The 144179-nt window shown below is 35.4% G+C and overlaps 15 protein-coding genes and 1 pseudogene across 20 annotated transcripts; 6 read left to right on the top strand and 10 right to left on the bottom strand.

Annotated features, from left to right (window-relative positions):
- Positions 1–5457: 5457 nt before the first annotated feature.
- On the top strand, positions 5458–10364 carry LOC145032158 (putative mitochondrial saccharopine dehydrogenase-like oxidoreductase At5g39410). Of its 4 annotated transcripts, none has more exons than XM_078980868.1 (7): positions 5458–5807; positions 5922–5957; positions 6093–6163; positions 6438–6478; positions 8550–8673; positions 8758–9474; positions 9612–10364. In XM_078980868.1, exons 4-7 carry the CDS (start codon positions 6465–6467, stop codon positions 10311–10313), a joined length of 1557 nt encoding a protein of 518 aa, XP_078836994.1. In that variant the 5' UTR covers positions 5458–5807; positions 5922–5957; positions 6093–6163; positions 6438–6464; the 3' UTR covers positions 10314–10364. The 4 variants fall into 4 exon arrangements, with proteins under 4 accessions (XP_078836994.1, XP_078836993.1, XP_078836996.1 ...); XM_078980870.1 differs by adding an exon at positions 7294–7626 and having other exon boundaries at positions 5460–5957; XM_078980867.1 differs by lacking the exon at positions 6093–6163.
- A 33-nt stretch (positions 10365–10397) lies between these two features.
- On the bottom strand, positions 10398–16645 carry LOC145030256 (cyclic nucleotide-gated ion channel 2-like). Its single transcript, XM_078978652.1, has 8 exons — positions 16635–16645; positions 15908–16520; positions 12163–12378; positions 11789–12051; positions 11585–11696; positions 11270–11506; positions 11091–11177; positions 10398–10892 (listed from the first exon to the last, which is right to left on the bottom strand). Exons 1-8 carry the CDS (start codon positions 16643–16645, stop codon positions 10413–10415), a joined length of 2019 nt encoding a protein of 672 aa, XP_078834778.1. The 3' UTR covers positions 10398–10412.
- A 4753-nt stretch (positions 16646–21398) lies between these two features.
- Positions 21399–23163, top strand: LOC145032157 (uncharacterized). Its single transcript, XM_078980866.1, has 2 exons — positions 21399–21532; positions 22122–23163. The coding sequence occupies exon 2, from the start codon at positions 22186–22188 to the stop codon at positions 22951–22953; it is 768 nt and encodes a 255-aa protein (XP_078836992.1). The 5' UTR covers positions 21399–21532; positions 22122–22185; the 3' UTR covers positions 22954–23163.
- A 2474-nt stretch (positions 23164–25637) lies between these two features.
- On the top strand, positions 25638–30152 carry CLPB3 (casein lytic proteinase B3). The gene is made up of 10 exons (XM_078980864.1): positions 25638–26194; positions 26590–26808; positions 26913–27150; positions 27265–27460; positions 27559–27613; positions 27709–27859; positions 27950–28258; positions 28348–28613; positions 28688–29614; positions 29693–30152. Exons 1-10 carry the CDS (start codon positions 25940–25942, stop codon positions 30020–30022), a joined length of 2946 nt encoding a protein of 981 aa, XP_078836990.1. The 5' UTR covers positions 25638–25939; the 3' UTR covers positions 30023–30152.
- Positions 30153–36125: 5973 nt separating this feature from the next.
- Positions 36126–38266, bottom strand: LOC145032154 (uncharacterized). The gene is made up of 2 exons (XM_078980861.1): positions 38106–38266; positions 36126–37651 (listed from the first exon to the last, which is right to left on the bottom strand). Exon 2 carries the CDS (start codon positions 37619–37621, stop codon positions 36269–36271), a length of 1353 nt encoding a protein of 450 aa, XP_078836987.1. The 5' UTR covers positions 37622–37651; positions 38106–38266; the 3' UTR covers positions 36126–36268.
- A 74-nt stretch (positions 38267–38340) lies between these two features.
- LOC145032153 (lysine-tRNA ligase) lies at positions 38341–40503 on the bottom strand. Its single transcript, XM_078980860.1, has 6 exons — positions 40100–40503; positions 39860–40009; positions 39518–39776; positions 39204–39422; positions 38976–39118; positions 38341–38880 (listed from the first exon to the last, which is right to left on the bottom strand). The coding sequence occupies exons 1-6, from the start codon at positions 40391–40393 to the stop codon at positions 38578–38580; spliced, it is 1368 nt and encodes a 455-aa protein (XP_078836986.1). The 5' UTR covers positions 40394–40503; the 3' UTR covers positions 38341–38577.
- A 702-nt stretch (positions 40504–41205) lies between these two features.
- Positions 41206–43747, bottom strand: LOC145032155 (membrane-anchored ubiquitin-fold protein 2-like). Of its 2 annotated transcripts, XM_078980863.1 has the most exons (6): positions 43428–43747; positions 43264–43336; positions 42793–43105; positions 42393–42557; positions 41622–41706; positions 41206–41520 (listed from the first exon to the last, which is right to left on the bottom strand). In XM_078980863.1, exons 3-5 carry the CDS (start codon positions 42926–42928, stop codon positions 41651–41653), a joined length of 357 nt encoding a protein of 118 aa, XP_078836989.1. In that variant the 5' UTR covers positions 42929–43105; positions 43264–43336; positions 43428–43747; the 3' UTR covers positions 41206–41520; positions 41622–41650. The 2 variants fall into 2 exon arrangements, with proteins under 2 accessions (XP_078836989.1, XP_078836988.1); XM_078980862.1 differs by lacking the exon at positions 43264–43336.
- Positions 43748–73645: 29898 nt separating this feature from the next.
- On the bottom strand, positions 73646–75025 carry LOC145032152 (uncharacterized). The gene is made up of 6 exons (XM_078980859.1): positions 74829–75025; positions 74540–74698; positions 74348–74421; positions 74202–74281; positions 73954–74105; positions 73646–73869 (listed from the first exon to the last, which is right to left on the bottom strand). The coding sequence occupies exons 1-6, from the start codon at positions 75001–75003 to the stop codon at positions 73796–73798; spliced, it is 714 nt and encodes a 237-aa protein (XP_078836985.1). The 5' UTR covers positions 75004–75025; the 3' UTR covers positions 73646–73795.
- Positions 75026–75054: 29 nt separating this feature from the next.
- On the top strand, positions 75055–77180 carry EMB2076 (Pentatricopeptide repeat (PPR) superfamily protein). The gene is made up of 2 exons (XM_078980856.1): positions 75055–76755; positions 76841–77180. The coding sequence occupies exons 1-2, from the start codon at positions 75286–75288 to the stop codon at positions 77003–77005; spliced, it is 1635 nt and encodes a 544-aa protein (XP_078836982.1). The 5' UTR covers positions 75055–75285; the 3' UTR covers positions 77006–77180.
- On the bottom strand, positions 77138–80748 carry LOC145032151 (putative galacturonosyltransferase 14). 2 transcript variants are annotated; one of them, XR_013677077.1, is made up of 7 exons: positions 80077–80748; positions 79582–79637; positions 79306–79461; positions 78615–79208; positions 78004–78306; positions 77391–77897; positions 77138–77224 (listed from the first exon to the last, which is right to left on the bottom strand). XR_013677077.1 is itself a non-coding variant. In XM_078980858.1 (6 exons), exons 1-6 carry the CDS (start codon positions 80285–80287, stop codon positions 77616–77618), a joined length of 1602 nt encoding a protein of 533 aa, XP_078836984.1. In that variant the 5' UTR covers positions 80288–80748; the 3' UTR covers positions 77241–77615. The 2 variants fall into 2 exon arrangements, 1 of the variants encoding a protein (XP_078836984.1); XM_078980858.1 differs by lacking the exon at positions 77138–77224 and having other exon boundaries at positions 77241–77897.
- A 15584-nt stretch (positions 80749–96332) lies between these two features.
- LOC145032149 (uncharacterized) lies at positions 96333–98782 on the bottom strand. The gene is made up of 2 exons (XM_078980855.1): positions 98287–98782; positions 96333–96990 (listed from the first exon to the last, which is right to left on the bottom strand). Exons 1-2 carry the CDS (start codon positions 98656–98658, stop codon positions 96463–96465), a joined length of 900 nt encoding a protein of 299 aa, XP_078836981.1. The 5' UTR covers positions 98659–98782; the 3' UTR covers positions 96333–96462.
- Positions 98783–99119: 337 nt separating this feature from the next.
- On the top strand, positions 99120–101408 carry LOC145032148 (uncharacterized). The gene is made up of 6 exons (XM_078980854.1): positions 99120–99621; positions 99725–99767; positions 99842–99940; positions 100302–100515; positions 100589–100856; positions 100933–101408. The coding sequence occupies exons 1-6, from the start codon at positions 99565–99567 to the stop codon at positions 101137–101139; spliced, it is 888 nt and encodes a 295-aa protein (XP_078836980.1). The 5' UTR covers positions 99120–99564; the 3' UTR covers positions 101140–101408.
- LOC145032146 (UDP-glucose 6-dehydrogenase 3) lies at positions 101254–103985 on the bottom strand. Its single transcript, XM_078980853.1, has 2 exons — positions 103839–103985; positions 101254–102945 (listed from the first exon to the last, which is right to left on the bottom strand). The coding sequence occupies exon 2, from the start codon at positions 102928–102930 to the stop codon at positions 101488–101490; it is 1443 nt and encodes a 480-aa protein (XP_078836979.1). The 5' UTR covers positions 102931–102945; positions 103839–103985; the 3' UTR covers positions 101254–101487.
- Positions 103986–107998: 4013 nt separating this feature from the next.
- LOC145032145 (serine--tRNA ligase-like) lies at positions 107999–110939 on the bottom strand. Its single transcript, XM_078980852.1, has 10 exons — positions 110783–110939; positions 110155–110310; positions 109975–110045; positions 109717–109878; positions 109531–109636; positions 109246–109439; positions 109052–109155; positions 108788–108971; positions 108538–108717; positions 107999–108457 (listed from the first exon to the last, which is right to left on the bottom strand). The coding sequence occupies exons 2-10, from the start codon at positions 110285–110287 to the stop codon at positions 108242–108244; spliced, it is 1350 nt and encodes a 449-aa protein (XP_078836978.1). The 5' UTR covers positions 110288–110310; positions 110783–110939; the 3' UTR covers positions 107999–108241.
- Positions 110940–122066: 11127 nt separating this feature from the next.
- LOC145032144 (TPX2 (targeting protein for Xklp2) protein family) lies at positions 122067–124518 on the top strand. The gene is made up of 7 exons (XM_078980851.1): positions 122067–123067; positions 123165–123210; positions 123297–123389; positions 123551–123670; positions 123778–123936; positions 124020–124114; positions 124226–124518. Exons 1-7 carry the CDS (start codon positions 122211–122213, stop codon positions 124302–124304), a joined length of 1449 nt encoding a protein of 482 aa, XP_078836977.1. The 5' UTR covers positions 122067–122210; the 3' UTR covers positions 124305–124518.
- Positions 124519–135546: 11028 nt separating this feature from the next.
- LOC145032143 (H/ACA ribonucleoprotein complex subunit 4 pseudogene) lies at positions 135547–137650 on the bottom strand (annotated as a pseudogene).
- Between the last annotated feature and the right edge of the window lie 6529 nt (positions 137651–144179).

Raw genomic sequence — 144179 nt, 5'->3', positions numbered from 1 at the left:
CATCAAAAACAAGTTTATAGGTTCAAAAACAGCTTATGGTAATGTTCCTAGTCCAATTTCATCCAAAAAACACGAAGATATGCATTCTGGAAGACAAACTCGTCGAGTTCTTCATGGAACTCGTCGAGTTCATGCTCTAATACATGAACTTGTCGATTTTTCCTCTAGAACTCGTCGAGTTTCAGGTCCTGACAGATTCTTGGCTTCGAAAAATCAATTTGCATCAAGTATAATTGAAAACAAACCAGGCTCCGATACCATTGTTGGGTTTTGAGCATTCTAACACTCCTAAGGGGTTAATGCAACCCTAAATACCTTGGATCTATGTTTTCACTAATTATATATGCAAAGGTGTTTCCAAGTTATTAATCCTATAACTAGTATACAAAGATGTAAACTACACAAGATACTAGTTAGTGTAACATACCTTTTCATATGGCTGGAAGTCTTGATGCATTTGGCCTTAAGAGCTTAGCCCCAATAGTGTGGAAGCCTCAAGTGGAATCACAACACATCAAGGACAAAGGTAGGACTTGAGAGTGAATCTCCATGCACTCTAAAACCTTCATGAACTCCAAGAACATGCACACACACTAGGGGGTGACGGTTTTAGGTCATCATATATGTATTTATATGTGTTGAATACTAAGAGTCATCGGTATAACCCAAACCCTTACCCCATGGGTTTTATGAGCCATGGTTCACATGGCCCAACTCTTTATGTATCCATAAATAAACTTGATCCAACATGGATCATAAGCCCAACACATATAAATATAACTAATTAACATAATTAGTCCCCATATATTTAATTAGTCTCCTTTTGATCACTAAATCAATTCCAAATTAATTCTTGATCAATACTAATTAAAACCATATGATTTCATATTAATATATTAGAACTTATAATATATTAATAAATCATATATAATATCTTCTCTCAAAAGTCCATCCTAAAAAATTGTCCTGATGATATGCAACCCAAATGGACCATGCTACTCTCGGGTCAAGTACATACCAATAACAGTTATGGACTTAGACATCTAATCCAACAGAATGAACAATGATTTAAAGGATTTTGCAAGAGAACTATAACTTTCATATAAGTGTTTTTTCCTTTTTCTAAGGGTTTTTGCTTTTTAGTGAAATCTATGTTCCACATCTGGTACTTTGAGAAAAGATTTGAAGAATGTATGTTGCTAAGAATTTGGATTTGGAATGCCATCTAGGCAGACATGAAAATATTTCTAAAACTCTCATTGAAGTAATTTCAAGAGTCAGATGGTATTTTCATGAGTGTCCAGACTTGATGTTGTGGCATACTTTGTAAAATTTACTAAGTTATAGCATTTATTTTCAATTTTTATCTTACTTTAGCATTGTACTTTGAAAGATGTAACCAAATTTTGCATGATGTATAACAGAATGATAGATGTTGAGAGCATGTATAAGCTTTCTTGCAAAACAATGCCAATTTCAACCCTATAACATAATATGCAAGGTAGCAATACCCCAACTCCTAGAATGCCTAATCTCTCTTTGACCCAAATTAATATTTTTTTCTAATTTTTGCAGGTTGTTTGACATCGAGATGTCTATTACCTTTTGATTAACTCAGGTGAATGTTTTCCGTTTCAATTTTTCTTCTTTTGATTCTAAAACAAGTTTTTTCTTCCAGTATTGGATTCTTAATCACAAGTGACCATGCATTCTTCTTTCATTTGTTATTGCTAAAATTAATCAACATACTTCCCAAATGTTCCATATGTATGTTTAATGCATCCATTATTGACATGTATTGCTAATGACAGGAAAAGACATCGACAATAGACAATAGAACGGTATTTGATCCTTCCTGATCTGGCAACCTGGCTCTGTTCTTAGCCTATTGCTAAATTGACCCGACCCCACATCTCATTTATACTTTTTGGTCTGTAAAAGTTCCAGTTTTGAATACTGGTGGTGTGGTAATTTTGTTCACTTTAAATATTCTATGTATAATCATTTATTTGCACATTTCCATGAGACATATCATTAAAAGTTTACTGAAATTGGTATTAATTTATGTTTTTGTATGCACGTATGAGTTTTGAGGAATGTAGAATGAGTGGTGGCATGAACCAGTTCATAAGGAACAAATGAGTTGAATGTAAAATTGTAAACCCATATAGGTAAAGGTGTGTTTTAAAATCACTTGATTTTTAGTTGGGGAAAAAGTATGATTTTCAAGCATTATATTGAAGATATGGTACATTTAGTTGAGGAAGTACCAATCGTAGCATTGTAATTTAGTGGGTTTGTATATTTTGACATTTTACTTTTTTTTAAATAAAAAGGGTTAATTACAAGATATATCAATGTACATTTGTTTGTTTATATATTTTGGTACCATGCTTTTTGTTTCTTCCTATTATAGCGTTGTACTTCAAAATCTCAACTAAATTATAGTAAATTGGCCCAAATCCAATATTAGAGTTTGTGTGTTATTTGGTCTCTCTATATAAGTGTGATCTAATATATGTATATATGATCAATAATTTTCAAATTGACCTATGTATAATTGACTGTAAATTGAAAAGTTTTACGAAAATCAGCAACAAATTGATCGGTGGGTGTCATACCTATTAGTTGGTAGAAGAAATATTATAAATTTGTGAATACATTGTATATCTTTCTTTTAGCTACGTGTATTACAATTACAGGAGCAATTGAAAAGATACAAAAGCTTAGACTATCTACATCATAATGTATTACTCTTTTATCTGGTTAATAATATTATACATAAAACAATCAAATATGACTTAATTACTTGTATGTCATTTATGTGTTATTTTCTACCAAATACAAGTTGGTTAATAATATTATACATAAAACAATCAAATATGACTTAATTACTTGTATGTCATTTATGTGTTATTTTCTACAAAATACGAGTTGTAATGATACCTGATCATATAGAATAGTAATTCAACCCTAATTTACTGAAATGCTCCTTGCTGCAACTAGAGATGCACATTTATCGGTTTTTTTTTTTTGTTTGTTTTTTTTTATTTTTTCTTTTAAAACGATTCGATTTTCTAACATGTTTTTTCTAGATTAGTTTTGGTTTTTGGGTTTTTTTTTAATTGAAACTGATTTAAAAACCAGTTTTTTCGATAAAAAAATATTCCAGTTCGGTTATAGTATAAAAACTTTATATATATATATATATATATATATATATATATATATATATATATATATATATATATATATATATATATATATATATATATATATATATATATATATATTCAAACCTATTACTAACCGGTGATTTGGTTATAAACTAACATGTTTTGGAAAAACCTGTTCTCAAAAACCGTTTTGGATTTTTTTTTGTCGATTAAAAAAATGGTTTGAATATACACTTCTAGCTCAACAAGGGCACATTCTTGAAATAACCTTGGACACTCATATTATAACAAGGTTTGGACAATCTGTGTTATATTTGCTAACATTTTATGATATAAAGTTTCATTTGTTTATAATACCACTATAAAAAACATTTAGCTTTTTGACAACAAAGAATAATTATTTTGACATAAAATTTAACATATAACTTAATCACTTTCTTATTAATTTGACGAAAAATGAATATTTAACTGGACCACTTTTAGACTAATTTGACAACAAAAAATGCTAGATGGACAACAAAAATTACCACCTTGACAACCAAAGTTACCACTTTTCCAATTTAATACTAGGAAACACTTAAAATGATTTTTTGAAGAAAAAAATAGCCGGTGTCTTCAACGAAAAGGGTGTAGTGGTTTCAATAGTTAAACCAAGTCATAGTGGCTTTTATGGATTTGACCTTAGGTTTTTTCGGAAAGTCACTTTAACGAAATTTATGTTTTTCATTCCCACATGATTATGTCTTTATTCATTATTTTGTTGATTTCTTCTCCAAACATTTACAATTTTTATTTTTATCAAATTGATTAACAAAAAATCAATAATTAAATATACATACATAAAAGATTGTCCCATTCGGTTCTTGAATCCTAAAGGAAACAAAAAAATGGTTTGGTAGCCAACACATGAGTACATTCATATGTTTTTCAGATTCATATGTTATAAGCACATCCATTACGTATGTTGCAATTTTATTAATCACTTGTCTTGTCACCGTATCGCATGGGTATCACAATATTGCATATAAATTGTTCACATAATTCCCCACGCAAACTGTAATCACTGAAACAAAAATATTCACCGAAATAAAACTAATAGCTTCGATAGATTAGACTGCATAGATTACATGTGTAAGGTAAACGGGTGTAGAAACTATTTTTTTTAAAACTATTTACACTCGTCGCTTGTCGCGGGTATACGGTTATATTCGTCGAAATAAAACTAATAGTTTCGATAGATTAGACTGCATAGATTACATGTGTAAGGTAAACGGGTGTAGAAACTATTTTTTTGAAAAACTATTTACATTCATCGCTTGGCGCGGGTAAACGATTTGTGTGTGTGTGTTTGTGTCTATATATATATATATATATATATATATATATATATATATATATATATATATATATATATATATATATATATAGATTACCTTATAAAAGAAATCTTACTATTTCTATAAATAGAATCAATATAATAATAATATTTTTTTTAAGATGTTTAAGTCTTTAAACTTAAAATACAACCAATTATTAATATAATAATATTATAATATATATATTAGAAATGATAATGCTATTGATACAAGTATTAAAAACACATTTAAATTAGTATTTCCTTATTTTTAGGGATTGAATTAGTATTTTCATCAATTTTGACCCAACTTGTACTCCTAAAATATCTCTTTTCTGGTATCTGGTGCATTCGAAATCTGAAACACTTCTTTTCGACAAAACGTTTAAAATTTAAAAGCCAATTCAAATTGGAGTTCCCTAATTTTTTGCATAAAATATAGTTGACTGAAGACTAATTCAAATCTTCATCTAATTTTCCTCCATGGAATCCACCACCACAATATTTTTTGGTTTTGGCATTGCACTTTTTATTTTTATGAAACCGGTGTTCTTACAAAATATAACATGTCTCCGAATGGAACTAACTGCTTGAAAGAAACTATTCGTCGCCGCCGATTTGCGCGGGCAAACGTCTAGTGTGTATATATATATATATATATATATATATATATATATATATATATATATATATATATATATATATATATATATATAAAGAAACCCTATGCTTTAGAAATCGAGCAAAATAGGAAAGGTTGATCAATGTAGAATAAGTATGGGATTTTTTTGGATTTTTCTTGGATTTTCGGCTGTTTTTTCTTGATTTTAAGCAGCCTTTTGATGGGTCGGGTCCTAATGGATAGACAATATGGTTCATCACTCATGATTCCACTAAATTCCACTAAATGGGACAATGTGCCACCGTTTGAAAAGTAATCTCTTCACCTCCACGCTTCCATTCACCTCCTCCAATGATTACTTTCCTCTAATGCTTCCTTACTTTCTCAATACACTACCTCCATCACCTCTCTCTACCCATCAACCCAATATATCGACATTTGCCCGTTTCGCCACCGCTCCTCTATAATCGAGCAATTGATGGGTTTCTTTGCAGATAAGAAGCATAATCGTTGTTTCATATTGATGCCCTAACTCCATACCACCGGTTTTCTATGAACTGTTTGCTCCCCATATTCTAATTTAGGTTTTGATAACTGATAATCCATCTCGGACCTTCACTTTGGCGCTCTTATCTTCCCTGGCTTTCTTTGGATGGTATGACTGCTCCTTATTTTCAGTTCTTCATTTCGCTCTCTGCAAACCTTGTCTCTTAGTTAAGCCATTAATCCAAATTTAAATCTATACCTACATCTTCGTCCAACCATCTAGGTTTTGTTGAGGATTGGAACACCACACAATTATAAGGTAAATGCATCAACTTTTTTTCCAATTTACAACTCTCCCTTTGATATATTGAAGGTCAATTTTTATTTCCTACATTTACGCGTTCTGATTTTGATTGCCTAGATTTACTGGTTCTCATTTTTATATTGATTTTAGTTTTGGAATCTCTTTTGACAATCTATGGTTTCATATTAAAAGCAAATTAGAGAGAGACGAGTCTACCACTGGTAAGAAATTGTTTCAGTAGTAGGTTTTGGAATTGTGATAACTACAAATTGTGTTAATGGATGTAAACTGTAAGTTCAATTTTTGTTCACTGTTTATCCATGCAATATTCTGTAAGTTGTATTTTGACCCTTTTTTTTTTTTGTATATTTATGTTATTGTTACAACCTGCATGTGTTTGATTTCACATGATTATCCTCAAAATTGAATATGTTTTTCTTTAATTAGCTATTTACTTGGATCATTATCCTCAAAATTATGCTATTTCCTATATAGGAACGGATACCAGTGAACCAGAAATACATGCTCATGCACATGTAAGGTCTTTAATCTCTGTTTGCTGAGCTTTGGCTCTTTAAAAAAAAAGGTCTTTAATCTCTAAAAATACAGATCGTAATTCCCTCTCTAATCTCTATTTAGTTTTGGAATATTATTAATATAATGGTTGTTAGTAAGAAATCAAAACCTTATCTTATGGGTTGAAGATTTCACCCAAGCTAAGCCAATATCGATATTAAATTTGAGTCTGTGTTGATTCTTGGATATTTTCACCAACAAACAATATGCAATTTTGTTAAGTCGGGGCTTTTGTTGAACTATTATCTGGGGAGTATTTTTTATACCAATTGATTGGTTTAATGTTGAGAATAGTCGGTTCAATTGTATCCGTAAGCCTAAATATTTTGATGCTCACTGTTTTGATGAAGTTACAAAAGCTACGGTTGCCCAATCTGCTTATAATTGTGATAATTGAAAATATGATTTTTTTTTACTTCATTATGATATCCAACAAACACGGATTGGTTTCTGATAGTCGACTAAATCTCATAACCTACTTAGGTTACGAGATTTCAAGTTGCTTTTTGTGTTATATACTTTGGAAGAGTGACGATTTTAGTTTTTTAGTTGCAAGGTCAGCTCTTATGCCCCGCAAAGTGTTTTCTGATATGTACAGTTTGATATATGCATGTTTTTATATTTAGTATAATCGCATAGATACAACTTTATGACCCAATAAGATATGAGAATATGAAATTTGATGTGAAGAGACTTAAGAAGACTTATCTTTATTGTCCTGCCAAAATTGAAAATACATTTTCTGATGTTTTATGTTCTTTTTCAACATTTGCAGTAATATACTGTACAAACAAAAACGATGACCGAAGAACGAGAAGTATATCCAGATTGTAGAAATTGTTCAATTTTCTCTGTCGACTTAGTACATATAAATTATGTTAAAGAAAATAAATTGCAATCACATACTTTGTTTAAAAAATAATACTGTACAAAAGTAAATTTATTCGAGTAAATTTAAGTCTTAAGAGTAGAATACTTGATGACTTTATCTACAAAACTGACAAGATCATTTGTTAACACCTTTAGTTCATATACTTTTTGAGTTATTATAGACGAAGTTACAAGGTGACAAACTATAAGGTGGGGCCACCTTTTTGTGGCTATAGAGGTAATGATCTGCATTATGCAATTTCTTACAAAGATTGTTATTATACAGCCGATAAAAAAGAATTTTGCTCTGTTTTGTGGCATTCCAAATCGAATATATGCCAAGTTTTTTGGTGCATTTTTCTTAGGTTGGACAATTTTAAATTATAATATAGATAAATGCTTTAATAAAAAAAGGTTTGTGATTTTTTAATATGTGGAATAAATTTGTTTTGTTTGAGTTTTAGTTTTACCTGATATTTAAGATTGCATTATTTTTTTTTGTGAATAAGAAATAATTTAAATAGGACTTATTTATGAATATATTTATTGTAATTACATGCGATTTTATGTTAACCATAAAAGTGAAATAGAAATCAATTGGTTTTTGAATACCATGTTAGGGGCTTTGAATAAAATTTGTTGTAATCACGAGAAGCACTAGAGAAACTACTACTTAATGATGTTGGATTAAAGGTAAATATGGCCTGGTTGATTAAGATTTGTAGTGATGATTATGCTACACTTTGACATGTCATTTAGACTATTCAATTTGGAAACAACCCTTTGACATGTCATTTATTAATATTACATCACTGTATTTTCAAAAAAGAAAATTATGGACAATGTATTTTAGTTTTTACCTGATGGCAATGTATTTCAATTTTCTTTTCCATAATAGAAATCTACTTTCACTAGATTTTTTTTCCGATATTATCTTTAACTAAAACCTTACACCACTCGTGGGTCGTGCTTAGCACGATCTTTAGATGTCCCTAGTGTGTGTGTGTGTATATATATATATATATATATATATATATATATATATATATATATATATATATATATATATATATATAAAGAAAAAAAAGATAAACCGATGTGGGTCGGGCCATGAGAGTAAATGTTTTATATGTTGGGTGAGTTGGTGTGTTGATATATCAGGCCCGGCATTAAAGATGCTCTAGTTGGAGTTACACAGACGTCTTTTTTTCATCAACAGAAGGGGGCAACTGCAGCATCTATTTCTTCGCCACTTTTGGTCATCATAAATCACCTTCAAAATTGGGTACACATTTCCAGCACCAATAAACTACCATCTTCTATATTCTATAATTTGTTCCAGTAACTCCACCCTTTCATGACAATCTAGATTGAGAACAATCAACCGTTTTCGTTTTGCTTAATTAATCTCACAAAAGAAGTAAGAAATATGGCAGAAGTTCAGCTGCCCACTTACGACATCATCATCTTCGGAGCATCTGGTTTCACAGGCAAATATGTTGTCAGAGAAGCTCTCAAGTTTCTTGATTCGCCGAATTCGCCTCTCAAAACCCTCGCTCTAGCCGGTCGGAACACTTCTAAACTCTCCCAAACCCTAAAATGGGCTGCCACATCTCACCCCACAGTCCCCCTCCTCATTGCCGACACATCTGATCCATCCTCTCTCCGCCGCATGGCTTCCCAAGCTAAGCTCGTCCTCGATTGTGTTGGCCCTTTTCGCCTTTACGGTGAGCCCGTCGTCGCTGCCTGTGTTGAAGCGGGGTGCGATTACCTGGATATTTCAGGTGAGCCGGAGTTCATGGAGAGGATGGAAGCCGTGTACCATGAGAAGGCGGTGGAGAAAGGTAGTTTGGTGATCTCGGCATGTGGGTTTGATTCGATTCCGGCAGAAATAGGGTTGATGTTCAATTCCAGGCAATGGGTTTCGCCGGCAGCTCCCAATCGGGTTGAAGCCTACCTGTCCCTTGAATCGGATAAAAAGATAGCAGGTAATTTTGGGACTTTTGAGTCTGCGGTTTTGGGAGTGGCTAATGCTGATAAGCTGGCGGAGCTTCGACGATCAAGGCCCAAAAGAGCTCGACCTACGGTAAGGCTATATTTCCGGCTTGTTTCGTATGATACATTCATATTTTTGTGTGATCTTTCCTGCTGAATTCAAATTCCGAATTAGTTCCGACTATATCGAACTTTTGATTCGTTCGAATCTGCCTTGTGTTCTCTCAGATCCCGGGTCCTCCTCCTCCAAAAGGATCAACCATAGAACACCAAAAACAGATCGGACTTTGGGCTGTGAAACTCCCATCAGCCGACGCCACCGTTGTCCGGAGAACGCTTTCCATCCTTACAGAAAACCCAAACGGTCTTGAAGGAGTCAACGAGGATCCTAAACACGCAGAGAAACGCTCCTCCTTTTGGTCTACAATAAAACCTGCTCATTTCGGAGTAAAGATTGCCACCAAGAATCTTCTGGGTATGATTGGAATCATCGCCACCGGGATATCAATTGGGCTTCTGGGCAGCTTCTCATTCGGGAGGTGGCTTCTGTTGAAATTCCCCTCTTTTTTCAGTTTCGGAGGGTTCAGAAAGCAAGGTCCCACAGAGGAAGAAGTCGCTAGCGCCAGTTTCAAGATGTGGTTCATCGGCCATGGCTTCAGCGACGCCAATCTTGCTTCTCAGGCGACATCAAAGCCTGATAAAGAAATCATTACGAGAGTAATGGGCCCTGAAATTGGGTATTTAACAACTCCCATCACTCTAATTCAATGTGCTCTGATCCTTTTGAAGCAGCGCCAAGATCTTCCAAAAGGCGGCGTCTTTCCTCCCGGGATCATTTTTGGCCCAACCGACCTTCAAGATCGACTACAGGAGAACGGGATTTCGTTTGATTTGATTTCAAAAACCGATATTAATAATGTGTCTACATAAAGCTCTTTTCTCAAAATTTTATGCAATAAAACCTTCTTATAACACATAAAACGTTAGCTACATCTTACAACAATCCTACCAAAATACATTTTTTATTTTTCATTCAAGGTGGTCGTGAGGCTTAAACGACATGAACATAGCCGCATAATGTTGAAGCCGGGCATTATTCCTCGAACCATGGTTCAATGTCCCCCTCCTTGTTCTTGAAACATAATGGCGCCATGCAATTTGTATATTAACAGCAGCCCATGTTCTCCAGTTTGATGAATAGTACCTTGCCCTTCGCTTCATTTTTTCATTAACAAAATTGTAACGAAAATGATTAGTGATGTACCTTAGATGTTTAGCATCTAGTGCAAATGCTTCTGTTGGCTTGACACACGTGAATGTAGCAGTTGCAGCAGGAAAACGGTCTATAAATGGAACACGAAGGCACCATGAAAGTAGCTCATCTCCAAAGAAACTCCCTGGTTCTAATGTGCTTGTTGCAACCATCCCTCGACTTAGTAATTGGGTTCTTTTTACTTTTCCATCAACTATAAACACCATTCTCTCCACAGGATCTCCTTCTCTGATAATCTGCATGCCATGATTGTTGATATGAATGTTTGTTAGTCAACTATATATATATATATATATATATATATATATATATATATATATATATATATATATATATATATATATATATATTACACGTTCGTGCGGTAACTGAAAAACCTGTTAAAAACAAATTAAAAGTTTTTATTTTTGGATGTTGGGTTTGTGTGAGGAAACCTTTTCGCCCTTTGAGTAGACGAAATATGTAACTCGATCACAAATATTGTCAAGAATTACATCATCCATGAAGTTGAAAAATGGTGCCTGAAATTTGTATAAGTTAGTTACAAGTTTGACCACAAAAGTTATATAATTTATAATTTATAATTATAGTGTTTACAGTTTAATTAGATTACCTTTTTTATGAGGTCCAAGCAAAGATAACGTTTGATATCTCGTCTAAGTCCTTCAGGCAGATCTTGGATCATGTCCATATCATCTTGACCTCCCATAAATGACCACCTTTGATTCTCAAAATGGCGAACTCTTTTTCTCAAAGCAGAAGGCAATTGTCTTCGTTTCATCCACCATTCCATGTCTCTAAGTGTTATTTGTGCTCTAGTAGTCCTTCCCGCAAGTGCATACAAGAATACCTGACAAGATTCAACTAGCTTATAATTATGCCTTATGTTGAATTGAAACAATTCCAAGAGTTAGTTAATCAAAATCACCTGAATAGTTGCAACTAGCACAGTGAAAAGAAGTAGCCCAACAAGCACCATATAACATGACAAAATCACCTCCAAGATCTCACTGGTAGGCTCAAGAATATTGCCCATAGTGCTGCAGATATATAGATGTGTGCATGGGTCATTAATTACCAAAGCAATGGAATATTATAAGAGTGAGGGCATCTTTTGTTCAAGTTTTCTTGCCTGAAAGAAGTTATACCCCATAACTCACTGTATGAGATCCTTGAGGCGACAGAATCAATTGAAATTACAGGAATCGCAAACTGATAGATTCCATAAGGAAAAGACCCGTCCTCATCTAAGCACATGGAGCTTCTACTTCTAGACTTGGGATTACTTGAGCACGATAGAAAGAGGGTACTACATTTCTTGCTAGCATCACATTGTTTAGTTAGGCATAAAACAACACGTTGTATGGCTAGTGCATACCAATATCCTCCTGATGACTGAGTTGTCAAGTCAAAGAAATCAAAAGTGTTTTAGCATAAGGGGCAAAATGTGTTTTTGTTTTGACTTTTAATAAGAAGAAATTAAGGAAAGAATATAAACAAACTTACATGAAAACCAAGGTAGTAAGCCATGAAACTGAGGCCTACACGAAACCAGATTGACCCAAAGATGTACCCGTTGACAAGCCGCATACGATACATTAAGATGTAGCCATGCCAAACTTTAGGGATGTATTGGAACAAGAAAATGAGTTGTACAAGTATCATTATGGTCGATACCTTCTCTTCTATTAGGAATCTTGGTAGTACCCATAAATATGCCACCTAGCAACCATAACATGTCAAATACTACATGTACGCACATTAGTCGAGCCATGTACCACGGGTACTCTACTCATACAATGTCTAACTATAAGGTATGTATAAGCTACGAGTTATGTAACTCATTGCCAGAATGATAGAGCTATAAAATATATAATATGATTATGAGATCATGTTTCATATACACGATTTTGTTTTATATACCACTAGTTGTGAGAATGATAGATCTATAAAATATATAATATGATTATGAGATCATGTTTCATATACACTATTTTGTTTTATATACCACTAGTTGTGAGACTCATGTATTACATGAGTTAATTTAAAAAAAAAATGTTAAATATAAAGATCAAAATATTTGAGAATTTTGAATTTATAATAAAATAAGAAAAATAATGAATTATTATAATGAAAATGTTTTTTATCTTTTAAATTTAAACAAATAATTTAAATAAATAAACAAAAGAAATTAATAAGCTTTAATTTTAGGAATTTTGTAATTAAAAGGTAAATTCATTAATAAAATTATTATTCATTTATTATTATATTTATTTTAATTATTATATTAAATATTATGTGAAATTTAATAAAATAGAAAAAATCATAAAATGACATATGGAAAAATAAATCAAAATAACTATAAAATGGCATTTGACAAATTGAATGAGAGTATAATAAGTGACAAAAAAAATCTTTATTTACTAGAGTAGATTGACCACGCAAATTGGAAGAAAAATTTATGTATGTGTGAAATTGAAGTATAAGATAATCAAAAGACTTGTATATATCTATTTGTTTTCATTAAATATCTGATAGCTACGTATACATATAATACATACAAAATTGATATAAGAAGATATAAATGTTAACTGCATATAATTGTAACTCACCATATCAATCTTGAGCAAATTGTAAATCTTGAGCAAATTGTAAATCTATTATAATTTTTCCAGTGATTTTTCCACTTAAGAAATTGATTTATTCACATAAATTACAAAATAAATGAGCAATTATTTATATAATGATACACTTAAAGGTTTATTATAAAATAAGACACTTAGTTACCAAATAAATGAGCAATTAACAAGTTAATATCTAATTTGAATGGAAGGCGATATTTCAACTTATCTTTTTTGATTCATCAACTTAAAAAAAATGTGTTTCCACTTGTATATCTTTCGATTTAATTAATGAAGAGAAAGAATTATGATGAGAGCATAAAAATCAAAACATATTTATTTTTGAGTGGACGAATAAAAAGCATTTGAATGAAAATTTGTCTTGCTAAGCTCACACTTGTTCCATTTAGGAACTCTATTTTTGTTTTTGTTTTTGTTTTTTTTAAAAGCTTAACCTTAACTTTAAAATTAGTTCCATTGTAATGAAATTTCGTTTTTTTTTTTTTTGTTCTATTATTCAAAAATATTATTTTTGTTGTTTTAGAGTTGACTTGATAGATATAGAGTGAAAAATAGACTGAATTTTTTTACTAAATAATAGCAAAGTTTAAGCTTTGTTTCAGTGTTTTGGAAATATTCAAACATCAAATAAATGTATAATGTCATTTGTTGTAGTAATTATAATATTAGAGGGTGTTTGTTTTTCCTTTTAAAACATTTTTTATTTTTAACTTTTTTATCAGGGGTGTTTAGTTTTTTATTTTTAATTTTTTCAAAAAGTTAAAAAAAAATCTAAAAGTTGTTTGATAAGGCTTAATGTACTTTTAAAAACAACTTTTATAAAAATACAAATAGTGGCATTTGCAAAAGTTACACATTCATAACTTTTTGTGAACTTTTGAGATTGGAAAAGAAAAAGAAACACAAACACTTTTTAAACAATATCTTTTGGAAAAAAAAAATTTAAAAAGTTTTTTTACAAAAATAACTTTTCACCTTAAAAAGAATCCCAAACACCCCCTTAATGTATTCTCACGAGAACAAATTAAAACTTTTAAAACTTATTAACTATTAAGTTGATACATCCGTATTCGAAGTCATCTTCTTTGAATTTTAAATGTATTTTTTAAAACAAAATTATTTTATTTATTAAAATTATAACATAATTTTAATTTATAGAACATAATATCTTTTTAGTTATGCATGATCTAGCAAATTAAAAAAATTGTAACCTTATATTCTTTTCGGAAAAATTTATATTTTAATTAGAAAATACAAAATTAAAGAAAATTGTGACTATTTCGGCTCTAAATCACAATCACAAATATATAATATTTTAAAGCAAAAGTTTTGTTAGAAAATAAACAAAATTATCAAGTTCGATGTTAGAAGAATCAAATAATTTTCAAAATCCAAAAATTTAGTTCAATCTAATTTATATCATTAGATTTTAAAGAACATCAATATGAAATTCTTTTAGGTTAACACTCAATTGGCATATACATGTCATTTATAATAAGATTGAGAAATGACTTAAGAGGATAACTAATTGTTGATTTTGTTTGCATTTGACCTATTTTTTGTATATTTTTAACTATTAAACTCTCATTTTATGTTCAAATTATACATTCAAGACATGCAATAACACGTATTGTCGGTTTCATTTTTTCAAAACGTAGAGTAAAATCGATACAACTAAACCCTCACTAAATATGTTGACCCCCAACCGTTACAGACCAACAAACACGAAAATCACAAAAAATACATGTTAGTATCTTGTCAATTTCAGGTTGAAGTTTGGAAACACACACAACAAGACCTTGTGTTTTTACACATTATAGGAACACGACACGATCGGATATGAACAAGAAAAAAATGGGGATGAAATTCAAATTCAAATTACTATTCGTGTCGTGTTTCGGTCAAGTATAAAAGCACGAGGTTGTGTCGTATGAGTGTTCAAACTTCGGCATGAAATTGACACGTGATCGTTTCTTTTCGTGTTTTAATGACGTCGTTTTTTGTGTTAGTAAAAGAAAACACGACATCGTGTCATGTCGTGTCATCTAAAAACATGACACTACCATTCGATTATAAAAATTTGACCATTATCACGTTTGGGGGTTGTCGTATTTAGTGAGGATTTGAATGTAATGGTTGTATGATACGATTTGAAGAGATAAAACCAACAATAAGGGTTATTGTTGGTCATAAGTGTATTTGATGACCAATGATGTAAAAAAATCAAATATGAATAAAAATACATTTAGTTACCCTCTTTAAGTTAATTTCTCAATCTTATATGCCACCTGTATATACCATCTAGATGACACATATATTCCAATTATGTGTTAATCCGCTACAACCGGTCGTAACCGGTGGGAAGTGTATTATTTGAATATAATATAATTTAAGAACTCACTAGTAAATTATGTATAAAACAACAAAATACAAACAAAAATGATACCTAGTTACTCTCCCAAATCATTTTTTCCTAATTTAAAAAATACATAAATAGAACCGATACCAAACTTGGTAGTTGGTAAGATTTTCCCACAAAAAAAAAAGTTTTCTATCGTTACAATTTGATAAAACACGACAAAAACATGCATTAGTTTTAAAAATTTTACCTGGGGGATTGGTAACAGGACGAATGCATCTAACCAAAATCCTGTAAGGGATCGAAGGTAATGAAAGACGATATCACGTGCATCCCACACTAGCGTCCCGCATCCAACAACCAAAGATTCCTTAGACACGTAAGCCAAACGGAACTGAAGCCACACGTGGCACAGGTGCATGGCGTCGACGCAAGTTCGTACAATGCTCACCGCTCTCACTACCCTTTCGTCTATATATATACACGGCCCACCACCACCATCACCGTCGTCAGCCACTGCCAGTGCAAAAAAGAAGAACGGATCTACGGCCAATGCAGCGAAACGTGCAAAAAGAAATACTCGACTCCACCACATCACTCTGTCGCTACGGGGATCCAAAACGCGAGGGATGAATCCCTCCGTTGACGACCTCCGGTTTTGATCTTTAAACTGACGACGGGCCTTGATCGGAACTAAAGATGATCCGGCGAGAGCCTCCCATGCAGGTTGATGTGTAGGATCGCAGCTCGTGGAGTGGAAATTCGGAATTCCGAATTGACTGCATACCAAACATTGTTCTAGGGCGTCGTCTTTCTTGGGGTCACTCTTTTCTTGCTGGAATCCACCATTGATCCATCTATACAAAATTTACTAAATTAAAGTTAAACACAGCGCATGATGATGCAGTACTATTAATTTGATTTAACTCACATGCACAATGATTGATCGATGCAATTAACTAGTAATCCGAACTAACCTGGATACCATGGCGGCAGGAAACGGTGGCGATTATCAGATTTTTATTTGTTTGGAGAAATTGGGGAGGGATTGAGAGCGATGGTCAAAACTTAAAAGTGAGGAAGGAGAACATGGTTTCATCCAGGTAGTTCTACGTGGAGTCAAATAGCTCTACTTGCCACGTGTCGGGACGGCAGGCATAACAAATTATCACAAGAACATGAAAATTGAAGCAGAGAAATGGACCACCACCGTAAAAATCTATTCGCAATTGAAGTGGACTTTCAAGAGCTAAGTTACTATGACAAGTGTCAAGTTCTTTTTAATGATTAATTTTATTTTGTGGTTTCATTAATTTTAATTTTATTCTCTTGGTTTTATTTTTTTCCTGACCTTTTTTTGTTATCAGCTATAAAAATAAAATTATATATATATATATATATATATGTATATATATATATAGAGAGAGAAAAAGAAGAAAAAAGAGTAAATTACACGAATGGTCCCTATGGTTTAGGGTAATTTGCGCGTTTGTTCCTAACTTATTTTTTTAACTCGGAAGGTCCCTACTATTTGTTTTTGTTACGCGCTTGGTCCTTATCTTACCTAAAAAGACTATTTTTCCCTTAATTTTTTAATTTATTTAAATAAACACACCCTTAATCCCACCCCTTCACCGTACCTCACCTACCCCATTATTTTTTCCTCTTTAAATAATAGTCTTTTTAGATAAGATAGGGACCAAACGTGTAACAAAATTAAACGGTAGGGACCAAACGCGTAACAAAAACAAACCATAGGGACCTTCCGAGTTAAAAAAATAAGTTAGGGACCAAACACGCAAATTACCGCAAACCATAGGGACCATTCGTGTAATTTACTCAAGAAAAAAAGAAAGAGAAAGAGAAAGAGGGGGAGAGAGAGAGAGAGATAGAGAGAGAGAGAGAGAGAGAGAAATGTAATGTTTGTTTTTTCTGAGGCAAAATGTATGCAGTCTATGGACCACATCTGCAGACCTTTACAATATAGAAATAGACCAAATGTATGCAATCTGAAAGAAGAAGACAATTTGTTTTTTTAATATCTGCAAGAATAAACTAAAATATAATTGAACTGATTTTTTAAAACCTAAAAAAGTTTTTCAATAATTTTATGATTTTAGTATAAATAATTAACAAAAGTAGATCAACTTTTATGTATTATTGTACAAAAGTGAAAATAAAATGGTACACACACACACACACACACACACACATATATATATATATATATATATATATATATATATATATATATATAATAAAACCAATAAAATTTGGTCGCAAAGTTGTACATAAACATTGTAATTAGGAATAAAAAATTTAACACATAAAATAGATGGAAATAAGCTTTCATTTTAAATGAAACTCAAAATTTTCAAAATTTTCCTTTTACCTTTTCAATTAAATAAATTAAAAAATGTTCATAAATATTTCTCCCAAGAAATGAATGATACTGCATTAAATAATATTTTATAAAATTTGGCACAAAACTATAAGACAATATTATGATTTTTTTCATATCTATATAAACAACTCCAATGATCATTATTGTAATTAAATCTTTATTTATATGTTTGTCACAAAGGTCATGTTTGTGTTGTCAAATATATATATTTTTTTAAGTATTGTAACTTTTGTTTTCCAAATTGTTTATCATAGATAAGGTTAGAATAAATCCAAGTTTTTTTTTTAAAAAAAAACCCAAAGATATATGTGTTTTTAAAGCTAGAAGATGTTTGAAGATTCTGATCCAAATCTGCACCAAGAAGAGGATGCACATAACTTTTTAGGTCTACAGTCTTAAAAAATATATTTTGCGAAGTCTAATGTCTACGCGTGGTCTGCGTAACGTAGATAGAAGAGGTCAAGAATACATCCAAACAAAAAACAAACAACACCTAATTGTGGCAAGCCACAACTCAGGAGATAGAAACTGTACCCCAAACTAGTTGCGGCGTTTGATACAATTGGGATGTCAGACCGCAACCTTTACCACAACCACACCCACCAACCTCATAATAGTTATTATTACAATGGTAACTATAACAATGTAAATTTTCAAACCAAAATTTTTCATTTTTAAAACACATAAAAACTCATAATATATCTCAAAAAACATAATAGTCTCAAGTATCAACACAAATCCACATAAAAATGTCACTATCCCAGAATCATCCACATAATCTCGAATAGGTGTGTACAATAAAGTCGGTGCCTTCCCGTGATCCTGAGAGGTACCTGAAACACATAACACATAACATGGTAAGCACGAAGCTTAGTGAGTTCCCCAAAAGATCACACACATCTCATTAGCCTCTCATGGCTATACTCGAATAAGACCCTCAGGTTAATGTATCTTAGTGGAACCCTCTGGTCCCATAACTCGGGTGGTCCCTCCGATCCTAACTCAGTAAGCTCAGAATAATACACAACATAAATCACAAAGACATAATGCAGGATATCACAATACTCAATATAAGCACACAATACCCTTCAGTCACACAAAGATTACCACTCTAGGTAAGTATATTGAGAAGACTCGACTCGTAAGCTAGTAAGTAATAATCTCGTACACGAATCTCGAACTAGCCTCCGCCTAACACAGAAGATAACAATCTCTAATTAACACTTAAATCACGACTCGAAATAAACTAGGTTATTGTCTCTCTCAAACTCATGGAATGGGTAAAAGACCATTTTACCTCTCCATGGTTCCCATTCTCCCTGCCTTGACCAAACCCTAAAGTCAACAGAAGTCAACACTCGAGTCAACTGTCCATGTTGACCTGACTCGCCGAGTGCATCTATGCGACTCGCCGAGTCCCCCTTGTTCTTTCAGAACATCGCGAAAACCCAAATCAACTCGTCAACTCTTCATGTTATCCATGTCCAAACTCATCGGGGAAAACCCTAGCCGACTCGTCGAGTTAACTTATTGACTCGGTGAGTCCCTTCAGTCTAAATTCTCATTCAGTCGTTTTAAGACAGATCTACCACTCCACACTCTACATCTAGGCTCCCAAGGCTCGAATGTCACGTAAAGCTTTGATCTTTACGTTCATGCATGACACATTTTGCTCCAAATGCCAATACAACTCTAACAAAGGTGTTTAAGCACAATAACTCTTATATGATTGAATAAAGCTAGGACCTTTGGACTCTATGGACCTCACAAGGTCCAGATATGAAGTCTAGACCTCCTGATAGACTCAATGCACTCAATGTCCCAATAAAAAGGTGGTAAAAGCCCTAACTTCCATAATCATGAGATCTAACCAATAAGATGAGAAAGGTGCAGGCTTTTTACCTTCCACGGAAGCTCTGGACAATAAAGCACTAGATCCAACAGTTTCTCCTCGTTCTTTGCTGGATAATCTCCTTTTTCTCCTCAAAAGATGCACTAAAATACTAAAAAATTAACTCTATAACTCTCGTGGCTCACTACAAACGTTTAGGGTTTCACACAAGGGAGTTGGGCAGCTGGTGAGGTGGAAATGAGGACATAAGTTCTCTTAAATAGGCCCCAACCCCGTAGATTTAAGGTTTCATCTCACAGTGCCAACTCGACGAGTTGACTCTTTGACTCGTCGAGTCGGTCATTAAACCCACATGCTCAATCCAACTCTATTCGACGAGTCGGACACACAACTCATCGAGTCACTCATTAAATCCCAAAAATAAATATACGAATATAAAACCTGAGAGTCGGGATGTTAACCCTCTAAATTACCCCATCAACAATTCCCAACAATGTCTCTAATCCTCTAACGAGTTTCGTACGAGAACCAAAAGGGGATTATAAGTGTTTCGTAAAAAAATTGCTACAAATGCTTAAATGTAACCCTTAATGCTCTTAAATAACTCTCTAATTATTATCTACAAGGTCATCTTAAGGTTGTCCATTAAAGAATATAAATTAAACCATAAAAGAGTTTCTATAAAAATAGACAAATTTTTCATAATAATAAACATTATTGATTGACGAGACGAGGATACAAATATATAATCCCGTAATGTTCGTTACAATAAACAAGACAAATTAGCCTATCGCGGATGATAGGATCATTACAACACAAAGGTGATAATGATCTATATAGAAGAGGATAGTCATGCGATAAATTTGCAAATGATGTAACTCTTTAGAGAAATTAAATATATTCCTACCTTTTATTCCTACCAAGCCTCTTATCTATTTAAAGGATTACGTTTGTTATATTAGTATCCTAAAATATCATTAAATTTCCTTAAATGAGCATTAAATTTACATATGTCACTATTTAACAGGTTAGGATGATATATAGTTACAAAAATGGGAGTATATTAAATTTCTCAACAGTTTAATACGTTGCTATTGATATATTTGTATGTTGTGTTTAGTAAATTCATTTGTCAAAATCTTTTATAAATCCACAGACATTGAACTTGAAATCACAAAAACTTAAACGAGTAACGTATATCTATTTTATAGGAGTGCTTATGACATGAAAAACACTAATTTTGAATGGAAAAAATAAGATACTTTATATAAACATAACAAAAATGACAAAAATTATATCTTAAACAAATAAGACATGGTATTTTATGAAATGTTTAGATATGCATGTTAAATAAGTATTGTACTTCAATTCGTAATATTTAGTTTTAAACATGCAAATACACACTTTTTATTATCTAAAAAGATTAAGTGTGAAAAGAATCTGATCATCTTTTTAACCCTTTATATTTCAGTTTCCCGATGTCCGATTGACGCCAATTGCCAGGGACAACTGTAGAAAAGGATTCATCTCTCTGGTTTCTTCTGTATCCTTTCACTCCGGCCGCCGACGTCCCATCGGCTACAAGAAGAGCATATCGGAGGGCAGATTATTATCGCTTGGTACGCAATTCGTAAGCCCTAATTTTGCGTGTAATTTTCGTTACCTTATCTATGATCAGCCGCAATCGTGATTGCATCTGCTTATATTGTCTATTACGATTGATTTGTACTAGTTTTATTGCCTAGAGTTTATGTTTACAGGTAACGATTGCTTTGCAATCTAAGCTATTTGTTAATTCATATCAAATGTTATATTTTTTCTATGACTAGTTGTTTGTGTCATACGATTTTCTTATGTTTTGAGTAATTTGTATTAAGTGAGATGCTCCCAACGTTTGGGATAAAAATTGATTTAATTTTTCATGGCCTAGTAGTTTATATTTATAGAGCAAAATTGGTATGCATTTCTATGAACTCCACTGGTTTTTAAGATTTATATCAGTTTTGATTCAAAAACTCCTTCGTTCGACCTCCGATCTCTTATTTTTGTCTCGTGTGTAATTCATATCAAGAGGCTATCTGCTAACTATTTTCATTAGAACAACGAAAAATCAAGTACATCTGAGAACCTGATTATTTCTAGGGTCTATTTTCCTTCTAAAAGTACTCAACTGGTTTATAATAAATCTTTGTTTTTTGTTTCACACAGGATCAATATTCAATCGGATGCATTTCCAGGATTTGAACAAATTTTAACACCTGCTACCCATAATATGTGGAACTTTGCATCTAAATGTCTAGCTGGCACCGGTGCCCTAAGGTTTAGAAACGGGTTCAGAAAACTAAAACAAGGTGGCAAAGAATTATCAGATGATGAAGCTTCATCCACAGTTAGTAAAGATGATGGACTAGAGTGCCCAATATGCTGTGAATCCTTTAACATTGTTGAAAACATACCTTATGTTTTATGGTGTGGCCATTCACTCTGTAAAAACTGCGTGTTAGCCCTTAACTGGGCCATTGTGAAGGTCCCTCCTTTACCAATCCAGTTGCCTCTTCTAATATCCTGCCCTTGGTGCAACCTTTTATCCCCTCGCCTTGTATTAAGAGGAAATTTAAGGTTTCCGCGTAAGAACTACTTTCTTTTATGGATGGTTGAGAGAATAAATGGTGAGAAGGTGAAGTCTGACTCTGGTTCTTGTGGGGAATGTGGTCCCCGCAAGAACCCGAACCAATGTCAATGTCAGACTTTAGTGAACGTGAATGTTCACAGGCGTCAGCCGTTGGGGACCACCCAAAACAGTGGTGGTGGTGGGGTACAGTCTTATGTTCAAAAAGGTTTGGTATTTTTTGTTGAGTTAACGGCTAAGTTTCCATTGGTGCTGATATTTGTTCTGATTGTGTTATATGCGATTCCTGCAAGTGCTGCGGTTTTGGGTTTGTATGTTTTGGTGACTATTCTATTCGGTCTTCCTTCATTTCTGATGTTATATTTTGCTTATCCGAGTTTGGATTGGCTGGTGAGGGAAATCATGGCTTAGGGTTGTGATTACAGTTGATACGAATAATTATAATAATAATAATAATAATAGATCATGCATGGTTGTCATGTAAAGAGTTTCTATGTACTTATTCTTTGTTGTGTAGAATATTATGGTATCGGGGATCATTCTTGCTCATTTTCTGTTGGTGTATTTGAAAATTGTATATTGGATTGTGTTATGTCTAAAATGTACAAGGTTTGTATTGTATTATTTTTAAATTGCTGCCTCAAACTGACTTGTCTATAACAAATTATAAGTGACTCGCTATCGATTAATAATAATGATAATATTAACAAAAATATGGTCTAAAGTTTTATCTGGAATAGAGTGATAAGTTTGGTAGTTTTCACTTTTTTAATTTCTTTATCTTAAATCAAGCTTTGCAACAAATTATGATGTTTATGACATATATTACATTAACATCAAACTTCAACCTATTTAGTCATCAAAGTTTTTAAAAATTATAAAGTTGTGACTTAAGTTATGGGTTTGGTTTTATTACACCATTGTATAAGTCCATAAGATTTATCACTCCGTTGGGACTAGTAATAGCCCATTTAGTTTGTTTCCTACCGATGTTACATAAGCATCTATGTATGTCCGTTCGAATTTTAATTTTAACATTTTTAAATTTTCTTTATATAGTAAGTTGTTGAACTTCTCCATGCAACTAGAAGCTTTCCAAGATATTTGATCAAAAGCTTTCAGGCTCGCAACATTCAACCAGCGACAGACACAAAGTTTGAGTAGTGGAGACATTAAAAAGAAATTTCCAAACAAATCCAAAATAATAGTAACACTCATACTTCTATATAAGCTCGAGAAATGGTGTGACATGACTTAGTAACATAAAAAAAAGGTCAAATTTCTTTAAATCTTAGCCCAAAAAATACAAAACAATCAAAAACATCCATTCAAAAACTAAACGTAAAAACATTAAAAATCGGAGAATTTTTGTTGTCTATTTATAATATACGAAAAGATACAAAATACTTATTCATTCATTAGTACCTCTTCAAAATACTAAATTACAATTTTAGCTTACTTAGTCCGACCCTTTTGTATGACCCACATGTGATTGCCCTTGCAGGTAGGGGTGTTCGTTTGGATGGATCGGTTTGATTTGATCCAATCAGATGAATTCAAATTAATTTCGGTTTTCAAAACGTGAATCAAAATAGTCCAAATTAATTTCAAATCCAATCTGAACCATTCAAATTAGAATTCGGTTTGATCGGTTTTTATAATTCGGTTTTTAACAAGCGAGACATTATATATATATATATATATATATATATATATATATATATATATATAACATAATATTAATCAACTCTAAAATAAATTGTTTGATGAGAATTAAAATTATGAACTATTAAATTTTTTTATTATAATTCAATATTTTATAGATAAAAGAGCAGTTGAAAAGTATACATTGAAGTATTTTATTGAATAATAATTTCTAATCTTTTTAAAAATACAGTTTATCAAATTAATAAATAGCTAAAAGATGTATATTTGAAACAAATATATATAAATAAATAAATAAATAAAGTCTTATTCGGTTTTTTTGGACTATTCGGTTTTAATTTTATAAAACGTACCCAATCCAAAATCCAAAATAGTAAATCGGTTTCACTAGAAACTCATCCAAAAATCCAAAAATCCAAAAATCAAAACCAAATAGTGCAATCCAAATTATCCAATCCAAATTGTCCAATTAGACAATTTGGTTTTATTCAAATAGTAAACAATCTTACCGGCAGGTTCTTAAGATTGCTATTTCTTTGATATGGTGACACCTCTAGTAACAAACTAACAACTGATTTAAGAGGGTCATCAAAATATGGATAGGTTGGGTGCACGTTACTATGCATGTTTTTTCTTTGTTATAATCGGTTTGTCTAGCTTCTTACTAGCCTAATAAAATTTCTACCGTTCTAAAAAAACATAAACAATGCATATTCATTGAATGCCATTTACTCAACTAAGCTAACACTTATTAGTAAAAAAAGCCTTACGAATTGCAGCCATGCATCCTTATCAGCGAGAAGAGAAAAAAATACTACAAATTAGGAATAAAACAAAAGGCTTACTTAGAGTTTTGTCCATGGAGCCGTGGAGGTACCGAATTTGATTGATGAATTTTTTTTGAAGTGATTAAGGTTCTGAAATTCAATGTAGGTAGATTCCGCTTTATGTTATGAAAGTTTAGAAAAATGCTACAACATCCAAGTAGATACGGATTGGATTTGAAGATCAAGAAGTATTTAGTGACGTTTAGGTATTTTATGAAAGCCTTGGGCATCGAACCGATTAGTACCAAAACTAAAATGATATAAAATAAAGAACCAAGTACCATATAATTGGTTCATTTTGTTCATCCCTAAACATAAGATGATCAGTAATACTTTCCATGCCAAGGATCGTGGAGAGCTTCCAGATCAACCATCACAAAACCATGAAGTACTCTCAACCGGAGGGGGGAGGAGAGAGAGAGACCTCCCACCACAACTCACAACGAAAACGACCGACCACGAACTCATGAAATAACGTGCACAATGATGGTTTGGTGTGATACGTATTGCATAAGGCCTAATAAACCCCCAACTTATAACCGAGTGGTTTATGTTTCAATAGTAAATTAACAAGGATGTAAAAACAACAAAATATTGAGGGGAAGTGATTGGATGGAAATATGGAATGATGGGCTGTGACTTGTGGTGGCAGGAACAGAAACAACTCGACAAGCCTCGCACTCTCTTGAACCATCTTCTTCCTTCTTCATATCCTTCCGTATATATATCTCAACTGTTTCAACCCTCTCCTCCACTCATCACTTCACTCACAAGTTTTGCGTTGGAACTTACCAGAACCCTATCTTTCCCGTATTCCCACTCAATCCCCTCTACTTTTCCATTCCTTCATCAATCCCAAGAACCTTAATTTATTGGTCACTGGACTCACTCTTCTTCCGTCACCGATGGCAACGACAACGTCTTTCCCCGGCGTTCGCATCCACGCTCCATCCTCCACTGGCATCGATAGGACTACATTGTTTGCTCAACCGTCTGTCTCCTTGAACTCTTTTTCCAAACCTAGAACAACTACCCTACGTTCGTTGAAATTAAGGAGTAGAAGTAATGATGTTTTGCTGCTCACTCGGACGGGTGATAGGTTTGGTGACAAAAGCTCTCGGTCTTTTGTTGTTCGTTGTGATGCTTCATCCAATGGGAGGGTAAACAGTTACTAAAACCTTTCTCTTGATTTATCGACTGTACTTTTTTTTTATTTGCTTAGTTTTCATTGGTTTTGTGCGTTCCTATTTGGATATGAAATAACATCCCTTATTATATAGTTTATGTGGTTTGTCGATGATCAGTTGGATTATTTGCAAGATGTTAGGGTTATGAATTGGGGGAATGAATCAATCCATGATTTGTGAGATTCAAACTACTTTATTTCATTACCTACAAATAAAACTCATATCTTTATGAACTTAACAAACGCATATCTTTGCCAATGAGCTAATGTTGAGTTTCTTTCTCATTACTTGTAAACTTGCAGTGGTTTTTTCATTAGTTACTTGTTTCCATAATATACTCATGTGATGTCTGGACATTGCATTGTCAGATTACTCAACAAGAATTCACAGAGATGGCATGGCAAGCAATAGTGTCTTCACCTGAAGTGGCAAAGGAGAACAAGCATCAGATAGTGGAGACTGAGCATCTGATGAAAGCCCTTCTGGAACAGAAAAACGGGTTAGCTAGACGAATCTTCTCCAAGGCTGGTGTGGATAACACCCGCCTACTTGAAGCCACTGATAAATACATTCAGCGACAACCAAAGGTGAGATATTGTTGTAGATAGATATTATTATGGATTAATACTTGTCTGAATATTAGTATATTACCTATTCTCACCTTGGAACTCCTGATTACACTATGCTGTAGGTTCTTGGTGAGTCAGCTGGGTCGATGCTAGGGCGTGATTTGGAAGGCCTAATGCAAAGAGCAAGGGATTACAAGAAAGAGTATGGCGACTCATTTGTGTCTGTTGAGCATTTGGTACTTGGTTTTGTGCAAGATAACCGATTTGGGAAACAATTGTTCAAAGATTTCCAAATTTCTTTAAAAACCTTAAAGAACGCAATAGAATCCATCAGAGGACGACAAACAGTAATAGACCAAGGTAAAACATGCAAATGATTTTGCTCATGTTTATGATGATTGATAAGGATCTTGGAAATCCTTGAACTAGTATAAACCCAACTGATCCTAATTCCTAATATATTTTGAACTTCAGACCCTGAAGGGAAGTATGAATCATTAGAGAAATATGGTAAAGATTTGACTGCTATGGCGAGAGCAGGGAAGCTTGATCCTGTGATAGGAAGAGATGATGAAATACGCAGATGCATCCAGATTTTATCAAGGAGAACCAAGAACAACCCTGTCCTCATTGGTGAACCAGGTGTTGGAAAAACTGCAATTTCTGAAGGGTAACCTTTTCTATATCCTGTATTATACATGTAATTACAAAAAACCCAACTACTTTGAAGCCTTTGGAACCTAAAATTCGTGTTTCCCTATTTGACAGACTTGCTCAGAGAATAGTGCAAGGTGATGTGCCTCAAGCTCTAATGAACCGAAAGGTACATAGTGCTATCTTATCTTATCTTTTTTTTTTTTGGCTTGACCTTCTTGAATATGGTGTGCATTAACTAACTAACTTGTTATTACATTCCAGTTGATATCCCTTGACATGGGTGCGCTTATTGCTGGAGCAAAATATCGTGGAGAATTTGAAGATCGACTCAAGGCAGTGCTCAAGGAGGTGACAGAATCAGACGGACAAATCGTTCTGTTCATTGATGAGATCCATACTGTTGTTGGGGCAGGTATTTGCTTGAATTGAACCCTGGAATCTGGATAATCTTTTCATTTCATGAAATATACGGTTTTAATCATATGATCTCAAATTGATGTAGGTGCTACAAATGGTGCAATGGATGCTGGAAATTTGTTAAAACCAATGCTTGGTCGTGGAGAGTTGAGATGCATTGGTGCAACAACATTGGACGAGTATCGTAAATATATCGAAAAAGATCCTGCTTTAGAACGCCGATTTCAACAGGTTTATGTTGACCAACCTACAGTAGAAGATACAGTTTCTATCCTCCGTGGACTCCGTGAGAGATATGAATTACATCATGGAGTACGCATTTCCGATAGTGCCCTTGTCGAAGCTGCAATTCTCTCGGATCGATACATCAGTGGTCGTTTTTTACCCGATAAAGGTAAAAATCAAGAATTTCAAGATACTTAATCATCTGCGTACATGTCAAATCTCACTCAAGAATCTTTGTATCTTGTAAATTGTTTGCAGCCATTGATTTGGTAGATGAAGCAGCTGCTAAACTGAAAATGGAGATCACTTCAAAACCAACCGCACTTGATGAGATCAATCGTTCAGTACTGAAACTGGAAATGGAGAGGCTATCGCTCACTAGTGATACGGATAAAGCCTCGAAAGACCGGTTGAGTCGACTCGAGGCTGAGTTGGCTCTGTTGAAAGAGAGACAAGCCGAGTTAAATCAACAATGGGAACATGAAAAAGGTGTCATGACAAATATGCAGTCCATTAAAGAAGAGGTAACTCAAAAAAGTTTGCTTTCACAACATTTCATCATACTGAAACTAACTAACTAACTGTTCTCTATTTGTAGATTGACAGGGTGAATTTAGAAATCCAACAGGCGGAGCGCGAGTATGATTTAAACCGTGCTGCTGAGTTAAAATACGGAAGTTTGAACTCTTTGTTGAGACAACTTGAAACTGCTGAAAAAGAATTGGTTGAATACATGAGCTCAGGGAAGTCAATGCTTAGAGAAGAAGTCACAGGTGATGACATTGCTGAAATTGTAAGCAAATGGACGGGCATCCCACTTTCTAAACTCAAACAATCCGAAAGGGAGAAACTCCTACACTTAGAGGAAGAGCTTCACAAACGGGTCGTGGGTCAGGACCCGGCGGTGACAGCTGTTGCGGAGGCGATCCAACGGTCAAGAGCGGGTCTATCAGATCCCCACCGTCCAATCGCGAGTTTCATGTTCATGGGACCCACGGGAGTCGGAAAAACCGAGCTAGCAAAAGCACTTGCTTCTTACTTGTTCAACACAGAGGAAGCTCTTGTGAGGATCGACATGAGCGAATACATGGAAAAACACGCGGTGTCTAGATTAATCGGCGCGCCACCTGGCTATGTCGGGTACGAGGAAGGCGGGCAGCTGACCGAGACAGTGCGCAGGAGGCCGTATGCGGTTATTCTGTTTGACGAAATTGAAAAAGCTCATGCGGATGTGTTCAATGTGTTTCTCCAGATTTTGGATGATGGTAGGGTCACCGATTCGCAAGGTCGTACAGTCAGCTTTACAAATACAGTCATCATCATGACATCGAATGTCGGGTCCCAGTATATTTTAGACACGGATGATGACTCCATGCCAAAAGAACGCGCTTACGAGACCATAAAACAGCGAGTCATGGATGCAGCTAGGTCAATCTTTCGCCCTGAGTTTATGAACCGGGTTGATGAGTATATAGTATTCCAACCACTTGACAGATCACAGATCAACAGAATAGTCCGTTTACAGGTAAGTTGCTTCATAAGTTGGGAAATTGTTATTGATTGGATTGAATTGAATGTTTATTTATTTTTTGTTATGTTATAGTTGGAGAGAGTACAGAAGAGGATAGCGGATAGGAAATTGAAGATTAATGTAAGTGAAGCTGCGATTGAGCTTTTGGGGAGTCTTGGGTATGACCCGAACTATGGAGCTAGACCTGTGAAGCGGGTGATTCAACAGCATGTGGAAAATGAGCTTGCCAAGGGTATCTTGAGAGGTGAGTTTAAGGATGAGGACACGATATCAGTGGACACAGAAGTCACAGCGTTTTCAAATGGTCAACTCCCGCAACAGAAGTTGGTTTTCAAGAGAGTGGAGACTTCGTCACCTGGTGATGCTCCCAAGGATGAACAAGCATTCTCACAAGCTTTGTAGAGGTTTATGAATGCACATGTAGATGATGATACATAAAGTTATACGGAATATCACGCATCGTAGTTGATGTGACATTAGCTAGAGCATGTTTGTCTATGATATGCATAATAAATGCTTATGCTTTCTGCTATGCTGAGTTTTTTTTTTTTTTTTTTTTTGCCACTTGAAAATTCAGTCATCTATTATTGTTGCAAATCAGAGTTTTAAGCCGATGCTTTCTTAACTCATGCACAAAGACACTACCATTGGTTCCACCTTCCAAATGTTCTGAACTGAAATGTGCTTAGAAAATGTTGAAATGTGTAAATTAGCCCAAGAGCCTTTATATTAAATGCAACCATATTCAACAAAGACCAAGCTTGTAGTTTTTGTATGTAGTATTGCAAGTGTATAAGACGGATTTTGGCATGTCGTGATACGTAGAGATTCGAATTTGATCTAACAGAAACAAAATTTCAGTTAAATATTGAAGGGTTTTTTCCACAAAAAGCCATTATATATATATATATATATATATATATATATATATATATATATATATATATATATATTCAGGTTCATTTGAAACCATTCTAATTTTGTGAGACCTTGAAAACAAATCTAAAAATAATTTTAAAATGCAAATTAAATGAAAAAATCCAAAAATTCTTTTTTTTTTTAAAATATTATTTTCGGAACTTGAATTAACTAAAAAAAATTAAAACAAAATAAAAAAAAATTAAAAAAAATCCCGTTTTTTTTTAAAAAAATACGTCAAATATTCTAAATAGAATATTGCACTACATATTCTAAAAAATAATTTTAAAATGCAAAATAAATGGAAAAATCTAAAAATTCTTTTTTTAAATATTATTTTCGGAACTTGAATTAACTAAAAAAAATAAAAAATAAATAAATAAAATTCTATTTTTTTTAAAAAATACGTGAAATATTCTAAATAGAATATTACACTGTACATATTCTAAAAATAATTTTAAAATGCAAAATAAATGGAAAAATCAAAAAACTCTTTTTTTAACTATTATTTTCGGAACTTGAATTAACTAAAAAAATTATAAAAAAAAAAAAAGCGTCTCACGGTCTCACAAAATTAGGCCGTCTCACATGAACCTAACCCTATATATATATATATATATATATATATATATATATATATATATATATATATATATATATATATATATATATATATATATATAATATGTTATGTTTTAGTCTCAACTTTATTTTTTGCTCCTCCTTTGCTATTATACTTTCGAAAAAGCATATTTTTCTCAGTTTGCATTTAACCTTAACATTTATGTATGGATTTGCATTTAGCCCCAACAATTTTTTGTTTACCAATTGCTATTATTTTTTTAGAAAAGAACTTCCATTTTAGCTATTGATCAATCACGAATAGATACTTAAAATGTAATAACTTCAATTTAAAAAGGAAAAAAAAAACAAAAGCAAAAGTCGAAACTGTTACTTCTCCTTGAGGGTGGGGCGTTTTAGCTAGTAAGTCAATGACTCTTTTTTTCTATTATTAATGTTTATTGTATTTAATGTACACATGTATTTTAAAATAAAGGAAAAAAGATCTAGTTTAAGTCTCGAGTCCGAGACATTTAATAAACGATACAAGATGTTAATCTTTGAGCCAATAAAAATTGTCATTTCTTTGGTTTCTCAATAAATTTGTCATTAGAGATATTTGGTTTTTCAACAAATATGTCATCAAAAATAAGTAAATAACCAATTGTTTTTTAAATGAATTACGAATGAATTAACAATTTTGATTTCATAAAATTATCATGTCATAATGTTTATTAATGTCACAGACTCAAGGCTTGCAGCATGTCTTTTTCCTTCATTTTAAAAAACATGTGTACATTAAATACAACAAACACTAATAACACAAAAAAAAAAAGTCCGCATCCAGGAGAAGTTTTGATTATTTAAAAGTATTTGGTTTCTCAACAAATATGTTATTAGAAATAGCCAATTGTTTTTAGATGAGTTATGAATGAATTAATAATTTTGATTGGCTCAAAGATTAACATGTCATATTGTTTATTAAATGTCACGAACTCATGACTTACACTAGGTCTTTTTCATCATTTTAAAATACATGTGTAATATCTTGTTTCAAATTGTTTCCATTTTGAGATGGTGATCAAGGACTAGGTATCAATAGGCTTCAGATCCTCAAGGAATTGGCTTTTGGACCTAGTTGGAGTTGGATAATGTATCTTGGATGCTCAGTATTCATTTTGAGTTTTTGGGTCAAAGGGCATTTCAGTAATTTGTTAGTTTGGGATTTTATGGAAAGCGGATGTTCGTTCGGGATATCTTATGGCAAGTATGAGTTGATAATAGTGTTGAGCATCTCGATACATTTTCATGGATATAAGGATGGTCGGAAGCGGAGTTGTACCAAGAAAGTTATGGTATTCGCATGAATTAGAGTTTGGGGAAAATCCTAGTATGCGCGGGGTACCAAGGTGGTACGTAGGGCATACCGAGGCAAAATGAGTTACGTGAGGCGTAGGTTGAGGAACACGTAGCATAGTACGAAGATGGGTCGGGGTGCGAGACCTTGTTTGATGACAGTACGAGGAGGTACGTTGGGCGTACAAGGGTCAGGTTGAAAACCCTAATTTTAGGGTTGTACCCTATATAAGCATAATGTTAGCCTCTTTCTTCATTTCTAAGTCATCCCGCACCCTCTAAAAACCCTAGAAATCGTCATTTAGCCTTCATGGTGGCATTTTGAGCTCATTGTGTCCATTTTTTTTATGTGTTTGGTCCCATTTCCAAGAAGATGGAGTTTGGAGCAAGGATGGGAATCAAGGAAGAGCTTATGGATCTTGCTTATGTGTCTCATTTCTAGCTTGTTGGAGGTAAAAAGTTTTGGACTTGATCATTGATGTCTTAGATCTATCATTTATGAGTTTTGGTTCATTTTAGTCCCAAGAATGAGATCTAGTGGTCTTGATTCCACTCCACGAGCTTTGAGTTGCCCCTCTTCGTGTTTCTGAGGTTCAAGGTCCATAAATCTAGCACCTTTAGAGTTTAAAACCATCTATGTTGGAGTATGAGTCACTTTCATGAAAGTAGAATGCTACACTTGAGATTGAGTCTTCTTGGGGCATGAAAAGTCACCAAGTTAGTGACTTTATGGTTCTAGACGTTCATTAAGAAGTGGATCTGTGGTTTGGACTTATGAGATCAAGCATTAAGAGCTTAATAAAGGTTTTGGCTCAAGAGAGGAGTACGTTGGGCGTACAAGTCTGTACGCGCAACGTACAAGTCAAACAACCTCTACGCTTAGCTTACAGCTGACTACGCCCTGTGTACTCAGTCAGGGGGAGTTTTGCTTATTGGGCTTCTGTGTGGGCCATCTGTTGGGCTTATTTGTTTCGGGCCTTGTTGGACCATCAGGTTTTGGTCTGATAGTGATTTTGAGAAGGTCCACGAAGGGATTTGGGCCCAATTTGGAAAATTGAGCCATAGTTTAGGCCACGAGCGGTTTTTGGGTTTTTGGGCTTAAGTGTTTGAGTTATTAATGGGCCATCGGAATACAAAGTGTTTGGACTAGAAAGAATGGTTGGGCCTTAAGGTAAGGCCTATGTAAGGAGTTTGGGCCTAATTTGGAAAATTGGGCCATTGGTTAACTAATTTTCCTTTGGGCCTTTCAGATTGTAAGTTTGGGTCTTAAATTTGGGCGAGGCTAGGTTAGGGGTAAAATGATCTTTTTACCCTAGGTATGGAGTTATGGTTATGGATTGGAACCCAATTGTTAATTAGGTGTTGTTTTGTTATTGATAGTTTGGAGATCTGCCAATCAGCAGCCAAGGGTGTTTCTGTATGATTCAGCAGTGCGAGGTGAATCTTCTTACGATATCTATGGGTCGAAGGCACCAATGTCGGCCCATTACGTGTTATGTGGTATGCTAGTTATCTCTGTGATACTTGCATGAAAGACCCCGGGGGGAACCCGTGATATTTGGATATCAGATCATAAGGGGAAAGCCCATGACATTCCATATATAAGACCATGGGGGAACCCATGGCATCCCAAATAAATACCATAGGGGAGCCAATGGCAACTATATGTATGTTGCATGATATTATGTGGTTGTATGTTGTATGGTATTTTGGGAAAATCACAAAGTTTTGTGTTTTTGGTTTTCAGTTTATGTTTCAGGTACTTCGATTTTCAAATGGAAGGGTTTGAGATGATTGCAGAACACACATCACATGTTTTCGTTTTCTGTGAATTACTCTGATTTGTCAATGTTTTGATAAAACTTAATTACTCTGGTTTTATGGGAAAGCATGTATTAACGATCTATTAATCTAAAAATAAAAAATTTTATGTCATGATATTTGGGGCGTTACAACATGTATACATTAAATTCAACAGACACAAATAATACAAAAAAAAGAGTCATTGATTTAGTAGCTAACACGCCCCACCATTCAAGGAGAAGTCGTAGTTTCACTTTTTTCATTTTAAATTATTATGTTTTAAAATATCTATTTGTAACTGGTTAATGGCTAAAATAAAATAAAAATGGCAAATAGGGAACAAAAAAATATTGGAGGCTAAATACAAACTCATACGTAAAAGTTGGAACTAAATATAAACTGAGAAAAATACAAAACTAACACGTCATCATGACATTTTAGTGACCGGTCAATGGCCTAAAAATAGAACATTATTCAAAATATAATGATAAGTGAGAATCAAAAAATAAAATTTGTGCTAAAACAGAACAATATTGTATATATTTTATGGAATAAACTCAATATTAATGTACATGTTACATTAAAGTTAAGAAATAACTTAACAAGAAATTTTATTTCTAGATTTATGAAAATTGTAACTTTCTTGATAAGAAAACCACTTTCAACTTTTTCGGGTATAATTAATTTTCCAGTTATCTTTATTCCTCGTTTTATATTTTTATTTTCTAAAACCTTGTAAAGTATGTGGTTTCCAAAACTCTCCGCCCTTTTTTTTGATTGCCATAAATAACATCCTTACTATTATAGCTTAAATTTTTCCTTGTTCCTCCTTTCATGCAATTTTGCGAAAACCTCTCTTGTCACTCATCTTGAATCATGTTCCACCAATATATCAAAAAAGTAATTTTGCCAGTTTTATACAATGCTATATGGTGTCCATGACATGGATACCAACGAGCAACATACCCCTCTATATCACCTATTACGCGTCAAAAATTGCTCCATACCCGATGACCTAACGAGCAACAAATGTTTGCAACTTAAAAATCTCTCTCTCTCTCTCTCATAAATTTTATCTTGATGGGAGCCTAGGTGGGATTAATGTCGATGACACTTTAGCCTAACCATTGGATCCGAAAAAAGATACAATATCTTTGTATTTTAACTTACAGTTTACACAAAATTTTCAATTTACATTAACTTTTTAAACTTTAATATATATTAGGATATTGGTGATTTTGAATCCTTGTATTTTAACTTATATTTTATACAAAAATTTCAATTTACATTAACCTTTAAGCTTTAATATATATATATATATATATATATATATATATATATATATATATATATATATATATATATATATTAAAATACTAGTGATTTTGAATCCATATTGCTAAATCTGCATTTTTAAGTTTTAGTGACTACTCAAATAAATAAATATTTTTTTGTCACATCTCACATTATCATTCAATTTTTCAAATGTTATGTTGTGGTTATTTTGAGTTAATATTTTTACACATGTCATTTTATGAATTTTTTTTATTTTAATAAATTTCATAAAATACTTTAATATAATAATTACAATAAATATAGTAATAAGTAAATGTCAATTTCATTAATGAATTTATCTTATTATTTCAAAATAATCAAATTAAATTTCATTAATTTATTTTTCTTATCTATTTAAATTTAAAAGTTAAAAAATCATTTTTAATAATTCATTATTTTTTTATTTTCTTATAAATCCAAAGTTACTTATTAAATATTTAGATTTTTATTATATGATTTCTACACCTAATATAATTATATGTAAAATTAGTTAGAAGATTTTTGTTGGCGCCAAACAAAGAATAAGAAAAAATTTCCACTTTGCATTTTACCGCAATTTCTACACCTTTCTTAAACATTTCTTCCCTTTTACAAATAAAACAACAACAGCCACCCTATATAATGATTTTAATTCAAATCTCCCACAAGGATTCCGATTGTTTTCTTTGTCGTTCCTCATTTCTCAGAGGGAGTTGCAGGTGCCTCATCTTGACGAGATATCACAGTTTCAAAAGCACCCACCAACGCCCCCACCTTCGTCTTCATGTCCTCCACAAGCTTACTCGCCGTTTCCTCTATCACACTATTAAGCAACTCCTGCGCTTCTTTCCTCCCCACTTCTTGGTGCTTCAAATTCACTTTCTCTGATTCTTCCTCTTCATCGCTCTCCACCACCGTTCCCGCCTTAAATTTCAGCCTCCGAGGACCATCATCCCCCTCGACCTCCAACACTTTCCCTCTCCTGAACTTCACACCCCGCGGACCATCCTTTCCTTCGGATCTCACCACCCTATATCTTCTTGCTTTCTTCTCACCATCATCATCGTCGTCATCATCCTCATCATCTTCTTCTTCTTCCAAGATATAACCTTCTTCATCGTATTCAAACTCTTCTTCTACCAGAAGTTCTTCATCACAAACTTCATCATCCACAGACTCTGAGTTTTCAACCTGTTCGTTGGAAGAAGATTCACAGTTTTCAGATGATGACTCTGAGTTTTCAACCTGTTCTTCATCCAAAACCTCTTCGGAATTTTGAAGGACGGTCGATTCTGTTGTAGTTAGGGTTTCAGGAGACTCGATCGTTTCTTCTTCAACGCCCATTTCTGCAGCCTCAGCTTCTTGCAAGATCATTTCCTGCATCTTATCTGCTATCATCAGCCTGAGCTGCGTTTTTGTTATCACAGTTTGATCCTTTCGAGGAGACGCAGGTTTATGGCTCTTTTTGGGTGTAATCTTAGTAACTTTTTTGTTTTTAAGGGTAGACGAAGAATGGTTGGCTGAAATTGGCTTAATAACTTTTTTAGAAGGTAGCGAGTTATGGCGCTTGACGACTTTAACAGGTACAGCAGGAGTACGGATTTTGGGAGCTCGAGAAGATTTAGGTTTTATTTCCGTGATCTTCTTTCTCTCGACAGAAACTACAGTCCTTTTGACTCCATTATTCTTAGTGACTGATCTTTTTCTTGAAGCCAATGTTCTTGTAGTTCTTAATTCCATCTTTTCATCTTTCTTACCATGTTTACACAAATCATGACAAGAACCAGTTGAGGGTGTGAGATAACGAGAAGTTGTCATAGCGTATATTCTTTTTGGACCCAAATTTCTTGTATTCTTGTAATCCATCCATTCATCTGTAGCATTTTTACAGGAATCATGACAAGAACCAGTTGAAGGTTTGAGATAACGAGCGTTGACTCGGTATTCTTCTATGATAGTTTTTCGAGTGGTTGATGATATGATGTATCTTCGGGGTGGTTTGCCTCCCGGAGCACCCCCAACACCATTTTCATCTACTCGGGTAGCCATTACAATAAGAAGAAAGCTTAAAAGTCAAACCTGACACCACACAACAACATGCATGTCACCAATGTGATAAAAAGATGATGCACATCAAAAGCATAATATTTTTATGAACATTAATTTGAAATATAACTCAATTTTCACTGTTTTGGAAAAGGTGATTGATGTTTATGGTTGAGAATTTAAGTGGAATCTGGTTTCTGTTTAGAGATTAATCATCAATAATGGCAGAAATAAATGATTTCGATCATGTAAACATATATCATAATCATTAGCATTCAATTGCGTAGACACAACAGAATCCACAAAGCACGTAGTGTAATTGAACAGAAATCCGAAGAAAAAAACAAAGTATCGATCTTAAAAGGAACTCCGTTTAGGAAAAAAAGCAATCGATAACAGAATGTATGATCCTTATCCTTCGCATACAATTGAAATAAAAGATACAGAATTAAAATTACGAAGAACATGAAAGCTAAATAGGATGTACCTTTCTGCTACTTGAGCTTTTTTCTTAATTAGAATTAGGAAGAAGATGAAAGCGAAATAGGACGTACCTTTCTGTTACTTGAGCTTTTTTCTTAGGAGAAGGGAAAAAAGTCGAGTAACAGAAAGGGCATTGATTATAGATGAGTTATGCCTTGGATTAAGAGCCCTAATAATCACAATCATATATAAAGCAATATTTAGCGGGTTTCATGGCCAAAGACATGGCAGAGAAAACAAGAGCTTCAACCGTTTTTAGTAATATATAAATTTAATTAAATTATTTATTTTCGATCACAAATCCAAAATAAAAAAATTCCCAAAAAAACAAGAGGATGATTTCTTTTCAACTTTACCCAATCATATACTATTCCGACATATGTGCAATTGCAAGATGCTACTTTCTTGCATTATGAAACAAAGTTTGTGTATACATATATTTGTTTATAGCTTTTCTTCTTTTTTGCTCCAATTAATCATGATCGTTTACGACCTGAAACTGTCTTCTTAACTGCACCAACGGAAACTAGAAACTGATCGAGCGATGATAAAGTTTTCATGTCATCTGGAGGAAAGTAACTTGCAGCCTTTCCCATAATCGATGTAAACAGAAGTTGAAGAGAAGGTCGTGTAACATAACGCTCTCCTAACAGATCATCAAGAAACGCAAAAGCTGCTACAAAATCGGATCTGTTTGCGTTTACAGGAGCCGCAAAGTGTGCAGGGATGATTCTCTTAAATCTCCAATCTCTCGAGATGCTGTCGATCCAATCCCTCACCTGAAAACAAAAAACAAATCATCGATTTGATTTCATTTTCCTTTTCAAATCGACAAATTTAAACAGGTCTAATAATGGTTAATTACTGGACATGCCTTTTCAGGAACTTTGCTGAAGACTAATGTTTTAACAATTGGGGAAACGATTAATTTCTGTGACATTTGTGAGAAACTAGCGTTTGGTTCTAGCAGATTTGATGGGCCAAGAAACAAGATTTGAAGAACCATTCTCTCCCACCCTGTAACAAAAGAGGATCGCTGATTCAATACATAAAATGGCAAAAGGGTACAAGCGTAATTTACTTTCCTTAACCAATAACAGACCTTTTTGCCTGTTCATGGAGTTATCAATGACTGGTTCTTGAGAGACTTGTTTCCCTTTACTAAGAAGCTTCACAGCCAACCCGTTTTTAGCAGAAGCCAACAACGAATCATTGCTTATACATTCAGGAGGCTGTTTTGGTACATATATTACAGCATCAGTTACAAGTAGTGTCTTTGAAGGCTTATGATAAAATGCGACCTCCACGTATGGTCCGATTCCTGAATTAATCAACAACGAGAACGAATGAATGATAGATGAACCTTGAAGGTAATTGATGAGAAGGTTAACTAAGTGATTTTAGGGTTTATATTACCGACTTCAGGAGAGCTAAGAATCTTTTGTTCGATCTCTGAACCCCATGGGGTTGAAAGATCTTCATGTAGTAATGTTTTGGCACGAAAAATCCCGAAAAATTCAAGTGGTAAATTCAGAGGCCAACTCCATTGTCTTGGTGCCACCCATATTTGAGCTTCTGGGAACTTTCTGGAAAATGGGGCGACAAATATTTTATGCTCGTAAGCAAATGTAGGCAGGACAATGTACTCTACTGGAGCTCCTAACTCCTTCATTAACTGGAAAATTGGAAGAGAATTACAAGTTTGAAATTCAAAATCCAAACAAAGATGTTGAAATTTGACATGAATTAAGTAGCTACCTGAATGCATTCTTTAGTTGGGGCAATTGGTGCATGAACCCACAATCCACCTGATTTGAGTTTGATTACAGTCATTCTGATGTTTGTTGAGACGCTGCTGAATCCCAATGCCTGTTCTTGCTCGAACAGCCATATGCAGTCTTTTACAGCCTGAAATAATCATGGTGGGTGAAGATCTTAATGTAAATAAATACACACCCATGGAAAATTTTCTCATAGCCCTAAAGAATAGGGCTTTACCTCGGTCCTGATAGTGCGTCTATTGAGAAAAGGGCCAAGAGGGAATGGGAAACCAGTGAAATTGACGTAAAATCTACCACTACCACCGCCGGTGGTGGTTGTAGCGGTGGTTCCGGCGGAAGCAGAGACTATCAACCTGGGAAAATCCAAATCCCTAGGTTTATTGGCGTAACCTGGTTTGAAATTTAAAGATAAACCCTCTAATGGACACCCACTAAGGAATTTAGAATTGGATTGTTTGGGAAGATCAATAGTTGTTGATTTAGGTAAAAGAACAGATATGGCTGTCGCCATTTCTGTTAATTTTTCTGAAATTGATGAAAGTAACCGGAAGTTGAAGAACAAAGAAGAAAGAAAAAAAAAAGAGTTTGAAAGGTAAGGTGTGTGATTCAAGGTAATGCTTCTTACACGTGGACTCCCATAGTCCCATGTTGGGGGATCTTCCTACCTGGATATTCAGACTTATTTTTGTCTTTTTTATTTTGTGACAAATAACTGCTGATAATTAGATGATGAAAAATTGAAATCGTGATTTTTTTTTTTTAATATTACGTGTTTGATCGATAGCTGTGCAAAACAATCTTAAAGTTTTGTTGTTTTTGCATAATTCGTTTAAATAATTACCAGAATTTGTATGAAATAACATAATCAAAACAATTAGAGGTCCAACAATAAATTGAGTTTGAATGAAACATGTCACGACTCTTACACCACATTCAATTTTTATAACTGTTTATGCATTTAACCAAACACATGGTCAAAAGATACGTACAATCATTGAATAAATATCAAACAATTATCCGTCACAACTAGCTTTTAAGAAAACTACACTACTTAGACTAGATTTTTAAAAGTTTTTTTAAATTTTTTCTAAATATACTCTTTAAATAATTATAGAAACACATATTCTCTTAAATATTTTATGCAATTTTATATATTTCAGATAATTTTACCAAACATTATTTTTTATTAGCTAACATTTAGCTTTTTATTTAACAACTAACTTTTCAACGAAAAGATTATGAATATATACCGATGGGAAGATTAAAATCAAAATTTCATAATAACCACCATAATCCAATAATCCAATCTACGGTTTTCATAAATGTCACGTAAAAAATTCATTATCATTGTTGTTTATTCATATCTAGTCACAAATTTTTCAATCCTTTAGAGATCAGGCTGAGCGTTTCAGAATAGTATTCAAGAATCCACAAAAATACGCAAAAAAAAAAAGTAACTTGGAAGCCTCACCAATTGTATATAAACCTTGAACAGTAACTTGTATAATACATATATTAATCACATGTGTCTTTTTCCCTTATTTTCTGATATATTTTTTTTATTCAAGATTTTCATTGTCCAACCATTCTCATCTCAACTGCCGTATCATCATTTGTAACTATACCAGCAATCTTTATCTGCAACAAGTTATAAATATATACACTAATTTAACAACAAGATTCAAGAAAAAAAATAGTATTTATTTATTTATTTATTTTAGAATCGAAGACTAACAAACCTGTAAACGATTTGACCCGGGATCGATTCTCATAATATAACACAGGCACATTTGTTTTGTTTGAGGTTACTTGTCGCTTTCTTTTCTGGTAAATGACCAAAAAAGGAAGGTTGTCTTATGTTAGAACAAGAAGATACGTAAGCTAGTGGAAAAAAAACTGTACTTTATCTTCTCCATCCGTGTCTTGAAAATTGCAAGATTTCTATTTATGGAAAGGGATCATAAGGACATGTATATGGCAATTGGCATTGTTACAAAAGAAAAAAAAAATGATAATATTGATTTGGGACAACAAGATTCTCTTGCTTTCTACCAAAAAAAAAAAATTATTCTTCCAACAACCTTTAAATCAATTGTTCAAAATATCATGTCAGATGTAACACTCTAGGTGGTTGACTAAGGCCCAACTCCCAAAGCCAACAAATCAATGAGCCCAATCGACATTGGAATTAAAAACTTTTCTAGAAGCAAGTGAGCTACTCACTTGAAGACAGGATTCTCTTGTTTTGTAGTCGTTTTAGATGTACTTTAAGCAAAAAAAGAAACCTTTACAAAAAATAAAATAAAGTGTTGCACAATTTAAATGAGATGGGGAGTACTTGTTGTAAAGTTGAAAGTCATAGTTAGAAATTTCTAAAGAAAACTAGACATGCATATGAATTTTGGAATGAAATAAAGGGCTATGTATGTCACACTGTATGTTTATTTATGTATTGAACAAATCATTTTCCAGACTAAAATTTCAATATTTTTTAACAAATTTAGACGAACCTTTTTCCTGTGGGGGTTGACTAATAACAACATGCATTGTCGTAATTCCACCAGGGACATCACATAAAGCACTTCTGCATTCTCCTACTGTTCTATTGTTCTCCAATATTTTTCCTGCACTAATTATCTTTACATCTTTTACAGTTCTTGGTGCATTCTCCTTCTCTGTTCCATAAAAAATAACAAATCCCCATTTAATATCAATACACTTCTTATACTCTAAACATAATAAACACTTTCAACTAGATCATCAGGGCTTTAGAAGAACAATGGAGAAAGTCTCTTTCTGGTATCGCTAAAAACAAGTCCCTTTAAGTTTTGAATCCCAAACGCGATTCACAGAAGTAACAGAAATATTATCAAAATTACATAATAATAAGTGTATACAGTATAGACTAACCTTTAGGCCATTGAGAAAGGATACTTTCTTTCAAGGTCGCGACACTTGCAGCTGCTGGAAAGCTTTTTGGACCAATATCTGATCCATCAATCAAACGAAACTTAATCTCTAGTGAATCTTGAACAACTCCCGACATATCCCAATTTCTAAAAACCCCAAAGATCTATATGATTTTGAGTGCAAAGGAACAATTATGTAGCCCTAGAAGCTACACAGAGATGGTCTTGATTTTGATCGACAACCATTAATGGTGATCACGCTGAAAACTTCGAATTCTTGAAATTAAATAGTCTCTGAGCTGATATGAGATCCCCTGAGAAGAATATTTCAAGCATGAAACAATCACATCTACTGATTGCAGAGTAAATACAAGAATTAAGATCTCTCTAGCTTCAAAGAAATTAAACACCCAAATATTCTTTTGATAAATGGATATTTCAATTGAATTGAAATAAAAACAAACACTGAAACCTTCAACTAGATCAGACAAATCGATCCAAATTAAAGTCAAATACCACCAACGAAGCGTATCATCTACTCAAATCTTCAGTTGGGTATCGTTATAAATCAAGTAAAAACAAAATTAGAAAGTTTCCTACATGTATGATGATTGAAAGGTTAGGGAAAACCCTTACTTTGCTCAAGAACTGATCTGGGTTGTCTCTCAGAGCGTTAAATTTGGTGAAGAATAAAGTGTGCACGATTCTTAACCCACAAATTAAAGAATTAAAAATCTCGGTGCGATGATTGATTAAACATAAACAATACAAGTCAATCAGAAAAAGGAAGAAGATAAAGAAAGGAGATGCAGGATGGGGAGATGGAAGAATAAAATGGGGGTGTTTGGGAGTTATCGAAAGTCTTGGAAATGTGTGGCCAAATGTGCCAAACTTTCTTCAGCCTTTTCTCCTTCGAATACTCCTCCGAAGTCTATGGTTTAATCGACGTATTTTCTTTTCCCCACTTCTCCTATAAATATACATATACTCTCCTACTCAAACAAAGTATTCAAGATTTGTGTTCTTGCATTGTGTTGCATATTGTCATTCTTGAAATGGTTTGATATAATATTTTAAAATGGTAAAGTGTTAAAATGATATAAATATTGTTCATACAAAAAATTTGGCAGCATTTCCATCCATTATTAAAAAGGATGCAAAATAATTGTAATTGATATGTTAAGGCTTTTAGAAAACAAAGTTTGTTACGGTAGGAAACTTAAACACTTATAATCAGTATTGAGTTTTTCAGATATTTTGCATCAAAATTGGGGCAGAGTATTTCGAATATAATATATCTCAGGAGTTTTACAAATGAACTAGTTGTTATAAAAAGTCAAATTGAATAATAGATATATTTTGTTCTTATTTAAATTTTTTATAGAGAATGATAAATTTGAACACATTTACTTTTAAAAAGACAAATTGTATAATAGATATATTTGTTCTTGTTTGAAAATTTTATAGAGAATGATAAATTGATAAAGTGTTCTTAAGTTTTGTTTTAACTTTTAAAAGATCGGTAAGTTAAATAAAATTTATCTTTACTGTATAAATACTTGATAAGAGCATCTAACTTAGGACGGAACTGAAAGAGATATTTTTGTTATTATAAACGAATGGTCCTTATGGTTTGGATTAATTTATTACAAGCCATACGGTTTGAATTTGTTTCATTTGTCTGTCCTTGATAACTTAAAATTGTGATATTGCCCTTAAGTTTTTCTATATTTCTTATTTTATATTATTAAATAGAATAAATTATTAATATATTAATTAGAATGGTTTACACTCCCTCCTTAAACATCCATGTCTTCATTGGAGAAACACCGCCGTCCATGACTTATAGCCATCACAGAAAAAAACCACAGACCACAATCACCATCCGTATTGGAGAAATTATAACTTATAAAATCCTCTATGATAAATCCATTATTTCAACTAGGAAAAAAAATCAAAACATGATTTCTAAAAACCTGCATCAAAATCCATTTCTCCCCCGTTGAAAGCTAAGGTGACTTTCTATATCTATAACATAACATGAATCCTCTATTATGGTGATTCCACATAATAAAAAAATGTCATGTAAGACCCTTTTTGTGAGTTTGTAGCAGTAAATCAGGGTGTAGATATTCTTAAAAAAAATTCGTTGTATAATAATAAATATTAAATGTGTTGGTAAAATAATACTATGAAATGTCGTATAGTTTTGGAAGATATTATTGACTTAGGCCTTGTTTTTTTTTGTTAAGTCCTACATTTATAAAATGGACTCGATTGCTAATGATATTTGAAGTGATAAAGTATTGTTGATATAAATATTTTTATATTTTGGGTTGAATGCGTGATTATTTTACCCCTATTTAAAATAATAAATTACCATTCTTTAATACTTGTTATAGAATAGAAAAAAAATATCATTTATTTAAGAACCATTATAAATTAAAAATGTATACCATCATATTAAACAACTTTTAAATTTTAAATAAATTAAAAATAATGTGATACTTAACTAATACATTCTAATAAAAATAATTTTAACAAATTTTGTATACTAAATTAATAATTTATGAAAAAATTAGACGTATATTAAAAAAAATGTTCATCGTCGCAATGAATTGATATGCTTATAGAATTGAAACTTACATGTCAATTATTAAAAGGCATACATGAAGCTAAACGTTCAAACATTTCAAATCATCATTAAGTAAAACATTTATCAGAGTTTATCCCAAAATCACTCATTACGGAATTCATAGGTGTGAGCACTGCGATGAATCTGAGCCCTTCTTTTCCAAACTGATGATACCTGAAACAACAAACAAAACTGTAAGCACGAAGCTTAGTGAGTTCCCCAGAGCATACCCCACACAATCCACATAACTAAATAATCCATATCGGCTATAACAACTACATGAACCATATCAATCACATATCCATATCAATCACATAGCCATGCATACATAAAACCTGTAAGAATGTCATGGGCTACCCTACAATGTCTTTACCTATGACTGCCATGGGCTACCCAATAGTCTTACATCCAATGTCATGGACTACCCTACATGGTCTGTACCTAGGACTACCATCGGCTACCCTACATGGTCTTATATCCAATGTCATGGGCTACCCCACATGGTCTTTAACTAGGACTGTCATGGGCTACCTCACATAGTCTTACATCCAATGCCTTGGGCTACCCCCACATGGTTTTTACCTAGGAATGTCATGGGTTACCCCACATGGTCTTATATCTAATGTCACGGGCTCCCCTCGGTGTCTTTCATGCAAAACACACAATCACATAGCATATCAAAACACAAAATAACTAACACATATATCATAATCACATAATGGGTCGGCCTTGGTGCCTTAGACCCATGGGTATGGTGAGAAGACTCACCTGGCACTGCTGAAGTCCCGCAGATGCAACCCAGCTACTGGTTGACAGATTCCCGAACTGCCAACATCAAACAATACCCGATTAGTAACTGGGTTCCAAGCCCAAGGTCCAACTCACACCCCAAAGGCTCAATATTCAATTAATGGGCCAAAGCCCAATATATGGCCTAATTTCCCAAATTGGGCCCAAACCTTTACATAGTCTTATTCAAAGGCCCAACCATTTAGTCCAGCCCAAACATTCAACATTCTAATGGCCCAACCATATGAAGGATGCGACCACACCCATGTAAAGGATGCGGCCACACCCATCTGAAGGATGTGTCCTAACAACGCGCTCATGCCATATACCAACCATGTGAAGGATGCGGCCACACCCATAGACTTACATCACTCAAGTACTATCTGCTAACCTTGTGAATGCTACGGCTACACCCGTAGACTTACAACACTCCCATACCAACTGACCATTAGTGAATGCTACGGCTCCTCCATAGTCTTACAACACCCTCATCCTAACACAACCGTAGCCCAATACCTTACTCGTAATCCATTGACTCAAAATGCATACATAGTCGACCACGCACTCCACCGAACACTCGCACTGAACTCTATTCATGACTGGAGTCCCAACCTGTGTCCCCAAACTCTATTATCAAGCTCCGAAGAAGATGCGATTCACCTGAAGAGGAGTCATATCGGACTCCAAACTCGCACAACCCTCAAACCAATTAGCCACTTGGGCTGCCATTTTCCCTCGATGAGGACAAGAAGTCCATCCCGGTCTCATGTCTGTCCTTGTCCTGAATACCTCCATGATTCTCCCCCACTTAGATTCGACTAAGTCTTCGCATAACATGAGATTTGAAGGATTCTCGATCCTTATTACTCTTTAATAACCAACTTCTGACAACTTTTTTCTTGTCCATGCGAGTGTTCTATTACTAAAACCCTCGAAATGAGAACTCTCTCATGCAGTTTCCTGCAAGTACCGCACTAAATCCCGCCCTACTAGCCTCTCAAAACTGACTCAAACTCTTGGGTCTCTTCTCGATACCCTCCAATATAGGCACCCGATCTAGTCCCTTCTTCCCAACGTGCTCCAAACCAATCCCTACTCTTTTCTTTCTAAGTTCTTTTTCCAAAACCCTTTTTCAAAAATGTTTTTCTTTTGAAAATCCTTTATCGTGTCCTTAGTTTGAGTTCAAATACACTCGAATGCATATCTGAATCCCTCAAACCAAGGCTCTGATACCAACTTGTAACATCCCAAAAATACAGGCCAAAAATTTCATTTTTATTTATGTTATTACATAAAACCATCAGTATAAAAACATTCATAATAAAGTCTCATGTCAAGACCCAAGTGACAGTAATAAAAACATAGTATCATGAAACCATATCAGAGCGTAATCCCCAAGGATCTCATGTGCGGAAAACATAGTGTGATGCGCTGCGATCGAGCCGGCTCCTTTCCTTTGAAAATAAAGTACCTGAAACCAAAACTGAAAACCGTAAGCACAAAGCTTAGTGAGTTCCCCCATCATACCACATACCATACAATCACATAGCATACATATTGTCGGGCAATTCTGGGGTGCCCGACCTACCCGGTACGGCCATTCAGGGGTGCCGACCTACCCGTGTCAAGCCATTCTGGGGTGCTGACCTACCCATGTCAAGCCATTCTGGGGCGCTGACCTACCCATGTCAAGCCATTCTGGGGCGCTGACCTACCCATGTCAAGCCATTCTGGGGTGCTGACCTACCCATGTCAAGCCATTCTGGGGTGCTGACCTACCCGTCGGTCCTAACAACCGACCCTCGGGGACTAGTCCCCTCATACTACCTCTATCTCATATAACATAACAAGTCAGCATGCAAACATATCAACACATACTGTCAGACGTATCTGGGGTGTCTGACCTACCCTTCGGTCCTAACAACCGAACTCTACTACTATCACACATAACATATCATGCCAGCATATAACATATCAGGTAGTAGGAAACGTAAATGATATCACAAAGACAATCATCTAACATACAACTCTTACTGGTGGGCCGGCATTGTGGCCTTAGACCCACCGCTACTGGAAGGTAACTCACCTGAGACTGCTGAACTGATGCTGCTAATCCTCTTGACTGCTACTTGACCTCTGACTCCGAACTGCTGCTCCACTAACTCTTCGAGCTTCAAAAGCCAATAAAACACTTAGTCCAACTGACCTCCAAAGGTCACTAGGTCAACTCTGGTTAAGGTCAAAATCCTAGTCAATGTCAACCTTCCAGGTCAACCCTACTCGCCGAGTTTACCTACTGACTCGTCGAGTTCCTACGCTCAGGGTCTTTCTTATTCGCGACTCGACTCGCCGAGTCAGTCTATGACTCGCCGAGTCCAACTAGTTCCAAGTCCTGTCCTGTCCAACTCGCTGAGTCACCACCCGACTCACTGATTCGAGTCTCAACTCGAAGGGTTTAGGGTTTCGCGATCTGACTCGCCGAGTCCAAGAACAGACTCGTCGAGTCCTAGACAATCTTCAACCAACCCGTCGAGTTGTTCATCCAACTCGCCGAGGCCATGCCTAACTTCATCCGACTCGACGAGCTGCTCATCCTACCCGTCGAGTTCCTCCTCATCTTCAAGCTACTCGCCGAGTCCACTCGAAGGACTCGCCGAGTTTATCCAGTCCTCAATCCATGCAGTGGCTTTTCGAGCCAAACAGAGTTTCCAACTCATAGATCCATACTTCTAGGGACTATTCCCCACGTAAAGTGGCAAACTTTACGTGTAGATTAAGAGATCTAGGCTCAAAACACCCTAAACTCGGGTTTATGGCAAACATACTTCTTCAACATACCAAGGGTTGATACTTTAGGGGATTCAAGACCAAAACAAACATGGATCTGAGGTAGCAACCTCATATCTGAACCTTCAACTCGGATTGGTTACATATCATACTAAAAATGACCAAAACTCACATATAAGAATAGATCTAGGTGCAAAGGGAGTCCAAGCAACAACTTATTACCTCCAATTGTTCTGAAATGACTCCACAATCCCAGATCTACAGTCCCTTCTTGCACCTCCAAGGTCTTTCTTCCTCCTCCAAGCTTTAGTGCACTCTTCAAGGCAAGATCTAGCTCAAAAACGGATATGGCGGCTAGGGTTTGGTGTTCTGGGGTAGAGAGGCAGTAAAGGAACCCTAGGAAGGAGAATGAGACGCTTAAATAGGCTCCAAGTTCCCAAATTTAGGGTTTTCCTCGTTCAGACCCAACTCGTCGAGTCTCCTTGGCCGACTCGCCGAGTCGGTCGCTTTCATTACAACCCGGATCCCGCTCGGACTCGCCGAGTCCCTCCATGGACTCGCCGAGTCTCCCCTAAACTTGAGGTTTTCTTTCTTTTCTTGGCTTTCCAAACTTTGGGGTGTTACAACTCTCCCCCACTTAAACTAAACTTCGTCCTCGAAGTTTGCTACGATCAATTGCCTTCGAACTGCTTCCAACTCTCGGTCTGGAAAATCTAACGCCCTTTTGTCCATCACTCCAGCCACTCACCTTGCCGATCATTATCGTTGGTACATACTGAATCCTTCTCCTTTCCATAATTTTCTTAGCGTTACTTCCTCTGACTGGCAATTCTGTACCCCTCATCCGCCTACTGGATGCACTGAGACCACTTTGGTCCATCTAATCTACCGATATCCGAGTTACCGGACTCCCACCGGTCACTATACTCCATCGCAATCTCCTAGTCGCTTCCAGCGACTCCTGAAAATACTTCGACTATCTATAACTGTTCTTTCCATTCTTCCGCTCATACTGAAACGATGTTGCTGGAAATAGCTTGCTTATATCCCATCTGTTTACTCAACTCCTACTAACTCGAGCCTTCCATCCTGAAAGAAAAGCTATCTGCCTAGCTATCCTTATAGATCACTTACACTCGACAGAAGGCTCAACTGATCCTACCGAGAGAGACTTGCCATTTCCAAATCAACCAACTATACCGTCAACACTTGCATTCCAACGCAAATACAATACTGACCCAAAACCTTGAAACCTTCCAAACACTGATTTGCCTGAAATACTGAACCTGCCTGAAACACTAAACTGCCTGAAACGCTGATCTGGCTGAAACACGGAGCTGCCTGGAACACTGAACTGGCTGAAACACTGAGCTGCCTGAAACACTGAACTCAAACCCAACTGTGGAGTCAAGGGACTCCTCACTTAGTCGCTTCCACGACTTCTGAACGAAATCTTCCTCTAGGACTAGTTTCCACTAGTTATCCTGTCACTGTGGCTCTAGCAACCTTCCGATTCAACCGATCGGGTCCATACGTCACACTCTGACATCATCAATTCCACGACTAACAACATGATGGCTCCCAGACTGACGGTAGCCCGCAACCTACCCGAACCCCAACGGTCCACTGCTACTCTGATCTCATAACCGATGTGACGATCTATAGCCCAAATTGCTGTCTTAGCCATGACTGATCCATTTGGGAAATCCGAAATCTAACCCGTGGATTCCCATATCCTCACTGTTGCACTAGAACTGGTGAGTACTACTACTTTCCCGCGTCCAACACGCGCTCATGCCACCTACCAATCTGATAAGGCTGCGACTACGCTCGCGAACTTACAACTCTCTAGTATTATCTGGCTACTAGTGAATGCTACGGCTACCCCCGCAGACTTACAACACCACTTACTACTATCTGACTGCTAGTGAATGCTACGGCTACCCCCGCAGACTTACAACACCACTTACTACTATCTATCCCGAGGACATCCTGACTATCCCTAGTCCCGCTAGTGATTCCTCATCCCGATTTCTCAAACCAGCCCTCGGTCTTTGAATTCTGCATCATCCCCGACATCTTATATCCTTGATATACTTAGCGCTTCATCGAGGAATTCTCCGGCTTGGTTCCCAAACCAACCGTCTACTAATCCGGATACAAGAAGCTATTGTTGGGAAGTTTCCAACCTCCCAACTCCTGAATCTACGCAACCTACATGCTGCCTCAGACACTGGCTACTAATACGAAGACATCTCCTGCTAACCGTTCCTCCAGATCCTCATTCCGACTCACTTGAGCCTTTACAGGTGGTCCTCAAATCCTGGATTCCCAACCAGCTTCTAACCATCTCCATTACATGAACCAACTGTTGGGAAAAGTTCTCGAACTCCCAATTCTGAACTTCTCAATCCATCCATCACTGTGCTACTACCACTTCTTCTCAGAGGCCGCGCACTCATTCTGGGTCTACGTGACTCTTATCCATGTATACCCGGAGGGTTCTCCCCTACTTCGATCCTGCTTACCCCTTGCCGCTTCACCTTCAAAAAAGATCCTGACCTTTACTATCATTCCAAAACTTCTACTGGGGAACCCAAGCCCGCCAGGTAGGAATTTAACCAATCCTTCCCAAACACTAACCACTCCGAACTAGCGAAATGAACCAAATCTCTCCCAACCATGCTACCGTTACTGCATCCCCTGAAACCTTCTCCTTAAGAGCACATTCCCTAACTACTAACCAATTATCCGAGGTATGCAAATGGCATATGACATAATCACAAGCAAGCCACTCCATAACACAACACTTATACCACAATTGATGCAGAAACCATAACAACATAATCATAACATAAGTTGACAAAAAAAAAGTTACATACCTCCATTACTCAGTGCTGCTCGAATCCCTGCTGAAATCTACCGGAGAAACTCGGCTCCGAGCCGTAGGCACCCTTGCCCAGCCTTGACAACCACTGACGGTACTTGAAGTTCCAAGGGCAGGAGCTGGCGCCTGCCCTGCTGAATACAAACTCGGACAGTGGGCCTTCTTGTGGCCCCTCTGACTGCAATGGAAACACAACGGATCAAGTCCCTGGGCGATGGTAACAACACAGTCTCTGCTAAAATGACCAATCTGGCCGCACTTGAAACACCCAGCATCGCCACCACTTCTACGCCTATACACACCCATGTGCGTCCTTCCGTACTTCCCGCATCGACTGCGGCTCTGATAGTTCCTCGTCCTCAAATCTGAACTCTTGGGCCTCTTACTCGAACCTGTGGCAACCTGAGTCTCATCCATTTTCCTCTTCCCTTCCGACTCCCTGCCCGACTCTCACTCCTGCGTTACCCCAACGACAACGTCTGCTGACTGAACAACAGATGTCCGATCCTGAAGCCTCGCTATCAATCTATCAGTGATCCTCACGACCATGTCTGGCAGACCCTCGCGAATGGCTCGCGAAACTTCCTCAACTATCCAATCATGCAATGGTTTCTCTTGGAGACAGAATGCCCCACACACCCCTGCCCCCTGATAGCAGAAACTAGAAATGGGATCTCCCTCCCTGATGGATCCCTGAACTCCATAAGATTCGGGACCTAGACGAGCCCCAATCTGTCCTGAAACTAATCCGACCCTAAAGGCCTCAAGATGACTGTCCATGAGCTCCACAATAGCCTCTCTAACTGAACCGAAAATCACTGGAGTCTGATCGATGATGTTGCGCATAATCTCTGCGGAAATGAAATCCCTCATCTGATCATCAAGCTGCCTGGCTCTAAAGCCCGAGCCAGACCCCTCCCCTGCACCTGAACTGCCAACTGATATCTCGCGCAACGTCACCATGCTGAAAATATAACAATCCCTGATCAATTACATACTACTGCTGAGGGATCTCTCACATACTCTACTAGTTCCTTGGTTTCGCCTCGACCCCTCTTGAATCGAGTACGGATCCTCTGCTTTCAGTAGTATGGGCCCCTACTACCTTCCACATCTATCCGTACTTTCCTCAAGAGTTACCTCAACTCCACCAAGTCCCCTTTACTCTTCTACTGATCTCTGCTACTCTCATCCTAGGCTTGCCCTAGGGAAACTCTGACTCTACCCAAACAGTCCTCAGCTGCTGAAGGCCTCCTTGTAATGCCAATTAGCCACCACCGGAATACCATCACATGTGATGAGGCTCGGATAATCCTTCGAGTAAAAGTCTCGTCCCTACAACGGTTGGACTCAGACAAGAGCTGCGCAGTAGGGCCAAATCTAGCACTCTTAGATTATCCAACCCTAATCACATGTGATGTGACGTATTCACCTAATGGCTAACTCCCATCACTCAGAGTCCCACAAAGCACAAAGCACGCAGCATTCGGATAAAGGAAACATACTTAGGCAAAACAATTCTCATAACAAGAAACTGCACTAGCATACAATGCTAAGCTCATGCTATCAGGTATAACCTACACAGGCTATCCTACTACTGTCTACTCAATACTAGCATGCAATTCTTATCAGCTGAAACACGTAAAACAGGCACATAAGGCATCATCCTAGATCCTTAGTCTTATTCTACTATGTTGTTCTACTGAAGCTGAAACTGAATCTGAAACTGATAATGATGATCATAACATAACTTGTATGGGTAAGTTGGGAGTACTTACTTGAGCTCGGCTGATTGCATGCACCACACCCTTTTCTCGTTTTCAAAACTCTTTTCTTTCTAAGTTCTTTTTCCAAAACCCTTTTTCAAAAATGTTTTTCTTTTGAAAATCCTTTATCGTGTCCTTAGTTTGAGTTCAAATACACTCGAATGCATATCTGAATCCCTCAAACCAAGGCTCTGATACCAACTTGTAACATCCCAAAAATACAGGCAAAAAATTTCATTTTTATTTATGTTATTACATAAAACCATTAGTATAAAAACATTCATAATAAAGTCTCATGTCAAGACCCAAGTGATAGTAATAAAAACATAGTATCATGAAACCATATCAGAGCGTAATCCCCAAGGATCTCATGTGCGGAAAACATAGTGTGATGCGCTGCGATCGAGCCGACTCCTTTCCTTTGAAAATAAAGTACCTGAAACCAAAACTGAAAACCGTAAGCACAAAGCTTAGTGAGTTCCCCCATCATACCACATACCATACAATCACATAGCATACATATTGTCGGGCAATTCTGGGGTGCCCGACCTACCCGGTACGGCCATTCAGGGGTGCCGACCTACCCGTGTCAAGCCATTCTGGGGTGCTGACCTACCCATGTCAAGCCATTATGGGGCGCTGACCTACCCATGTCAAGCCATTCTGGGGCGCTGACCTACCCATGTCAAGCCATTCTGGGGTGCTGACCTACCCGTCGGTCCTAACAACCGACCCTCGGGGACTAGTCCCCTCATACTACCTTTATCTCATATAACATAACAAGTCAGCATGCAAACATATCATCACATACTGTCAGACGTATCTGGGGTGTCTGACCTACCCTTCGGTCCTAACAACCGAACTCTACTACTATCACACATAACATATCATGCCAGCATATAATATATCAGGTAGTAGGAAACGTAAATGATATCACAAAGACAATCATCTAACATACAACTCTTACTGGTGGGTCGGCATTGTGGCCTTAGACCCACCGCTACTGGAAGGTAACTCACCTGAGACTGCTGAACTGATGCTGCTAATCCTCTTGACTGCTACTTGACATCTGACTCCGAACTGCTGCTCCACTAACTCTTCGAGCTTCAAAAGCCAATAAAACACTTAGTCCAACTGACCTCCAAAGGTCACTAGGTCAACTCTGGTCAAGGTCAAAATCCTAGTCAATGTCAACCTTCCAGGTCAACCCTACTCGCCGAGTTCCTACGCTCAGGGTCTTTCTTATTCGCGACTCGACTCGCCGAGTCCAACTAGTTCCAAGTCCTGTCCTGTCCAACTCGCTGAGTCACCACCCGACTCACTGATTCGAGTCTCAACTCGAAGGGTTTAGGGTTTCGCGATCTGACTCGCCGAGTCCAAGAACAGACTCGTCGAGTCCTAGACAATCTTCAACCAACCCGTCGAGTTGTTCATCCAACTCGCCGAGGCCATGCCTAACTTCATCCGACTCGACGAGCTGCTCATCCTACCCGTCGAGTTCCTCCTCATCTTCAAGCTACTCGCCGAGTCCACTCGAAGGACTCGCCGAGTCTATCCAGTCCTCAATCCATGCAGTGGCTTTTCGAGCCAAACAGAGTTTCCAACTCATAGATCCATACTTCTAGGGACTATTCCCCACGTAAAGTGGCAAACTTTACGTGTAGATTAAGAGATCTAGGCTCAAAACACCCTAAACTCGGGTTTATGGCAAACATACTTCTTCAACATACCAAGGGTTGATACTTTAGGGGATTCAAGACCAAAACAAACATGGATCTGAGGTAGCAACCTCATATCTGAACCTCCAACTCGGATTGGTTACATATCATACTAAAAATGACCAAAACTCACATATAAGAATAGATCTAGGTGCAAAGGGAGTCCAAGCAACAGCTTATTACCTCCAATTGTTCTGAAATGACTCCACAATCCCAGATCTACAGTCCCTTCTTGCACCTCCAAGGTCTTTCTTCCTCCTCCAAGCTTTAGTGCACTCTTCAAGGCAAGATCTAGCTCAAAAACGGATATGGCGGCTAGGGTTTGGTGTTCTGGGGTAGAGAGGCAGTAAAGGAACCCTAGGAAGGAGAATGAGACGCTTAAATAGGCTCCAAGTTCCCGGATTTAGGGTTTTCCTCGTTCAGACCCAACTCGTCGAGTCTCCTTGGCCGACTCGCCGAGTCGGTCGCTTTCACTACAACCCGGATCCCGCTCGGACTCGCCGAGTCCCTCCATGGACTCGCCGAGTCTCCCCTAAACTTGAGGTTTTCTTTCTTTTCTTGGCTTTCCAAACTTTGGGGTGTTACACACCTCCTGGATATCGTCATATCCACTTAGTGACCTTCAATTGCGGCTACCTTTCTAGAAGAAAGAACCCTAGCGAGCTTGAGTGTGTAGAGTGAGAGAAAGAGTTATCTTGAGCTATTTGGTGTGATTTTGCAAGAAATAAGGAGAGTTCCAACAAGAGGGACCATAGCAGGTTGTTGTTCTGATTCATCCAAGCAAGGAGCTTCATTCTGAGGTACCAAATCGAACCCTTCTCTTCCTTATTGTGTAGATTCCATTTTTGGGGTTAGAACTTGAATCATTTCATTTTTTGAGGTTTGGATGCCGCAAACCCCTCTTGCAAGTTTGTGTTATAGATCTGGACCCTTCTAGGTCCACAGAGTCTCAATCATCCAACTTTATGCAGTCCCATTGGAGTTTTGAATCTAGGGTGTCATTTTAAGAGCTATTTCATCAAATAGAGCTTGATGTGTGGTGCATGGACATAAAGATTGAACCTTTACGTGACTTTTGGGTGTTAGAAGGTCAGATCTGACCCCAGAAGGTCAAATGAGTGTTGCCATGGAGGAAACTCGTCGAGTCCATAAGAGGACTCGACAAGTCGGATCGGGTTGCTCCGTGATTCGTGATCAGAGGTAACCCGTCGAGTGAAAGGTTAACTTGACGAGTCGAGTAAGGCCTTAGGAGGATTCAGAGGATGCGCATGGACTCGCCAAGTCACTCGAGTGCACTCGACGGGTCTGATCAAAGTTGGACCGTTGACTGAGTTGACTTCAGTTGACCTTAAGGTTGGTCAAACTGATTTTAGAGAGGTAAGGGAGGGGTAGAATAGTCTTCTACCCATTCTTAGAGAGGAGGATATAAGGAGTGTATTGATTAGAGATGTTATCATTTTGATAGGTGGAGGCTAGATCGGGGATTCGAGCATGAGAGTTTTCTAGACATCTTACAAGGTGAGTCTTCTCACTATACATTACCTAGAATTGTATCTATGTGCAGACTGGAGGGTCTTACGTGTTATGTGCTTGCTTGAGATTATGTGCTTTGTGATTTATGTGTGCTATGTGATATTAGACCGGACCGGAGGGTCCAACGACTTACGAGGCAAGAGGGTCCTCAACCAGACCGGATCGAAGGGTCCAACGATTTAGACCGGACCAGAGGGTCCAACGAGCTACGGGAGTGGATGGTCCCACTGAGACACATTGACCGGAGGGTCTTACCGAGTTATAGCCTGGAGTGGCTTATGTGTTGTATGTAGTATTTTGGGAAACTCACTAAGCATTTATGCTTACCGTGTTATGTAACATGTGTTTCAGGTACCACATAGGATCGCAGGAAGGCATCGGCATGATCTGTACACACTGATAGAGTATTATGTATTGTGTATTTGAGGTTTTGGGATATGTTTTTAATGAGATAACATTTGATACATTTGATTTTTGAGATTACTTGATGAAATATGTTATGTTTTAAAAATGAAAAATTATTTTGAAAATTCACGTCATTACAAGTTGGTATCAGAGCCTTGGTTTGAGGGATTCGGATGCACCTTCAGGCGTATCAGAACTCAAAATGAGGATTTGAGAAAAAAATTCATAAAAGAAACAATTTTTCTAAAAGAGTAAAAGATTTTGATAAAAGCATAACGGAGCAGTGTGTACGATCAGCCAACACCCAAATGGTGATTTCCCAAAATACCCTTACATTATGTGTTATGAGATTTCATTGTTTCATCAAATGTTTTAGGATCCTCTTCAACACTAAAACAATATGGATATTGATTTTCAAATTCATCTCTAGAACCCTCAACTAGGTAAAGATGAAAATCATCACCAAATGATTTAGCTTTCTTTTGTCTCTTGCTTCTTCTGAGTTCATGTGATTCATTTGAATAAGGTATAACCTCCATGGTAGTTCCACTGGAACTAGGAACCAATTCTTTTGGTTTAGGTATGGATGAAAAACAATTTTCATCGAATATTGCATCTCTAGATTCCATAACAATGTTAAATGAAACATAGACATTATGTTCTATAACATAAAACCTATAAGTCTTAGAATGCTCAGAATATCTAATAAAGATACAATCAATACCTCTTTCACCCAAAGTCTTTATTTTTGGTTCAGTCAGCCTCACAATAGCCAAACAACCTCAAACTTTAAGATATCCTAAGTGTGGTTTCTTTGTGTACCAAAGTTCATAGGGAGTTACCTTGTTCCTTTTGTTTGGAACTCTATTTAACAGATAACATGCAGTTAGCATAGCTTCTCCCCAGAAACAATCACTCAAACTTGGGTAAGATAACATAGAGTTCATCATTTCCTTTAGAACTCTATTTTTCCTTTCAGAAATCCCATTTTGTTGAATAGTACATGGAGTAGTTATTTCATGTATAATTCCAACATATTGTAAATAACTAGGATCATAATACTCTCCACCATGATCAATGCTATGTCCTTTGATTAAATCATTTTGTTACAATTTAACTTCATTTTTACAAATTTTGAATTTATCAAGGGCTTTATCCTTAAAATGTAACAAGTTTACATAGCAAAATTGAGAATAATCACCTATAAAAGTAATTGTGTATTTCTTATCTCCTACAGATGGAGTTGAAGGCAAATCACATAGATTAATATGAATTAGTTCAAGCATAAGAAATTTCCTATTAACATTAGGAAAAGGTTGTCTAGTTATCTTAGTTAACATGCAAGTTTTACATTTTTCTATGTTAACATCAAAAGATGGTATTAAACCATTTTTAGACATTGGAAGCATTCTTTTATAATGTACATGTCCTAAATGAGCATGTCATAAAGAAGAATCATCAATACTAGAACAAGCCATGTATATAGTGTTGGGTTATGAGCATTCTAACACTCCTAAGTGTACATGCAACCCTAAATTCCTTGGATCTATGTTTTTCTCTATTATACATGCAAATATGAACATCCAAGGTATTATCCTAATCTAGCATACAAAACTATCAATATAACAAGATAGAATACATACCTCTTTGATGTAGAATGTCTTCATGAAGCTTGAGTGCCTAGTGCCCCAAGTGTGACACCTCAAATGGTTCACACAACACCAAATACACTTGGAATAACTTGAGAGAATTCTACACTTCATGAAATCGGCTAGCCCTTTCTTACTCTCTAGTGGCTGATTTTGATCAAGAATAAGATGCTTATATAGTTATACAATTAGGGTAAACCCTAATTGTCATGACTTTTCATTTCCTTGGATCCATGGGTTCAAATACACCATGGAGCATCCATGGAGCATCATATGGGTTTTGGCCCAACTAGATAATCCATGGAGCATTAGCCCACTATATAAGTATGGATGATTTGCACAATCAACCCATATATTTAATTAGTCTTCTTTTGATCACTTAATTAATCCTAGATTAATTCTTGATCAATACTAATTAAATAATCTTATTATTCTTATTATTAATATACTGGAACTTATAATATATTAATAACCATAAGTGTCTTATTTCTCTCATTATAGTCTATCCAAGTGCATGATGCCATGCAACCCAAATGGACCATGCTGGGTCGGGTCAAGTCTTACCAATTATAGTTATCGACTTAGACATTAATCCAACAATCTCCCACTTGGATAAGTCTAAAACTATTATTGCGTATGACTTCAGGAACCAACTGGCAATCGTAGCTCTCCAAAGCTTCTGTCGAACTCTGACCTTGTCGATAAATGCTGACCTTTGTCAATGACTTGTCCATTAGATAAGGGATCATATATTCCTCCATTCTAGATATCATATGGACTGAGACATGAATTATAATCATTCTCTCTGTCCATTTGTTGTTTCCCGATTTCCGATTTATGATGACTGACTAATTGAACAAATCAAATCAGTCCTGGCCCGGCCGAGCACTTCCACTTGTCACCATCAAATCATCGAGGGGCCCACAGATATCGCTTTTATCCTGAAGGTAAAAGGAATGGATAAACTTTGACTCATATGGCTTGTTCTACTACTTGTTGAATCATACACAAAGACACGTTTTATAACATAGAGTTACCAATGCGTTTTCGTGCAATCAATGTACAACCAGCTCATAGTAACAACTCATATCTCTGGTTTGAAGAATATAAGATATTATCGTCTCATGATCACTCGTGATAAAATCCATGAAGTGATTCCAATGAGCGCGGGTTGAATCCAATACTCAGAACTTATGAGCACTCATGAGTGTTGTAGCCCTTTGTCCAACATCTTAGACCTCTACAAGCCAACCCATGACAGTCTTGATTCATATCTACTTCCAACATATGACCGACTGTGGATGGTTTGAATAACATAGTCATTCCGGAAGAATAACCTAGTTTATTCTAGAAGTCAAAACATGCAAAATGAAACACAAGAATAATTGAATCCAATATGGTATCAAAACCTATGAACATAAATAAAACAGCTTTTATTTATCACCATATGATTACACATTATTCATTGTATACTGTTTCAGCTATCAACTATATTCTTGAATTTAAACAATAGTTGTCCCATGCTCCAAGCATGTACACTATGTTTTCTAAACACTAGTCATGCCACACACCAAGTATGCATACTATGTTTGTCTATGATATTTACTTTGTGAACTAGATCAATTGAACATAACTTCAATGATTCTCTTTTCACATTCCCAAATCCTTACTGCAAATGCAATAATTCCAAATTCATGCCATTTACTGAAATCTGTTAGATTCTAAACTTATATGCATTGTTACTCTTGTAATGATTATGCACAAAGTCAGAAAGACTTGACAACAATCATTACAGAGTATTCCAAAGGAGATCAGCTCCTTGGAAACAACCTTCTTGCATTAAGTTTCCTAATCTTAAACAGATTGAAAATTCTAACTTTGAAACATTTCCAGATTCCATTTTGACTATCACTTCTGAACAAGAGTTGCCTCCTTCCAGATTATGTCAATATGGTCCTTCCAGAATTATCACTATACTTCCAACTGTCCTTAAGCAACAAATCTTTGGTAAACCTTAGATTGTCCTCGACAATTGTTTAATCCTTTTAGTCATATCCAGTTCTAAACCTTTTCCTTTCTTATTGCCCCAGGCAATTGGAAACTTTTAGAAAGGATGAATATAGCACATGTAATCGATCCTATATCCGAAGCATATGGGACACGATTCATGATGTCTCACATAAAGACTAAACCAGTCTTTTGCTATAACATTTCCATTTCTATTTGCCATGTTCTCATAATTCAGATTATGAAAAGGGATGCCGTAATCATAATCGAATTTTAGAACGCAAATAATGGACTCATATACAAAATTTCCTTATGTTGAGCCGTTCCAACATGAAATTCATATATATTTCCTTGACTAAATGATTAAAACCTCACGATCTAAGCTTATAGATTTGAGATAAAGTATAATTTCCTCTCCCTTAATTATAGCAAAACAACTTTTTCCCAATTGAAACCTTTTGTTTTCTATAATTAACATTGCTAACTTGCAATACTTATCATAATTATCATGCTCCCACTAACATGATGATCATTAGCATAACACTTATGCTCCCACTAGCTTTGACATGTACTCAGAAATCAGCTGGACTTCTAGAAATCAATACTTTATTGACTTCCTTACCAAAGTTCAGATTTCTGATACTGGATTGTTTTGATAGAACTTTATCAAAATCATACACCTTCCCTTAGATAGCATACTTGTGTGTCTAAACAATTATGAAGAGGGATGCCGTAATCATAATGGTTAGACCTTTTTGCCACTTCTCACAAGTCCAGGTTAGTGTGCCGGTAAACCACACACGCTCCACTAACGACTTTGAGAATGCAAATATCACAATTGCTATCTAACTAAAATCTACTTAGTGAAAGTGTTTCCTCACCATCATTTTCATGAATCGGAGAGAAACCTTATGACACTTAGATTTATATGGTGTATGAGTTCCTACCCATATGAATTTGTCAAAACCATAATCACAAGACAAAGATAATGACAAATCCAAAACCATATGGATTGAACTCAATCTTAATTTCTTGCCACCTGGCAGCTCAAGGGCCTGCCATTGCTTCCAAGTTGTTGTGCAACACATTGAGAACTCTAAGAACTCATATGCAAAGCCAACTTTAACTGGAATGGGCACAGAATATGTCAACACGATAGGTTATAAACCTCAAGTTGTGTGCTAGTGAGGAACTTCAGGTTTCATTCTTGATTAGTTCTTGAGACTTTCAAGATCTTTAAGACTTCCACTGTCCTCTTGACCTATAAGACTCCCTTGTCAAACATCCAAGAGATAGTGCAGATTCTAATCAAGACAAACACTTCACACAATTGGCCTTAGTTGGTCTTTGTTTTATCCAAAACATCACAACTTACCAATTTCAAATGTACAAGAGTAGAAAACTTTTACTCTTACATTTGACACGTGTTTTTAAACCTTCTTAAAGACATGTCACTCAAATTACAATCTTGGAGTATGACACTAAGACTTGTATTGGAACGAAGTATGACTCATCTTCTTGATTTAACCATTTCAACAATTCAAGATCCCTTCTTCTTAGTCATAAGAATGCACTAAGACTTCCTTAGAGAACTAATTTTGATATGGTTTCTTAATCATTGAGATGATCACAAAGCTGATACTAAAGTACTCTCCCATCTTTTCAGATTTGAGAAACTTTTATCCTTCTGCCTAATTTGATTCTTCTTATCCGCTCTGCCATGCATTGGAACCTTTTCCAATGTCTCAGAGTTACACTTAAGCTTGTAAGTATAATCATATTTACTGAACTTTAGTAAACTATGACGAATAGCCTTATATCTTTTGTGGTGAACTTAATCAGTGCACATGACTATGTACTCGATCCCTTAGTCCATTACTTGACTCACACATCCATGTGAACAAGTAATTAGTCTTAATTTTTCCAATACTTGAAATTTTTCATTCATCATGCTATAGAACTTGCATGATTCCAAGTCCCGGTCCAATTGAGACTTTGGATGATGAGAATCTTTCCTTATTTGGTAAATTTAGACATTACCACAAATGAAGGAATCAATTTCATATTTCCACTCTTGCTATTAATGGAATCATATAAGCAACAATTTTTCCTCAAATGCCATTGTAAGGATATTTTAAAATAACTAAAATCAAAAATTTCCTTTTATTTTAAAACTTTGCGGAAAAACTTATCCTTACAATCCATATGAAAACTTGTTGTTATCTATTCCTAAGCAAGATCTCATAACTCCAAAGAAGTAGCTCAAGAATCCGATTTTCAAACTACGCGATAGAAATCCATCTATGCGATCAGATTCAGCATATTCTTTCTTTAAGTTCCTTTACTTTTCTTTGATTCTTAAAACATTACCATGTGACCCAGTCACATCATGTATCAGGAATCTCAGAATAGAAACTTAACAGAGTTAGATTAGTGGACTTTTCCTGAAGTAGAGTCAAACTTATTGATTTTAACATCCTTAGGTAAATTTGGCAGCTTCGCAACTAATGACCCTTCCTTTGGCAATATAAACATATGGACCCTTTGATAATGATACACGGGACTATCACAGACTTAGCTTTTCTCTTTACCATTTGTTCAACCGAGTTGACTATGGCCGATCCCTTTCCATTGGGAAGAGAATGCTTTTCTGGATTTCCTGTGTCACTATTGTCAATGTCCATCAAGTTTTAAGGAAGTTGATCTTAGCAAATAGATAAGATCATTAAGGGTCTTGTCATAGTCTGTTTCATAGGTGTTCCAAAAGAACTCACTATGTGACTTAGAAAGTAGTTGAACCACCAAGTTTCTCAAGACTTTGACACCCAACTCTCTCGGCTTGTCAATGTGTGACTACATCTCCAAGATGTGACCACACCTAGACCTTGCCTTGCCAATAGGGCTTGAGTGACCTTAAACTTTTCAAGAACTTGTGGGTTAGGGAGAATAATTGGAGGAGGAGAAAGAAGTATGATATCCATGGGACATCATCTTCATTAGGAAAGCTTGTTTCAAGAGATTTGGGAAGATCATAAATGTCTAAACCAGACATGTTTTGGGAGATATTCAAGATAGTTGATATTAAAGTCCTTAATATGACACCCAATATGAAATATTAAGGCTAGGACCCAACAAACTATTTTATAACTTAGAAGAGGTATGTCGTAATCCAAGCTATAAAATATTTGAAGGTAGGTGAATGACGATTCACCAATTTCCACCAAGATAAACGAAATGTATTATTCGGTTTTAATCGGATTTGAAACTCCTAGATCTTTGAGATTCATTGAACTGTTCAATGGCATGTTTCAATCTCGAGTGTGCCCTTCAGGTTTTGTGACTGGGATGCCGAGGATCACAAAACAAGGTGTGAAGTAACCATGCAAATTACTTGGTACCCTTAAGTGTTTACCCCTCAATCGATGTGTCGGTTAACCACACACGCTCCATCGATACTATGATAAACATTAAGTTACCCTTTTCCTACCTTGTTAAATACGAGTTAGTGTGCCGGTTAACCACACACGCTCCACTAACCGACTTAAACAAAGTGCAAAGTGTAATTTCATGGATTAGCACCTTATTCACATTTTCCTAAGTAACTAAGATTGGGTATTATTAAGAGTTTAGTTACTTAGTATTTATCATTAATACTTTTAATGAAGGGAGAATTATAGTCCTGCCAAACCCGTTCGGCTAACGACCTTCCACCAGTCAAGCAAGCGGTGGGTGAGAGTGGACACCCATTAAGTTGCCATTTTATAGGCAACAACCTTATACCCACCTTATAGACCGGCTTCGTGAATGAGGCGTACTAGCGGTAAGACCGACTTTACCCTTATACATATATATATTATTAACTTATAATATTATAAAGTATAAGGGTTGAATTTTAACTTTTAAAATTCTAAGGGCTAACTTGGAATTAAAGTATTCATAAGAGAAAACTTTACAAATTCCAAAACTTGAGGGCAAGTTTTGAAACTATTCAAAACTAATTAATTCCATAACTTATGTATTTAAAGTAGTTTTAATCCAAAAACTCTTCAAGTTCCATAACTTGAGGACAAGTTATGGAAGACTTTAAACTAATAAAAGAATTAACTTTTCTTTATTTTATAACTTATGGAATTAATTAAGGTTACATTTTTTTATTATTATTATTTTTTATTTAATGAAGAGACTCTTGGTCCTCCATAACTTGAGGACAAATTATGGAGTCATAACTCCAATTAATTAGAACTAGACTCTTCATTTTGTAACCTTTGCCAACTTTTATGAGTTTTATGAAGCTTAAATGTGACTTTTCATATAACTTGAGGACAAGTTACAAAAACACATTTTAGAATCAACTCTTAGATTAATTTGGATTGAGAACAACTTTTTCACTCAACTTTTCTATTAATCTAAGCAACTCATAAGAACAAGATAATTCAAATCAAACTTTTTCATGTAATTAGTCTAAACTTTAAACTAATACAAAACATGAATCTATTGACAATTATCTTTGAAATTGGATTATCATGAACATTACCACATCAAAAACAAGTTTATAAGTTCAAAAACATCTTAGGGTAATGTTCCTAGTCAAATTCCAGCCAAAAGGATCGAATTTATGCTGTCTGGGGGTCCAACTCGTTGAGTGCACTAACCAACTCGGCGAGTTGGATGTTTTTTGCCTTGGACTCGTCGAGTCCCTTCATGGACTCGGCGAGTCTGCTGGGTAGACAGCAACAAAACTCGATTTTTCAGCTTCTATTGCAAGTATAACAAGAAAACAAGCCTAGGCTCTGATACTACTGTTGGGTTATGAGCATTCTAACACTCCTAAGTGTACATGCAACCCTAAATACCTTGGATCTATGTTTTTCTCTATTATACATGCAAATATGAACATCCAAGGTATTATCCTAATCTAGCATACAAAACTATCAATATAACAAGATAGAATACATACCTCTTTGATGTAGAATGTCTTCATGAAGCTTGAGTGCCTAGTGCCCCAAGTGTGACACCTCAAATGGTTCACACAACACCAAATACACTTGGAATAACTTGAGAGAATTCTACACTTCATGAAATCGGCTAGCCCTTTCTTACTCTCTAGTGGCTGATTTTGATCAAGAATAAGATGCTTATATAGTTATACAATTAGGGTAAACCCTAATTGTCATGACTTTTCATTTCCTTGGATCCATGGGTTCAAATACACCATGGAGCATCATATGGGTTTTGGCCCAACTAGATAATCCATGGAGCATTAGCCCACTATATAAGTATGGATGATTTGCACAATCAACCCATATATTTAATTAGTCTTCTTTTGATCACTTAATTAATCCTAGATTAATTCTTGATCAATACTAATTAAATAATCTTATTATTCTTATTATTAATATACTAGAACTTATAATATATTAATAACCATAAGTGTCTTATTTCTCTCATTATAGTCTATCCGAGTGCATGATGCCATGCAACCCAAATGGACCATGCTGGGTCGGGTCAAGTCTTACCAATTATAGTTATGGACTTAGACATTAATCCAACATATAGAATCTACAACTTTATTGTTTACATTCAACCTAAACATTCCATTATAATAATATCCAAACACAACAAATATAGCACATTTAGGTAATTCATACTTATCAGATGCATACACTTGCTTATATCCATATCTATTAATTACACCACCAGAAACCAAGTTCTTCCTAATCTTAGGAACATGAATAACATTTCTAAGAAGAAATCTGTTTCCAAAACTAAAACATAAAAACATAGATCCATGACCCACAACATGTGCTTTATTATGTTCTCCCATGTATAGTGCTAATCCATCATTAACTACTTCATAATTGTGACATCCCCAAAATCACGACCATAAAAGACCGATTTCATTTATGCTTTTTAAAATAATTTCAGAGTAATTCCTTTTGATTTAAAAGAGTTGCGGAATTTGTTCCCAAAAACAAAATATGATAACATAATATTTATCAAAGCATTTCATCAAGAGATGCATTTTCATTATATAATCAAAACTTGGGATGTCATGTTCCGATACATACCATAAAGCATAAATGATAACATTACAAGTCATTCAACAAATATATACATATACAGACTTGTAAACAAAACAACTTGATAATTCATCCATCTTATGCCCTTGCGCCACTTCCTATAATACATATAAATTGAGTGGGTCAGGCTTGGGAGCCTGGTGAGCATATAGAGTTTTCAACCCACAATAAATAATTACATTTAATTTCACCAACCAACAATAACCCGATTACCCATTCTCATTATCCTCACTTTATGTCCCTAAAACAACATCTATCTCAAGGGACCTAATTTAAGATTTTGATCGGGATGGACATTACTGCTAAGGGGTTTCCTCAATAATAGATATCCTAAAGGCAACCATGAGGGGGATAGAGTACACCGGTGAACACATCGTTCACAACACCTACAGGTTATGAACCTGCTAGCGTTCCACTGGACTGTCTAGAAAGTGTCCGTGGTCGTCATCCATACTCTGCTAGATTACTAGGTCAACATCAACAACATCGAGGCCTCTCATCTGTTTATCACACATCAACTATCTACCCATGTTCTACCCAACATATTAGTAGATAATAATATATATTTTTATACATAGTTTAAAACCAATTAGCATGTTCAATCAATACATATTCCACATAACAGATGAGACACACACATAACACGTATTTCATAGAGAATAAATCAGATCTATGAGATAGAAGAAAGTGAATATACATTCACACATATAACAACAAAATATACACATAACACGTATTTTATATAAAATACTTCATAATTATGCGTTAGAAGAAAGTAACTACACACTCACTTTATCAGAAGATGATCAGACAACACTACGACTTGCAGAAGTAGTATTCTTCGGTAGATCTGGAAGATCTTCACAAAAACCGGGCTCCTCGCGGGCAGAGTTTCGGCTCGGGAATTTCACTTATCGATATCCTCGGGGCTTCAGGACTTGCTTTGGGGCTCGGGATTGATACCAGGGCTTCTGGATATTTCTTGCACGAAAAACGATGCAAAAACGCGAGAGAAAGGGAAGAAATGAGCAAAGAAATAAGGTAGCCTCGCATCCCTTTTATAGGGGTTGGATTCACGATTTACGCTGGGCGTAAATATATTTACGTTGGGCGTAATGGGGATAAGGCCGGTGACTCCCCCCTCTATCGGATAATATCGAATTTATATTTAAATTTAATATTTTAATTATTTAATAAACTTCAAAAATTCATATCCTCCTCATACGAACTCCGTTTTTGACGTTCTTTATATCCACGCATAGGTGAGACTATGCTCTACAACTTTCGTTTAGACACCGTCGGCTAATTTTGAATTTATTTTTATTATATTATTTTAGTAGGCCGGGAAAGGAAAACTCCGTTATAAATTCATAACTTCTTCATCCGACGTCCGTTTTCGCCTATCTTTTCATCGTTTCACTACAATTAACGAGATCTTCGATTCTCGTTTAGATTGTTTCGGCTAAAAACCGTTCGATCTCAAATCGAGTATTCGGGCGGCATACTGCTAAGTCAAAACTTCGAAAAATCATAACTTCCTCATACGAAGTCCGATTTGGGCGTTGTTTTTATGCACGCTCTCGGTTTAACGAACTCTACGAGTTTCGTTTAGATCACTAAGGCTAAATATCGCTCTAACGTAAATTTCACTTTTTACGTCATTCAGCGTTGTCGGTTCTGTCGCGAAACTTCGACAGGTCATAACTTCTTCGTTATAACTCGGATTTTGGTATTCTTTATATATTCGGAAACCTCATTTCAACTACTAGAAAATTATCCATAGATATTGAGCTTATATAACATTTTATTTTGACGCTTATTTTTATTCTTAATTCAATTAAGTCACACAACTAAGCACAAAACACATAATAATCAAATAATACATCTTTATTATTTCAAAACGGGTTACAAAGGTTAACCTAGACTATTATATCAACATTAATGACAAGCCCAAAAACACAGACGTTACAATAATCCTTGAACCAAGAGAGATCTTTACACACATGACTTGTCGTCCCCGAGTCTATCCACCATGCATGATCATCATCCTGAACATAGAATGATTCAGGAATAAATGTAACATGATATATGACAACAATAGTAATAATATTATAAATAAAATTCTAACCTTGTGGTTTTGGACCTTGTTCATTAGATCCTTGTCCCGAAGTGCTTGCATCATTTTTGTTCTTCTTTAAACAACAATCTCGCCTCATGTGACCAAGTTTGTTGCAATTCCAATACATAAGTTTTGATTTCTTATTTGGACCCTTATGATGGTCATCTTTCTTCTTACTTTTTCTTTTTTTATCTTTTGGATGTTTGTCATCTACCACTATGTTCACTAAAGATCCATGAACTTCCTTTTCTTTTCCTTTGCCACTTTCTTGAGCCCGAAGACCCTCTTTAATTATCAAGTGACTTCCAAGTTTTACTAGAGACAACTCTTATTTTTTGGTGTTTCAGTGTGTGTTTAAAGTCTTTCCAGGATGGGAAATTTTGTCAATATCACTTGAGACAGAAATAGATTCTTCCATTTGCATTTTGTGTTGTTTAAATTATCCCAAAATCCTCATGAGTTAAAATTACTGACAAGAAATTTCTTACTTGAGGCATCCTTTTCCATGTATTTGGACTCAAGGGCACCCCACAGATCTTTTGCAGATTCTTGATTTTGATAGAAATCAAAGAGAGAGAGAGAGAGAGAGAGAGAGAGAGTTAGACATACTAATTAGAATGTGCCCACGATAGATGTAATCATTATTTTCCTATTTGCATCTTCTTCTGGTATGTTCAAGGATTTCATCCTTCATTGGTTCTAGTGCAGGAGTGTTTAAAATGTGAACAAATTTCAGTGTAGTAAGAATGAATGCATATTCTTTTGCCAACGACGAAAATCAGTGCCTTCAAACTTATCCAACTTCCCGAATTTGGAAGTCAACTCTTTAACAGATTCTGCCACTGATATTCTTTTATAGAAATTACATATTTCGAATGTTATAATTTCAGGGATTAGAATAACAATAAATACAAACTTGGATAGATTCGAGGATTGTTTTTTCAAACACTTATCCAACTTCCCGAATTTGGAAGTCAACTCTTTAACAGATTCTGCCACTGATATTCTTTTATAGAAATTACATATTTCGAATGTTAGAATTTCAGGGATTAGAATAACAATAAATACAAACTTGGATAGATTCGAGGATTGTTTTTTCAAACACTTTCCGAAATCGGTAATTCATCCCTTTTATCAGGGGTATACGAATTCGAAAGTAGGATAATCCAAGAATGAACCAATCTGAAGTACAGGACTAATTCAGATTGTGAAACACAAAATACATTTTAATGTGTTCTTAAGAGATAGATCAAATCTTAACAAATAGATTTTGAGAGTATATTATGTAGCCTATTTTCCAGAACATGAAGTATGTTCTTATACAAGAGGGAAAAGTAGTTATTGGTGGTTGCTTGCAGTTTTGGCGGGAAAATGCATGGTTGGAGTCATACCCGGTATAAAAATTCGTTTAGGTTTCGGGGCGTTGCCTTGAGCCCCTCCCCGAAATGGAACTCAGCGGAACCACCGCCAAGAGAGCAACCCCCTGGAACCTTGTACCCAGGGTCACTACCCCCAGGCCCCTGGTTAGTAAATGGAACTCAGTCTATCTCATTATTAATAGTAATTACACCAAATTATGTTGAATAACACTAAAATCACCAACAGAGCCCACAACATAAGACAGGATTACCCCATCCCGAACCCTTAGCTTATAACTGGCTTGCTCTCGAGCCCACATCATAAGGCTGGATAGATGCTCCCGGACCTTCAGCTTATGTTTGGATTGCTCCTCGGGTTTGTTGGCTTACAGCACAAAGCAATACCGCCTCAACACAACCATATTATGTTGACATATGCACAAAACAATAACAAGCAGACACAGGTAATCATAGCAGATTTACCAGTCTAACAAAACACTACAACATAACAACATCCTACACAAAGTGAAACATATTGTAATACATAGTATAGTAAGAAAACTTACATCACGGTCTAGCAGATAATAACACTAATCATATATCCAATAATCGACACTATGGGTCACCTATACAACAAACAGGGACCGAATCTCAAACTACAGCCCAAAACTCTCAAATTGTTTCTATATATATATATATATATATATATATATATATATATATATATATATATATATATATATATATATATATATATATATATATATATATATATATATATAGTAAATTACACGAATGATCCCCATGGTTTGAGATAATTTGCGCGTTTGGTCTCTAACTTATTTTTTTAATTCGGAAGGTTCTTACTATTTCTTTTTGTTACGCGTTGGTGCCCACTGTTTGTTTTTGTTCCGCACTTAATCTTCGTCTTACCTAAAAAGATTATTATTTAAATTGAGAAAAGTAATGGGGTGAGTAAGGTAAGATGAGTGGATAGGGTTGGAGTGTATTTATTTAAATAAATTTAAAAAATCAATGGCAGAATAACATTTTTTAGGTAAGACAATGATCAAGCGCATAACAAAAACAAGCAGTAAGGACTTTCCAAATTACAAAAATAAGTTAGGGACCAAACATGCAAATTACCCTAAACCATAGGGACCATTCGTGTAATATATATATATATATATATATATATATATATATATATATATATATATATATATATATATATATATATATATATATATAGGGTTAGGTTCATATGAGACGGCCTAATTTTGTGAGATCGTGAGACGTATTTTTTTTATTTTTTTTTAATTTTTTTAATTTTTTTAGTTAATTCAAGTTCGAAAATAATATTTAAAAAAAGAATTTTTGGATTTTTCCATTTATTTTGCATTTTAAAATTATTTTTTAGAAATGTCAGTGTAATATTCTATTAAAATATTTCACGTATTTTTCAAAAAAAATAGAATTTATTTTTATTTATTTAGTTAATTCAAGTTCCGAAAATAATATTTAAAAAATAATTTCTAGATTTGTCCATTTATTCTGCATTTTAAAATTATTTTTAGAATATATCAGTTTAATATTCTATTTAGAATATTTCACTTATTTTTCAAACAAAAAAACGGATTTTTTTTTATTTTTTTATATATATATTTTTTTAGTTAATTCAAGTTCCAAAAATAATATTTAAAAAAAGAATTTTTAGATTTTTCTATTTATTTTGCATTTTAAAATTATTTTTAGATTTGATCTCACGGTCTCAAAAAATTAGAATGGTCTCAAATAAACCTGAACATATATATATATATATATATATATATATATATATATATATATATATATATATATATATATATATTTGAGATCATTCTAATTTTGTAAGACCGTGAAACCAAATCTAAAAATAATTTTAAAATGCAAAATAAATGGAAAAATCCAAAAATTCTTTTTTTAAATATTATTTTCGGAACTTGAATTAACTAAAAAATATATAAAAAAATAAAAAAAATTCCGTTTTTTTTTTTTGAAAAATACGTGAAATATTCTAAATAGAATATTACACTGACATATTCTAAAAAATAATTTTAAAATGCAAAATAAATGGAAAAATCTAAAATTCTTTTTTTAAATATTATTTTCGGAACTTGAATTAACTAAAAAAAATTAAAAATAAATAAAAAAAATCTATTTTTTTTTAAAAATACGTGAAATATTGTAAATAGAATATTACACTGTACATTAATTTTAAAATGCAAAATAAATGGAAAAATCAAAAAATTATTTTTTTAAATATTATTTTCGGAACATGAATTAACTAAAAAAAATTAAAAAAAAATAAAAAATAAAAAAATACGTCTCACAGTCTCACAAAATATAAGTGGTCTCAAATGAACCTAACCCTATATATATATATATATATATATATATATATATATATATATATATATATATATATATATATATATATATATATAAGTAATGATAATTTAATCCTTTTCTGTTGAATATAGACCAAACCAATACAAAAACAAACCATAATGGATGGTTCGTGTTTAAAATAAATAAATAAAAAGTATAGACATTGTCCCATGAGAGTATTTGTGTAATTTACTCTTTTATAATTGTTTATTTCCCTTTCCTAAAAAATAATAATATAGACTTAGGCCACAATAAGTTTTACCTTGTATCTTTCTTATCATTTTTTTTTTCTTTTGGAAAGGCGAAAATCTTATCACTTAGAAGAGTTAGATCACATATACTAGACTTTTATCATATGGATCGCCTGGAATCTATATTCAGACCATTTGACATGTTTATAACGAATAAAATATTATAATACACGTAGAATTTCAATTCAAATTGGACTAGAAACTTTAATAAAGCTACTCGTTTTAAATAATCGATTACTTTTTCTAACGACAGACTTTGAAATGTAACTAATGTTTGTGACGACAAATCTTGTAATATGTGACTGCCTTTTTCCTACAATAAAAGCCTAAAATTTGATTGTTAGCATACTTATATCTAATTTTGTACTTCCATATAGTTTAGGGACCATTGTTGCTATAGTTAGATTCATCTTGAGTCTATAATAAACTACTCATCTCCGTCAATATAATCGCTCTCAAGCATTTAGCTTCATCAACCATGTTTATCATCAAACGAATCATTAATTCTAACAGTGATGGATTTTATATAAACAAATTTTAACAAAGGGTAGATTTATACTTGGATCAAAAATGTTGTTTGGATCATAAGTTTAGGAACTTGGCTCCACACGTCCCACTTCTGCTTTGAAGTCCAAACCTGTGATACTCATCTTCCCAATATTAACTGCATATTTTTAAGGTGCACATTCATTATTCATTAACAACTGAGAAACACAAATCCCACTGAGTATGAACTAGATATGCTTACCAACAGCATCCAATCCAGTTAATTTGGGCATGAACTGCCTAATATGCCCTTCTGCTGCTTCATCAGCTTTAAGCGTTTCACACTCAAAAGAAATTGCAATCTTCCTCTTCTCTTGCTCGTTGGCAACTAAACTAACCACATCCTTCTCCCATCTGTCAAGAAATGGAAAAATTCATGAGTTTATTTGAATATATTTACAATGTAAATAATGTCTAAAAATATTATTATTTTACATAATGAATACCCACCCATGAGCATGATCAATGTTACATAAGCGTGCAGCATCATGGCCTCTTCGTTCAACCACTACATCCCTTTCTTTCTTCCTCTGTAACAACATGTAAAAACTGATTACAAAAGATTATATAAGTGCCAAGCTAAAGATTAAACTTACATTGAAGTCTATTATAGTCAGTTTGACCAAACGGTAGTCTTCACCCCTGCTACATTCCCTTTCACATGCTATCTCTGTTTTCATGGCAACACATTTATTACCCAAAAACATCTTCTAGAGATGGAGACAAACAAAACAGCTTCAATGGTATTTGGAAAAGGGAAATAATGCATCGATGAAGTTCGGAAATACCAGTGCCATGAATGCCGTAACAAACGGAATGGGGAAGATGAACAAAATGACCCGAGATTGACCCATCTGGTAACAACGCTATTGATGCCATTCCTTCCATTTTCGACTGTTCATCCTCCACTTCCTCTACTGCTACTTCTTCACCATCTTCTGCTTTTTCTGTATGTTGCATCAAAACGAAGGTAAAATTATACAAGGGTTTTTCTTTAGTATCAAATTTGACCTAATCGAGCATTACCCAGAGTAAAAGAATTAATACTTACGCTCTGAAACTCGTAATTTAACTTACCCGTTTCTGCAAGCTCGTTTTTTTCTTCCATTAATAAAATCGTTGCGCGGGGAACCTGGGATTGAAAAAGGAGGGTTTTAGGGAAAGGGGGCGCCCAGAACTTTATATGTAGGGAAAGGTCAAGGCGAGATTGACTGTCTCTTGGTTTGTACGTTGTGCATAAAAAATGGTACATTGTTAAGATATGAAAAGAGAAAGATTTTTATGGGAATACGCATTTGCTACCAGAGCCTTCTCCATTTTGGTCCAAACAGTTTTGAAATTCTCTGCAGTCTGCTCCACTCACAGAGTCAATACACAAAACCCTGCTTCCTTCGTAGACGTTCGCGAAATTTTTTGCGTCTGTATTATATGAATATCTATCTCGACCTATTTTCAGTTTATTTTCTTGGTTCGCTTCTCGACCTTTTTGAGTGAATTAGTGAAAGCTACTAAGCTTGGTTGCTTAGGGTGATTTATGGCTGCATCTTTGACGACTTCGGTTGTTTTTCATGTACCGAACCTTGGGCTCTCTGAATACTATCATACACGCATACATATTTCAAGATTTTCTGAAATTTTTAGTTCAGACATTACATCGAACAGTTGGAGTGCGAAACGGAGAGTAGTGTCTTCCTGCCGTAATTCTGGAAGTACTAGACTTGACAGGTATTTACCCAAGGTTTCAATAGCATACGGATCGGTTCTTAATGAACATCCCATGTGGGACGATGGAGAAGAAGACGTTGACGATGTTAGCATGCCTTCTTCCCTTGTTTCTGAGAACAGACTGCAGTTTTTAGAGGAAAGGGATGAAAAGAATCTGTCGTGGCGCCTTTTGAAGCTGAGCAGAGCAGATAAGGTTAGAAGCGCATTGGAGCTTTACGCCTCCATGGATTTCATGGGTCTAAGACCTGAATCACATGCCTTCAATGCTCTTCTCTCGTGTTTGTTGAGGAAGGAAGAGCTTGATGATGCTCTGCAAGTCTTTGAATCCATGAGATCAAGTGGTCGAACAAGTGGACATAGCTACAACTTAATCTTACAAGGAGTTGCAAAAGCTAGAGGCTTTGAAGCCGCGTTTCAAATGTTTCAGGAGCTCATAGACGATAAAGAAGAAACAATAAAAGCCGACCAAGTTTTGTTCAACATGATGCTGACATTTTGTCGCGACGAAAAAGATTGGATTAAAAGTGAATGGATTTGGAGGAAGATGAAGGAGAACGACTGTGTAGGAAACTCAGTAACATATCGGTTGTTAGTCACCATGTTTCTAGGGTTTTGTCAGTACGGATTAGCAGTTGAAGCGTATCTTGAAATGGTTCAAAACGAGGTTGAACCAGACACTCGCACCATGGAAGCTGCAGTAATGTCGTTTGTGAAAGATGGGAGATGGGATTTCGCGTTAAGTGTTTTTCGTGATATGATGAAAAGAAAAGAGAATCCAAACATCATTGTATTCAATGCATTGATTCATTCACTTGGGAACAATGGTCAGGTGAATCTTGCATTTAAAGTGTATGATTGCATGAGATGTTTAGGGCATGTTCCTACATCATACACTTGGAATGCACTTCTCATTGCTCTATGTAGAGCGGATCAATACAGTGATGCACTTGAGTTATTTGAGAAAATCCAGCAAGAATCCCCATCTGAGTTGGGATTGCATTTATACAATACTGCATTAACAGCCTGCAACAAGCTTGGATCTTGGAGAAGAGGGTTGCAGATACTATGGGAGATGGAGGATTTGGGATTGGAGATTCCTGTTACATCATATTGTCGTGTGATTGGAGCTTGTGAGGTTGGAAATGAGCCAAAAGTTGCATTGCAGGTATACCAACACATGGTTCATAAAAAACACAATCCCGACACTTTAACTTTGTTGTCACTGATTAGATCTTGCATATGGGGTTCCCTCTATGACGAAGTGCATGAAATCTTGAAAGTGAGTTTTAACTTTTCTGTTTAATTTGTTAAAATCAGTTGCAATTATGGTATGAATTATGGGTTTACTTTTTTACTATGCGCAGCTTGTTCCTCCAAATGCACATCTTTACAATGCTGCTGTTCAGGGGTTTTGTTTGAGAGAAAAGACAGAATCGGCCACTAAGTTGTATCAGGAAATGCGTGAACTTGGGCTTTCAGCTGATCATAAGACACGAGCAATGATGCTGCAATTCTTACCAAAAATCTAGCTCTCTTTTCCATCCCATGAATGTATATGTAGATGATGTTACAATTGTTCATGCACAACATACAACTAGTTCCTATCAGTGCATAACGTAACACAATTATGTAAAATCAAAAAAGAATTTACTGCACATTCATTATAAATGTTTCTCATGAATACAAATACTTGGCATATGTGAAGTTCCTGTAACAAAGCAATTCCAACCTTGTACTACTACTGCTGCCTAAAAAGATAAAAAGTAAAAAACTCAAGACACAATTATATGTAAAATCAAGAGAAAATTAAGAAAGAATCATCATAATTTCTTAAGCTAATTAGCCTAAAGTTGAACGTAATTCCTATTGGCTAAAAAATATAGGCAAAAATAAAGAAAGTCTTGTGTTACATACCAAAAAGGCAAAAAGAATCAATCTTCTTACACTGCCACCACTCTCACTCATGCATTAATCTTTGTTCCAGGTGGCAACCTTTGTCCTTTTGACTTTTGCCAATTCTATTTGTGGCTATGATTTCTTGCTTCTTCTATAATTGACAACATACTTTGATCTTCCCATATATATATATATGACTGAATGTTCTTTTACACATCCTTTTGTTCATGCCCAAAGCAATCACTACTCCAAGATGTGACAATTCTTGACAAACTCATTGGAGTAATTCACATATTTTGACCAAAAAGGTCGAAGATGTTCATAGCCTATCTGTAACCATGGTTTTGATTGCCCATTGTAATGTATCACAGCTGCCTTCTTTACACTCTCAATGTTTGTCTTCTTCTGGTATCCCAGCCCCAACATATGCCACGTAGGATCAATACCTTGCACATGTCCCCTAAATGCAATCAAAGCTGGTGGCAAAGTCCCAAGTTTCCATAATGTCAAATTCGACCTTAGATTCTGCAACAAATATATTAAAAAAATTATCTTTTTTTGCGACATGTCTCAAGAAGAAAGAAAGAAAGAAAGAAATTATGATTTATGATGATACATTACAATTACATACCTCTTTAAGCCATGAATGATAGGTTTCTCTTATGTCGGTCAACCTCCATGCACGCAGATCAAACACATTCATCCCATATGCCCAAGCACACTCATTTGGATCCAAACTTTTTGCCACCAGTGGGTGAGAAAAGTTGAAGTAGTTTCTGAATCTTTTAGACATTACCCATGAATCTTCACCTTTACACGTTTCAACAGCCCCGTTGACTTTTCCACCAAGGTCAACTTCCCAAAGTGGAGACAAATCCCTTTGAATTACAACATCATCATCCAAGAAAACCACCTTCTCAAGGTTCGGGAATAGCTGTGCATATAATAACCATTTTTCAAATCTAAACTTCAGATGCATACAAAAATTTTAAATAAATTACAAAAAGGGTCCATGTGCTTTCTATTTTTACAGTGTTTAGCCTAAATTTGATAACTTTCTCAATTTTGGTCCTTATTTCAAGGTTTCATATTGATTTTGATTCCTAGACTAAGAACCTTGAAACAAGGACCAAAATCGATATGAAAACTTGAGCCAAGGGGCCAAAATTGCAAAAACATGGTAAAAATCAGAAAGCATAGGGACCATTTTGTAATTTACGAGAAAATCAAATTACTTGTTACCTCTGGGAGATATATGCGAAGATGATTGAGCAAGGATATGTATTTAGGGCTTCTAGCTTGTAATTTTGAGGCAAATGATCTTGGAGTAACAGTATCACCAACATTAGTGCCTGATATATGATTTCCATGATAGTAATTACGGATTCCATTATGATTTTCTACGGCTTCAAGAACAGGAACATTGTCTCGGGTCAACCAGTCAAACTGATGAACACCTTTGACTTCAATAATGGCAGGGGAGATGGGGTTTAAGGCAAACCATGAATGCATGCCTGCGTATGTTTTCTTATCAGTGATGACATGGAAAACAATCTTTTCAGGTGTTAGAGATGACTGGACTGCAGAAGTGACTACAACAGCAGCTGCCAAGATGTTGTCGGTTGAAAGGATAAAATGGTAATATGAGTTGTCAGAAAGAACAGGGAGAAATTCCGGTGAGGGCAACTGGCGGCGTGCATGGGCGTTAGATGAGTATTCATCGGTTAATCTCAAAGAGAGACAATGGATGCCTTTTGGAACTGAACTTGCTGCAAAATGTTTGTTCATTAGTTCTTGGAGTTTAGATTCTCTAATCTCCCTCTCGGATCTCTCCATCTGTCAAATTCATTTAGAAAACGTGTTAAACAATAATGGTGAAACTTCTTCAATTCAAAAAGATGTCAATGTTGTCTCTTGGCTTTCAATTTCATACCATTCCTTTCAAGATGATAGCAAAATCTTTGGCACTGTACTTGTTGCTTTTCATTTCAGAGACAAGCTGTGTAAAGTTATCAGGGATTTGTAGTTCATGTGAAACTTCTTCGGGGTTCACTTGATTAAGGATCTTGTAAAAGTCTTTAACAAGTTTCTGTTTTTTTTTTCCACAAGAAGGACAATGGTATAAGTTTCTAGATACAGTGTATGCATGTAGAGTTTGAAATGTATCTAACAACTAAAAAATAAAGAAACTGTTAAGTAGTATTTTTACCCCTGAATCATCACCCCTTCCAAGAAGCTTTGGACCCAAACGCCTGCCTAAACAATCTGCATCATGGAAATATAGATTAATTATATAGGATTTAAGATTCCATGAACTCAATTAGAAAGATTAGAAAGCATATTAGATTGCTTGCCCATCTAAGCAAACCATATTGAGAATAAATACTCTCCTTTCCCTATCAACTTTTAACTTGAAAAGAATCCAAAAATTCTACCTAAGATCACTCTTCTTGTCAAAATTTTGATCAAGCCAAAGAGTCAAATCAAGATCTAGAAACAGTAAGGTGGTGAGAGGTTGAAATATAATTTTCACATCCCGGTTGATGGAATTAAGAAACAATAATAACAACAATAAAAGAAATCAAGATCTACAATGCAGTCCTAATTTCTGATTGATCACATATATATGTGTGTGTATTATAACAATTAGATGAGAGAAAAGTAGATCAAGAAGTGATTAATTAAAGAAAAAGTAGTGGCGTACCGAATGAGGAGCACTTGTTGACACCTTCTAGGGTAACAAGAGCGGTGAGGATGAAAACAAAAGGTAGCAAGAACGCTAGGATGAGGAAGGTATGGAAAAGAGTTCGATAAGAAATGTGCCGAGCTGCGACCTTGATCTTCATCAAGTCAATAAACCCATTGCTGCTCGATATCGTTACACTTCTCATGCTAGGTGAGAAGTGTAGCTGCATAATGATCCCCTAATTTCTTGTCAAACATACAAGAGAACCCTAGCACCACCGACGATGAATCCCCTCAAATTAATTCTCTCTGATGTAAACAAAAACCTCCCCAGCCACTTTTTCATCATAACCAGATCCACCAAGATTATACTTGCAGCGAATAATTCAATCACTTTGTTCAACACCAATGTATTGAATTGATTCCCATCCAAAAATGCGCAAAATTAGGGTTCTAAAAACCAGCGAAATATCTACAACAATCTGTAATCCAGACAGAATCAGAGTATCCTTCTTCGATGATTAACTGGATTTTCCTCCCTTGTATCAAAGTGAGTGAATGTATAGAGAGAGAGAGAGAGAAAGAGAGAGAGAGGGAGAGAGGGAGATTTATACTACGCTTGTTTTGCGTAGCCTGGTTCGTGAAAATTGTTCTGATTCAGTAATTCGTCAAACGGTCCTCCGATCCAATATTGGGCTCATCTGAAAATAAAATAAAAATACGACACAAATCACAATAATACTTTTTTAGTCAAAAGCGCGTTTTTAATAAAAAAAAAACTAAAAAAGGAATATCACCATACAAGTAACAACGATTTGGTTTTCGACGGGAATTTAAACATGTATTTTATATTATTATAATTTCTTTTTTAAACGATATAAAATTTAAATTAAGAATTCTAGCAGGAACTTAGAGAAAAAGAGTACAAAAGTCTACAAAATAAGAAGACCAAAACACCCTTAAAACTCAAAAAACCAAAACCAAAAGTTAACCACCATCAATGTGGTATGGTGATCACTTTCAATTTAAACACTCTAAAATTTAATTTGAATGAACCTATGTTGAATCTCACAAGTTTGAACCTTCTAGGGTTAAAAAAAGAGTCGAAAAACTATTCCCAACACTAAACCATGAAAACAATAAACGAACTAGAGAAAAAAAAGTATTTGAATTTTGAACCTTTAGAGCATCACCGCATATAGGCTCTAGTCTCATCGCATCTCGTCAAAACTTATAACCTCAAAACACTATTCCTTAAGAAACATGATGATACTTTAATTAGAGTGAAATTTGTTGCCTTCCACTGTACCTAGATAATTAACTCATTGGTTATGACATAGAGATAAATCATGTCTTAATGGAAGCCTTGAATCCATAAGATATTATGAGTTTCGCATATTAAGTCATGAATGGGTTAAGTACTTATTAAAGGTCATTAATAGATGTCATGACTTGTTTAAGTCATATATAGGTATTGGTAAAGTTAGGGAGCAAAAGAACCAAAATACAATGCTTAAAGTGGAAAAGATCTTGAAATTGTTAGCTATGTATATTAAATGAGCATATAAATTGTAATACAAATTTTACACATGTCATATAACTATATGAGCCTAAAACAACTCTATGTTATGTATTCAAGACATCTAACCTCTTAATGCCCATAAAGCTTCCATGTAGAGTTGTAATAAGTGTTTTAACCATAAAATAAGATTAAGAAAGTTTGGGAACCATTCAAGGGTATTTTGGTCATTTTGTAACCTTTGGTTGTTAATCAATATGTGACAAATAGAAGCTCTTTATTTCCATTAAAAAGTAAGGAGGCTTAGCTTTTGGCTTGGGATGTGTTTAGCGAGAGTACATGTCCTTATATTACTTTTTGTATTTCATATTTCTTTGTTGATATTTATATATGATACCTTATATGCAATGTGTCATGCTACAAGTATCATTTATGCATAGCATGAAACGTTTTTTCGAAAATGTTTTACTCACTTGAGAAACTTGTTGGTTTCAAAACCTTTTTAGCATCCTATTTGTACATTTATTTAGGATGGGAAACGAGTGTGGCTAACTACCACTTATGTGGTGTTTGTGTGATGGTTCATAAGTCACCTAGTTTAACTAGAAGGGGGTGTTACAAGTGTATTTGTGTTGGTTGAAGTTGGCACATGAGCACTAATTAATCATCACTGTGAGCTTGAACTTACTGAGATTGACTTGGGAGTGGAATGGATACAATGTGCATTACTATTAAATGTAGATTGAATTTCACAAATAGATTTTATTACAACTTTAAAAGCTTGTTGATATTGTTAGCTAACCAAGGTTGTCCTATATTATAATTTGGTTTATTTTACTATATTGAACCTTTGATTTTGGATTATGGGTTAGTGAATCCTTAACTTTGGCGTTGACGTCGACTCTAACTTTGAGTTGTATGTAATAACTAACATATGACTTTGTAATTTGGGTCTATAACACCCTAAACTTTAGTTTGGAATATTTCATGTTTCCATTTGATTAGTGGGGTTTTGAATCGAGTGTGATTATTGATATCACCACTTACTATAAATGAGTCAACCTCAGCTATTCTCACTAGGCATTCATTACCTAAATTATTTTAACATGTACTCAAATTGAATACTAGAGTTGGAATAATGATTAGCGAGAATATTTTGAAGGCACGGGTTGTGTGGTTAACTTGAACATTGTTATGATATGATTTTGATATAGTATCACTCTATTTTGAAACTTAAATATTTTGTTTGGTATGTAGACCATAATTTAGCACTCTTATGAGATATATGCCTTTAGATTGACTTGGGTTTTAGGAATAGAAGCATATGTGTTGCATTCTTTTGAACTTGTTACATTTTCTAATGATAATTTTGATGTTGTAACATCTTGATGTTGAGTTATTTCCATTTTTAATCCTAAGTACGAGAGTTAATTGCATTTTAGCCCTTATGTGTGAGAATTGCTACAAATTACCCCAAAATGGCATTTTGTAATTTTTAGTCTGAGCACGTGTATGTTAGGCGTACATTATGTACGTAGGGTGTACTTGCCAAAACCTCAAACCCTAATATTTAGGGTTGGGGCCCTATTTAAGCGTCCTTAAGTCCCAAGTCCTCTTTCTTTCATCAACCTCCAGCCCCAACTTCGACCTTTGCAAACCCTAATTCATTTTTGAGCCTTCTTTAGCCATTTGTGTGTGTTGTGGTGCTCATAGAGGAAGAAGAAGGAAAGGAGAACAACCTTGAAGCTTAAAACAACCTTAGATCTGGAAGTTTTGCAACCTCCTACCGTAACAACCCAAAAACAGTAATAAAATTTTTCATTGGAAGTCTATCAAATTATTCATCAATTGTTTTAAAATCCAACACCAAATCATAATATTTGTAACATCATAGTACAATTATTTAATTATTCAATCAGCCTTTTTATGGTCGGTCTGATTACAATGGAAGTAAATCAGAGCATCCCTGGGGCAGTCCCTACTCATGTGGCTCGAACGACCACAATTAAAAACTCTTGAACCCGTCACTCGATAAGCCGCATTGTATGGCTTACCGCACTTGACGCAACAGCCCTGACTCTACTAGCCTCTGGTACGGGAATCAGAGGTCTTCGGCCTCTTTGTAACACCCATAAATAATCACAAGATATTTAAACTTTTTAAAACAAACCCAAATTCATAAATTGTTTACAAAACATAGTTTTCAAAACATTTTCAACATCAGAGTCTCCCAAAATCATGATTTATAAACAAGAGGATGTGTACGGTCATGCCTTTGAGAGCTGCAGCTGTAACGAGAAATAGAAGACTGTCTTCGCAATAAGACAGCTTAAAACTGGAGTCTTGAGCTGGTGGAAGCTATTGGCAGATACGATGCCACGAGGAGAAGCCTTAAGGATATCATGGGAAGAGTTTTTGGAACAGTTGAAAATGCAATACTACTCGGAGATAGATCTGATAGACCTAAACAACGAGTTTCAGAACCTGAAGAAAGGGAAGATGAGTGTTGATGAGTATGCCACCGCATTCACCGAAAGGATGAAGCTATTCCCCTACTTGGTGCCTACTGAACTCTCCAAGATTGATAGGTTTGGTAACGGACTGCCCACTGACTTTGGCCCAATGGTCAAAATGGCAACTACTTTGAAAGCAGCTGTTAGGGCAGCTAAGAACGTAGAGGCCCAGATAAGAGAAAAGGGTCTAGAAAAAGATAAGGTAGGAGAGAAGCGGAAGTTTGAAGGATCTTCGAGGCCGAACAAGGAAAGCAAATTCTCAAAGCTTGGAGGAGCAGATGGAGGTGAAGCAAGATGGTGTGATAGATGCAAGAACAAGCATGGTGGAAAGTGCAACGAAGAAGTGACTTGTTACAAGTGTGGGAGGACTGGTCACTATTCCAAAGACTGCACGCATAATGATAAAGTATGCTACGGATGTGGAGGCAAGGGGCACATGTCCAGAGACTGCCCAAGGAAAAATAAAGCAGCAAGACCAGAAACGCCACCAAGGCCGAGGGCATTTCACATGATCCTTGACGAGGCAGAGAACCATGCAAGGAATCAAGAATGAGGACTTCTTACCCGAAGATCGGATTATGCAGTAGCCATAGTTTCGTATGATGTAGCCTAGTAGAGGCATAGTCTAGGGTGAACTTGAACACCTATGTAATAGTTTCGAGAAATAATAAAATCTTTGTTTTGTTATCTGGTGTGTGAAATTGTTGTGTGATTTGCTGCATGGTGACTTGGGAAACTGCGAGACAATACTTGGGACGAGTATGAGTAGGTGTGAATGGTAGTAGAGGCCTATACTACCGGAAGCACAGGACTCACACTTGGATCAGTGAAAGTCACAAGGTTACCAAGAAGCTAGTAATTGATTTCGTTTTATTCAAGTGTGTTGTTACCATCGTTTCGGTAATGACTAAGAAGATTGTTGATAATCCGACCCTAGTGGTCATATCGAATTGAGTCCGACTACGCTAAGTATGCTATGTGGTTTAGAAAATCAAGGTCGATGTAGCGTCCGACTTAAACCAAACGATTGAAATCAAAGCGATCAATAGAAATATCGCGCTCGAAGAAGCTGGTGGCTAGAAATGCTACATGTTATTATAACACATTAGACCATGAAGGAAGGCATATTCCATTCCGGAATTTGACTCTAAGAGACTTGAGTCTTAGCGTTGCAACATACGATGATAGGTCATTAGAATATGACACACCAGTCAATTGTAGTAATCAAATTAACTTATCCTAATTTTGTTAAGAAGAAGAAGTAGTCTCTGATAAAGAATGATGTTGTTACATGAAGGTCATGATTGACAATCTAACGAGCAGGTGCAAGACCGAGCACCGCCTGCAGACAAGGAGTGCAAGAGTTAGATACTCGTTCGAAGCAGCATAGAAGTTATAATTATTAACTAGGATGAAGAGATAACATATGGAGTCATTATACTACCCTATTTCGTTGATGATTCCGGGACGTAATCATCTTAAGGGGAGATAATTGTAACGCCCGCAGATCCGGGCTAATCAATTTAGAGGCAATAGGGGTCGAAAATGACTTTTTGACAAAAGATTATTTAGAATAAATAATCTTAACCACACAAGGTTTCCGTACATATAAAGAACGCCGAAATCCGAGTTATAACGAAGAAGTTATGGCCCGTCGAAGTTTCGCGACGGAACCGGCACGGCACCGGAAAGCGTAAATAGTGAATTTACGATGGAGGACTTTTTACCTTAGTGATATAAATGAAATTTGTAGAATATGTTAAACTAAGAGCGTCCATAAAAAGAACGCCCAAATCTGACTTCGTATGAGGAAGTTATGATTTTTCTAAGATTCGACTTAGCAGTGCACGACTCGAAACTCGAATTTTAGTTCAAGCGGTTTTTGGCTTATGCGATCTAAATGAAAGTTGAAGATCTCATTAATAGGAACTCAATGGTATAAAGACAGACGAAAACGGAGTCCGTATGAAGGAGTTATGAATTCTTCGCGGTCATTTAACAGTCTAAACGCCTCCTACTGTTAAATTTGAGATCGGTCGAGAATTAGCCGACGGAGTCTAAACGAAAGTTGTAGATCTTGATTTTACCTACGTGTGGATATAAAGGATGTAGAAAACGGAGCTCGTATGCGAAAGTTATGACTTTTCTAAGTTTGAAGGCTGATACGCGATATGGGGTGACGTGGCACCACCAGAATTGGACATGTGGCACCACCAGAAGGCCACCACATGCACCAACTCGGTGAGTCATGACTCAGCCTCGGCGAGTCCATCAGGTTTTTTCCACTATAAATAGAGGTGTCGGGTTCCATTCATTCTCACACCTTCCAAACCTTCTTTCTCTCTCTAAACTCTCTCTCTAAGCCTCCCTAACCCCCTAAAGCCTAGGGTAACTCGCTAGCACGAGGCGGAAGCTCCGGAGCGCCCGACGGCTCCGAGAAAAGAGCCTTTCGGCTCGGGAAACGCTGCTCCAACGAAGCCCGGTTTTCGAGAAAACCCTCTGTAAGTGAGCTATGCCTACCCTATCTTTAGTATAGCTTATGTTTTAATATATTAACTTTATTAGGAACTTATAATAAGTATTGGGGCTATTATTATGAGTTATATTGAGTGTTATTTAACTCTTATATAATAATAATAATAGCTAGACTATTAATTAGTCACCGTTATCGTTAGACTAAACCCTAGTGGTATTGGTACTAGGTTTTATCGAAGGAAGTTGTTTTGAGAGTATCGAAGCGCTGTCCGAGTGTTGAGTCACCACCTATCAGGTGAGTGCATGGTCCCTTTCATCTTACACATAGATATGAAGTATTTATTATATAATTTACGTGTTGTGAGTGCATAGTCTCTTTCATCTTACACATAGATATGAAGTATTTAATATAAACTACGTGCTATGTGTGCATATTATCTGAATACTTGTTGTGCATGTTGGATGAACGTTTTATACATATTTTAAAGAATTTAAACTGTATATGTATTTTTACGAATATGTTAGGTATGAGATGGGTAGATGAATGATGAGAGATAGAAGATGACGTGAGTATACATTGGCAACTATAGACTTAGTGCCTATGGGACAAACACCGGTAGCTATGGACTTGGTACCTGTCAGACGTTGGTAGCTATGGATTTAGTGCCTGTTAGGAGTTGGTAGCTATGGACTTAGTACCTATTAGTTAGACACTGGTAGCTATGGATTTAGTACCTGTAGGAATTGGTAGCTATGGACTTAGTACATGTTGAGCACTGGTAGCTATGGATTTAGTACCCGATGAGTAAGATATAGCAGCTATGGAATTAGTGCTTTACGAACGAACATTGGTAGCTATGGATTTAGTGTCAGTCCTATAACCCTGGGAGTAAGGGATTTCGGAATAAACGAATGCAGGATAGACGACTCTTAGGTTAAATCCTTAAGAGTAAAGAAGCTAATGGGGATGGGTAATTGGGTTTAATTGCTTGATGGTTTAAACATAATAATTATATTATTGTGGGTTGAAAACCCTATGTACTCACCAGGTTTCCCAACCTGACCCACTCAGTTTATTTATATCACAGGTGTTGATACGAAGTCACTTTACACTGAGAGATTTAAAGAGATGTAGATCACTAGTGTAAATAAATGTAAGTTCTGTTTATGCTTATGTTTCTGTATTAACGATGACATCCCAAACGTTTTGAAATGAATAAAATACGTTTCTCCGAAAATGTTTTAATAACGTATTTATCATGTTTTTCTGGGAACAAATTCCGCAACCTTTTTATAAAATGAAGTACTCTGATTTTCATAAAGCATAAACAAAAAAATCGGTCTTTTCTGGCCGTGATTTTAGGGATGTCACACAAGCCTAGTCAACCATCGTGTTGGAATGCCAATACACTATGGGTCTGGTCAACCATCGAGTTGGAATATCTCAGGTCCATCAACCATCGGGTTGGAATGCCAATATACAACGGGTTCTGTCATCCTCGGGATGGAATACCCTCAGGCCCATTCAACCATCGGGTTGGTATGCCCCCAACCTGTTGGCTTACACACAAAGCAGTAAAGCCTCATCCACCGACCAAATATGTGCACATATAACATATAATCTTATAACAATCCACAGACAGTCAGACAGATATACAGATCACTAAGCACATCATCATCTTATATACTACGATATCGGTCTAACAGATCACTACAACATAACAGAATATCAGATTCAAAGGGACGACCTTGGTGCCTTCGACCCGCAAGTACAGTGAGGAAAACTCACCTCGCAAACCGGACAAAGGCTAATGAGGTCTTGACTCTGAATCTCATCTCTAATTAACACATATTCCAATCAATTGACCAATCTCAGTCAAAATTCCAAAATGCCCTTAAGGTCAAACTTGGTCAAAGTCAACCCACCTCACATTGTGGTCAAACATTAGTCACGTCGTGACAGCGAACCCGATTCGATTCCACCCAAATCGACCCCAACTATTCAACTCGGTCAAGGAAACCACCCGAATAGGCATCACGACATGAGCACCCTGTGACATCCCTATTTTTCACGGCTAGAAAAGACCGATTTTTGTTTATGCTTTATAAAAATCAAAGTACTTCTTTTAATAAAAATGTTGCGGAATTTGTTCCCAGTAAAATATGATAAATACGTTATCAAAGCATTTCTGAAGAAATGTATTTTTATTCATTTTAAAACATTTGGGATGTCATCGTTAATACAGAAACATAAGCATAAACAGAACTTACATTCATTATCACTAGTGATTTATATCTCCTTAATCTCTCAGTATAATGTGACTTCATATTAACACTTGTGATATAAATAAACTTAGTGGGTCAGGCTGGGAAACCTGGTGAGTACATAGGGTTTTCAACCCACAATAATTTAATTATTATGTTTAAACAATCAAACAATCAACCCAATTATCCGTCCCCGTTATCTTCTTTAATCTTAAGGATCAACCCTAAGAATCAGTTATTCCTCATTCATTCAGTCCTAAGGATCATCCTAAGGAATTGGCACAAATTCCATCGTTGCCACAGTTTACACAACGGGCACTAAGTCTGCATAGTCGCCAGGGTTTAGGCATCAAGTCTGCATGATCACCAAGGTTTAGGCATCAAGTCTGCATGATCACCAGGGTTTAGGCATCAAGTCTGCATGATCACCAGGGTTTAGAGTACACCGGGTGAACACATCGTTCACAACACCTACAGGTTGCGAGTCTGCTAGTGTTCCACTGGACTGTCTAGAATAGTCCGTGGTTGTCATCCATACTCTGTTGAATGATGGGGCTATCATTTAGGAAAAAGGCTTCTCACATCGTCCACCTCTCACCCTCACCTCGTGGTCTATAACACCTCTCAACTCATCATTCAACTCATATTCCATCTATTATATCTACCCATGTTTACCCCAACATTATCGTAGATATAAAATACATATACAGTTTAAATCATTTAAAACATGTATAAAATCGTTCATTTAGCATAGACAACAAGTACTCAGATAATATGCACACATAGCACGTAATTTATATAAAATACTTCATATCTATGTGTAAGATGAAAGTAACTATGCACTCACTTGAAAAGGTGGTGATTCCGAACTCAGACAACGCTTCACTTCTTGAAAAAAATAATTTCCTTCGACGAAACCTAATATTATTACCACTAGATTTAGTCTATTATTCACCGAAACTAATTAATAGTCTACCTATTATTACTATTATATAACCATTAAATAATACTTATATAACCCATTATAATAGCCCAATTACTTATTATACGTTCTTAATAACGTTAATATAATTAAATAAAAGCTATATTAAAAATAGCGTAGGCGTAGTTCACTTATAACGGGTTTTATACAAGGCTTTGCTTGGAGCAGCATTCCCGTGCGGAAAAGCTCTTCTTCTCGGAGTCATCTAGCACTCAGGGGTTCCGCCTCGTGCTAGGGAGGTTCCCTAGGCTTTTCGGGGGGTTTCGGGGCTAGAGAGAGGTTTTAGAGAGAGAGTAAAGAGAAGAAAGAATGAGAAATATGTGAAGAAAATAAGGGTGGGAGAGGTTCTATTTATAGGGTGAAAATGGTTGAACTTGGTGCCACATGTCACCATCTAGTGGCAAGACTTGGGGAGAAAGCAATGGCCAAGATTGTGTCACATCACCCATTTTCGCACAGCACGCTTCCGACTTCTAAAATCCGTAACTTTCATATACGACCTCTGTTTTTGACGTTCTTTATATCCACGCGTAGGTAAAAATAAAATCTACAACTTTCATTTTGACTCCGTCGGCTAATTCTCGACCGATCTTAAATTTAACAGTACGAGTCGTTTAGACTATTAAATGACCGCGAAGAATTCGTAACTCCTTCATACGGACTCTGTTTTCATCTGTCTTTTTACTGTTAAGTTCCTATTAATGAGATCTTCAACTCTCATTTAAATCACTTAAGCCAACAACTGCTCAAACTAAAATTCGAGTTTCGGGTCGTGCACTGCTAAGCCGAATCTTAGAAAAATCATAACTTCTTCATACGAAGTCAAATTTGGGCGTTCTTTTTATGGATTTTCTCGGTTTAACATATTCTACAACTTTCATTTAGATCACTAAGGCTAAAAATTCCTCCATCGTAAAATCACTATTTACGCTTCCCGGTGTCGTGTCGGTTCCGTCGCGAAACTTCGACGGGACATAACTTCTTCGTTATAACTCGGGTTTCGACGCTCTTTATATGTAAGGAAACCTTGTGACATATTATACAACGTGGTTAAGATTATTTATTCTAAATAATCTTTTGTCGAAAAGTCATTTTCGACCCCTATTACCTCTAAATTGACTAGTCCGGATCTACGGACGTTACACACCCATTCTCACATCGTAAGCTCCAATGGCTCTAACAGAAAACGAGGACGCTCCGAATCTCACATCGTGAGATCTTAACTCTCATGTCGTAAGTGTTGTATGTGGCTAAGGGTCTCCATTTTAAGTCCTTATTCCATTAAGTCTTTGAGTGATCTACTTCATCCATAAGGTAAAGAGGACCCCTAAGGTCCATAAAAATGTTTCCTTTATGTCCATGCATGCACCAAACATGATCATCAACTTTCTCGGTCAAAAAGGTAAGCAATGAGCCTCAAACTTCCATGCATGCCTCAAAACTATACCAATTTCCAGATCTGAACAATATAATGGTCTATGGACTCTTAGAATCCATAAAATTGCAAACTGTGGGGATCTACTACACTCAACCATGCAATAACATCAATAATATGGACAAAACTCAAGATCTATCCATGATAAGCAATAATGTTGGGGCCTTTGATACTTACAAGGGTCCAAAAATAGGAAATATGACGATCATGCTGATTCTTTGTCCACACCACCACTAGATCACTTCCTTCTTCTTATTTTCTTATTCTTCAAGCTAGAAATGCACCCAAATGACAAAGGATCTTAGGGAATAGTAAGATTAGGGTTTCTAGAGGTTTAGAGAGTGAGAGAGGCTGAGAGTGAGAACCCCTAGTCATCTCATTCCCATAAACACTCTTCACAATGTGAGAAGGCATTGTTCACGTCGTGAGCAGGGAAAATATTGGAACTTTTGACTTTACAATAATAAAGATAATATGCACTTGATCCCGCCGTTACAATTCTCTCCCACTTAAATCAGACTTTATCCTCAAAGTCAACTGCTGCAAACAACTCTGGATAATGCTCCCGCATCTCATCCTCTGGCTCCCAGGTCCACTTGGAGCCTCTCTGATACCGCCACTGCACCTTTACCAAAGGTATCTCCTTGTTGCGCAGGACCTTCGTCTTCCTTTCCACGATAGCCATTAGTCTCTCGACATAGTTCAAACACTCATCGACCTGAATATCATCCAACAATACCACTACCTCGTTGTCCAACACAAACTACTGCAACTGAGAGACATGGAAAGGGTTGTGGATCTGACTGAGCTTGCTCGACAACTCCAACCTGTACACTACCTTGCCAACCCTGGTAATCACTTGAAAAGGTCCAATAAATCAGGGACCTAATTTCCCCCTCTTCCTGAAGCGTATCATACCCTTCCAAAAGTATTTATATGAAAATGAAATTCCAAAAGTATATTTTTTTCCTAAATTATTTAGATTTTAAAAAAATGCTTTTTTCATGTACAATTTTTAGGCACATGTGATACCATTGTCTCTTATACATGTGATGCTAGTTATCAAGGTTCAAAAAGCTCGTCATGGCTCAAAGTCTTGTATTTGCCGCCAAACTTTAACAAAATGTCGTCATAAGCCATATATGCATATAAAAATTAATAATAGTTTAATATATCTATAAAATGATGAATTATATGTAAAAGATTGTCTCCTAAAGTAATGTTTTAGTTTCTTACATATGATATGGCTCGTCACGACTCGTAAAACTTATGGTTTAACATTGCCGCAAATCCACGTATAACGTTATTTAAAATATTGTTAATTATTTAAACGGTCTAAAATAAACGAGTTGTTTTATTAATCATTTTTTTGTCGTTTTTAAGAAAAAATATGTATGTTATGTATCAAAACCCTTAAATGCTTAGTATATCATCTTGAAACCAAATATGTTCATTGACCGAAGTCTGTAAAGTATTACTTTCATCAAATCAATAATACACTTTATATTCATATGATTTGTTTACTCTTTTTATTAGAGAAAACGACTCCAACCTTGTGTTCAAGTGCCAAAGTCATTTATAGATAACACCAACAAATATATTTTAAATGATCAAAATAGACATTTAACTATGATGTTTTGTATAAATTATATTTTTTCTTAAGCCGTGTTTTATTAAATTACAAAAGCAATGTTCGAAATTATATGTTGTGTTCGAAATTATATGTAGGTGTTTTTGACTTTGTATTATAAAATTAAATTATTTGGATTTGTTTTGTTTGATCGATTTTATTGTCATATACTCTTAAATATAAAATGATCAAGTAAAGTGTAAACATGTTAAATTGTAAATATAAAAAAGTTATCGGTTATTGCAAATTGAGGAAATATAACAACATATTTTATTGGTGATAAGATTTACCGACATAAGTAATTTATTTATCTTTTTACTCTTTTATATATATATCCACGATTCACTTGAGTTTAAAAAAAAATAAAGATCTTAAGATTCAACTTCAGCCACATATTTTTTATTTATCGCTCTAATACTCCAGCGTACCGACATCAACCAGCTATGACAAAGAGGTATAATCATATAGGATTATACATATTTATATGTTTATGCATAATCATAAATGATTATACATATATATCTGTTCACATATTGAAAATTATAAATGGTTATGACAGTTGATTGCAGAAGAGGTGGTGGTGACAGATATGACGGTGGTATAAATAACGGAGGTGACGGTGGTGGGTCGGCTGGTGTCAGAGGTGGTGGTAGTGGTGGTGGCGGTGACAGTTATGGTGGTGGGGATGGTGGCAGAGGAGAAATGAATGTGCGGCGTTGTATAATTATTTATGATTATACAACGTCTGTCGTGCCGGTACGTCGAAGACTTACAGCGGTAGATGTGAAATTTCAAGATCTCTATTTTATTTTTAATCTCAACAGAATCTCTCTCTCTCTCTCTCTCTCTCTCTCTATATATATATATATATATATATATATATATATATATATATATATATATATATATATATATATATATATATATGACTATTATTTTTTTTCCTCTCGTTTTAGTGTTTTACCAATAATAACAAGGTTTTTACATTTACTTTTTTGCACATAACAGCGACACATTTATTATCGAAAATAGTAATATGTAACTGAATGCATTTTATAAATTTATAGTTACACATTACTATTTTTAACAAAGAAATGCAATCATGTTAATAACAAAAATAAAATAGAATGCTGGCGATATTAATTAACTTTGAAGCAGACCTGTTTCTTAATTGTAATAGACTAATAGGTTGAGGCAAGCAAAATGGGTCCCACGGTGGGACCTAGGATGAAAATAGTCCAACATCCTTCCAATCGTTCACTTCCACCGACTTCACATATAGATTTGTTTTTAGATTTAAACTTTTTCTCAATGAAATTGACAAATTTAAACATGAAACACCCAATAACAAGATATTTGACTTTTAGACTGTCAAAAGTAGTTTAATCATGATAAAAATGCTTTAGTAATTGGAATGATAAATCGATGAAAATAGTGTGTTTTATAGGGCTGTAAACGAACTGAACGTTCGGCGGCGAACCGTTCGTGAACTGTTCAGCGGGAAGTTCGTTTATGTTCGTTTATTTAATAAATGAACGAACATGAACAAAAATTATTGTTCGTTTAGTTAAATGAACGAACATGAACAATAGCCTCGTTCGTTCATTTATGTTCGTGAACGTTCGTTTACGATGTTCATTTACGTTCGTTCGTTTAAGTTTATTTATATTAATCTATATTCAATTATTTTTTTATTATATTGCTATATTATATGTTCGTTTATGTTCATATATGTTTAATTGTGTTTTTTTTTTATCTTTGTTCGTTTATGTTTGTTCGTTTATGTTCGTTTAGCATGTTCACGAACATAAATGAACAAACATGAACAAAGTAATTTGTTAAACGAACGAACATGAACAAGAAAATCTCGTTCGTTTATCCGTTCGTGTTCGTTTGTTGTTCGGTTAACTTAAACGAACGAACATGAACAAGACCTTGTTCGTGTTCGTTTGGTTCGTTTACAGCCCTAGTTTTATCCAATGTTTTAAAACCCCACTATGGATGGGTTAAAAGTTACTATTATATTAATCCGATTTTCAAAATATGAGTAATTCTTCTATAAATGCAATGCATAATGGTGAATTTTTTGATGTATTTTTACGTACTATTAAAAATCTTTCAAACATAATAATAATAATTATAATAATAATAATAATAATAATAATAATAATAATAACAACAAAGTATTCATTCATAAAGGTAAATGATTTGTACACATTAATTTTTTTTATATACAAATAATTTATGCATTAAAGTATTATATCGTACAACTTTATTAAAGATAATTTGTTGTGTATAAAAAAAATTCTATGCAAAAGAATAAAAGACTTCTATTTAATGTAAAGATACTTTAGAGTCCAAATATACGAAGGAAGTATTACAAAGATATGACAGTGCACTTAACACTTTGGAATCAAATATTTAACACTTTGAATCAATCAAGCAAACCTCTCCTGAATGAAATAAATATATAATTTAACAAAGTTTTTACTTAACATGAAAAGATTGATGTTTCGAAAACAAGAAAAGTGGGCTGAGTGCGGGTATTAAATCGTGAATCTATATATATATATATATATATATATATATATATATATATATATATATATATATATATATATATATATATATATATATATATATATATATATATATATGTGTGTGCATTGTTAAAAAAATAGAAGATAAATATAAATATCTAACATCATGATATTGTTTTTTATATTAGGTTTAAACAGGGTTTTTGTACAAGTCGGTCAACAATTCAACCCATTTGAAAACCAATCACGTTAATCTGATTCATAAACAGACAAAAATATGCTATGAGGGGGTGTTTGGTTAAGTTTATTTATGACTTATTTTTCGGGTTTATTTTTTATGAGTTCGGTTTATTTTCTTAATGTAAGTCATAATAAACTCAAAAGTTGAAAAATAAATTAGAAAAAAATAAACTTATAAAAAATAGACCATAAATAAACTTAGCCATACACCCCATTAGTTAACGTGGTCTCTTCACTGGTACACAGTCCAACCGACATACATAGTCCAGCCAACATGGTCAATCCGGGCTTTTAAACATTGGGTCTATCAAAACCTAACCGGAAAATATTAACAGTTAAAAAAATTATATAGTTAAATCAATAATTTTATAACACTTATGCATCACTATCTAAACGAATATACAAATATATCTAAAGAAAGATAAAAAAGAAATATGTGGGGGACAAAGATTATTATTCGTGAACACGCAACTCACATCTTGAAAAAGCAACTGACTTGCACATGGTTTGAATAGTTTGATTACGACCTTTTATGCTCTCTTTTTCTTTTCAGGTATTTTTGTCTGCATCGACTTAATGACTTCTGTCTTCAGACCAAATTTATATATATTATATTTCCAAAATTTAAACACTTGATACTTGAATAGCATCATAATTTATGCATGCTGATACAAAATGTTAAATCATGATTTTTGTTGCATGAATATCTTATGTTATGTTTCCTAACAAGAAAAACATCTAACATGTTTACTTATATCAATCATAGTAACATAGATGATAAATAAACACATGAGTGATGATTATGTTCAAACTCCTTGGTGCGATTTTTTCAACATGGAAATATGCTTTTGGCCCCCAAGATGGAATCTAAAAACCGTATCACTATTGCAAACAACATTGCATATTGTACAAGTCCTGACAGCATTCACAGGTGCACCACCTTCCACTACCTTCCTTCTCTTCATTTCTAGCTCTTGTGGAGTCTCCACCTTCTTCTTTTTTGGGCCCAAATTGGGATTGGGATTTTTAGGGTTTTCCAAGGGTCCTATGATTGGACTGGGGTTGCTTGTGGAAGCAGTGCCAAAAGTTAAAGAAGCAGCTGGGTTTAATTTTTCTATGTTTTTTATGTGTTTTTTACCCAACTTATGTTTATAAAGAATGTCCTTGGTGTTGCACTCGATTTTACAGATTTCACACCACGCTGACTGGGCGATTTTCGTTTTCTTTGGGATTTTTTTCCATGGCCCACGAGGTTGTTGGGCGCTTGGATTGGTCCATCTACTGGGGATTGAAGTTAGTAGTTGTTGTGAACTATCTTGACCTATCAATCCAGCCTGCATATGCAAACGTTGCCAGAAATACGTTTTTAGATACAAATTACAAATAAATAATATATCAAGATCAACATTAATAATATATATTTTTTTTTATCCTTTTTCAACTAAAATTTGTGATTTTAGAAGAACCTCGATATCACTTAAAACTTGTATGCCTATTCTTAAACAGAAACCATTCATAAATTACAAACATGGTCTCCAAGCATAAAACAACAAGGAAGCTAGAATGTTATAAAATACTTATAGAAAAACATGAAAAGAAGTTGGCAGTTCTTACCTGTTACAAAAGGGAGTCTTTCCTATTTGCTTTAAAAAGTGGGTTCAAAAAATTGATATGAAATAAAGCAACTACCATCCTACTGTCCTATCCATATCTTAATGAAATTTGAAAGATGAAACTGCTTAGAGAACCCCACCGCATAACAATTACATATACGAATATAAAGAGAGGAAAGGAGTAAAATTAAATACCCATAAACATTGCACAATCTATATGATTAAACCTTATCTAAAAACTGTGGTATAACTGTATTTTTTTTTTTTTTTTTACATTTGAGCATGTACAACGATAAGTTGTGGCCAATTGCAAATACATTGGTTAAATACTCATTCGCAGTTTCGGAATATTAACATTGACCTTATCACTAAGACACTACCTAAGAAATTAGCTGAAATTTGGTCTCAGTAATTATATATTAACAAACATTTAGGATGACAGATTCACTAAGAAATATATGCAACAATGAGAGTATGTTTAGTTTTCCTAGCAATCCCACTTAACTTCAAAATTCAAATGCTAAAGGTTTATGACAGATGCAACTTGGAGCATGATTAAACACCGCCATTAAATAACAACCACACTCTTACCACATGAGTTAGATCTCCTATATGCTCCCCGATCAAGAAATATGAGCTACAGCCTACACTTCAAATTTGCTATGAAAGATAAGTTGATATGAAATTTGTTACTAATTTATAACCAACATATTTCAATCTGAAATTGTTGCTGTTCTGTCGATTCTTGGCACAAATCAGAATCTAGAATACAATCAGATTTAGAAAAGCGACATATTCCACTATCAAATAACAATTATCAACTTGGGTCAAACATAAAAGATCGATTTCTGAAAAACGAACTGGGCTCTAACTTACTGCCCATTATTGGCACAAAATCAAAATCTACAATCCTCTCAAATTTAGAAAAGTGGCACATTTCAATTCCCAAGAACACATGTCAATTTGGGTCTAACAAAAAACTGACCCTTGAAAAACTAAATGGACTCTTTAACTTACAGTTGCATATAGAGCACTTCCATATGGCTGAACAGACTCCTCTGTCGCCCAATTTTGCACCAACAACTCGGATGCATAAGTAGGTGGTGGCGCCGCAGTAATTGTCTGAGCGTAGGTCAGAGCACTGGCGTGGAGAGCATTGTAGGCGCCACCGGCGTGGCTAATGGAATATGAAGGCAAATAGGATTCCGAACCAGGAGGATCAGGATTTATAGCGGCACTACTATATTGCGATTCAATTTGTAAGTGGCGTTGCTGATGAAGGGGATAAGGGTTAGGGTTTTGAGAGGGGAAATACGAGTAGTACTGAGAGGTATCGTGATGGCGATGGTGAGTATAAAGATCAGACAAGGTGGTGTTTGCTGGTTGCATTTTTTTTCTCACCGATCGATCGCGGTGGTGGTTGTGGTGTGTCCCAGGAGGAAGAGGAGATCTGTCAACGGAAAGGCAAAGACGATGAAAATTTTCAGAAATTTGGTAATAGTTTCGATAGAAAGTAAGTTACAAAAATAGTCCCTTTACTATCACAGTATAGTTCCATTTATCCAACTTCTAATTTTACGATTGAACTTAAAACCCCATGAGCAATATTTATTTTAAAATTGGATTTTCTAATATTTACATAAGAACTATTAATTATAGAAAATATTATAATAATTAAATGTAAAATGCATGAAGAATATTTTCTATAATTAACAAATTTCATATTTAATTATGGTAATAATTCCTATAATTAATAGTTTAATTAATAGTTTAATTAATACTTCTTAAAGACACATGTTAGAAAATCTCATAATTTAATTTTATATTGAGTTTCAGTTGTTTCTTTAAATATCATTATTTTGAACATAAAAACATATTGAATTTTACAACGAATGGAAACACACCAAAAATTTGGATTGCAATGGTACAATACATATAAAAAAATTGTATGTCTTATTTAAAAACAATTAAAAGTAAAAATTGTTACACTTAATACTTATTTGAGGGGGCAATTCAGTCAATTAGGCCGGTTTATACCGCATGGTGAATATATTACTCCATGTAAAGTAATACGTAAAAGTTTGTGAAAGTTGGAGTCATCATATCTGTGAAAGAGAAAGGGGAGCAACCAAGGAGATTTGTGTCCCCGTCGGAGTCACCATCACGGGAGCTAAACACCAGACAAGGAAAGAGATTAAGAGAGAAATTCCTGTTGAAATCGCAATTCCGCATGAGAATTTTGTGTTGAAATTGCAATCGTTTTGGCGCGTATAATTGAATAAGAAGATCAGAAAAATGATGTCAGGAAATTACACAAGCATTGATAATCATAATACTTCCGGATCTGTTCCGGTACGTGTCTTCCTTTTCTTTTTGTTCTTCTTCATCTGCATTTAATTGTGTTTAATAAATACCTAATTAGTCATCAGAACATTAACTTAGATTTATATTTCAGTCTGTTCCAGATCCGCCGGGACAAGTCTCCATCAAATTCAACGGTAACCCCTATCTAATCAGAATTTCGTAAATCTTGTTAGACTCGTTGCTAAGCCCATTAAGTTTTTCATTGCAGAGTCGACACTCCAAACGTTTCCACCTTCTTCTACACCACAAGGAGGGAAGATCTCCGCCAGTTCTCGTTCTAGTTCTGGCATACCTCGTGATTCTGATGGTATTTTATGTTCCAAATTCAAATCTTAATCCATCTATCTCGTTTCCAATTGGCTCACTACATTGATTTTGATTTATAATTTATTTCAATGCCGTAATTAAGCATACACACTTCAGCATCATACTCTAATCACCATTAATCTTTCAAATCAGAAGATGAAACGATAAGTTTGAAACAGTGCATACTCTGCTTTTGATTTCAGAAGCTCGATTAGTGTTGTTTTTAAATGTAATTTACTTGGTTTAAATATAACTTCTCGATATGTTGGTATACTTTCATGAAATAATGACAATTGAAGATATGTGATTTGTGTAGTCGTACTTTATTTACTTATTTTGTGAGAGTTGATCTGTATGTGCAGTTCCCTTCTCAAAGCCAATTTCTGGTTCATCAGATCAACAAAAACAACAACAACAGCAAGCAGCTGCTCCCCCAGGTTGGCTTAAGATATTTACAGTCGCTGCCTACCAGCCCTACTTTGATGTTGACACATCTGATATTCTAGAGAGGATTAAAGATTCATTTTTTCCCTTCAAAGGAACCTTCAGTCAGAAAACTGCTACTACCCCAGACCTGTAAGTTATTTCTGAAAGTATATTATTATACATAATGTTTTGTGTAAATAAATGAACACTGGTTTTGTTGTAGGTATGGACCCTTTTGGATATGCACAACATTGATCTTTGCATCAGCTTCAATTGGTACATGTGTGACTTATCTTGCTCGAAAGCTACATCATTTGGAATGGGACTATGATATTCATCTGTTGACATGGTCAGCTAGCGTTTTGTATGGCTATGCTGTTGTTGTACCCATCGCTTTGTATATAATTCTCAAGTACTTCTCTGCACCATTGGGCCTTGCTCAACTACTATGCCTCTATGGCTACTCCCTCTTCATCTTCATCCCCGCAGTGGTAAGCAAATTTTTTCAAAGTTTTCAGATTTCAGTTTTGTTTGTTGCTACTTCAAAATCATTAATTTGATTTGCAGTTTCTGTCTATTATTCCGGTGGAAGCAATCCGGTGGGTGGTTACGGGTGTTGCCGGATTCATGTCAGCAATGTTTGTGGCATCAAATCTAAAAACGCACATAGTTTCGGCTGGTGAAAAATGGTTTTGGATTGTTGCTGGGATTTTTCTGTTGCAGCTGGCTCTTTCCATTGTACTTAAGCTCTATTTGTTCAGCGTAAGTACATAGTTTTCTTTATAGGTCAATACTCAATAAGCTTGTTATTTTCTATTGATTTTGGTTGATAAGAGTTGTTTGTTTTGTTTGTCATTCATTGTTTAAGAAAAATTAATAACATACTACTTCAACAAAAAGGGTCATTATATTAAAAAATCCATCAGATACAATGTAGAAGGAAGAAACTGAACATAAAAAAGCTTAGTAAACATATATAATATGGCAACCAATTACCAACCCAAATGGAAGATTTTTTTTTTTTTCACTACAGGGTGCAAATATAAGAATAAAAGAACTGACCAGCCAAAAATAGTGAACTGAACTGAACTGACTAGTGCTCTCAAGTTCCAAATTGTTTGTTTAGACCAAAGCAGGCATGTCCTTGAGCCAAGCATCAAGTGGCTTACCGATCGAGTAGACAATGAAACCGATTTCTCTCAGTTTCTCACTGTCCACAACGTTTCTCCCATCAAACACAAAAGCAGGTTTCTGCATGTTGTTGTATATCTTCTGGAAATCAAGGTTTTTGAACTCGTCCCATTCAGTCAAAATACAAACACCATGAGCATCCTTGGTGGCTTCATAAGCATCCCAAACAACACCTACTTGTTTCACAGTAGTGGGACTCATTGGCTGAAGGTGAAGAGGGTGGTCCCAGTCAAACTTCTTCATGGAAAGGTCTCTCTGGATCTGATCCTCCGTCACTTGTGGATCATAGATACTCAACAAAGCCTTGTCACCTAACAAACCCTTGCAAACATCAATGGCTGGTGTTTCACGGGTGTCACCTGTGTCCTTCTTGAATGCGAACCCAAGTATCGCAATCTTCTTGTTGGAAACAGTGTTGAACATAGACGCCACAACCCGGTTCACAAAACGGGTCTTCTGGTAGTCATTAATCTTTATGACTTGTTTCCAGTATTCCGCTACTTCAGGGAGACCATTACACTCACAGATGTACACCAAGTTCAAAATGTCCTTCTGGAAGCAAGACCCACCAAACCCAACACTCGCGTTCAAAAACTTCGGACCGATTCTAGTGTCCTTCCCAACCGCATACGCCACCTGGCTAACATTCGCACCGGTCGCCTCGCAGAGCGCTGACATGGCGTTAACGGATGAGATACGTTGCGCCAGGAAGGCGTTGGCAGCAAGTTTCGACAGCTCAGCGGACCATAAGTTTGTTGTGATGATGTTTTCATCCGGGACCCATTTTGCGTACACGGCCTTCAAAGCTTGGATTGCTTTCTCTCCCCCTGGGGTTTCCCTGCCTCCGATTAAAACCCTGTCGGGATTAAAAAGATCTTGAATTGCGGTTCCCTCAGCGAGAAACTCCGGGTTTGAAAGGATCTGGAAGTTGATCCCTTTGCTGTTATGTGTCAGAATCTTTTCAATGGCTTCAGCGGTTTTCACTGGAACAGTTGATTTCTCAACAACGATTTTGTCTGATTTTGACACGTCAGCAATCATACGGGCAGCACTTTCCCAGTATGTGAGATCAGCAGCTTTACCAGCACCAAGACCACGGGTCTTTGTTGGGGTGTTGACCGAGACAAATACAATGTCAGCCTCACAAACGTGTTTTTCCACATCAGTGCTGAAGAAGAGGTTCTTGCCTCTGCGTTGCTTCACCACATCATCAAGACCTGGCTCGTAGATTGGGAGCTGGTCACTGTTCCAGGCTGTTATGCGAGGTACAGAGATATCAACTACTGCTACTTCAATATCAGGGCACTTGAGTGCTATCACAGCCATGGTGGGACCCCCAACATAACCAGCTCCAATGCAGCAGATCTTCACCATCTTCTTGTGTTACTACTGTAGAACGTAGATCAGGATTCCGTATAAGCATATATCAAGTCGCATATAAAGTTGATCAAAAGTTACTTTTTACTTAAACAGTTAAATTACATTATCCATTGTCACAGAAGAAATAATATTGTGGAACTTATCAATGGATGCTCAAACAAGTAACAATCCAATAGACAGAAAGCATTGCTACTCTTTTCAAAACAAGAGATCGAAACAATGCCAAAAAGATCCATCCAGATTTGCATGTATGAGGATCATTCGAGATTTTGCCCTTCTCATGCCCTACTCTATATAACTAAGTATCTTAGACGCTGATCAAACATGAAATCTTCTAATGGACGTAATTAACATAAAATTAAAGATGCGTATTGAAAATCTATAAGCAGAGATTTTAGATTAGATGTAATAGAATGGAGTACTTATTACTTAACAGAATAACAGTCCAGTGAGAGCTTGCTATAGTTTTATAAAAAGTGGACACCTTTGCTTGATTTTAGGTAAAAGTTTAGATCTGCTTCAGATATAAGCAACTAAACAAATCGCGAACACATTCTAGTTTGAACTCGAGCGGCTCAAGCATTTTGATTGAATTACAATGAAAAATCCTTGATCACATCAATTAAACTATACCAGCCGCACAGATCTAAAGCGAACGCTTTCGATTTATAACCGACAACCTAAATTTCAGCTCATTAAGATATAACAACTTAAATATCTTCAATGAACCAAATGTAAATGGATCTGATCATATAAATAAAAAATGGATCTAACAAGTAAACAAATAGATCGGGTCATTTAGGTCAAAAACAGAGCAATTGGTGCTAATAACACTAAGAATTACAAGGTAAACGCAATATCAAATGAAGTTAATACACAAAATCATGGATCGGAAATGTTACCTTGTAGATCCGCGATCACAGGGTGTGCTTCTGTGAAACAACGAGAGAGATCTGTTATGTGTAATACGAAACATAGAAAGCGGGGACATGTTTATATAATCGTTGAAAATATAATATCTTTCCCTTACGTTTCAATGAATGGCACTTTATTACCCTCTGATAACCCTTTTGTTTCTAACTCGTTTGCCATGATGTGGACAGCTCAACGCGTCCACCTACACGCATTTGGCAGATGGACAGGGAGGTGTAAAATTCTTTCACTTTTCTCCTTCAAAACTGTTTCTCAACATTTTTTACCCATCAAGTTTTGTTATAATTATTAATGGCATAAATAAAGAAGTTAGCTAGAAGTTGGAATTTATAATTATTATTTCACTAGAAGTGTTTTAAAAATATAGATATAAACTTTTGAAAATTTTACATAAAAATTGGAATTCATAATTATTATTTGACAAGAAGTGTTTGAAAAAGATAGATATAAACTTTTAAAAAATTTACATATGAAAATTAAAACTAAAAGCTAAAAGTTTTAAAAAATGATGAACTCTATTATCTGAACGCCCCGTTATCCCGGCTTATGATCCGTCAATTTTTAAATTTTTTGTAAGCTAAATTCTACTTGAAGTAGATTTTTATTGAGTTTTAAGTTGTAAAATAAAAGTTTTAATATCTACTTCCAACAACATCGCTTTTAGTTCAAGTTTTGTTTAAAAGCTTTAATAATCTTGTTGTGAAATACACACTTTATGTCTTTTAGACTCCATGAAAACTTGATTGAAAGTGATTAAACAAGTCATTTTATCATTTGTCTTTTATTATATAATTTTCAGTATTACGTAACCCATAAAAATAATATTTGAATGGTTCCCGTACTTTTGTGTTCCTCTCAGATGAATTCTTAGGAAAAAAAATCTCTGTTGTAGGCAGCCGAAGGTACTTCCTAAAGGCTTTTTTTATAATTTGAATAAAATATCCTCACTTATGTGTAACGACCCAAAATTTAAGATCAAGAATTTCTTTTGATAAATCATTACTTAAAGTAAAATCATCATTCCAAAACATAATATGAGTATAAGTTTTCAAAACACATGTTCATTATCAGAGTAAACATTCTCAGGCTTTGTAATCTATGGTGTGTGCCATGCGATCACCCCGAGCTCTTCCCTCCGCTACCGGAAGTACCTGAAAACCGTAAGCACGAAGCTTAGTGAGTTCCCCACCCTACCACATACCATGCATAACCACATATCGCACATACTGGGCCACGCCCGCTATCTTGGGCCTCGCCCGCTACAACGGCCCCGCCGCTCCAAGCCCCGCCTGGCTTCGAGCCCCGCTCGGATACAGATCTGTTTTACTTAGGCCTCGCCTGTCACAGGGCCTCGCCCACCAACAAATAATAACACATAAACATTTCACAACTCATAACTAAACACATGCAACTGGTTCTGTCCTAAGGCCTCGCCCATGTCCTGCTACTGATGAGTCATGGAACCCTGTTCCCGCTCCTAATGGTAGTGAAGTACGGGCCTAGCCCACTCTCACTCTTGTTCTAGTTTGGGCCTCGCCCCTGTTCTGCTACTAATGAGATATGGAACCCTATCCACACTCTGCTATTGGTGAGATACAGGACCTCGCCCACACTCACCTCCCTACCAGGCACATACATGTATCACACAGACAACAAGTATAATTTAGCATATAAACGAATCCTTGAGCACCCGCCCGCTACTACTGGACCTCGTCCTGAAAATCATACTAGCATACTGTGCCTAGGGCTAACCCCCAAGTCTTCTACTCATAACTACATGGGTTGGCATTGTGGCCTTAGACCCATTCACACAAAGGGAAACTCACCTGCACTGGCTGAACTTGCTGAGATCTCACTAGCTGCTGCCCGACAACTCACTGGACTCCTGCTCCCCTTGCTCCCCGAACTACCAATATCAATGCAACACTGAGTCTAACTGACCATCGAAATACAACCAAGTCAACCCTGGTCAAGGTCAAAGTCCTGGTCAAAGTCAACCTTCCAGGTCAACCCTACTCGCCGAGTCACTCTACTGACTCACCGAGTTCAAAATGATCAAATTACTTCCATTCGCGACTCGACTCGCCGAGTCAGTCCATGACTCGCCGAGTCTACCGATTTCTGAGTCCTGACCCTGTCCAACTCACTGAGTCTCCACCCGACTCACTGATTCGAGTCTCAACTCGAAGGGTTTGGGGTTCGCGACCTGACTCGCCGAGTCCAAGAACATACTCGCCGAGTACAAGGCAATCTTCATACGACTCAACGAGTTGTTCATCCCACTCGTCGAGTTTCTCCACAACTCCATGCTACTTGCCGAGTCCCTTCAGTTCTCCTTACATGCAGAGGACTTTTGAGTCATGCATGGACTCCAATCTGTAGATCTACCCTTCCCAAACCTATTCCTCACGTAAAGTTGCAAACTTTACGTGTAGAGAAGGAGATCTAGGCAAAATATGCCATAAACTAGGGTTTAAGGCCAAGGGGCTTCAAAATCGACTCGATGGCTGATACTTTATGCTTCTCCAGACCATAACACACTTGGATTTGAAGTAGCAACTCCAGATCCGGCTTCTAACCCATAAGGGTGGCTAATCATGGCTTAAAAGCCCCAAAACTCACAACCAAAATTAGATCTAAGGGAAGGAAATGACTTAATACCTTCAATACTTCAGAAAGGTTCCACAAACTCCAGATCTGAAGCAAATCCTTGAAGCTTTACTGATTCCCCTCCTTCTTCTTCCTTCAAATTACCCAAAAATGGCTTTGAAGCTTGAATGCACAACAATGGAGGCTTAGGCTTCGTTTTCTAAATAAGGGAGGCTCTAAGGAACCCTAATGGAGAGAATAAGGAGCTTAAATAGCGCCAAAAGTCCCGAATCTAAGGTTTTCCTCGCACAGACCGGACTCGCCGAGTCCACTTGGCCGACTCGCCGAGTTGGCCACTTACACCTCGATCCGGATCCCGCTCGGACTCGCCGAGTCCCTCCTTGGACTCGCCGAGTCTACCCTTAAAATCAGGGCTCTCTTTCCTCTCATGGCCTTTAAGACTTTGGGTGTTACATTATGTTTATAAGCTTTTATGCTTATGATAATATATGATGATCCGAGAGTAAACGATAGATTCAAATAAATTTTATTTTTAACAGTTTCACAAATAAATGGGTTAATTCTTTCCGCGAATGCTTGGCTTTTTTTGCTTCAAGTTTAGTGGCACCGACATCTCATAATTGTGTGTACTTTTTTTCCTACATTGTTTAATACTAGTATAAAAAAACGAATAAAGTTTTATAATCTTTTTTAACTTGATTAGAAAATGGGATTAGGATTCTCAAAGTGTATGCATCGCATTCAGATTAACTTTGCTTGTTTGCAACGTCTAAGGTTGGTTTGACAATTATACTTACTGCTCATCATTTAAAAAAGATTTATACAGATATATTACATATTTATAAAAATTAAAAAAGAATCATGGTATCCCATTAGCTATAACAGTAGTGAATACATGGATTTATTAGTCCGTAATTTTCTTGTCTAATTATTAATAGGTGAAGATCAATATAGGATAATGCTACCACTAAAACTTTTATTAATAAATTTACTTTTAACATTACGTAAAATCAAATATAATCTAAAAACGCATGCTTTTTAAGAATACTTCAAGTCTTAATTTGATAGTTTACAAATACAGCTTTGTATACATACAATCTAGACACAATTTCAAGGGTGCAATGTGTAATTTAATTAAAATACAAAGGAGTCAAACCCATGGTTCGAGTCTACTCATTCTTTTGTATTAAGGTATGTACACTTCCACTTCTATATCAACGAAGCTTCCATTAATTAATAGCGTCGCATGTGCACTACACATGATCAACTTCATTTTTCAGTTTTCACCTCTCTGCACGTTTAACAAAATTTTATCGGTAAAAATTTATAAATAGTTTATAAATTATAATTAAATTGTATATTGAAAAAACTTGAAACTATAATCCCCACAATCAAAATAACGACCAATGAAATCACATTCGACAAAACACAAAATTAAATAAAACAAACAATATGTTAAAAGTAAATGAGGTTGATCAAGATGAAAACAAAAACAATTATAATAATAAGATACTATAGATAAAGAAAATATTCTCACAATTAAAACCACAAACAAATGACCAATAAGTCAGAAAGTAGCACAAATTCAAGCAAATATATCACATCCACCATATCCAAAATTCAAATAAAACACATGCAATTCATTCTATCATTCATCAGTAAACAACAAACACCCAAAAACCTATCGTAGCATCTCAAAATAAAAAACCATAGAAATCAAGTGTATGTATTTGTGGAAGCAATAACAAGTAGTAAATTTCTACTACTTTGATTTCTTTCCTCCTTTTGTTTCTTTAGCAGCAGCAGGAGGAGCTATGAAGGGCATAAACGTCTTTCCACCCATAAAGGGCTGCAACACTTGAGGCACTTCAACACCATCTTCCCTCTGGTAATTCTCCAAAATGCAACACATTGTCCTCTCTGTTGCTGTCAGTGTCGAATTCAACAAATGACAGTATTGCTTCGTTTGTTCATTGCTCTGCAAAATCAACACTCCACTTAATAATTTAATGAAATCAACAAACAAATTACAATTCAAAATTTTAAACCAAAACCAACCTTCTTCTGCCCAAATCTAATCTCCAACTTTCTTGACTGGTAATCAGTGCAATTTGAACATGACACAAGCTCTCTGTAGGTTTTGGATGCAGGAAACCATGCTTCCAAGTCATACTTCTTTGCTGCAGCATCATTTAATGCACCAGAGACTATGGACACCACATGATAAGGCAAATTCAACTGCAGTGTTCAATAAATATTTAGATGGTGAAGTGAAAACAAATAATTAATCAATTAATTAATTAATTACCATTTGATAAAACTCCTCAGAGTTTTTGATCATCTCCTCATGCATGTCCCAAGAGTCATTACCATTAGGGCTTGTGATACAGAACTGTTCCACTTTCTCAAACTGATGAACACGGAAGATTCCAAGAGTGTCACGACCATGGGACCCAGCTTCCTTCCGGAAGCAGGATGAATATCCAGCATATCTGACAGTTTTAAAAAAAAATGAGGAGCTTTCTTTTCTTTCTGACTTAATGAGCTTAATAGGTTCAGCCAGACTCTTTACCTTAGTGGTAGCTGTGTTGGATGAATCCAGTCATCTATGTGATAAGCACAAAGTGGTTGTTCAGCAGTAGCAATCAGATACTTGTCATCTCCCTCACCTGTTACCTATCAATCAAACAGAACAATCACTTAAAATCTTGAAAAATATTTTCCAAAGAACTGGAGGGAGATGTATATTACTATATTTGTATTTACCTTGTAAAGTTCTTCATCAAATTGGGCTAATTGTGCGCACTTTCCCATTATATCTTTCCTCATAAAGAATGGAGTTTGCAACGATGTGAAGCCCCTTTTCTCAAGAAAATCAAGTCCAAAGTTTATAAGAGCTTGATTCAGACGCACACCATCTCCTTTTAAATAAAATCCTCTACCACCAGCTACATTAGCACCTAAATATAACATTCAAAAAGATGTGTTAACTTAGCCTTTCAATTTGCTTAAACATGTTAAAAGTGAATCAAATAATTAATTATATAACACCTCTTTTCAAATCTGCAATTCCAAGAAGTTCGACAAGCTCCACATGATTTTTTAGGTTTGGCTCTGTTCTTTTCTCTCCCCAATCCCGGACAACAGCATTATTTGCCTAAATACAAGAGATGATGAATGTTATGGGATACATCATAGATGTGTATTTGAAGAAAGAAGAAAGATAAATAATGCCACCTCATCATTGCTAACAGGAACAGAATCATGCACAAGATTCCCAACCACCTCCAATTTTGAATATAATGCTGCACGAGCTGCCTGAACCTCTAAATCTTTCTTTGCAGTTGAGTCCTTGTTTTCCTCTGTGTCTTTTATCTTGGAACTGGCATCTTCCCCAGCCTTCAAATCAATCAATTTTGCAATTTAGTATTGAAGATACTATATAAGTTCATCATGCTGATGAAAGGCAAGATTTTCAAAGATAGAAAGACTTACAATTCGAAGTTTAGCCACTTCTTTGTTGATCTTGTTAAAGTCCTTGCGCAACTGTTCAAGCTCAAATTGACCTGTAAATCAAAATGTAAAGAATGAACAAAATGATGTGTGTACATTGTAAAGCCTGCTTCCTAAGTTATGTAATGTATAAACTCAAAGATAAATCAAAATGAAGCTTACGTTCTCGCCACTTCTTGTCAAGATCAATAATTTCATCGACAATTTCTACATTTGCAAATCGACGACGCTGAGATTCGCGTATAATTTCTGGGTTGTTGCCCTTTTCCTCCCTAAATAGATTTATGTCCAACATGCTTTCTCCTTCTTTCTTGCTTTCTGGTATACAGATTGACATGGTTTAAGGGTTAAAAAAAACATAGATATGTGCACCAAAACCACAGATATAAACAAATAACAATGCATCCTACAACTAAAACAAAAGACCCTACGTCAACAAAACGAATATGAACAGCACAGATAGCCTGCATTTACACATTACTATCAAAAGGGACAAATTATATTACTAATTGACTATAAACAAGCTGCAACATGTAACTTTGCAAGCAGCAAGCACTGAGGCACGATTTCCCTGTTTTCCTTGCCTTTTACATTTTAGGCTTTAGGTTTTGATAATTATGTTTGAATATCAAGGACTGCAAAAACTAACACACTTATCGTAAAATTGTAAAAATCCAAATCGGGAATTAGGATTTACTGACAATTTACAAATCCAGCAATAAGATTAAATCAGAATTCAGTGAACAGTGAAAAAAAAAACGGAGAAAAAGAGAAGAGACTCAAAGAGGACCTGTGGGCTGTGTCGATTTGGGGAGCCTGTACACAGAGAAGAGAGCCGATTGCAAGATGGGGAGGAGATCAAAATGGAGTGATGTGCTCTGTACAAGACAACCGAGAACAGAGAGGTCGGCTAGGGTTTTTATACTTTCAAATCTGAAAATTGTTCAATGCGTTGAGGGTCTTATAAAGGTTTTTAGAAATAGACCACTTTTTAAGCCCATTAGTCTATTTAAGTAAATGATGAGACTAAAAATGAAGTGTTGATTTCTATTATAAAGAACCCAGCTACGGCTACCCTTCCAAATTAATTGCATACCCAATTGAAAATTCCAACCAAAGAAAACGGGAATTTGGCATGACAAACTACATTTGACTCAATTGAAACTTTTTAAAAAATTTAAATATTTGTAATTAATAAAAAACTAACGAAAACCAAAAAATAAATCTCACAGATTCCAAATTTCTAATCAAGTTATAACTATTTAAATCCAAAAGCTAAAACCAGTTGAATCCAAATTTAATACAAAATACCATTTTATCACAAATTTTATAAAACCAACTAACAAGCTAAGAAAACAAATCCTGAAAATTAAAGCCTAAGAAACACTAACCGTAAGGCACGGTCTCTGCCTCTTTGGACTCTGGCCACCGATCAATATGGCATAAGGTTGGACGGTGTCACAAATTGCTTACCGACGGTAAGCTATGTGACACATTTATCAGCGGTAAACACCACGTCAGAAATTATTTTTCACTATCGATATAATACCGGCGGCACCTTTCCACCGGTGGTAAATTATAAATTCTAACTTCTGATTGGTCAATGGAAATTTAGGTTTTTTTTAAATCTCAAAAGTAAAATTTTATCACATCCCATTCATTGGCTAATTGTAGCAAAAATATTAAAATCATACATTACATCTATATGTCACGCTTTAACCATTGACAAAACAACTATCACACTCTTTAGCCTAAGAAACATTGGTCAGTCGAAATTGTTGCTACTTATGTAGTTGTGTTTGTAATAATGATAGAGAAAATAGATTTGTTGTGTGTAAATTTGGGTGAACGTAAAAGTATGTTGCTCACTTTCTATGTTAATTAGTATAGAAAAATCCATTTCTACTTTTGTAGTATTTTATGGCATAAAATATGTATATATACATCTATTATAATAATTGGGTATGAAACTCATATATTATATGAGTTTATTTAAAATAAAAATTAAATATGAAATTCTAAACATTTGATAAGTTTGAATTTATAAAATAAAAATTAAAAAAATATATATATTGAATTATTAAAATTAAAATGTTTTTTCTTTAATTTAAACAATCATTTAGATAAATAAATAAATAAATGAAACTAATGAGATTTTAATTTAGTAATTTTGAAATCAAAAGGAAAAAGTCTATTAATAAAATTAATATGCATTTATTGTTGTATTTAAATATTATGTGAATTTAATAAAATTTAAAAAAAAAACATAAAATGATATTTTGAAAAAAAAAATGAAAATAATAAGAAAAAATCATGTAGCATAATGCATTAGAAAAAAGACAAGTAGCAAAATCATTTTCATTTATTAGAAATGATGATAAAGAGAGTACTGTGTTGTTTATCAAATCAATTTTCATTCTTTGTGTAACTTTCTATTAAATGTAGATTAATTAATTATCTTTTTATTTATAATTTTTTAGAATTTAGGTTTAACTATGATTATTTAATCTTTAAATCTTTCTACTGTATTCATTTGTAAATACGATAAACTAATTTGAAAATATTATAGGTTTTAGTTTTGTTTTAAAGTAAATTAAACGAATGGTCTTTATGGTTTGGGGTAATTTGCACGTTTGGTTCCTAACTTAATTTTTTAACTTGAAAGGTCCTTATTGTTTGTTTTTGTTGATTGTTTGGTTCATGTCTTACATAAAAATACTATATTTCCATTGATTTTTTTAATTTATTTAAATAAACACACCATTAACCACACTTCCACCTTACATTATCTTACCTTACATACCCCATCTTATTTAAATAAATTAAAAAATCAATGGAAAAATAGTCATTTTAGGTAACACAAGGACCAAACGCGCAAAAAAAATTGTAGTGACCTTCCAAGTTAAAAAAATATGTTAAGATCGAACGTGTAAATTACCCCAAACTATTGGAATCATTAGTGTACTTTACTTTTTATTTTATTTCTATGTAAATAATTATTATTTGTGCTGGTCTTCTTAGGTTAAAGTTATTTTTCATGATAACAATAAGCGGTGATGAAAATGAGTTATCAAAACGCAAAAAGAAATACAAGAGATTAGATTGATATGTTAATGTTTAAAAGAAAAAAAACAAAATAATTCAACTTCGACGTGTTTATATATATATATATATATATATATATATATATATATATATATATATATATATATATATATATATATATATATATTACACATGGTAGCACCAGATTTTCAATTATAAAGAGGAAATCTATTTTATGTGAATACACTTTCACATGATCTGGGTTGGAGAAAGAGTATCCTTAGTTATCATCACAACAATCAAGATGCGACGATGTGAGAGTATATGGAAAGAGGATCTTTCCAAACGTGTAATCATCAGTTTCCTAAAACGTACTTTATAGGCATTATGCGTTGCTTTGTTCCAACATGGTTTGATAAATATAATTTGCTTGAATATAGTGTTGACAAATATGCAACATTGTGTTTTCTATGTTACTAATTTAGTTACATTGATGAATTCAATGGAAAAGGTGGAGATGCTTTTGTTAATAATAGATTTAAATTTTGGAATATACCAAATAGGTTCGATAAACATTTTGGAGTTTATTAGGAAATCAGAGGATACTTGTCAAAACTCAGAACAAATCTGATGTCTCCTGCCATGTTCCGATGACCATTGTTAGGAAGTAATGTGGACAAAAAGCAAAACTAAAAGCTCACAAAGACACAGTATTTACGTGGTTCGGTCAAGGTGACCTACGTCCACAGGCAGGAGGGGAATATTATTTATTTCAGAGTTCTCAAACACAATGGAAAAAATGGATTGACCAACCCACCTCTTAAATATCCTGCATCTAGAAAGGTCTTATTTGATACAGAAAGACTTTCAGGCAGAACTTGGGCTAGACTTTGGTTGGGCAATGGTAAGCTGATTCGTTTCTGGGATGATGTTTGGCCATGCCACTCTACTCAGAGATGCATGCCATAATTTATATCAATTCACAAGGTTCTCATGATCTCAAAGTGATAGACTACATTCAATATGAAGGAGAAAAAAGGATTTATCGCACTATTTCCATTTTTCTTTTTATATTTCTTTTTTTTTTCTCTGTCTCGTACGAAGCAATGGGAGGCAAGCTATGACGGCAGGATGTGACCTTGCCTTTCGCCCTGCTACCGCCGTTCTAAGTTCTTCTGACTAAACGAAGTTAAGACTAAAGTTTCGGAACTTAAGTTTGCAACTTTTTTCAGCAAAGCTTAGTAAAAATCCCTCCTTCGGCTACCTTGGATCAAGGGTAGAGATAGGAAGTAAGTCAAAGGTAGATCAACAAAAGTCTTAGTATGGGAAGAGTCAGAGCGAGGGGAGAGACTTTCTAAACGAAGGTTAGTCTAAGTAAGGAAATGGGCACTCTGCTCACATCGAAGTAACTGCTGTCTCCCTTATGGTCGACGTTCTCTCCTCCCATCCTCTCCTCTCCCTACCGGTCGCCGAATATAACTCTTCTTTGTCGTTCTGGTTGGCTTAGGGCGGTCGAACTCTCCCCTCCTCTCCTTAACAGTCGAGTGATTTCTCATTCTCTCTCCCTCTTTCTATAGATTAGCGGGTTCTTCGATCATTCTAATGAAATAGGTTCGTTAAAGCCAATTGCTCGAATTCTGTTTTAGATTCCTATTCCACTCCAACCGGTGCCCAGAGGTTACAACTATAATTACACATAGATTCGTCTATCACTCTATAATTCAAGATACAATACACGAGACACTTCAAATGACTCTTCATGCATCCTTATTTATACTTGAGGGATTAGACCTAAAACCTTAATGGGTCAAGCCCGTTTGCCTATAGGCCCAAGAGTAGTGACAACCAATTATATTTCGTCATGCAACATCCTTTAGAACATACAACCCATGATCATCAACATGTAACATCCCAAAAATCGAGACCAAAAATTTCCATTTTAATTATATTGCTTATAACACTTGTTTGAGGAAAACATTATTGATATCATATTAATTCATAACCTATAGTTACATGTTTGAAAAACCATATCATTTAATTAGTAATAATGTCATAGTACAATCCCAAAAATCTCAAATGCAAAATCATGTGTGTGCGATGCGCTGCTACCCTGTCGGCTCCTTCCCATTCGACGAAGAGGTACCTGAAACCAAAACTGAAAACCGTAAGCACTAAGCTTAGTGAGTTCCCCCATCAAACCACATGTCATACAATCATACATATTGTCGGGCAATTTTAGGGTGCCTGACTTACCCATGTCAAGCCATTATGGGGTTCTGACCTAACCATGTCAAGTCATTATGGGGTGCTAACCTACCCGTGTCAGGCCATTATGGGGTGCCTGCCTACCCTTCGGTCTATCTCACCCAACCACGAGGACTATTTCACCCCTACAACCATCACATAATAACATATCATAATCATGATGTCAGACATATATGGGTTGTCCGACCTACCCTTCGGTCCTAACGACCGAATCGGGGGACTATTCCCCTCCTACTACCACTATCACATATAACATAGCATATTGGCACATAGAACACATCAGGTAGTAGCAAACCTCGACAATTATCACAAAGACAATCATCTAAAGACATTCCCTGTTGGTAGGTCGGCATTGTGGACGTAGACCCACCTCTACTGAAAGGTAACTCACCTCGATGTCGTGTAGTGTCTGCATTGTCCTCAGCATGGAAATCAACTCTTCTCGACTCCTCTCTACATTATTATTTCATACTCATAACGCTTACAAGGGTCACTCAAGTCCAAGTCAAATTCAAGGTAAAAACCTTGGTCATAGTCAACTTTGGTCAAAGTCAACATCTGGTTGACTAGAACATCTGGTTGACTAGACTCGCCGAGTTGGTTCACCAACTCGTCGAGTCCCCACGTCCACAAAATGCTACAACCCTGTCCCTGCTCGTCGAGTTTAGAAAAAGCTCGATGATGGCGGACGGTGTGTGTGTGTGTGTGTGGGGGGGGGGGGGGGAGAGAGAGAGAGAGAGAGAGAGAGAGAGATAGAGAGAGAGGTATGGGTGGGTATATGATCTTTATTTAATATTAATAATATATTTAAAAATATAAAGAAAAAAGAAAAACAAATACATGAAGGGTATAATAGTAATTTCAATTTTACGAGAGACCAAATCTACAGTTAAAATTGTCGAAAATGACTTCCAATAAAAAAAAAATCACTGTTCGGACCAAAACACAGAAAAATATATATCACATGGAACATTTTTATGGTTTTGTCTAATGAAAAATAAATATTTATTGTTTCTTCTTGAATATTTGTTTAAGATTATCCTTATCCATCTCGGAGCGTTACCGTATAAAAACAATAATGAAAAAATCAACCGTGGTTGTTTTATAATGAAATGATATTTAGTATTATAAGGTTTTTTTTTAATATCTTTTTATTGCTTATCAGACAAAATAATTCGTCAGTAGTACCTTCCTACATTCAATCTTTAAACATGAAAATGACAAATATGACTAAGATGAAAGTAGCTTTTCTATTGGCTTATTTGAATGGAACGTGATAGTGATAAATGAACTACATAACATGGGGGGTGAAAGTGCTATATTCGATTGCTCATGGGCTTGATCATAAATCTCTAACAATTTTTTCGATACTCCTACCGTCCTACGTGATTGTTGTCGGTGATGATAGAATTCGTTTTCCTCATGTCGGTGTGTATGGTAGGTGAGGTGTAATCGAATATATATTCATAAAACGTGATCAATTTTTGTAACATTTTCTATCAATTTATAATAAAATATAATAAAAAATATAAAAAAACATATAATAAATTTATAAGATTTTATATTATATGGTTATGTTAAACGATTTTTAAGATTAATTTCCATAAATTTGATAAAAGCATATACCATTACTTTCATTTATCAAGCTCAAAATAATATTTTGACTTTACATTCAAATCGGATCTACATGTCATCCTACTCTTTTACTATAGATATACACATATCAACTTAGCTATACGCCACACTCTAGAAACTGGACTACCGATATCATTACTACATAAGTCTAGTAAACACAACCACCATTGAACAAAACCAAATCCAAAGGAAGTCAAAAACTTACACTCATACTTTGGAGAAATGGAAATGAGATGAAGACATCTCTGTTTGACACAACATGAAACCCGATACGAACCCGACATGAAATAAACGGGTTTGGGTAAGGTATTTCAACCCATTTAAATAAACGGGTTGACACGACACGAGACGAAAATTAAATAAATAAAGTTAGGGTTGAGAATTTCAATTCGAATATGACTCGAAAATAACTCGTTTATTTATATCAAAGTTTTTTGAATTATTTAAATAATTTAAAAAGATACAAAACCAAAACCATAAGTAAAACAAAACATTCGAATTAAATTGTTTTGTAATGTTAATGACTTAGCCGTCTAGATTAAGACTTAATTTCAGTTTTACATTTTCTCCCAAACTACCCAATCTCTTTCACCACTCTCACATCCTTATGACCTTGTCATCCGCCTCCCAAACTCATACTTTTTTAATTTTGTCATTTGAACTTGCTATGACTCCATCTATTCTATCTCAAAACTGTTAGTTTTTCCTTTCCGCCTATCTAACTCCTACCCTTTCAACATGCTCAATCTTTTAACCTCACATGACACGACATACTTCAAGGTATAGGCCTAATCCGAAACCCGACACATCAATAAACGGGTTGACACGACACGACACGTTAATTAAATGGGTTGGGTCAGGATCAAACACTTTCAACCCGTTTAGTGTTTCGGCACGACACGAACCCGACACGATTGCCACCTCTAAAGACATCTATAAAAATAATTTGTTAATAATTGTTTTGAAGATCTATTAAGTAATTAAAAAAACAATTAACTAATATGATTCAAACATATAAACTCATAAAACTAACATAATAATAACCTAGAAGTTCATACAAAAATTGCAATAAAGAACCATAAGTTCATAAAACCTTAAGAAATAGACTAGATGTTCATATATTAGTTCCAATGCCACTTGCGGTTAGGATAGAAAGAGAAACATATTTGTACCGAACATTAACAAATGAAGTTGCCGGATGGCAAATGGAGGAAACCATGACAAATGGCCTTCAATAACTCATCCATAGTTTATTGGCCGTGATTTAGTGAAAGTGGCACCAACCATACCCCATATAGCAACTTCAAAACTGAAAAGACAAAAATACCCCCGAAAACTCATACACATGTGTGTAGCATGAGTATAGGTTGGTTTTGACATGGGCTGCATGAGACACTTTGGTAGCCTTGGACTTGTATGTACACATACCTTTCATATTTGATATTCTTTATCTCTTTTGTCTTTTTGTCAAACTTCCACAAAACTCGAAAAATGGGTCCAAAAATCCTACAAAGTAAGCCTAAACTCCTTAAAAGTTCACTATTTATACACTTTACCCCAAATAAAAGTCAAAGTCTTGTTATTCTTTCATGGAAAATTGTGAGAGAAATCTTAATATTTTCGGAAAAATTACATTTTAATACTATTTTTTTTTAATATAAAAGTTCCGATTATTTGTAAAAACACGATAATATGACATTTTCTATTAAAAGAAAAAAAAAGATTTTTTTTTTGTCAATTTGAGCTAAAATGAAATAATCGAAGTTTTTATGTTCAAAAAAAAAAAAAAAAAAAAATTCATACTAAAATATAACTTTTCCAAAAATAATAAAACTTTATTGACAATTTCCTTCTTTCATGATCTCCAAGCTCAAATAATTTGTTATCAAGCCCATAAAAAACTCCACTAATCTCCCAATTGGCTTCCACTTCGTTCAAGTATTCTAAAATATTTGAAATTAAACATAAAAACTAAAAGTACCCTATATAACTATAAAATAAAATAAAAAAGGAAAATATACACGATGATTTAACAAAAAAATAAATAAAAACATGTAAAATTTGTTTAAAAAAAGCATGCAAAATAAACCATAAAAATATGTAAATAAAATGCAACTATCGTATTTCATTATTGAACTCTCTTATATAGATCAGACGACTATATATTTGTGCAATCTTGCGGTTAGGACTCGATTTATATGTAGTAAAAACATATTGCCTCTTACTAGACTTGGATTGTGATCTATTGTGAATCACCAGTAATCACTTCACCGGACTTAGAATTGGATCTCTATGACACAATTATCATATAAGAGTTGTGTTTAAGGGTAAGTTTAAGAATAAGGAACATTTAAATCCAACTTACGACTACAAGACCCAACCTTTTTCTCATTAAGTTTTGGGGGTTGGCTATGGCTCATCATTTAACCATTATATCAACACACGACTACAAGACCCAACCTTTTTCTCATTAAGTTTTGGGGGTTAAGTATGGCTCATCATTTAACCATTCTATCAACACTTTTAAAGGAGTCATGAAGTAGGTGTGAACCCTTGTATTACGACTACAAGACCCAACCTTTTTCTCATTAAGTTTTAGGGGTTGGTTATGGCTCATCATTTAACCATTCTATCAACGCTTTTAAAGGAGCCATGAAGTAGGTGTGAACCCTTGTATATCCATATTCAATATACACACAAATTACTTTGTTATTAAGAAAATACTTTGCTAATTTATACATATCTAGGTCATTCCTTAGAGGTAGCATGCCATCGTCTAAATGCAGTTCAGGTTTATAACAAAGTGATAATAAATTGTTTGGCAATTTGAATACCCCAACTTTTAAATCATTGTGTCTAGCTCATGAACTAGGCCTGACAATCGTGTCGTGTTCGGGTTGGCGTGTCGCGGGTTGGCGGGTCAAAATATGCCAACCCAAACACGACCCATTTAAATATACAGGTCATGGGTTGGCGGGTCACGGGATGGCGGGTTTGGAACATAAACCCATATATGACCCACCAACCCATTTATTTATACGAGTTTACAAGTTGGTTCGTGGGTCAGATTTGGGTTCACGGGTCCAAATTTTCGATATTTAAGTCTTAAACATCCAAATGAAAATTAAAAACATTCATAGAAACATGTACAGACTTAACCTTATAGGTTACGACTTATAACCTTAGACCATCTACCACGAGTAATAATGTCAAAACAATCAAATAGTCTATAAATAAATGGTATATATTATATTATACTTATTAAATATTAATACTTGATACATAAATACATTTAAAAATATAATGTCAAAACAATCAAATGGTCAAAACAATCAACCCTATCATGAACTGAGAAGACATCAATGTCAAGGAAATCCACGAAGTCGAATGTGCTAAGGTAATGCCTACCATGAAACTTTATGAAAATTCCACCATGATGAATCCTTAATGTGATGCATAAACCAAATACACACGTAAACAAAACATTGTTAAGAAACCAAGAAGAAAGTTAATAACATGAAACCAAGAAGAAGGTATATTCCTTTTACATCAACGTACTATATAGTTTGTTTGCATTATTAGTGTGCGTTGAGCGAGAACGAAGTTTCTACAACGTCAAAACCATTTTTGCTTCTAAAACCCTACCAATGTATGTGTTTGAAATTTGATTGAGTTGCAAGTTTGAGAGAACATTGATGGGTTTCCCGAAAGAGAATCACAGTTGGCATAGAGACTACTTACGTTGACTCTAATCTTAATTAACGACGTAAATGGTGGTGACAAGTAAAAAAAAAAATATTACCCATACGTGAGGCGTGCATTTGGGGATAAAACGATCTTAATTAGACGGAAAGTGAAAAAATAACCACTCATGCCATTTTTTAAAACCATACAGATAGTTATAAAACGTTTTTTGAAAATAGCATCACCTTACCACTTTTCTTAAAATACATATATCATTTTTTAAAATTTGTCAAATCTACTCTAATAAATGAATGTATTTTACCAAATATCACCCTCTTATTTAATTTGCCAAATATTATTTTGTAGTTATTTTGAATTGTTTTTTTTTTCCACATGTCGTTTTATCAGTTTTTCTATTTTATTAAATTTCATATAATCTTTTAATGTAATAATGACAATAAATATAGTAATAAATTAATATCAATTTTATTAATAAAGTTGTCTTTTAATTTTAAAATTATCAAATTAAAACTTATTAGTTTGTTTTGTTAATTTATTTAAATTTAAATTATTTATAAATTTAAAAGATAAATAAATATCAGTAATAATAATTTATAATTTTTTTTTCTTAAAATTATTAAATTAAAACTTATTAGTTTCGACTAAACATGCCCAACCCCTATTGGACAGTCAAACCCGGATAGTTTGAGTGTAATACGACGGGTTGACGACTAAACATGCCCAACCCATTTACGCCAGCAATTAGATTCGAACACAAACATCCGATGAAACCAAAAACTAAGAAAAACTAGTCGTTATCACGAGCGCCCCTCAAACGTTCATATAGTTATAAAACGTTTTTTGAAAATAGCATCACCTTACCACTTTTCTTAAAATACATATACCATTTTTTAAAATTTGTCAAATCTACTCTAATAAATGAATGTATTTTACCAAATATCACCCTCTTATTTAATTTGCCAAATATTATTTTGTAGTTATTTTGAATTGTTTTTTTTTTCCACATGTCGTTTTATCAGTTTTTCTATTTTATTAAATTTCATATAATCTTTTAATGTAATAATGACAATAAATATAATAATAAATTAATATCAATTTTATTAATAAAGTTGTCTTTTAATTTTAAAATTATCAAATTAAAACTTATTAGTTTGTTTTGTTAATTTATTTAAATTTAAATTATTTATAAATTTAAAAGATAAATAAATATCAGTAATAATAATTTATAATTTTTTTTTCTTAAAATCATCAAATTAAAACTTATTAGTTTCGACTAAACATGCCCAGCCCCTATTGGACAGTCAAACCCGGATAGTTTGAGTGTAATACGACGGGTTGACGACTAAACATGCCAAGCCCATTTACGCCAGCAATTAGATTCGAACACAAACATCCGATCAAACCAAAAACTAAGAAAAACTAGTCGTTATCACGAGCGCCCCTCAAACGTTCATATCTATTTTATATTCATTCTTCGCCATCATTCATGATCGTCCAACAACTAAACCCGTGCTTTATTCTTTCTTTCCCGTTGTACAGCCACTTCCCCATTTTCCGGCGACTTTAAGATGGAAATGCAAGGGAATACCGCCGGAGCAGTGACGCTCACACCTTCCAAATCAAAACTTTCACACAAGTCAAAATTGCCGGAGAATGCCAACCCTAACATAACCAGTCCTGATCCGAAGGCATCAAAATCCCCAACAATCAAATCGGCGACTAAAGTTCAGAAATCGGGGTTGAAGAAACCGAATCAGGTTGCGTCGCCTTCTCCGAGGAACAAGATTCGGGAGAGGAAGTTTGTGGTGGCGAAGAAGAATTCGAAGAGGGAGAAATATAATACCCCGCCATCCGTCGATTGTAAGTGCAAAGCTAGCTCTAACTCGAAAAAGTGTTTGTGTGTTGCTTATGAGATTCTTAGGGCTTCTCAAGAGGGGTTCCTTAATATCGGGAATGCAAACCCTTGTTTACCTGTCGGGAGTGAAGTTGAAAAAGAAGAAGAAGCAGAGAAAAACATGACTGAAAACCATAACTTGAACGGACTTGAAGAAAAATTAGGGGAATGTGAGATTGTTGAGGCATCTGGTGTAACAGTTAGTGCAAAAGTTAAGAGAAGAAGGGATAAATTTATGGAAGTAGCAAGACAGAGCGTTCCTGAAGATGGACGCGGAAGAGTGATGCATCTTGTCAAGGCATTTGAAACTGCTTTGATGTTACCCAAATCCAAAACGGATGCTGAGAGCGAAGAACAAAACAAGGAACTTGAAGGCGAAAACACCAGAAAGATTCTGAAATGGGAATTGCCCGGGTTGAGACCCAAAACTCCGGTGACTGAATTCTCTTCTCCGGATCTTTTCCTCACCCCGGAGAGCTTGGGATTAGATTCACGCGCTTCTTCTTCTTCATCAGGCAGCAGCCATGAAAGGTTGGTGATCCTGAACTTCACTTATTTACTGAAAACGAGCTTTAATTAGATTTTCATTCACTGTTCTTTAGATTTGATTCTTGTTCGTACTTTTCAGCGTTTCAAACAGGAATTCTTGTGGTGTGAGACACAGCAGACGAAATGTATGCTCTCGTTCTTCTATGGCTTCGTTTTCTTTATTCTGATTGTGAAATTGAGTTATACAACATTAATTTTGTTAATCATGTAGAGTTCTGCATCCTTTGTAACTTTTGGTGGTAATCGGGGGAAGAGAAGGACACCTAAAGCCACTCCTCTACAGCCCTTCAAGCTCAAAACCGAGGTTAGCATTTATAATTATAACCTGCGATCATATATATTCATATCAAACTATTTGTTTGGTTGTATATATATATATATATATATATATATATATATATATATATATATATATATATATATATATATATATATACTCAACTGTTATATTACTTGTATATACAGCAAAGAGGAAGATCCAAGCAAGAAGAGTTCATGAAGAAAGTACAGGAGATGACTATTGAAGAAGAAAAACAGAGGATTCCTGTTGCCAAAGGTCTCCCATGGACAACAGATCAACCAGAGGTAAGTAAAGCTTTTAGTAGCCATCCATCATCATAGGTGAAAGATTATAAAGATTTCATTTACCAGTTATCAGTTATCTCAAAAGTGTGATGATGATTTTCATTCAGTGTTTGGCAAGACCACCAGTTAAAGAAAGTACTAGGCCAGTTGATTTGGTGCTACATAGCGACATGAGGGCCATGGAGCGTGCTGAGTTTGATCATCAAGTGCAAGAAAAGCTCTCATTCATTGATCAATTCAAACTGGAAAGAGAAAGACAACAGAAGGTAGATTTTTAACAAGTGTTAAGGTGTTTTGGTTATGTAGAGCTTCTTCAATGATGTGTCTTTTCTTTGATTTTGTTGTGTAGTTAGCAGAAGAGGAAGAACTAAAGAGGTTGAGGAAGGAGCTTGTGCCCAAGGCTCAACCGATGCCCTATTTTGACAGACCTTTCATCCCAAAAAGGTATAAGATGTTATGTTGTGTAAAGTTTAGCAACAAAAAGACAAATACAATGGTTTTTTTTTTTTATTGTGTAAAGTTTATGGTAATAGTTAGTAAAATGTGTTTTTGTAGGTCAGAAAAGCAACCGACTATGCCCAAATATCCAAAGTTTTGCAACCCTCAGCACAAGAAGATGAATCCTGGTCACTGAGAGCGTCGCTAGAGGTGAGGTGTACATGATGATGCGGTTAATGTTGTAATTTTGGGTTCAAAAGGTGTTGATTCTTTGGTTTTTTTATTTATTTTTGTTAAGTTCTTCCCTGAACTTATGCTTGTTCATAGTTATTCTTTTCTGTTAACATGGATAGTTGTGGATTCTTGTTGAGTTTTTCGAAAAAGGAAAAACGATTGGGATTGCGATTGTAGTTGTGGTTGGCAGTTTATGAAAATGTTATTTTACTCGTAAATGGCAGTTTATATATATATATATATATATATATATATATATATATATATATATATATATATATATATATATATATATATATATATATATATATATATATATATATATATATAGACTAATCCATGATTAATCTCTAATTAATCCTTAAGCAGTCGTGTGCTACAAGGCGCCTAACAATTTACGATTAATTTCTACCTAGACATATTAACTTATTATGTTACTATATTAGTTGTATTTAACCAATTTATTATTAAATTAATCATATTTATTTATTTAAAATTGAATTGATTTAAAAAGGTCTCCAACTAGTTGTCAACTAATCCTCGACTTGACCGATTAGTCGGGATTTTAACAACAATAATTTTAACTAAATGTGTTTTCATTTTTTATTTTAGAAATGTTAAAACGTGATTGGATGTGTATTTTGCTATATCAAATCATATAACATTTAACATATTACACATAAAATGCACATCAAATTATATTTCTCTAATTCAAGAATTACAAGGGCGTTATTAATTTGTAAAATATGAAATTCTTCCGTAGTAAAATTATAGAAATTGTCCCTAAGAGTAGTATAAATTATTGTGACCAATTATCTGTTAGAATTATTTGAATAATTATTGAATGGTAAGTTTTGAAATAATGTATCATATAGTGTCATATTTGAGTAATTCTTGAATGGTAAGTTTTTGAAATAATGTATCATATAGTGCCAATTTCTTAGAGGGAAAATGACTTGTAATGTTAACTATCTTTGGTGTGTGTATAAAAAATACCATTAATGTTTTTTCGGTACAAAACATATCATTAATATGTATACATTTACCAATAATGTTCTTACACTATGCATATCATACCATTGGCAACCGGTTACAAAAGTTAATACGCTTATTATTCAAAATCAGAAAAATAAAATGGGCAAGTGGAATATAAGATGCTTTTTTAGAGGGATGCAAAGGCTACAATTGTCCAAATGTTTGAAGGTACAATGAAAGAGATTAAAATGATTGATATACAAGCATATGACCACTTGATGGAAAGAGATCCAAAAACCTGGTCTAGGGCTTTTTTTAGTATTGGATAGGTGTTGTGATGCCATTAAGAATGGTACTTTAATGTTGCAATTGTGAGTGCTAGGAAAAAGCCGATTATAACTATGTTAGAAGAAATTAGGAGGTATGTGATGGATTGATGTATTGTAAAAAACTAAAGGTGCAGAGTTTTTCCAACCTAACTATATGTCCATCCATCAAAAGAAAAATAGTGAACATGAGGAAAAATCTAAGGTATGTATACTTTAATTGAATTCCAACAATGTAAATAGACTCCTAAGTACTATTTTATTACTATATTCCTTTGTTTTACAAGTATTGGTATGTACTAGCAAGTGGAGTGCAACAATTTGAAGTGAAGTTAGTACATGAGGTTTATGTTGTGGACTTGAACCAACGAAATGAACGAATATGTGCGTGTAGAGGATAACAACTAACCGATATACCATGTGTACATGTCATTGTTGCTATTAGCTATCTAATGGGAATGTGAAGATGTATATGGTAGTTTGGTTCACACAACAAATGTTTAGAAATTGCTACGAGTATACACTTAAGCCCCTAAATGGAAGTGAAATTTGGCCAACCAGTATTGTTCATACTATGTTGCCCCTAAAACGTAGAAGGTTACCAGGGAGACCTATTATTAATAGGAAGAATGATGCTTCAGAAAATGAAGGAAGGTACATTGTTAAGAAGCAGGGGATGCCTTAGGGAGGAAGTTAAGGGATTAAGATTATCTTGGAGATACTTGCCTTGTCTAATCCCTTTCTAGTCTCCTATATAAACCCCTAAGGGTTTAGATTTTTGTTTATGACTCCTAGAGGTTCATAAGGCCGGAAATTCATCTCGTCTCCTCTCTCTCTCTCTCTCTCTCTCTCTTCAAGTTCCTTGGTTGCTAGGGTTTGGATGTGAACCATTAGAAGCACAAAACTTGAGGTGTTTACAGCCAAAAGCAATTGAAGAAGCAATTCAAGATTGTTTGCTATAACAATCTTCAAGGTAAGTCTTCATTCTTATGAATTAGTTTTTCATAGAAAAATTATTGTAGATGGATAGTTCATAGCATGTTGCATATATTTGAAAGACATATATCATTATTAGGTTGCATGTGCCCTAATCATTTAATCGTTTAAATGTTTTTATGCTTAGTGCATGGATTTTGTAACCTCCATAACCTATCATGAACATGAGTTAGAACCTGGGTTGGAACCTCTGATTGAGCAGGTGATTGAGGAACCTATGATTGAGCATGTAATTGAGGTGTAACATCCCAAAAATCACGGTAAAATTATTCATTTTTTAAAATCAATCCAAATCCATAAGTGTTAGCAAATCGTAATTTCCAAAAGTCATAAACATGAATCAAAGTATCCCAAAATCATAATTTCATAGAATCCAGGATGATGTGCACGATCAAGCATTCGCCTTGTCCCGTTCATCTAAAGTACCTGAAACATAATATTGAAACTGTAAGCATGAAGTTTAGTGAGTTCCCCCATAGTACCACTACACAAACAAATAACATATACAATCATGCATGTTGGATCAAATCAGTCATCAAACTAGAATACCCTTGGGTCCAAAACCTACCGATTGGATTACCTCTGGCCCATAACCTTCCGGTTGGATTGCCCTGGACCAAAACCTCCTGGTTTGATTGCCATACATACTACATACTGAGTCCACAACCTCCCAATTGGATTAACCCTAACCCACAACCTCCCGGTTGGATTACATTGGGTTTGTTGACTGGTAGCACAAAGCAGTACAGTCTCAACCTAACTATACTATGTCCACATATGCATCAGATAAACATATAACCAGTCAGCAGATAAATAGGTAGATCTACAGATCATTACCGCATAGCAACATCCAATATACCAAGATGCAGAACTAACAGATCACTACAACATAATAACATCCTATATACTAGGATACAGATCTAACAAATCATTTTAGCATATCAACATCTTATATACTAGGATACATAACCAAGTGGGCTGGTATTGGTGCCTTCGATCCACAAGTACAGTGAGAAACTCACCTGAATCGAAGAATTCTGAAACACTGCGATACAATCCCTTTTTAGCACTGCTTGCGCTAGCGAATCCGCTAATCACCAAAACCAAGTTGTAACATCCCAAAAATACCACCCATAAATTTTTGTTTGAAAACTTCACTAAACCATAATATCAAATATCAAAAGATAAAAACCATGAACCGTGTATCTCAAAATGTTATAATAAATTTATCAAATCGAAACTAGTGTCAAGATCATATCAAAATATCAGAGTCTAACTCCTAGGCTAAACTGTGGTGTGTGCCATGCCATCATCCCGAGCCCTTCCCTTTGCTAGCTGAAGTACCTGAAATCAAAAACTGAAACTATAATCACGAAGCTTAGTGAGATCCCCCAAACTACCACATAACATACAATAACATATAAGCACATTATGGGCCTTGCCCACTGCATCAGACAGAAATCCGGAACTGTCTAGGGCCTCGCCCACTACATCGGACCGAAGTCCGGAACTAACTAGGGCCTCGCCCACTGCATCGGTCCGAAGTCCGGAACTAACTAGGGCCTCGCCCACTGCATCGGACCGAAGTCCGGAACTAACTAGGGTCTTGCCCACTGCATCGGACCGAAGTCCGAAACTGACTGATCATATCATAACATAATCAAAGCATATAACATAATCATAAATACAACATACTGCATCGGACCATAGTCTGGAACACATAACACATAACATGCTTGTATCACAAAGACATCAATCATACTGAACTACTGCATCAGACCGCATTCCGGAACTACTGTTATCTAAACGGGCTAGCATTGTGGCCGTAGACCCGTTCCTACTGGAAGGAAAACTCACCTCATAACGCTGGCTGCCGAGATGCTAAATCTGCAACTGTCTGACTGCTGCTCCGGAACTCCCCGGCTACAAATCTCATAAACACTAAATCAAATATTGATAACTAATCTCAGGGTAAAATGACTATTTTACCCCTGGTCAAAGTCAACTTTCAGTTGACCGGACTCGCCGAGTTGGGCCGCCAACTCGTCGAGTCCCTATCATCCTTTCTAATCCTCTACCCGCTTCTACTCATCGAGTTTGGCAAAGACTCAACGAGTTCTTCTTCGATACTAACATCAAGTCTAACTTTATCCGACTTGCCGAGTTGTATGAACAACTCGTCGAGTTTTCCTTCATCATATGAACACGTCCAATCTGTGACTCGCCGAATTGTATGAACAACTCGTCAAGTCTGTTCTTAAGGCAAGAAGATTGCCTTGGAGTCACCGAGTCATGGTGTAGACTCGTCGAGTCCCTCCATCTCTAATTCTGCTTCCTAACTTAAAGAGTTTGATCTTCATTCACTCGACTAACTCGTAACACTAAAAGGGGGAAATAAGTGGGATTACGAATCGACTCGTCGATTCCTAAGGACGACTCGTTGGTCTAATGCATGTCATTACTATACAGTCGATTCTAATCGATTTTAGTGCATCCAATTCATAGATATGGGCTTCTAGGGCTGGTTTTACACATAAAGTTTCCAACATTACGTGCATGCACAAGAGAATGGGGCTTAAACACCAAAATCATCTAACAATAAGCACTTATGGTTTGGAACAAGGCTATATTTGTATAAAGGTAGCTACATTGAGCTCCCAGAGCTCAATAACATCCAGATCTATGGTTTCCATCCTAAGGAGAGTTCAATTCTCAAGTTTGAATCATATAAAGTTCCAAGAGAAACATAAATAAGCATAAAATAGGGTTTAATGGAAGAATAAGCAAGGTGATAACTTTATTACCAGAATATGTAGCAAATTGAAGCTAGATTTTGGATCTCCTTTCTCTTCTATTGGTCTTCTTTTCTTACTTCTCTTCTACAACTTCCAAGCTGGCACAAAACAATCAAGCTCAACAATGGGGACTAGGGTTTACAGAGAAATGCTCTAGAGGCGATGGAGGTTGGGATAGGAGGCTATAATGACGTTTAAATAGGGTACAAACCCTAGGATTTAGGGTTTCATCCAGACTGGCGGACTCGCCGAGTCCGGAACATGGACTCGTCGAGTCGCCCACTAAAAATGTGTGCAAATATATCCCGTCTCTACTCGACGAGTCGGGCTACTGACTCGTCGAGTACCTCTTAAGGAAGGAAAATACTATATTTAAATTACATATCAAAAATTAGGCGTTACACAAGTAAAGTCTTAATCAATAGCCCAAAATCCTCAAGTTTCACCCAATTTCAAACTTGGTCAAAAAGTCAACGGTCACCAAAAGCCAACAATCAACAGACCCTCACGGCGTGACCATCTATGGGTCATGACGTGGTCATCTATAGCTCACGTCGTGAGCCACTACAAGACAAAATAGTTTGGTATCATAATCCTCACGATGTGGTAGGCATAACCTCACGTCGTGAGATCAGTCTGAATGCCATTTTGATCCAAAAACTTCTTAATCCATTAAGCTACTAATCCATCTTTTCCAGGAGGCTTCCTAATACTCCAAGGGTCATAAAAATCGGTACAGTAAGTTCTTTTATGTCCAATACAAGACTTGAGCTCAAACTAGGTCATCCATGAAGACAAAGGAGATCAAATCTCAAACATGAACTCAAATATCATCCAAACTTCAAATCTATAACATATAAGCACCAAGGGATCTTAAGGACCCATAAAATTGCTAATTTTATGGAGTCCCAACACTCTAAATCTTAAGCATGGACAAATATGCATAAAACCTTAAATCTAGCAACAAGGAAACATAAAGCTTGGATCTTGGTTACTCACAATGGTCAGAGCTGTTGCTAGAGATTGCAAATGGAACTTCCAATCTGAATCTATGCTTCAATGGTGACCTCTTCTTCCAAACCACCAAAACTTCACCAAAAACTCAAGAATCACAAGAAGAGGTTAGGTTTAGGGTTTTAATGAGCTTAGGGACGAAGGAGGCTATTTTGGAACCCTTAAAATAAAGTTTATGAGGTTTAAATACGAAGGAAACCCTAAAAGATCATGGGCTAAGGTTGCAACGCATCTCACGTCATGAGCTCCTTTGGCTCATGTCTTGACCTAAGTTTAAATCCAAAATTTTATTGAATCATTACTCACATCTTGACCTCTCCATGGTTACGTCGTGAGCCTTGGTTTTACCCAAAAACCATGCCTTGACTCCTTGAAGCCCTAAGTCGATCCACTCTAGAAACCGGGTGTTACAGAGGAACATGTGATTGAGGAACGAGGATCACAAGTTGAGAAAGGAGAATAAAATGTGATTGAGCATGTGATTGAACAAATGTTTGAAGTTGAGCAAAGAAAAAACTATTGAATAGGCAAAGGAAATACTCAGAGAGAATTACTGAGTTGGCTTGAAGAAGAACATCATCATTAAGGATGGAAGTGGTTTGAGTGTGTTTAGACCAGTTACTTTAGATTGATTTAGGAAGTGGTTTAAGTATGTCTTTTGTTTAGGGCAACTTTTGATATGGCAAAAAACACTTTGCGTTTCATGGTTTAAGTAGGTCTTTTGGTAACTTTGAACTTGTTGTAAACCTGCACATAAAACACTATGCTTTTGTTTTGTTTATACTTTTGATGGTTTGTTGGTTCCTTTTTAATGGAATCTACTTTATTTAATGTTACATGTACATGGATTCTATAATTTTTGTATTGTTATGACCTTTTACATAGGATCCCATCTTTTTTTAATATTATACCCTTCATACTGTTAGCTGCATTATTTACTTTTTGATTGTATATTGGATGGTATAACCTTTTGACCGTAATGAATACATCATTTAAACCACCTTCTAGCAATAGAGGTAAAATTGTCCAATACGTTTAACATCAAGAAAATAACCACGTGCATCACTTTAACATTCAAGATTGTTATGCTCTTCACATTAATAGTTACAAAAACACTGATCAATTCAACAAAAAGACAGACTCATTTTTCATTAAACATGAAGGAAATAGCCAGGTGCATCCAACTATAATTTGACATTTATGCCCTTTTACTTGTTAAAACTAAGACTACAAACAACACACACAAGACAATTACATAACTTTTGAGGCTACTCATTTTCCTATTCATCTTTCGAATTCTTCATCTGTCTTCCTTTTAGATGTATTGAATTCATGCTCGATAATGGCAATCCCCACTTCATTAGATTGTGTCCCTAATCCATATTCATTCTTCTTATTGATTGTATCTTCATCATCAACCCATTCCCAAAACTTACATTTAATCTTTACATTTTTTTCTAAAACCAACAATACAAAAATTAGTAAAGGAACCCTACCTGATATAAATTGAAACCCACATACCAATGAATTAGTGCAAACCCTAAAATCTTTTCCAAGACTATCACTGGTTTGTGAAATCCAAATATGAGAGGGGTAGCTACGATCACAAGGATTTGCATCATCAATTCTCGATTTTGACTTGAATTTGATGGATCTTGAGCCAAAGTTGTGCATAGTTGAGGAGGAAGCCATGGGATTCGTGCACCTGTTTTGAGGTGAACTGAAGAAGTATGTGCCCTAAAGTCGACTAACAAGGGGGGTGTGTAATAGCCACATATTAATAGCTACATATTCACATATAATTTCCAAATCATTTTTTTTAATTATACAAAATAGTTGGTAACCTATTGTAACCAGTTGCCAATGGTATGATATTTACATTGGAAAAACATTATTGGTAAAATGTATACATACAACACATATAAATGGTATTTTTTGTATAAAAAAAGATTAGTGATATTTTTTGTACACACACCAAAGATACTTATCCTTACAAGTTATTTTCCTTTTCTTAGACTATGTTTATTGGCGGTGTCCACCAACCAATCATGCTTACAAGACAATAAAAGAAAACAATTTAACCCAAAATACTTCCAATCGATCTAAAGAAAAAGTGGCATATAAACCTAAGTTCACCATCACGACGAATACACATGGGAATATTAGATTGCTATCTTTTATTTTATTCTTTTCTTTTTACATTTTAATAATTATTTATCAAATAATATGATTATTGAAAGATTATAAAAAAATATATATAACATGACTCATGGTTTTTAATCATCTATAATTATAGGATAATACTTATATATTTTTATACATGTCTAAAAGTCTTATATAAAACGTATTGTTGATTGTGTTAGATTATATTATTGGTTGTGTTATAGTGTTGATAAGTGGTAACAAAAATTGAATTTAGTTGGGATGTAAGAAAAAATATATATATATCTAATAATAGAATAAGTTGTGACCGGTTACTGATAAATATAATCTAAAGAATCTTTTGTGGTACCTTATCACAGATCAAGATGGAAAATAAAGGATGAAAAGCATAAAAAATTAATCTAAAAGGGGTTAAACAAATTTGCTTGCTAAGAAAGATATTTAATAATACATGTTTTTTTTTTTTTTTTGAAAGAGAACATTCATGTTTTGTTGCACGCGAGAAAGATGAAATTAGTATAAATGAGGATTTTGAGGCGATGTATGAGTGTTAATGTTGGACAACCAAAATGGTGCAAATGATGAATATGGAAGTAGTAGAAATGGGGATGTCGCGATGGACTTACAGTGGAATATTGTTGGATAAGATATCAAACGCAATAATTAAGAATTTGTTGGGAATTATGTTGATCATTGAAAATTTAATAGAAAATAGATTCAGGTTCTATGTTCTATAGACAGATGCAAATGAGACAGATTCAGGTTCTATGTTCTATGTTCATTAACTATTGATGATACACGGTCTCAGATTGGATGATATGGATAATATGGTAGTGAAAAATACCTCAGATTGGATGATATGGACATCGTAGTGAAAAAGACCTCAGATTGGATGATATTGATATTAGGGTAGTAAAAAAGCACAAGTCTCTTATATGTCTTAGGGGTTGTTTTGTTGGATCTGAATTTTTAAGAGGGTCTGAATTTTTAAGATCTGAATTTTTAACATATTGTTTGGTTGGAACCTCTTAATTGTTGTGCAGAATTACAAATATGATCATTTTACCCTTTTGTATTTTTTTGAATAATTATAAAAAACATAAACGCCATACAAAATCCAAAATTCACACGAATCAAAATTTCTTTTCAATAATATGTAACGATCTTTTTGAGATATATTTACAAAAATAACATCATGTTTTTATATCCTAGAGATTTCAAAGTTAAAAACAACATATTTGACATCGATTTGTACTCCTCCATTACCTCAAAGTTTTCTTTCAAACATTTCAACCTAAAAAATCCAAATTCAACAAGGAAATAAACCAGCTCAATTGAAAGTTATATAATCATTAATATAAATTGAATGAATGTTCTTTACATAAGTAGGTTTGGGTTGAAACTCAAGCTTTTCTAAAAATCACTTTAAACATATATATCGAATTGCATATCAAATCCATCATCAGCTATTGAAAGTATGTTTGCTAGAATATATATTTTTTCAAAATCTCCAATTGTTATAACTTGTATAAACTACTTTCAATTCACACAAAGCTCGTGCACAATTGCTAGATAATGATGCACCATCACTAATGTATCAAAGTCCACATGATATGCATCATTAATTCATTATCCCTGGCTCAAAGTTTTATAAAATCCCTTAAATAGCAACATACTTTTCAAACTCAATTTTTTTAACTTCAAAGTTCAAATATATAGTTTCATTTACCAAACGTATGTATCTTTGTATTCCATTTCAGATTCACCAACCAATTAGTTATTTTCTTTACCAAAATCAACAATATTAACCAACCAATTTATCATATTCTATCTTAAGATATCAAACAATATTCATATTTTTTTGAAACGTGATGCTACAAATAATAGGTTTTTTCAGAAAAATATACAAATTCATTGTCAATTTGTGTTTGCATATGAATTAACCCTCACAATTGAACTACTCGAAATGAATTGAGGTTTGAGGTCAACAACTTTTGTCGACAGCTTTGAGGGCAAGAAATGAAAAAGAAAAACTAATATGATTTCAAGCACTGATTTCCTGTAGAAGAAATATATGATGAAATTAACAAGAAGTTAAGGCAAATCATCTAATTTCCAGCGACAATACTCAACTTTCAGGCAAAAAAAAAAATGTACCACAGTCAATGACTTTGAGGAAGCCAAAGGGCTTTGCTGTCGGCGAAGACTACGTCTTTTTCAAAGGCGGTGGCCGTAGGGGATAGAGGATGGTTGTAATCAAAGTTTCAGGGGGAGAGAGCGGATACACATGCGAAGAAGAGAGAGTAGAAGGAAGACGGTGGGTCTCACACAAGAGGTTTCATCGAGGAATAGAATGGAGGCATATTAGGGGCAAGGGGCAAGAAGATGTTGTAGGTGTTTTGTTGTAGAAGGGTCGGAGGGAAGAGCAATCTGTGAGAAATAAACAAACATGACTACACATCTGAAATATTAAGGGGCTTTTAAAAAAGTTAAGAGGCAACCAAACAAGCTGAAATTTAAAGGTTACCTCTTAATTTTTCAGTTAAGATGTTAACAATACATTGTTCTTTGTAGTGTTTGTGTAGTTGCTTCCCTACATTATTTCATATTTTTTTTCTTTGTTAGTATATGTGTCCTACCGATTTGCTTGTAACCGCTTTATTTCACGTTTATGTTTATTGTTAGTTGTACAACTCTATAATACATAAATTGGTGTGTATATAATGGGATTCATGGGTCTATTGTTGTGTTTATGTTTAATTACATTCCCCATATTGACAAACAAGGATATTAATCACTGGCCGAATTTTGACAATTAGAAAATAACACATGGTGCTGATTGGTGAGGATGGTGTAATTTGCTTAGCTCAAATGTTCAATAGTATATTGGTCACAATGTAAAATCAACTCATACCAGGTGAAAACCTTTAAACAATTTTGCTAAATCAAGAAACTACATAAATATCAAAACTGAATTTCAAGATAAGTTAAAAGTTCCATAGGCCACCGAAATCCTTAAATATCTCAAAAACACATACTAATTAAGCAAAAACAACACATAAACATCTGAAATCAACTCTAACACCACCAAGAGTTGCTACCTGAAATCATCATCTCCAGAAATATGCAACAATCCATACCATTGGATCGATCTGAATTCAGGAACTTCAAAGTCCCACTCAGGATTCTTGCAACATTCTTATATCTACTCTTCATCTGCATCTTTCTTCTTCTTCTTCTTCTTCTCCTTTTTCTTATCACTTTTACCTTCTTCTCCTTCATCATCACCATTTTCTGCTTCTTTGTCCTTTTTCTTCTTCTTTTTCTCAGACTTATCATCATCTCCATTCTCTTGCTTACCTTCCACCTCATCAGCTAAAACACCCTCTTTCTTCTTCTTTTTCTTCTTCTTCTCTGTACTCTCACCTTCCACCTTTTTAATAACTTCTTCTTCTTCAACCTTCGGTTTCTTCACTGGTGTTTCTGTAACTTCTGCATCTTCCAATTTCCTTTTACGCCCTTCATCACCATCTTCTTCACTATCCTTTTGTTTTTTCTTCTTCTTTTTCTTCTCACTATCAACTTTCACACCCTCTGCACCCTCCACCACAGTCTGATCGGGTGCAGGGGCAGCAGCAAGACTGGCAACCACCGAATCACCGCCAGTAGGAAGAACAACATTCCTAACCCACTCAGATGGGGTTTTCTCATTCGGTTTTCCATGTTTGCTCAACTTCCCTTCAGAAATCAGCTTCTTCTTCATTGAAGCAGTGGGACCCAATCCCCATTTCCTAGGGTAAGTATCTCTATCCATCACCACCCTCTTGATCTTTGCTACAACCCCATGATCACAAGTGGCCATTACAGCAGTAGTCATCTCTGCTATACCTAAAGCTATGGCTTCCCCCTTGGTGGTCATCAACACCACTTCCTCTCCATTTTCAATATTGTTTTCAAACCTCAATAAACCTGGAATCATCAGCTTAGCACCATAACATATAGCATTCACAGCAGAATCTTTCACCACTAACCTCTTGTAACTAGTCAACAACACCTCCAATGGCATAATCACCCGTCTGAGATAAGTCTCGTCCCTGTAATTATCATAACTCCATTGTGCATCCATGACATCATGCATGGTTATCATGTTATCTTTCTCGCCCATTATCCCAGACCTAACTCTTCTCAACTCCTGCATATGCCCACCAACGCCCAAAATCAATCCCAAATGAACACACAGAGTTCTTACATAGGTACCAGCCTCGCAAGAAATCCAGAACACAACCAAATGCTTCTCGGCGTCATACTCCAAGAGCTTGCTTTCGTAAATGGTCCTAATTCGAAGCTGTCTCTTAACAGCAGAAATCAATGGTGGCCTTTGAAAAACCGCACCTGTTAGTGTCTCTAGTGCCCGAGCCACTTTGGCTACATCAGGCACGTCGGAATGGAGTCGAGCAACACATACATACTCTTTTCCAGCACCTTGTTGGGATTTAACTAAACGAGTGGCTCTGTCTATGCAAACAATTAAGTTTCCAGTGACTTTAGGGTCGAGAGTACCGCTGTGACCTGTTTTCTCGACACGGAGGATCCGTTTGATCCAAGCGACGACCTCATGGGAACTGGGATTAGCAGGTTTATCAAGGTTAATAACACCGTACCTGATGTATTCAGCAAGAGGACGTTTGAGAGGGGAGTAACCCGAGGGAAGAGGAGTGTAGTGACCGGTTCGTACATTGAGTCTATCGTAGTTCTTAAGAAGAATCGGCCATTCAGAAGTATCGATAGCTGGTGTGAAGCTCTGTGGTTTGATCAGGTAATCGGCGGCTGCGGTGGCACCATCTGATATTTCATTGGTTGCCTCGGTATCCTTCGACTTGCTCTTCTTTTTCTTCTTATCAGAACGGTGGAGGTCGACCTCGGACATGGCGGCTCTTTTTGGCGTCGGTGCTGGAGGGGGTTAGCCGGAATGAGGTGTGGCTAGGGTTTTGGAAACAGAAATGGGTTTTAGGGTTTTGAGGTATTTTAACAAGGAGCGTGAAGTATGTCGCCATTTTATTCACGTAAATAATTAGTTTTTAATTGCTATATTTTTAGGTTTTTTTATTAATTGAAGTATAAGTATATATATTTTTATAAAAATATATTTTTAAGTTATAGGGTTATTGTCACTGTAGCCCAATAATGTTTCGTACATTGGTTTAAATGGTTTTTCGTGACTTTTTTTGTCGTTGAAGAGTACGAACTTATGTTTTACCAGTTAATTTCGTACATTTACTCATTTAAGAATGTTACAATGCATTGTCAACTAGGGATTAGCATAGGTGGGTACCCACCATATTTGATTAGAACTGGAACCGGAACCGGCGGTTTCTAGAAAGTTGGAACCGGAACCGGCGGGTACCGGTTCCTAAAATATTAGAACCGGAACCGGCGAGTAGCGGTTCCAAAACGGGTACCCGGTTCATTAGTTTTTTAGACTTTTAATATCTTAAAAAACCTATATATTTTGCATACTTACAAAAAAATAATTATCAATAAAATCAAACAAGTCATTCATTAAGAATCAAGAAGTATTAATCGAACGATAACTTTAGCATAACTCTAAAAAGCATGTGTGACCCGTTTAGATAAAAAATTACTCATGCAGACGTACTAAGATTTTTTGTGTGCATGCATCAATTTGATGTTAAGTTTGAAACTAATTAATTTACATTATAGTAACAATTACACAATAACAAATCAAACTACTCAATAAGTCTTTCATAATTGTGTAAATCGTTTAAATTAATATATATATATATATATATATATATATATATATATATATGCCGACGGTTACCCAGCGGTTAGCGGTTTCAAAAAACTAATAACCAGAACCGGAACCGCATAAGGCAGTTCCAAAACTTTGGGAACAGGTTCCATGGCAGTTCTGGTTCCTAAAGCGGGTACCGTGTTCCGATACTCACCCATATTGTCAACTGTCAACTAAGCAGGTAAGTCAACAATGACTCGGTTGTGAGCTGACTCATCGTTGCCACGTAGGCCAATAGTTATTACGCCCATTTTTTTGCTTCTCAATATATATATATATATATATATATATATATATATATACACACACACACACACACACATATATATATATATAGTTATGCATCGTATTTTGAAGCCATTACCATTTGCTTTTGCCGAGAAGTATTTAGAAAAAGTGTAACACTCCCAAAATCACAATAAATCTAATTTTTTTTTAAAACCAACCATGAATCAATATTGTTTACAAAAATGGTCATTGTTTCAAATCAGAGTTTTCCCAAGACTCGGAGACATAAAAATAGGAAGTTGTGTACGATCATGCCTTCGTCTTCCCACGATCATCGGAAGTACCTGAAACCATAAACTAAAATTGTAATCTAAAGCTTAGTGAGTTCCCCCAAAACACCAACACACCACAAAAAAAAAACAAGCATACAATATGAACAACCAGCCTGACTGGACCGCCTCGCAGGGCCTATATCCTATCCACACCGCTCTACGAGCCTTCGGCATGACTGGACCACCTCGCAAGGCCTACAACCTATCTGAACGGCTCTACGAGCCGCCAGCCTGACTTGACCGCCTCGCAGGGCCTAAAGCCTATCCAGTCGTCCCCGGGTGTCTTGGCCTACAATACAAAGTAGAACCGCCTTAAACCACCACAACATGTCGACATATGCAACAAAAAAAACATAAACATGAAGCCAACAAATACATATAATCATACAGATCTACTTAACTGCTACAACTATCATATCACTATCCGGACCAGGCTAAATAATCTGGTGGGCTGGCCTTTGTGCCTTCGACCCACGGGTACAGTGAGGAAAACTCACCTAACAGTATGAATGTAGTATGAATAACTCCTAGCTCCGATAATCGGCTCAACCGAAATCCTGAATGTCAAAACATTTCTCATTCTAAATTAATAACACTTTCCCAAAATACCCTTGGTCAAACTTGTCAAAACCAACAAGTCAACTGAGTCAACCAAGTCAAGTCAACTCAGGGCTCGTACGCGGGGCATACTAGCGGTCCGGGACGATTGGGCCAAATTTACGTATGCGCAGCATACCATTTGGTACGTCCTACGTACGCAACAGTTCTCTTCTTAACCGATTAAGAGCCTAATCATTTAACTTAATGCGTCCCAAAGCATATCCAATGCTGACATACCACTGAGAGTCATAAAATTTCCAACATTATGACTTTGCATGCTCATTAAGTGCTTAATACCAACAATACTAACTTCTTAATCTTAAAACCTTCAAAAGCATGCATGGGGAAGAAATAAGCAACAATATCTCATTTTTATGTCTCAAGACCCCTCATTGGGTCTGAAAGGATGACTTATTAGGTCAAGAGCATGTCATGCTCAAGAATCACCAAGGTTGGGACCATAAATGCCCTAAACAAAGGAATATTTAGATTTACATGATATGATGATCAAGCAAGGAACTTTTTACCTCTTGGATGTTGCTAGCAAGGAAAGAATCTCAGATCTAAGTTGCTTCCAAGATTCAAGGTCCTTGTACCAACTTCTTCTCCAATAACACCACCAATTCATACAAATGAGCTCAAAATGCACTCTTCTCGCTTAGGGTTAGATAGAGGGACGTTTTCTCAGGTAGAGGCTGATTTGGGTGATTCTCTTGGAGCCATAACATTGTTTAAATGGGGTTTGAACCCTAAAATTTAGGGTTTGGAACCCTCGCACGTACACCCTGCGTACTACGTTCCTCGTGTGTACGTATTGCGTACGAAGAGTACACCCAGTATACTAAGTTCCGGACATAAAGTACCAAAATGCCACTTTGGGCCATTTTCACTCTTTCTTATGCACAAGTACTAAAATGCAATATGTATTCATAAATAGGGTTAAATTGGAATTACCTCGACATCGGGGTGTTACAATTCTCCCCCACTTGTGTGACATCCCCAAAATCACGGCCAGAAAAGACCGATTTTCATTTATGCTTTTAAAATAATTTCAGAGTAAATCCTTTTGATTTGAAAGAGTTGCGGAATTTCTTCCCAAAAACAAAACATGATAAAACAATGTTTACCAAAGCATTTCATAAAAGAAATGTATTTTCATTATATAATCAAAACTCGGGGTGTCATGTTCCGATACAGACCAATAAACATAAACGATAACATTACAAGTCATTCAACAAATATATACATATGCAGACTTATAAACAAAACAACTTGATGGTTCATCCATCTTACGCCCTTGCGCCACTTCCTGTAATACAAATAAAACTGAGTGGGTCAGGCTTGGGAGCCTGGTGAGCATATAGGGTTTTCAACCCGTAATAAATAAATTATATTTAATTTCACCAACCAATTACTATCCCGATTACCCATTCTCATTATCCTCACTTTACGTCCCTAAAACAACATCTATCTCAAGGGACCTAATCTAGGATTTTCATCGGGACGGACATTACTGCTAAGGGGTTTCCTCAACAATAGATATCCTAAAGGCAACCATGAGGGGATAGAGTACACCGGTGAACACATCGTTCACAACACCTACAGGTTATGAACCTGCTAGCGTTCCACGAGGCTATCTAGAAGGAGTCTGTGGTCGTTATCCATACTCCGCTGAATAACTAGGTCAACAACAACAACATCGAGGCCTCTCATCTGTTTATTACACACCAACTATCTACCCATGTTCTACCCAACATATTAGTAGATAAAAATATATATTTTTATACATAGTTTAAAACCTGTATAGCATTTTCATCCAATACATATTTCACATAACAGATGAGGCATACCCACATAACACGTATTTCATAGAAAACAATTCAGATCTATGAGATTGAAAAGAGTGAATATACATTCACGCACATAACAACAAAATTATACACATAACACGTATTACGTATAAAATACTTCATAATTATGCGTTAGAAGAAATTAACTACACACTCACTTGATCAGAAGATGATCAGACAGCACTACGGCTTGTAGAAGTAGTAATCCTCAACAGATCTGAAAGATCTCTACAAAAATCGAACTTCTTGCGGGCAGAGCTTCGGCTCGGGAACCGCACTTCTCGGGATCTCGGGACTTGCTTCGGGACTCGGGAATATTACCGGGGCTTCGGGGTGGCTTCAGGGGTAAAAACGTAGAGTTTCGGCACGAAAATGGAGGAGAAATGAGCAATTATGCCCGGACCCCTCGCATCCTATTTATAGGAGGCTGGAACCTCCCAGTACGCGGGGCGTACTGCTCCGAGTTCGTCATGGTGTTCGTCATCCGAAGTCCTTGAGTGCGAGTGTCGACACTCTTCGCTGTACGTGGGGCGTACTCAAGTACGCGGGGCGTACTCCGGATGAGCCTGGTGACTCGCCTTCGGATAAGGTCGAATTTAATAATTAAATTTAATTATTAATTATTTAATAAACTTCGGAAATTCATATCTTCTTCATACGAACTCCGTTTTCGACATTCTTTATATCCACGCGAAGGTGAGACTACGCTCTACAACTTTCGTTTAGACTCCGTCGGCTAATTTTGACTTTATTTTTATTATTTATTTTTAATAGGCCGGGACAGAAAATTTCGTTATAAATTCATAACTTCTTCGTTTGACGTCCGTTCTCGCCTAACTTTTTATCGCTTTGATACTAACAACGAAATCTTCGATTCTAATTTATATCACTAAGGCTAAATATCGCTCTAATATAAATTTCACTTTTTACGTCATTCAGCGGTTCCGGTTCTATCGCGAAACTTCGACAGGTCATAACTTCTTCGTTATAACTCGGATTTCGGCATTCTTTATATCTTCGAAAACCTTGTTTCAACTACTACAACATTATCTAAAGATATCAAGTTTATTATACACTTAAATTTTGATGCTTATTTTTATTCTTAATTAATCAAACCACATAATTAAGCAATTAAGCACAAAACACATAATACTCAATTAATACACTTCTATTATTTCAAAAGGGGTTACAAAGGTTAACCTAGACTATTACATTGCTAAAAATGGCAAGCCCAGAAACACAGGCGTTACAACTTGAACTAGACTTCTTCCTCGAAGTCTACTGCTGTGAATAGCTCAGGATAATACTCCCGCATCTCCATCTATGGCTCCTAGGTCCACTCGGTGCACTTTCTATGTTGTCACTTGAACCTTTACCAAAGGTATCTCCTTGTTGCGCATGACCTTCATCTTTCTTTCCATCATCGGTACCGACCTCTGAACATAGTTTAGGCACTCATCGACCTGAATATCATCCATAGGAAGCACTGCCTAATCATCTAACATGCACATCTGTAACTGCGAAATGAAAAGTGTTGTAGATTTGATAGAGCTCAGTTGCAAATCTTACTGGTAGGCCACGCTACCTACCGTGGAGACCACACATAACAGTCCAATATACCAGGGACCAATTTCCCCCTCTTCCAACGGATCACACCCTTCTAGGGAAAGACCTTCGGTAGCACTATATCGCCGACATGGAACTCCAACTCTAATCGACGTCGGTCGGCATAGCTCTGATGGATGAGCTTTATGGTCTGGAGGACTACCTCAGTCCTTCCCATGACTTTTTGACCAACTTCCCCGCAACAAACTAGGGTACGACATTTTCGACCATATAGAAGCTTGAAAGGTGGTGCACCAATATAACAAGTTAGAATACATACCTTGTTGATGTAGCTTGTCTTCATGGAGCTTGAGTTCCTAGTGCCTCAAGTGTGACACCTCAAATGGTTCACACAACACCATGAATAACCTTGAGAATAAGGATACTTTGGTTCTCTCTAGTGAAATCGGCCTTGCCCTTCTGTGTACACACACTAGTGCCATTTCACCAACCAATGACATCTTTATATAGTGTTGAGACTAGGGTTAAACCCATGACCCTTCATTTCATATGATACATGGGTTAAACACTCCATGGACTATCCATGAAAGCTTAGCCCAACCTAAATGAACTTGGCCCATCACACATATATATATCTAAGAGTCCATACTTAATTAGTTCCTTTTGATCACTTAATTAATTATAAATTAATTCCTGATCAATACTAATTAAATAATATGATTATATATTAATATATTAGAACTTATAATATATTAATATAAATCACTAGTATCCGTTTTCCACATATTGTCTATCCAATTGTCCCGATGCCATGCAACCCAAATGGACCATGCTGGGTCGGGTCAAGTATTACCAATTATAGTTATTGACTTAGACATTAATCCAACAACTACACCATAAGGGGTTGGATCTGTAATTTGGAGCCTTGAATTCCATTGGAAAGGACTGAACACAAAAAGGGTTGAAGGGACTCGACGAGTTGCTTAGCCAACTCAACGAGTCGGTTAGGGTTTTCCCGTTTTCATGATCCTAAGTAATTTCGGTGAACTGATTAAGAGATTTCGGTCAAGATATTTCGGTTTAGAGTTTTTGGCCCTTGGACATTAGGGAAATCGACAAGTTACTCAGGTGACCCGCGAGTTGACTCAGGATTTCTATTGTATGGACTATGAAGGAA

Source organism: Lactuca saligna, chromosome 2, assembly GCF_052625555.1.
Source record: "Lactuca saligna cultivar CGN05327 chromosome 2, ASM5262555v1, whole genome shotgun sequence".
Taxonomy (NCBI): domain Eukaryota; kingdom Viridiplantae; phylum Streptophyta; class Magnoliopsida; order Asterales; family Asteraceae; genus Lactuca; species Lactuca saligna.
Note: the sequence above shows the minus strand (reverse complement) of the source record. Positions and strands in the feature narration are given on the sequence as shown.

Bases quoted from the DNA above. Each gene is read 5' to 3' on its own strand.
- LOC145032146 (XM_078980853.1), bottom strand. From the start codon at position 102,930: ATGGTGAAGATCTGCTGCATTGGAGCTGGTTATGTTGGGGGTCCCACC.
- LOC145032144 (XM_078980851.1), top strand. From the start codon at position 122,211: ATGGAAATGCAAGGGAATACCGCCGGAGCAGTGACGCTCACACCTTCC. The intron at 123,671-123,777 runs GTAAGTAAAGCT...ATTTTCATTCAG, and splicing joins GGACAACAGATCAACCAGAG to TGTTTGGCAAGACCACCAGT. The intron at 124,115-124,225 runs GTATAAGATGTT...GTGTTTTTGTAG, and splicing joins AGACCTTTCATCCCAAAAAG to GTCAGAAAAGCAACCGACTA.
- LOC145032153 (XM_078980860.1), bottom strand. From the start codon at position 40,393: ATGGCGACAGCCATATCTGTTCTTTTACCTAAATCAACAACTATTGAT. The intron at 39,423-39,517 runs GTAATATAAACC...TGATTAATTCAG, and splicing joins TCTTAGCTCTCCTGAAGTCG to GAATCGGACCATACGTGGAG. The intron at 39,119-39,203 runs GTCTGTTATTGG...CTTTTGTTACAG, and splicing joins CTCCATGAACAGGCAAAAAG to GGTGGGAGAGAATGGTTCTT.
- EMB2076 (XM_078980856.1), top strand. From the start codon at position 75,286: ATGGCTGCATCTTTGACGACTTCGGTTGTTTTTCATGTACCGAACCTT. The intron at 76,756-76,840 runs GTGAGTTTTAAC...TACTATGCGCAG, and splicing joins AAGTGCATGAAATCTTGAAA to CTTGTTCCTCCAAATGCACA.
- LOC145032155 (XM_078980863.1), bottom strand. From the start codon at position 42,928: ATGTCGGGAGTTGTTCAAGATTCACTAGAGATTAAGTTTCGTTTGATT. The intron at 42,558-42,792 runs GTTAGTCTATAC...TTTATGGAACAG, and splicing joins CCTTTCTCAATGGCCTAAAG to AGAAGGAGAATGCACCAAGA. The intron at 41,707-42,392 runs GTTCGTCTAAAT...GTCATTTACCAG, and splicing joins TCAACCCCCACAGGAAAAAG to AAAAGAAAGCGACAAGTAAC.
- LOC145032151 (XM_078980858.1), bottom strand. From the start codon at position 80,287: ATGCAGCTACACTTCTCACCTAGCATGAGAAGTGTAACGATATCGAGC. The intron at 79,462-79,581 runs GTAAAAATACTA...AAAAAAAAACAG, and splicing joins GAAGGGGTGATGATTCAGGG to AAACTTGTTAAAGACTTTTA. The intron at 78,307-78,614 runs GTAACAAGTAAT...TTATATGCACAG, and splicing joins TTCGCATATATCTCCCAGAG to CTATTCCCGAACCTTGAGAA.
- LOC145032157 (XM_078980866.1), top strand. From the start codon at position 22,186: ATGTGGAACTTTGCATCTAAATGTCTAGCTGGCACCGGTGCCCTAAGG.
- LOC145032145 (XM_078980852.1), bottom strand. From the start codon at position 110,287: ATGTTGGACATAAATCTATTTAGGGAGGAAAAGGGCAACAACCCAGAA. The intron at 110,046-110,154 runs GTAAGCTTCATT...TTTGATTTACAG, and splicing joins TGACAAGAAGTGGCGAGAAC to GTCAATTTGAGCTTGAACAG. The intron at 109,156-109,245 runs GTAAATACAAAT...TTTGATTGATAG, and splicing joins TTGATGAAGAACTTTACAAG to GTAACAGGTGAGGGAGATGA.
- LOC145032149 (XM_078980855.1), bottom strand. From the start codon at position 98,658: ATGCAACCAGCAAACACCACCTTGTCTGATCTTTATACTCACCATCGC. The intron at 96,991-98,286 runs GTAAGTTAAAGA...TTGCATATGCAG, and splicing joins GAAGTGCTCTATATGCAACT to GCTGGATTGATAGGTCAAGA.
- LOC145032154 (XM_078980861.1), bottom strand. From the start codon at position 37,621: ATGGCTACCCGAGTAGATGAAAATGGTGTTGGGGGTGCTCCGGGAGGC.
- LOC145032148 (XM_078980854.1), top strand. From the start codon at position 99,565: ATGATGTCAGGAAATTACACAAGCATTGATAATCATAATACTTCCGGA. The intron at 99,768-99,841 runs GTAACCCCTATC...TTTTCATTGCAG, and splicing joins AGTCTCCATCAAATTCAACG to AGTCGACACTCCAAACGTTT. The intron at 100,857-100,932 runs GTAAGCAAATTT...TTTGATTTGCAG, and splicing joins TCATCTTCATCCCCGCAGTG to TTTCTGTCTATTATTCCGGT.
- CLPB3 (XM_078980864.1), top strand. From the start codon at position 25,940: ATGGCAACGACAACGTCTTTCCCCGGCGTTCGCATCCACGCTCCATCC. The intron at 26,809-26,912 runs GTGAGATATTGT...ACTATGCTGTAG, and splicing joins ACATTCAGCGACAACCAAAG to GTTCTTGGTGAGTCAGCTGG. The intron at 27,614-27,708 runs GTACATAGTGCT...ATTACATTCCAG, and splicing joins AAGCTCTAATGAACCGAAAG to TTGATATCCCTTGACATGGG.
- LOC145032152 (XM_078980859.1), bottom strand. From the start codon at position 75,003: ATGTACCATTTTTTATGCACAACGTACAAACCAAGAGACAGTCAATCT. The intron at 74,699-74,828 runs GTAAGTTAAATT...TGCAACATACAG, and splicing joins AAACGAGCTTGCAGAAACGG to AAAAAGCAGAAGATGGTGAA. The intron at 74,422-74,539 runs GTATTTCCGAAC...CCATGAAAACAG, and splicing joins TTACGGCATTCATGGCACTG to AGATAGCATGTGAAAGGGAA.
- LOC145030256 (XM_078978652.1), bottom strand. The intron at 12,379-15,907 runs GTAAAATTTTTA...TATGGTTGCTAG, and splicing joins TCCTGTTACCAATCCCCCAG to GTGGCATATTTATGGGTACT. The intron at 11,507-11,584 runs GTGATTTTGATT...GAATCTTGTCAG, and splicing joins TGCTAGTTGCAACTATTCAG to GTATTCTTGTATGCACTTGC.
- LOC145032158 (XM_078980867.1), top strand. The intron at 6,479-8,549 runs GTAAGGTCTTTA...TTGATATATCAG, and splicing joins AAATACATGCTCATGCACAT to GCCCGGCATTAAAGATGCTC. The intron at 8,674-8,757 runs GTACACATTTCC...ATGACAATCTAG, and splicing joins TAAATCACCTTCAAAATTGG to ATTGAGAACAATCAACCGTT.